The sequence below is a fragment of the Leptinotarsa decemlineata genome, unplaced genomic scaffold (genome assembly GCF_025532065.1).
Source record: "Leptinotarsa decemlineata unplaced genomic scaffold, Ldec_3_MD MMD2_tig00026294_RagTag_RagTag, whole genome shotgun sequence".
NCBI classification, from domain to species: domain Eukaryota; kingdom Metazoa; phylum Arthropoda; class Insecta; order Coleoptera; family Chrysomelidae; genus Leptinotarsa; species Leptinotarsa decemlineata.
The window spans coordinates 7,066,453-7,180,512 of NW_027412674.1; the positions used below are offsets into that span (position 1 = coordinate 7,066,453).

Here is a 114,060-nt window from a genome sequence, read left to right on the forward strand (position 1 = left end):
TAATTCCGTACGGTCTATCTCGTCTTGTGTTTGTAAATCTTTTGCTGGAAAAATCATCACTTGTTCACTTTGTAGTAAATGTTCAAGAGATAGCAAAAACGTTTGTGAATTTCTGGAACTTCATCTAGCGTTTTCTTGATATAACTAATAACCAGTCCATGCAAAGCTTATTGTTAAATCATCTGAAAATGAAATTTTTAACAGGTGATGATCGACTGTATTGCTAAACATGCCCCAAACTGACTGTTATAAGGAAATAGATATAGCTGAGGCACTAGTCAATTTAATAATAACACTGAAGATCTTCAAACAAGACTCAATCTCTGACGGAAGCACCAAACTCTTTCGAAGGTTCGAAGTAGATGAACACTTCAATCTAGCGGACCACCATTATAATATTCATGCAGTCATTGTTCACTGTGGTTCTGGCGTTGAATTTGGTCATTATTGCCTCTTGGTCAAAGATGAAACGGACTGGTTTAAGTTTGACGATAGTCGTGTCACGAAGTGTTCTGACGATGTCTTGAATTCATTGGAGCCTTTGGAGATGCCCTACATTTTGTTTTATGAGAGAGAGGACATTAGCAGAGCAAGATCTTCAGATGATGTGGTGCTGCAACTGGAATCAATAAAGTCGCCCCGGAGCACCAATTAATTTTCATTGTTATTTTTATATTATACTACTAATTAAATGAAATTATAATAAAAATTTAAAGTATATGTGTCAATATAAACAACAAAAAAAACCTATACTGAATCACAGCCAAGTTCTGTTGTAATATTCATCAAGATTGTAGTACGCTTTTGTTACAAGGGCATCTTTAACAAGATTTCTGAATTTTTATAGCTTTTTTCATTCCTAATTTCGTAAGGTATGTGATTATACAGCTTTTTACTTTCATAAATTAAAGACTACTTTGTCTGACTTGTTTTTGGAACACGAAGATGTATTTTATTTTCTGTTACGTGCCGGGTTATGTAATTTATATGTTCCGGAGTTCCAATGTTTTTTGTAAATCAGGCAAACAGTTTCCAGTATAAAAATACAAGTAACAGCGGGAATTTTTTCTCTCAAAAATAATGGTTTGTATGACTCACGCACTCCCACCTTACATAAGTATTTAACCGCTCGCTTTTACAAAACAAACACTGAATGAAAAAGGTGTTGACTGCAAAATCCCCAGATAGAAGTGTTTTGCGTGTTCGGCAATTTTATACCAAAAAATTTATCAAAGAATTTGCGTCAAATTTTGTGTGAAAACGGGAATTAAGTGCTCAGAAACACTTGAAATGTCAACAGTGGCATACGGTGATTATACTCTGAGTCGTCTGAAAAATGTTTACAAGGGTACAAGCTTTTCACAGAAGGCCGGGACGATGTGAACGACGAAGCTCGCTATGGACGACCCTGCACATTAACAACTGATGAAAATGTTGAGAATCACTATTAGAGAAGTTGCTGAGGATGTCGGCATATCGGTTGGCTAAAGCCATGGAATTTATTTGGAAATTTGGGCATGAAGCATCCCAAAATTGTTATGACCAAAAAAACCGTCGCATGAGCATCGCTTAGAAATTGTTGAATGACGTCAACGACGACCCAGATTTGCTTGAAAGGGTCATAACTGGTGACGAATCATGAGTATATGGTTATGACATCTAAACCAAAGTCCAATCATCCCATTGGAAGAGCCCAGGAGAGCCAAGACCAAAAACAGCACGCAAAGTTCGACCAAATGTCTCTGCTCACTGTTTTCTACCGTGGCATAGTTGTTGCTACATGGTCTTGAAGTTATGCGCTGCCTGCGAGAGGCAATATGAAGAAAACGTTCGCTCTTGTAAGAAAAACAATTTATGGCTTTTGCATCACGATAGTGCACCTGCTCATTCATCATGTCCAGAAACAACACCGTAATCATGCCACAGCCACCGTATTTACCGGATTTGGACCCCTGTGGCTTTTTCCTGTGCCCAAGATCGAAGATACCCTTGAAAGAACAGTGTTTTGCGACAATTGAGTAGATATAAATCGAATCACTGAGAGAGCTTAAGGACATACCAAAAAGTGCATATCAGAAGTGCTTTGTGGACTGGAAAAAACGGTGGCACAAGTGGACTACTTTGAAGGGGACGAACTAGATTTTGACGAATAAATATTTTTTGAGAAAAATGAAAATTCATCTTAGTTTTTGAACAGACTGCGTACATATCGTACAAAGATGAAGTCTCTGGCATTACAAAAACTAAATATGGTGTCCCCCAGAGTTCAATACTGGGACCGCTTGTTAATAATCTACATTAATGAACTGCCATTTTTTTTATACTGCAGATGTTTCCACGTACACAGATGATTCGATTTTTTTTTTGTAGTAATTAAAGATAGTTACACAGAAGAGATGGAATATCAGGCGAAACACTGCCGAAGTGAAATGCATTTAAACATTTATCGTTATATGAAAAAAACCCAAGAATTAACATTTATAAAAAATAAAGTGGCTGCAAATAATCTATGGCATGGTTCACTGTCATCTAATGTTTGAAATTTTACGGGGCACAAGATCAGCGTGCCGGCAGATATTTATAAGCCAAAAAATAATTTCAAGAATTATGGCCAAGACAGGGCCAAAGGAGCATGCATTCATCAAAATGAAAATATCAACATGTATAGGTGGACCGTTTCAAAAAAGGTGAATGTTCAATTTTCTCGGGCTACATTCGCTTAATGTCACAATTAAATCTTGCAGGTAGCGGTGGACAATCGAATAGATCCACTCACTTTGGACCTAACATTTGCTTAGCGATTTTTCATGTTGGCACACTCGTTTCGAACATATGTTCACAGTTTAAGCTGTTTAGTTTGTTGGCGAGAGGCAAACAAGTTATAAGTGTTTGGTATGTCTCTTTTGACAGTCCAAGTGTCTGCATTTGATGATTCAAATGGCAGTAACCTGTGAGAAGGCCTGTTAGACATCGTAGTTCATCCCTACTATAGTCCAACAACCGTTTGGTATCAAGCTTCGAAGGGTGAAATCCTGGAAGATTCTGCCAGAAGTCCATAAATCTTTTTGCCATCCAGGTGTTCAATGTTTGTTTGACAAAGCCTAAAGCGATACCAATGACAGGTTCTGGTCCGATGGGGCTGCTTGCAGCACCCTCCTTTGCAAGGGAGTCAGCAGATCAGAGACAATCTTGTTTAGTCTTCCTATCGAGGAGAGTCTTTCTTGGCAATTTGCTACCAATTTAGACGTTGCTCGGTATGAGCCAAGAGCTTCCAACGCCGCTTGACTGTCCGAGAATATTTTTATTGACTTGTGTATAAAGTTGGATTCTTCCAATCTCTTCTTACACAATTCAATACCTTAAATTTCCGTTTGAAATACAGTCGCATAGGTTCCTAGGCAGGTTGATATCTCTTTCCTGGGTCTGCGACTGAAAACACCTACACCAGAACCTGAGGGTTCTGTAAATCAACATCAACTATCTGCTCTTAATATTTCCTTCTCCCGGAGGATCCACTCTTCTCTACTCGGGAACAGTACTTTATATGGGAGTTCGTAGTTGACAGTTGGAGGCATACAGTCAGAGGTCATTTCCAGAATGCTGTGACTTTCAGTGTCAACCAACAGTTTGTTGCACTCTACATTAAATTGATTTGTGCATTTGGCAATGTGCACAAGTCTATATGCAGTCTATCTAGCCTCTCTCCAGAAAAATGTGGAGAGGAGGAAAATCTAGAATCTAGAAGGATTTTCATGGCCGCTGATGGTGTGGTACTGTGTGGTGATTGTACCCTCTTTCAGAAAAATGTTACTAGAAGATCTTTTACAGATGGTCGAGAATAAGTGAATGACGCTGCAGCACATCAACAACCGATGAAAACATTTAGAAAGTGAACAAAGTTGCTATGGAAAATCGCCGTATCACTATTATACCGGGTGTCAACGAATCTATTAGACAAGTCATAACTTCTAGACTATTAGGTGTATCAAAACGAGATTTGGTACAGATAAATGGTATGTGGAGAGGAGAGTTTTCACATATTTTTCACTTTCCGGTCACTTCCGGTTTCAGCGGAAATGGCTCCGGTTCTGAATTTTTAAATGGAACACCCTGTATATTGTAACTTTTTTGGATTTCTGAGACAATTCTGGATCAGAAATTGACATTTCCGGAAGTTTTTCAGCCTACTTGATTTTTTCAGAGTCACTTTTAAAATTGCATCTAGGTGGCCATGATCGGACGTAAACTAATCTATGGACCTCAGGTGATATCAGAAAAATTGAAATAGCGGAGTTTTAGTGACTAGTGTGTTGAATATGAATGAGACAAGTTTACAAAATAACATTTTCGTGTCTAACTATTATTTTTCAAATGGCGACCATTTTTTGACAAGCACTTTCCGAAAAAAAGGATTTTTTGACAAATCTAACGATACTAATTTATTTGCGATTGGATTACAAATAAGAACATAAATTAAATATTACTGAGGAAAATACTCGATACAAATTCATTTACTTTTGTCAAGGGTGCCATGGATAGGAATGATGCATAATATTTTGCGGTTATTTCCATCAAGTCCACTTTGGAGAACAAAACGCTCACCTAGGTTATGACAGTGACATAAGCTTTATGAGCAGAAAGTAGAAGTTTCTCTTGATTTTCGTTAATTTTAGTTTAATTTTTCGTCGAAATAATGTATACTCAAAGTGAAAAAGTGGATATGTTGTTATTGTTTGGAGAATGCCACAGAAATTCAAGGAAAGCTGCTGAGTTGTATGCTCAGAGATATCCCAATCGGCAACACCCATCTCATCAGTATTTTCCCTATGTTGAGAGTCGTTTTAGGCAAGAGGGAAATCGAGACGCAGAACAGAGGTTTGTCATAAATGAGGAGACTGAGATTAACGTTCTTGCTATGGTAGAATTTGACAAAACGGTTTCTTTAAGAGAAGTCACGAATCAGCAAGAAAAATACTGAAAAAGCACGGATATCGAGCATTTAAATATCAATTACATCAACATTTGTATGCTGACGACGGCAATAGAAGAGTAGTATTTTGTGATTGGTTGCTTCAAAATCATAGAGTTAACCCAAATTTTATCAACTTCATTCTATTTTCCGACGAATCACGGTTTACAAATAATGGCATGTTTAATAAGCAGAATTGTAGGTACTGGGCCCAACAAAATCAACATGCAATGAGAGAGGGCAATTTTCAAGAAAGGTTTGGCGTCAATGTCTGGGCTGGTATCGTTGGAAACAGAATAATTGGTCCAATATTGTTTCAACGTCAGTTAACAGGGGTTAGATACTTGGGTTTTCTTCAAAATCGAGGATCATCTTAATGATATGCCTTTAGAAGTTTTACGGCAAATTTACTTCCAGCAAGATGGAGCACCACCCCATAATAGCAGAGACGTACTTGATTTTTTAATAGAGCATTTTAATAATAGAGTTATTGCAACCAACGGTCCAGTACGGTGGCCTGCCCGCTCACCGGATCTGACTATGTTAGATTTCTTCATTTGGGGATATGTAAAAGAAAGGGTCTACTATGCAACAGCCCCAGCCACTCTCGAAATCTTAGAAGAAAGGATTCAACAGGCATTTAGAAGTATATCGCCTCAAATGTTACAAAACGTGTTGAGAGAAACAATTGAACGAGCTGAAATGTGTCTTGAACAAGGAGGGATGCACTTTGAAAATTTACTATAGTGGAATTTTCAAGAACTTAGGATATTGCAAAAAATCTAAGTGCATCGCTGAAATTATTAGTTAAATTTGTTAAATTTATTTAACATTTAACGTCATTTGAAAAATAATAGTTAGACACGAAAATGTTATTTTGTAAACTTGTCTCATTCATATTCAACACACTAGTCACTAAAACTCCGCTATTGCAATTTTCTGATATCACCTGAGGTCCATAGATTAGTTTACGTCCGATCATGGCCACCTAGATGCAATTTTAAAAGTGACTCTGAAAAAATCAAGTAGGCTGAAAAACTTCCGGAAATGTCAGTTTCTGATCCAGAATTGTCTCAGAAATCCAAAAATGTTACAATATACAGGGTGTTCCATTTAAAAATTCAGAACCGGAGTCATTTCCGCTGAAACCGGAAGTGACCGGAAAGTAAAAAATATGTGAAAACATTCCTCTCCACATACCATTCAACTACACCAAATCTCATTTCAATTCTCCTAATAGTCTAGAAATTATGACTTGTCTAATAGATTCGTTGACACCCGGTATAGAGAAGTTGCTGATGATGTCGGCATATCGGTAGGCTCATTCCATGCAATATTTTTTCGAAAATTTTAGGCATGAAGTGTGTGGCAGTAAAGTTCGTTCCAAAATGGCTGAACGTTGACCAAAAAAAAACGCTGCATGAGCATCGCTCAGGAACTTTTGAATGACGTCAACGGTGATCCAAATTTGCTTAAAATGATCATAATAACTGGTGACGACTAATGGGTATATGGTTATGAGATCAAAACCAAAGCCCAATTGTCCCAATGAAAGAGGCAAGACCAAAAAAGCACGCCAAGTTCGATAAAATGTCAAAGTTTTCTTCATTATTTTCTTTGACTACAGCTGAAGCTGTAAGCAAAAATATCAGACAATGGTTTGATGATGATTTTTCAACAAGAAATTTTGATAGAACCAAATATCTTTCGTTCACTTCTCATGAGAATTCATTACCCAACATGAGCCTTCTCAAAATTACCAATAGAACACACAAATTTTCGAAAGTGACTGTGTTAAATATTTTGAAATGAAGATTGAAAGACATCTGTGATGGGATCAGTAAAGAGAAATATTTAGTGTAATAAATAATGTAAGGTCTCGGGATAAGTTTAACACCCCTCGAGAGTTGAAAAATGAATTAGTAGTAAAAAATATATTTTTATTAGGTTGTTTGAAAATCTTTATTCATTTCAATGTCATGTGTTTTTGAATCTTCATATCTCATCAAATATACTACTATGTCGAGGTAGGTATATACTGATCGATAGAACATTTTGTACTCTATACATTGTTGCTGTTGATTTTTTTCAAAATTTCATTTTTTTTAACTCTTCAGCTTAGGGGCCATCCATAAATGACGTCACACGAATTTTAGAACTTTTAGACTCCCCCCGTCCGAGTATATCCGTAGATATCCAGAAAAAACAGAAATTTCAGAAAATGGTTTTTGTTTTTTCTGGCTTCATTTTTCGAAGGATTCGAAAATAAATTGCACTTTCACATTGCCACTTTTTCCATGCTACATAATGATGTTTTCAGATTTCCTATCCGACGTTTTGTCTTCCGGCCACCATCATCAATTGTATTTTTTCTTATGGGCGCTACATTGGATACTTTCTGTTTTGAAAAGAACCAGATTTTTACCTTTTCAATGATGTATCATAAGTTATCATTCTTTTTCGAAAAATTGGAGATATTGAAAAAAATTAACTGTCATCATAATAGCTTTTGACTTTGATGTTTCTAAATTTGACTTTCAATTTGTATACACTCTATGACATTTGTTATTGTACAAGTCATGAAGAATGAAGAAAAAAGAGATATGATACAAATTTATTACAAATAAGATAGAAACAGTGTCAGGATATCGGAAATGTATTTAAACTTGTATCCCGAAAGACGACAACCACATCGAACTATGTTCAAGTTGTTGGATAAAATCTCACCGAGTTTGTGTTCGTTTGAAAAACCAATGTAAAAATAGGGAGACAGAATCAACAATCAAAATTTGATAGGTAAATTAGACATTGAAACATTAGACATTTGAAAAATCAGAAAAGGGACTGAAAGATATCCAGATATGGCTTGATCACAACCTTCTGAGTCTGAATGTGAAAAAAACTAAATTTATTACATTCACCCTATTACAGATCGATCAACCTGGAAATAACATAATCCATATACATGACAGAGACTGTACTAATACAACAAATTGCAATTGTGCTGTTATAGAAAAAACGAAAATGATTAAGTATCTGAGAGTTATAGTGGATCGGCATATGAGGTGGGATGACCACATAAACTATGTTGTAAAACGGCTCAGACTCTCAACAAAAAATTCTATGAATTGAGAAACATTCTGGAATACAAAAATTTGATCACCATATGCCAGTCTTTAGCAGAATCTGTAATAAGATACTGTATTGCTGCCTGGGGTGGTACATTTAACAATTCTCTCAATACAATCTTGAAAATATTATTCAAAATACCTAAAATATACTTTACCAAATGTCTGTATAAGGAAACGCAGTTACTGAAAACAAGATAACTCTATATCCACCAATGTTTAACTTAGGTGTACACAAACAAACTCACACTTCGATCAGCAAACAAAGAAAAACAAACAAGATTCGTTACTAGTTCTTCCATAAACATACCAACATTTAATAAAACTCACACACAGAGATGTATTTTCTATCACGGTCCAAAATTATTCAATATTCTGCCAGTTAACATAAGAAACAATTCCAATCTCAATACATTCAAAAAATCAATCAAAAAATTCATTATGTCAATACCGAACTTCTCGATTTATTCGGCTAAACATAAACGATGTTCAGCAAGCTCTTCATCATTCCCAATGTTCATCAATTCTGTAAATTAATTAATCGAAATGTGTGTATATAGATATAGATATAAGACAGTTAATTGCATATAATTGAATACCCTGAGTGGTAGATGGAAAGCGCAACACAAGTACTTTAGTTAATTAGGTGCATCCTTAGGTGCAGGTGTAAAAATGATGACCTATAAATAAATCTTGAAAATCTTGAAATTGTGCCCTTTTCAATGATAATAGAACTTTGAACCAATACACAGCAAATGCTCAAAACGCTGGCCTTGTTCATGATAACAGAACTGTGCCCTTCTTCCGAACTTCTAACAATGCTGTGTTGAAGGTCCTCAATATATTGATATTTCCTCTGACCATAAACTCTTATTTTTCAGTGTACCCCATAAGAATGTATCCATAATACTTAAGTCTGGAGACCTTGCTATCCACCTCACCGGCCCATTATTCCCTATCCATTTATCACCAAATCTTTCAGTCAGGTAATTAGATACTCGTCTGGTAGTGTGCGGTGGATCACCATCATGTTGAAACCAGATGTTGTTATAGTTAGCCAAAAGTAGATCGTCCAAATAGTCTTCGAAAATCGACATTAAAAACTAGTCATAGCAGGTTTCTCCAGAATTCTGTCAAATAAATGAAGACCCAAAATCTTATCTTGTAATTTCCTGCCCACACGTTAATACTAAATCGTACTCGAGGTCGAATTTCTCGGAACTGCCTGGGGTTGTTTATGCTCCAAATGTATTCGTTATTTCGGTTGAATGTCCCACAATTCGTAGCAGTGCTTTCATCTGTCCAAATTACATTTTCCAGAAAACAGGAAAAACATGTCTTCTTATTAGCCAATTATAAAATTCTAATCGCCTTTCGGGATCACCTGGATGCAATTTTTGAGATATGTGTATTTTGTAACCTTTTAAACCGCTTTTTTTGAGATGTCTCCAAGCACTTGTATGAAATTTGACGTGTAGGTTTTATGTTTATCTGCAAATTATTAATTTGTATTGAAAAGGACACAATGTCTAACTTACTTCATACATACTTCATTTATCAAATTCTCTTTAGTTTCCTGGTCCATTCTGTTTCCGTATTTTTTCCTCGGCTTTTCAAATGAACCAAACTCGGTGAGATTTTGATCCAATAACTTGAACATAGTTCGATGTGGTTGTCGTCTTTTGGGATACAAGTTTAATCTATTTGTAATAAATTTGTATCACATCTCTTTTTTATTGCATATTCCATATAGGTAAATATGGAAGGCTTTTCAGTAAACGAAACTACGACAAATTCTATGAAAATTGTTTACATAACGATTGGAATGCTTGTTTAGAAACTATCGACCCATTCTTGTCTTTTTACAACCTTCTGACTAATTCCTTTAATTATTCATTTCCAATGAAAAAAATCAAAATAAAACGAAAAAACAAAAAACCGTGGTTAACACAAGGGATAAAAACATCTTCAAAAAAATCTTAGATCGTTATATAACATAAGAAAGTATACAAATAACATATTCTTTCATGAATACTACAAAAGGTATAATAGAGTATTTAGCGAATACTATAATAGAGTATTAAATTAGCGAAGAGGAGCTATTATCATTACATAATGTCTAATAGCAAGAACGCTATCAAAGAGGCATGGCAGATTGTAAATGATTTGAGTGGAAGAAACAAGCCAAGAACTGAAACCGTTACCCTTGATCCAAATTTACTCAATGAATTTTACTGCACTATAGCAAAAAAACTATCCATAAGCATTCCAGATTTCCCTGATCCTTTGATCTATATGAATAGTATCAAAATATCCGAAAACTTGATATTATATAACACCAATTTACAAGAACTTATGGCTACTATTAGTAGCATAAAAAACAAAAAGTGCTGTGGGTATGACAGTATCTCAGTTAGTATCATTGAAAACATGCCTATTTTCGTTTTAGAATTACTAGTCCAACTTATTAACAACTCGTTTGTGACGGGAACATATCCGGACTTCCTAAAAACCACTATAGTAATTCCAATCTATATACCAATTCTTGGTAAAATCATTGAGAAACTAGTGAAGGTAAGAATAATGGAGTTCGTGGAAAGAAATAAAATTCTAAATAGGCAGCAATTTGGCTTTCAGGCTAGGAAAGGAACTGGAGATGCCATGTTTGTCTTCCTTAATGAACTGTACACTACACTAAACCGTGGAGACGCATGTGCGGCGGTGATTTGCGACCTGTCAAAAGCATTTGAGTGTGTAAACCATAAAATTCTACTGCGTTAACTAAACAAGTTTGGTTTCAGAAAACAGAGTTATGATTGGATAGAATCGTACCTTAAACAGAGAACTCAGATTGTGAGAACACATAGGCTCTCAGATGGAGGTTCCGTCGAGTGTGGGGTTCCTCAGGGCTGAGTGCTGGGACCAATTTTGTTCTTACTGTATTTTAACGACTTAGTAAATATTACAACCGACGGTTCTTTCACAATCTTTGCTGATGACACTACCATTCTATGGTACGATAAAGATGCTGATAACTTGCACTCAAAAATAGTTTTAGGTATTACAAAGATCAAAGAGTGGTGCGATGCTAATTTACTCTCCTTCAATATTAAAAAAACTAACTGCGTATCATTCCACTGTGCTTTGCCGGATATCCCTCTGGGTGATGGTGCAATAAGAAATAATGCATGTAATAAGTTTCTAGGGGTGCACATGGATGGGGAACTAAACTTCCAGCATCATGTTAGACAGCTAGGTTCAAGGATCGCCTCGGGTGGTTATGCACTACGCATCGTCGTAAATGAACTAGGTACAGCGACAGCCATGCAGGTTTATCATGCCTTGATCGAATCGCACATTCGATATGGAATCGCTTTCTGGGGAGTCTGTAATCAAGTACATTTTAACTCAATCTTTGTTCTTCAAAAACGTGCAATTCGCTATCTTTGTAAGGCGGCTCCCAGGGTATCTTGTAAAGAACTATTCAAAACTCGTAAGTTGTTAACTCTGCCCTCATTGTTCATTCTCGAAACTGCCTGTCTAGTATATAAAAACAAAACACTTTACAAGTTCGCTGATGGAATCACCCGCCAGAGAAATGACATAAAACTTCCAATCCCAAAAACAAATCTAATAAAAAATTCATGCATATATAACGCTGCCAAAATATTCAATCATCTGCCAACAGAAATAAAACATGCTGAAACATATGCTGTGTTCAGAAATAAATTGAAAACTTCTCTTCTGGATCTGGCTTTATATAGTATTACGGAATTTTTTGAGACAGTGTTCACTGACGTCTAACATCAGCTCAGTATGTTATATGTTATATGTGTTATTTAATTTATTTATTTTAATAATTAGTTATAACCAATTGAAAATTAAATGAATTGATAGTCCTATATTTTATTGACAATATCATGTGAACCATGATATATCAAGTTTTATGAATGTCTACACTTTGTCGATAAGGTTATTGTATCTTCAGACAATAAGTATATTTATTATTTTTTTTTTTTTTAACCGTAGTGTGCGCTGGTCAGGCCCTATCCCCCGAAGCCCCGATACATTCGGGAGGGCGCGCCCTCCCGAATTATCGAATTATTATTATTATTATTATTCATTCGTGAAAGCCATTTTTTGACAAAAACTCAATGACTTGTACAATAACAAAATGTCATTGAGTGTAACAAATTGAAAGTCAAATTTAGAAACATCGAAGTTAAAGCCTATTGTGATAAGAATTCTTCCAATTTTTCGAAAAAGAATGATAACTTATGATTCATCATTGGGAAGGTATAAGCTGGTTCTATTCAAAATACAAAGAAACCAATGTAGCGCCCATAAGAAAAAATAAAGTTGAAGATGGTGGCCGGAAGACGAAACGTCGGAGTGCAAATCTGAAAATACCTTTATGTAACAGGAAAAAAGTGGCAATGTGGAAGTGCAATTTATTTTCGAATCCTTGGAAAAATAAAGCCAGAAAAAAATAATCATTTTCCGAACTTTCTGTTTTCTCCGGATATCTCCGGATATACTCGGAATTTCAGAAACTTTCTCAATGGAATCATTTTAGTTAGGTAGATGCGCAGCGATATAACCATCTTCGTATCTCTCATAGTTTCCGAGATCCCAATGGTGAGGATCAAATTTGAAACACCCTGTATAGTTCTCGCCGTTGACAGTGATGGCCTAGCCAACGTTGCTCTCAAAGAAATATGAACGACTGCCTCGGATTCTCCTGCAAACTCTCACAGACAGCGGCGATGTTTTCAGTAGATCTTGCATTTCGTCGACGTATACGGATGTCGATCGTTTACTGAAACTTATTAGATAAAAAATCTGTATCTTAGATGTTGAACGGTCAATGCCCGTTTGAAATAAATAATAAATAGAATTTTACTATTCTTCAACATGTCAAAACATTGGAATATTCTTTGAAAGACATTTTTGTGGATGACTCAATATTTCTTACTTTTGACGTATACCAGAAGAAATACATCTATTCAGGATTGAGGGGAAAGTTTCAAAGTGAATTATGGATTTTCGAAACTGAAAAAGATTATTTTCCGAAACGTTGACCACTAAAAAAAATGAAAATAGTTCGACAGGTTACTGACTAACTGGGCTCTTCAGTGGTATGTATTACCTATGTTTTAACTTTTCATAGTGCTCTTTATTAAACTTCAACAGATTTTCTATTGATTTACCTTTGTGTATTTTTCAGATTGTGGGAGGTTATATACCCAAAAAACAGTGAGAAATGAATTAGAATGCTTCGTCAATGACCGACGAATCAGTTCTGAAGAAATTTTATCCAGTTTCAAGATTTAAATTCTTTGAAGTGAAAAATACAGTAAAACAAAAAAATCAATATTGCCTTTAACTGAAACTTGATAACATACTACAATTTCATTTGCTGTGTTATTTTGGCCACAACTAAATATCATTGTTCAGCCTCCATTTCACAAACAATACGAGTATTCAGTTTGAAACAGCACCTAAGCCCTTAGACATGTACCATCCTGTGCCTGGCATCCATCAAGCACATACCTTGACACAAATATTTCACCATGACCTTTATTGATTGAAGTCATGTACACAAACGAATCAAAAAACTTCGAGAAATGGGCGCTAACAGTTGCAAACCGTGCAGAAAAAAGAAAACGATATTATCGGGGGGTTCCATACTTGATAGAGTAATCAGTCAGGCTTCAAACCAGGACCAGTGTTTGTTATATAAATTAGCTAATTATAAGAAAGGTAAGTGGAACTAATTATATTCGATATTATTATAAGTTCAATTATTGGCCTGAGGTTGGGTGAGGAATCCGAATAAATGTAAGCTTCTTCAGAAAATAAATCCAAGAACAATGAAAATTGGATCCATTTCTTTTTTACGAAAATATTTTGAAATACAGAAGGTGGGAAATCGATAACAATGCGTAACGCAATAGCCGAGAATATTTTGTGCCACAATCCACAATATTCTCCTGTTATTACTGGAGCTTTCTCCCAACACCAAACAGTTATTTTAACATCTCGACACGTGTTTCGATCACCAAGTAATCATCTTCAAGACGAAGATTATACTTAATTTAATCTTCCAAAGGTTCCAAACAGTGCATCACAAACAGCAAGTTAGTTTTAGGAAAGTTCAAAAAGCTCAACCCATATAAAAATCATAATGAAACAAATAAACATCTTGTTTTTTTCAATATCGTGACTGAGAAATATTTATTTAATAATAATATCACTTGAGCGAACTTCCTAATTTCATTTTGAATCAAAATCTTAGGTTCAACATAAAACGTAGGTATATTCGAGCTATGGAGGACTATTCTCGCAGCATAGTTCATCAGTTAGCTTTCGTAAAACACGAAAATTTGCGGTTTTCACATTCCCCGTTTGACCATATATAATTTTTGTGTCTTTTAACCTGTTTGTATAAAACCCCCGCACATAATATCGTCGATAAAAACTTCCACATTTTTTCCAACAATTCTCTAAGTACTTTCTGTGCAGAGTGGGACAAATTAGGCAATTTCAAGGAAGAAACTCCTCTTTTCAAATTAGATAGATTTAAACTGATGGCTGTGTCTGGGAATCAAATTATAAATGATAATGGTGAAAACTGCATATCGATATCTATAATAGGGGAGCCCAAGCGGAGATTTACTAAAGCGCGGCAGATTGATATACAGGGGGATACCTTGTACCCGGTTAAGTACCTCCACCAAATATGAGCCCCTCATATAGGGCCGCCTGTGAGGAATAAAAGATCAGATTAGTAAAAAAAATGATCATCAGAAATTCTCGAGCGCGTCAGATTAAGGTAGGGTGAGTTAATTACATGCTAAAAAGTGTATATTCCAGTAATCCAGTGACGTAAAGAAAGGGGAGGGCAGCAAAGTTGTAAAAAATAACGTCATTTCGACATTCTCGAGCGTAGCTGTTTTTTTTTTATTTTGAAGAAAATAATTCAAGGATAACAAAAAATATATAATCTGACGATTTACGCAAGCCGAAATAACAAAAATTCGTCGATAAAGTTTAATGCGAGCAGCTGTGTGATACCTATATTTCCCTCTCCGAGTTTCTATTCCTCTTTCAATTTTTCTCTATTTATTAATCTCTCACTCCGTCCCCACTCTGAATTCTGTTGCCATGACACCATCACGGCTGATCACAGATACTCGTTCGTGATGAAGATGATGATTTTTTTGAGTATTTTTTAAAATTATTTTCTTATAAATACAAGTATTCTACTTAAAAAACATACACTTATTTATTTGCATGCTATTTCCTGAGCTTTTCAATTAATTAATTTCAATGATTTAAAAAAAATATTTTTTTTGTCAGATTAGGCGAATCCCTCTATAAAATCGTCAGATTATGAGACAGCACGTCTAGAACATAAAGATGAACCATATATATCTTAATCTGACGCGCTTGAGTATTTCAAAATGACGATTTTTTTTTGCACATTATAATAATGGCCGCGAGTTTGCGTCAAATCGAAATCGTCAGATTATTGAATGAGAGCTTTTTTTTGTTGCACTTAACACCATTTTAGAAAATCTGACGCGCTTAATTATTTTTTTTTCTTTTCACTTTTAATCCTTACGTACAACCACCCACATCATGCAAACGATCAGATTAACATACCATCATTATTAAAAATACGTAGGACATTGATGCTATCAATATCTGACGCGCTCGAGTATACAACAGTATTTTTTTGCATATTAAAAATCTATAGCCGCTTCCCCCACCGATGAAAAGGTATATATTATATAACATTTTTTTCTTCCTATCATCTAAGCTTTGTAACCTAATGTCTCTATGACGCTCGAGTAAATCCCCATTTTGCATCGTGGGCTCCCCTACTATAATCATCGTTTCTGAATTACAGCAGAAAAGTTGCTGTAACTTTTTTGTGACAACAATTTCTTGTTTCGATGAAAACATTTTCGAAGCACTTTTTTACGTAGTAGAAAACTAATTTTTTCAAATGAGATATCAATAGTTATTGAGGAAAAACTATTTTTTTAATGAGACACCCGGTATGTTCCTGCATATTTCGATAGAGCTTGAAATTATTTTATGTAATTTATGTATTGTAATGTAATTGTGATTTTCCACCGACAATACTTTGTAGTTGTAGATAAATTTTACTTGTACCAATTATCAAATGAGATTCAAGATGCTCATCGGTTAATTGAGATCTGTGAACATTCTTTGTGTACTTCATCTTGGCAAACGTTTTCTCACACAAGTAAGTAGTACCAAAAACAGAAAACAACCTACGAGCAAATTTATGCAAATTATCAAATTGTTCCAGTGGAAGACTCTTATAAAATTCCAAAAAAGATGAATTTTGATATTTGTTCTTAAGCATATCACTGCACCATAAATCAATAATTTCCATTTTGACTTCCGGACCCAGGGTTTCTTTACCATACTAACATATCACACATAAAAACAATAAGTGAAATCAAAATAATTTTATTGACGGGTGTTACTTTAATTCAGAATAGACAGTTTCGCTTCCTTCACCTTTCCTACGCAGACTAACTCGCAGTTGCGCCGCTAGCCTTTTTATATGCAATTATTACTGTCATCTCGAGGTGATCGGAATACACTAGCTAGAACCAGAACTTTCTCGAACCAACGCGGTAATTCCAAATGTTTAATTACGCCTAATGCCACCTAGCGGGTGGCTGAAAAAGATAGTAGATAGTACCACTACTCGTCACTAGATGTCGTTAAGTGTCACAATACACAATAATAATTGAAATGCAAAAAAAGCGTAAGTTTTCTTAGGTCACGCACTTTGCGATTATCCTAGTCTAGAAATATAGTTAAGGGCAGAAATTGGCCCTTGGAACAAACTGAAAAAATCATTATGGCCCGAAGGATTCAAAGTTTGGAGACCCCTGCTTTATCAGATCAATATCTGAGTCTGTATAATCGGTATCTATATCCTACAAATAATTTGAAAACATCTCCTGTTAATAATAATTAGAAGAAAACGCGAGTCCTGTGCAAACTTTGCGAGGAAATTATCACAGAAGAACCATGTAAATTATGAAATTGAATATATATTCGTTGATGGAAATACAATTGAAAATCTACAAGATATTTGTGAAAGTATAAACAATTATAACTTGTTATATCATATTATGATTACAATGAAACCAATTAAACCTTTAGTTGTAAAACCCGAATCAAATACAGGGAAGAGAATTACAATATTACACTACACTACAGCTGCCGGACTGAGTCATGGCTGGTGAGAAACCCCTCCCTCAAAATGTGCAGTAGATGTGTGTAGAAATCTATATCAGTCTATTTAGATTATTAATCCGTACTACGTAAAATTGCAAACGAGTGTTTCTATTCTTTTTTTTTCTAATATTTCTTTGTCATACACCGATCCAAACTTTACGTAGATACGATTTCTCCCACCGGTCATGACTCAGTCTAATAGATGTACCTACACTCCACAATGAAATTAAACCAGATTGTTTATTGCAGTTGATAAGCCAATACCATTTATAGTGAAGCATTACTATACCTATTGTTATATCAATAGGTAATATCGTAACTGTAAATAATCAAGTTTTTAAATATTTTGAATGCATCTTGAGGGACCGTGTTAGGAATCACACGTTAAAAGGTAAGACCTCGTTAGTCCTTAGCTCGCACAAGTTTCTCAACATCTGAGAGTTGTCGTTCGTATGGGGGCGGCAGCTGATTAACGGAAAAACAGATTTTAAACAGATCATCATTATGATTTCCGGAAGCAAAGATCAGGGGACCTTTTTTCACATTCCTCAAACAAATTTTGTTTGACAGTGTTCAGTTGACTAATCCAAGTTAAATTCTTTATTTATTAGGTGGTGAACTTGTGGATGCTTACAATCAAGGAGGCCAAGCAGAAGTAGAAAAACTGATCCGTGACCAGTTCGGCCAACTTATGTACCAAGAAGGAAAGGGCCAAATAATAAACAGATCTGAATATCTCCGATGGAAATTTCGGGACCACGAACAAGTCGTTCTTCCCATAGAAGCATCACTCAGTCGGTAAATATTGCTTTATGTAGTTTGATACGTATCCCAAGTTTTCTAGGTTCAGTTAGGTCAAACTAGAGATTTTTAAGGGGAGTGAACTCAATCTGCAATCTAACTCCCAATCCAATTGAACTGAATCTATGAAAATGAACCTATAAGGCCTAAGCTAAGGAGATGTAAGATAAAAATTAGTGTCTACAATGAAGTTTTGCGGTTTATCTCTATGACTTCATGGATATGTTGCAAACCGAAATAGCTATTTATTATATGAGTGTTAAAAGTAAGGTTTTATTTTGTGAGTGAAGAAGCTTGCGAAACGAGCGTAGCGAGTTGAGCAATTTCACGAACAAAATAAAACTTACTTTTAACACAAATATCATACAAAGTTTTTTGTACAACTGTCCTGTTTTCATAATAAAACAGATAAATTTAATTTTTCTATAAAAACACATTTTGACATCTCTTGAAAGTTGACTATTTTCATGTTATCGCATTTGCTGTGAAGTGACCGTTACAAAAAAACAGTATCGTTTACAGCTCGCGCGTTTTATTTAAAGTAACAGTTAAAGTTCTTGCTGATGTTTAATGTCTTGCATAATGAAGAACAATAGTGAGGAATTATGTGTTCCTGACGATATTGAAGAGGCTGCAAAAAGAGCTTCAATTGAATTGTTACTAAAAGAATCGGCTCAGCAGTACGACATCACATATTCTAATTTTCTTAGCTGGTGTAGACTCAAAAACGTCGAAGGAAATTTCAGCGAAACCGTCATTTCAGCCTATCTAGAAGAGAAATATGGAACTCGTCAACTTTGTGGAACAAGTTTTCAATGATGAAGTCGAGTGCGCTGGTTAAAAGTTAATAAGCAAATATTTCACGGTATTCTTAAAGCGGAAAAATGAAAGTTTGGAAATCACACGTTAAAAGGTAAGACCTTATTAATCCTTAGCTCGCACAAGTTTCTCAACTTCTGAGAGTTGTCGTTAGTGTGGAGGCGACAGCTGATTAACGGATAAACAGATTTTAAACAGAATCAAAAACACTTACGTTTGAACAAGTCCAGAGGTTTATAAATGAGGCGCCAGACGAAAAATTTTTGATGATAAAAGTTGCTACTATTTTCGGAATAAATGGAGCCTGCTGGCGGAAGAGCTGTACCATTTACTAAAAGACATTAAATAAATGGATAAATCATTGATTGTTCAAATTCCAAATACAAAAACAAAAATAGGTCGTTCTTTTTGCATTGTTGTAAAAAACATTGACTATTTTAATAAATACGTTGCATTACGCCTTTCTGTTAACAATCATCAACGTTTGTTTCTGAAATACTCACATTATAAATGCAGTGCCAACCCAGTTGGTATAAACACGTTTGGGAAAATGCCCTCTGGGTTTCAGAACCTTCCGATACCAAAGGAATATACAGGTCACTGTTTTAGAAGGTCTTCTGCTTCTTTGCTAGCAGAATCAGGAGCAAATATTATGGAAAATATAACGGATATTAAGAAGCACGGAGGATGGAAGTCTTCAACAGTAGCTGATGGTTACATCGATCAATCTATTTCTTAACAAAAGGCTATTGCTGAAAGAATCATTCCAATAGCTGGTTCCAGCGTTACAGCATCGTCTTCTTCACTTCAAGAATTAGGTGTTAATGTCCATGAAATTATCAAACCAGTTAGTTCAAGTATATTACAAGGCTCTTCAACATCGCAAGGTATTAATATCAGCAGACACGGCAATCAGCTTTCATCTATCTAGTTTGAAAACAGGAGTTTATTTCCCTTTAAAAGTGTCCAATTTGGCCCACTCTGAGAAATTTTGCGATTGAGTTTTTACATCCACAGGAAAATCTGAGAAATTCATATTGTCCCTTTTCTGTGACAAAAGAAGTACCTATATTTTTTTATATATACATATATATTATTTTGGTATACATTCCAAAATCCACCTTTTAAATCTGTCTTAGTAAAATAATTGCATCCATCAAAGTTTACAAGGGGTTCTGTTGATTTATTAATTTCGCGATAATCAATACATAATCTGCAACTTCCATCATCTTGCATATTGTTCAAATCCGGAGCAGATATTATGGAAAATATAACGGATATCAAGAAGCACGGGGGATGGTCTACAACAGTAGCTGAGGGTTACATCGATCAATATATTTCTTATAAAAAGGCTATTGCTGAAATAATAATCCCAACAGCTAGTTTCAGCGTTACAGCATCGTCTTCTTCACTTCAAGAATTAAATGTTAATGCCCATGAAATTATCAACTCAGATAGTTCAAATATATTACAAGTTTCTTCAACATCGCCTAGTATTAATATCAGCAGTTTTTCTAATTCTACTTTTCCTATTAATTATCATAAATAATAATAATAATGTAATTAATGTATATAATACATTTGTAACAGAATTTAATTCTATCTATATCTATTGTTCATAGATATAGAAACTTCCTTGAAAATTGAATAATAATGTTTTGTTATTGCTATTTGGCAAAAAAAAAATCGTGTTAAAAATACTTTTAACACTAGTAGTAAACATCATCTTTTAATACTCTTGACAACCAATAAAAATGTCACTTTTAATGACAGTTGTACAAAAAATATTTATACGGACTATACTAGGTCTGTTCAGAAGATGAAGTGAATTTTAATTTTTCCCAAAAAATATTCATTTATTCATTACTTTTTTTGTATAATTCAAAGTAGTCCTCCTCACGTATAATACACTTGTGCCAGCGTTTTTTTCAGTCCTTGAGGCAGTTCTGATATGCACTTTTTGGTACGTCCTTAAGCTTTCTCAGCGATTCCGGTTTTATCTCCATGATTATCGCAAAACGCCATTATGGTCTCTTCAATCTTGGGAACATAAAATAGTCACAGGGGACCAAATCTGATGAATACGGAGGCTGAGGCATAATTATGGTCTTGTTATTGGCCAAAAAATTAGGAATAAACAGTGACGAGTGAGCAGGTGCATTATCGTGATGATGAATTGTTTTTCCACAATACCGGACGTTTTCTTCGTATTGCTTCTCGCAAGCGGCGCATCAGTTTAAGATAATACTCCTTATTGATCGTACGATCACGTGGAAAAAACTCCTAGTGCACTACGCCACGGTTATCAAAGGAAACAGTAAGCAAAACTTTTGAATTTGATCAAATTCCGCGTGCATTTTTTTTGTGTTGGCTCTCCTGGGCTTTTCCATTGGGATAATTGGACTTTGGTTATGATGTCATAACCATATAGGTACCCATGATTCATCATCATTTATGACCCTTTTAAGTACATTTGGGTCAAACATTTCTGAGCGGTGGTCATGCGACGGTTTTTTGTCAAAATTCGGCAATTTTGGAAAGAAATTCGCTGCCACACGCTTCATGACAAAATTTACGAAAAAATTGCGTGGCTTGGTCCAACCGATTTGGCGATATCCACAGCAACTTCTCTAATAGTGTGATGCAAATTTTTTAATACATTTTTTCGATAGCAAAAAATCGCCGAACTCGCAAAACACTTTTAACTTTTATGCATCTCATCATTGGAGTGAACATCTGTATCTGTAGAGCCCTTAGCCACATGTGACCCATTGTACATCCTCCCGAGGAGTTGTCCTCCTAGGTCATATCCTCCATCCTGTCCTTTCCAGGGAAGAGGACAGGTCACTTTGAGATATCACCTTTATATCAGCAGGTGTAGGCCAATACTCGCCGAACACACACTCTCTTATTGACGATAACTCCGGACACTCGCATAGGACATGCCTGACAGTTTCATCTTTCTGTTCACACATCCTGCACAGGGGTGTGTCTACTAGCCCCATATTATAGAGGTGTTACCTTAGTTGCCAGTGGCCAGTCAGAAATCCTACTGTCGAAGTCATCAGACATCACTGGGTCCAGCCGCTTCCTTGGCTAAAGAGTCGGCAATGCGATCACCTTTACTCCTGTCGTGCCCTTTAGCCTTCCTCAGGATAATGTTATTATCTACACGCCTAAAATATTTCAGACGAAGCGGCGTTGTCGCTTCTACTATAAAGTAGCGGCTTCTTTGATTTTTCAAATGGAACACGCCGTATATAATATCATATTATGATTCATTATCACTTTGTCAACAAATTCTACTATTTCTATTTCCCTATACCTATCTATTACCGTTTAGAAGATATAAATTAATTTCGATATTTTTTTTACCAAACATGAACTTTTATAAATGCTGATAATCTTGAACTCTCTTGCACTAAAACGATCAAATTTGAAATGAAGTGGAGCGATACTATAAGGATCTTCACTCCGAGTCATATTTTCATTTGCCTCATACAGGGTCTTCAAAAAATGCAGATACTTTGATCTCATGAAAAAATGAGTGGAACTCAATTTTTTCAAATGGAACACCCTGTATATTTCAACATTTTTGAGCTCTACATCCAATTTTAGAAAAGATAATACTATTTCTATTTTGAACCGTTTTCGAGATAAACTGTTTCAAACGGAAATTGACATGGTTTCCTTGTTCATCACTCATTTTTGTAAAGCAGATTTGGTTGATGTTTCTCAATTAGTGAAAAGATAATTATTAAAATACTCCTCAACCATCGAATGAAACTTCTCTTCAAATAATAGTTTTATTAACGCTGAAACAGGAACTGAAAATAATAAACCCATAAATTAATGAGTTAATTTAATCGTCAGTGTATTTCAGAATATGTTCAAACACATCTCCACCTCTACTTAAACAAACATGTAATCTCTTCAAAAGATTGTCATGTGTAGCGCTTCTGATCAAGTCTGGAGTCAAACTATTGAAAGCAGTTGTAACTCTCGATTTCATATCTTCCATTGTTGTTATTGGAGTAGAGTAAACCATATTTTTAATGAAACCTCGCACGAAATAATCTAATGGATTGCCATCTGGTGTTCTAGGAGGCCAACGAAAAGGTCCATTATTACCAATCCATCTGTCTTCGAAGATTTCGGTTAAAGCTTCGCTGACTGAATGAGAATTATGGGGTGGATCACCATCCATTTGGTACCATACACGTTCTCTTCCTGGTCTATTATTTAAAATCATTTGAATTCCATTCCTCAGTAAATCTTCATATGGCACAAAATACATTGAAATGCCATCTTTCTTGAAAACCCCTTTGTCGAACAACATGGGGATTTTCTGGCGCCCAATAATGACTGTTGTGTCTATTGAAAACTCCATTTTTTGTGAACTTGGCCTCATCTGTCCATATGATATTGTCAAGGAAATGTTCATCCTCTTGAGTCTTGACGAGTAACCATTCAAAGAATTCCAGTCTCTCTGTAAATCACTCTCTTTCAAATGTTGGACACAGTAGAACTTATAGGGATGCCATTTATGCTTATTAAGAATTCGACAAATTGTCACGTAGGGTATACCTATCTCCCTTTCAGCCTCGTGCAGAGAAGCATTTGGAAATGCATGAAAGTATTCCAAAACTGTTATACCATTGTCATCATCATCCACTTTAGTCTTCTTACGAATGATTTTTGGACGGAAGGTTCCATTCAACCTACAGTTTTTTAGTAGTCAATTTATCACATTATTATTCGGCTTCGGAAGTTGTGGATATCTTTCATGAAATACTCGGCATGTTCTACTTGCAATTCTATTGCACTCACCATAAATTATTAATAAATTCAAGAAATCTTCATTACTGTAACCTAATCTTGACATTATTCTATTATAATTGGTAGCTATCACAATCAGTCAAAACCACCAACGAAAGTCTGACGTTAAATAATTGGTTTAATCATTTTTCCAAAACACACTATTAAAAAATATTAATGTGTACTGTTGTAAGTTAGAGACCAATACCTCAATGTATACAAATTGTAACTGGATCAAAAAGAAATATTACCAAGTATAAAAAAAAATGTTGAATATCCAAAATAAGTGATGAATTCAAAAAAACAAGCAAGAAAACTACGTCAGTTTCCGTTTGAAATAGTTTATCTCGAAAACGGTTCAAAATAGAAATAGTATTATCTGAATTGGATGTAGAGCTCAAAAATATTGAAATATACAGGGTGTTTCATTTGGAAAAATTGAGTTCCACTCATATGAGATCAAAGTATCTGCATTTTTTGAAGACCCTGTATGAGGCAAATGAAAATATGACTCGGAGTGAAGATCCTTGTAGTATCGCTCCACTTCATTTCAAATTTGATCGTTTTAGTGCAAGAGAGTTCAAGATTATCAGCATTTATAAAAGTTCATGTTTGGTAAAAAAAATATCGAAATTAATTTATATCTTCTAAACGGTAATAGATAGGTATAGGGAAATAGAAATAGTAGAATTTGTTGACAAAGTGATAATGAATCATAATATGATATTATATACGGCGTGTTCCATTTGAAAAATCAAAGAAGCCGCTACTTTATAGTAGAAGCGACAACGCCGCTTCGTCTGAAATATTTTAGGCGTGTAGGTTATATTGATTTATGCATACTGTGAAATTTTCAGGTTGATCCGTTAAATAGTTTGTCAGAAACGGCTAATTAACGCTCATCATGAAAAGCCCTGTATGTGTACCTCAAAGGTGTAAGACAGCATTTCATTGATTACATTTCACAGGACAATCATAAGGTATGTGCTGTATTCCTCTAAGAAGAAGAGAAATGGGGGGGGTTCTCTTCAGATCATGTAATTCGGTCAAGTTCGAAGGTCAGTTATTTTATTGTGGTATACCACTGGACGGAGACAAAACCTCTAATAAAATTGTATTTGATAGAAAAATTATATTCATCTCATATTCAAAACAGAGTGACTAGACCTGTGAAAGCCATATATTGACCAACCTAAAAAAAATTGATTATTTCTAAATATTGTGAAAGTCTTCCATCCATATAAAACCATTTCATCTTCAATTTCTATGTTTTGGATCGGTGTTATATTCAACTGAACGTATACAGAAAAACAAATTCAATATTAACCATTTTGGTATATTAGGTTTTGTCGGTTTTTATGAGTCAATTTTGAACTGTTATATCTCAGTGAATACTTTAATTCAAGCAAAATAAGCATCATTTGAATCTGTGCACTTTTGCCAACGTAACACAAGTCGATTAATACTGTCAGCATGGAAACTGTGTGCTCGGGATCGATGAAGCCGACGAAGGCCATTTTTGCCTGGTTTTGATTGGCGAAGATTCTACTGGTGTGAAAGTTATCGAAGTGCTTGAAAAGATGGTAGTCGGTTGGCGAGAGTTCTGGGCAGTATGGTGAGTGAGGCTGAAGTTTGACGTTCAATTCCTTTGATTGTCGGATGCTGATTTGTGAAACGTGCGAATGGGCGTTGTCGTGGAGCAGCATCGGATCTCTTCTGTTAAAAACTGCCCGCTGTTGCGGACGCAATTTTCGGTACATTTAGTCCATTTTCTTACAATAGGACTATGCTATGATGGTTTGGCCCGGTTGCAGAAAGTTATAGTGAATCACACTAGCCGCTGATCACCATACAGTAACCATGGTATGTTTTTAGTGGGTTTTCGCCTTTGGGAAGTACCTGTGTAGCTCATCGGTGTCCAACCATTGTCCTGAAGGTCTCCTGTTGTCGAAGAGTATCCATTTTTCATCACATGTGATGGTCCTATCCAAAAAAGGATCATTTTGATTGTGCAAAAGCAAAGAAGAGTGGACCTCGAAACGTGACAGTTTCTATCGAGCATTTTGACCTTTCCAATACACTTTAAATCATCAAAAACTGTAACGGGAGCTGACGCCCGGTTCTTCCACCATGTCCATCCCACGCACCGTTTGTGATGGGTCAGTCTCTATCAGGGTCTTCAAATCCTCGTCCTGGGTCACTGTAGGTCGGGCACTTCCATACTCATATTCGAGGCCAAAATCTCCTTAACGAAATTTTGCAAACCAACGTCGAACAGTGTGGCATTAACACAATCTCATTGCCTAATGTTTGGTTGATTTGTAACAGTTCGCTTTCTGAGAAGACGCCATGTTTTTTATTTTGTAATTTTTGTGGTCTCAAGTATTTTTCCAAATATGGAAAATGAAAGTTCATGGGGAATCGAGTTAACCGAGAAATATCAGAAGATTTCCCAAAGAAAACGATATCTTACTGAACGGATGTATATATGATTTGTACGTGCTAAAGGCATATTTCTTAGCCACAAGATACAGTGGGTTTTATTCATAGTTACTTTTTAAGGGCCAGATGAAAAAACTAATTATTACTGATAGCTGGCGACACTCTGTTTATGAAACAGAGTTGGGTTTTATTGAAGAGTCAGCGATAATCTGGGAACGGCATGCTAAAAACAAATTAAAGAGGGCCGAAATATTTAACGAATCATCAAGCAACCGAAAGACATGTATGGGCCGGGCCGTCCTATTCCATTTAATTTTAAGAAGGGAAATATCCGCCAGAGAGTGAGTTTTCAGTAGAAGTTGAGAGGTGTGCGTCAGGGGTTTTGAGTCGTCGAAAGGTCGAGTTGAGTGAAAAAAAGTTAGAGGAGAATTTTTCAGGGGAGATAAAGTCGGAAAACTAATTAAGTATTTGGAAGAAAGGGACAAACCAGAATTCAATCGCGACAGAATTGAATAGTGCGATATACGAGGTACTTTTGGGAGTTCGGGAAAACCCCGGTTTTTCTTTCTTTTCCTTTTTAGTTGCCAGTTAAACCGAGTGCAGTTCCATTCTGGGTGTCTTGTGTTTAATTAAGTAAAAAAGAAAAAGTGGCATGTTTATGAATAAACAGGCGAATGCAGGTTGAGCACTTTCTTATGGTCTGGTTAGGTTAATGTGTTCCGTTTGGTGGTTTGGTTTCGTTTTTTTTGTCGTTCACATTTCATTTGTAACTTTTACACTTATTATTTTTTATTATACTCATCAAGTTTAAATACGGTGGGAAATAAATATCCCTATTAGGAAGTATCTTTTCCTATAAATACAGATTTCAAACGTATTATATCTGTTACACATTTTTTGGGCTGTTTAGGCAGTGCTTTGGTTCAATTTGAATTCGTAGAGAAAAATTGACAAAAATAAGCTCAACGACATCATAAACTAAGCTGAAAAGAAGCAAAAACTTAAAAGTTGAAAAAATGAACAGCATAACAATAGTATAAATATCTATCGAGATAGGGAGCTACAAAAACACATGACAATTGAACGGACAAAACTTTTGAAACAACCATCGGTATACTTTCCCCTTTTCAGGTATGATCCTCTTGGTAAATGGACAGACCATGAAGCGTGTTGGCAAATGCAATATCGCGGATCACTAGGGGAGACTTTACTTCATGTTTTGATCATTTGCGACACCAAAATACACACAAGGCTAGCTAGAACACTCATCAAATGTTTTCCAAAACTTGCATTGGATGTTGTTGAAGGTGAAGAATATTTAGGTACGATTATTAGAAGTATTGATTCCACTAGTAACCTTGTGCATTTCAGGAGCGAGTGCTCTACATCTGGCTATAGCCTATAATAATAACGAACTAGTGCAAGATTTGGTTGAAGCAGAGGCCAACGTTAATCAAAGAGCAATAGGTGAGGAAAGTCTGCCAGACAATTCACCAATAATTTTTCACCAAATTCAAATTGTTAAGATTTATTTGTAGTGCGAGGTTAGGTTAGGTTAGGTTAGTGCACATTTGAACAATGCATTCCATTTAAAACGAGCAACTCCTAATAAGTTTTGGTTCAATGATTTGCAGGAAAAATAAAAAACACGTCAATCATAGTATACAGGGGGACATATTTTGACATATGATGTTACTCCCTCTATCGCACCCCCAATATAGGGTGATCTATTTAAAAAAAATTGGTGACATGCTCTGGGGGTGTGATAGGGCAACTTAGATCAAATGTGAATATGTCAAAATGTGTCCCGCTGTATACTATGGTTGATGTGTTTTTTATTTTTCCTGAAAATCATTGTACCAAAAGTTATTCAGTATGGCTCGTTTTAATGCACTGTATATTATATAATAAACCATCCCAGTACATGGTATGTTTTTGGTTTCTTCACTAATAATCGATACTGGACAAGAATTTCGTTTATCATGAAGTAATTAGGCCCATTATATAATTAATAAATTATATCATTTTAATATCAGAATAATAAACAAGGTCTGTTAAAAAAATAAGGTGAATTTAAATTTTTATCAAAAACAATATATATTTCTTCATTAATTTACATTTTGTCCCCTTCAAAGTAGTTTCCCTCAGATATAATACACTTGTGCCAGCGTTTTTTTCAGTCCTTGAGGCAGTTCTGATATGCACTTTTTGGTACGTCCTTAAGCTCACTCAGCGATTCCTTGAGGCAGTTCTGATATGCACTTTTTGGTACGTCCTTAAGCTCACTCAGCGATTCCGGTTTTATCTCCTCAAAAGTCCCAAAACGCTGTCCTTTCATGTGTATCTTCTCTCTTGGGGACAGGAAAAAGTCGCAGGGGGCTGAATCTGGTGAATACGGTGGCTGAGGCATGATTACAATGTTGTTTTTGGCCAAAAAATTACAACCAAGCAATGCCGAGTGAGCAGGTGTATTATCGTGTATTATCCTTTGTATCGTTTCTCGCAAGCGGCCGCCTAACTTCAAGATAATACTTCTAATTGACCGTATAATCATGTGGCAAAAACTCCTGATGCACCAAGCCACGGCAATTGAAAGAAACAGTGAGCAAAACCTTGACATTCATTTGGTCGAGCCTGGCGTGGATTTTTTGGTCTTGGCTCTACAGGCCTCTTTCATCGGGACGATTGGACTTCAGTTTCGATGTCATAACCATAAACCCATGATTCGTCACCAGTTATAATCCTTAAAAAATATCGGGTTCGCCGTTGATGCCATTCAACTTTTCCAGAGCGATGCTCATGCAATTTTGGCCAAAATTCAGCCATTTTGAAAGAAACTTTGCTGCCAACTGATATGCCGATAACCTCAGCAACATCTGTAATGATTTTTCGATGATTCTCCATTTTTTCTGACTCAAAGTACAATCACCGTATGCCACTGTCAACGTTTCAAGTGTTTTGAGATCACTCAATTCTAATTTTTACATAAAATTTGATGCAAGTTCTTTGAAGCATTTTTTCGACAGCAGAAAATCGCCGAACACGCAAAAAAATTCTAACTTTTATGTCTCTCACCAACAAACTAATCATGCTAATCAGCTGAAACTATGAACATCTGTTCGAGACGAGTGTACCAACATAAAAAATAAAAAATCGCTAATCGAATGTACGAAATTTGAATAGCAATATGTACCAAAATGAAAAAAAAATCGCAAATCGCGAAATTTGAACATTCACCTCATTTTTTTTGTAGAGACCTCGTATTACCCCCATAGCATTTGAGCCGGCTTAAGGTAGCATAGAAACATTTTTCTTCATTGTAGAATTGTATTGTGTACAACAATTTATATTCCATAGGTAGCTTTTTCCTCCCAAGGGACCAACAAAAACCTCGTCCAGCAAGACATACAGACTATGAAGGCCTAGCATATTTAGGGGAATACCCTTTGGCCTGGGCGGCTTGTTGTGCTAATGAAAGTGTATATAACTTATTGCTCGACAGTGGGGCCCATCCAGACTTTCAAGATAATTTTGGAAACATGATTTTACATATGGTCGTCGTCTGTGATAAACTAGTAAGTTTATTTTGAAGTAAGCTCAATATACAATATAATAATTAGGTACAGGCTGTTTTGATCGGTTTCTGGGTTTTGCCGTGTCTTCTTTGGTTATAATCTCCTAACGTTTCAACTGCAACTGCGGTAGTCGTCTTCGGTGGCATGGTCGAAGTACTCTTTTTGACATATCAACTGAAAGTGAAGCTCTCATTTCTGCCGTTTCATTTATAGTCCTGATTTTTCGGGCACTTTCTGTAATGGCGGGTTGGTGCGTACTTTCCGCGCGATTTGGGCGACTTGGCTTCGTTTTGTCGCTTTTCAATGTTGTATGCTAGATATTCGGTAGATATTGTACCATTTTGAAAAATTTACTGTCTTGAACAAATTTATTTCTAACAATATTTCACTATCACAAACTAATTTATATTCAACACTTAGAACTTAATTCATTTCCACTATTTAAATTCCTTGTTTAACCGCTCGATTCACTTTCTAAATTCGACTGCCATCTGGACGAGAAGCCGGCTTTATATATCTGTAACGATCGCTCTAGAATTCTATAGTCATTTCGGGAATTCACTAGAGTTTAATCGGTGGTTGCCAACTGCATTTCCTTTGCGGTGATGTCATGTGTTTGTTCGCTGGTCGACATATCGGTCAAGGGCGGCTTCAGATTCATTACATTGCCCCCTTCTTAAAGACGTTTCGCCCCGAAATGTCATCCTTGGCGTGCACTGTGAAGTTGGATGGTAGTTAACACTCAACAGTTTTCATACTCGGTCGTGGAAAATAGTTACCAAAATCTTGATGCCGCTGGATCTGAAGATCGTTTCCAACATGCTTCTCACAATTCTCCAATCCAGCCTGTCAAGCCCAGAGGCTATTTTCGGGATTGCCAAGTCCACGAGATTCTGGTCGAGCATCGTGTCCCTCAGTTTGGTAAGACTCCTCCACACATCTTCATAGGACGGTTTGGCTCGAGAATGCTTTTTTGTCACCAAGTAGAAAATGTTTCTCTGACCCTTCTTCAACTGTAGCACTCCTCCGACTTCAGGATTCTGTTCTCGTAATGTTTGGAGGTGACCAAATTTCTTGTTGAATACCTCAGCGATGCCCCTGGACATTTGGAGATCCTCTACCACGCAGTGAGCTAGTGCATATTCAAGTGGAACCTTGAAAAGGTCTCGTGGCTCTTCTTGAGTTACCCTATGTATGACCTTCTGTCCGTTCGAGTGTAATGACATGAACTTCTGAAACGTCATTTCATCCTCTGGTGGTCTGAGGACGCAAACTTGGTCGTGATTTCCAGCATAAGGAGCCAATCTATTAAAAAGGACGACCCTAGGGTTTCCTCGAGGTGGCTTATGGATTCGGTAGACGAGGTCATTAATCTTTTTCATGATTTTGTACGGACTTTCCCACGAGTTCCGCAACTTCTTTAATAAACCACGGCGTCCCTTAGGGTTGTACAACCAAACTAGCTCACCAGTTTCGAATCCTCCAACATTCGCCTTAATGTCATAGGCCTTCTTTATCCTATCGCTGGCACTCCGGATGTTCAGATGGACTCGTTCATGGATGTTGTCCATTCTCTGTCAAAGCTTGCTGACACGGTCTTCCCCCGCAGTGTCTTGTTCTGGTGGCCCAAATTTCAGATCGCAAGGAAGCCGCAGCTCTCGGCCCATTATAATACTGGCAGGGGTTTGGCCGGTTGATTCGTGCACTGCCGAACGATAGGCCAACAGGAATAGGTGGAGGTACTGGTCCCAGTCTCTTTGATAGTCAGAGTGTACCTTGGGCAAGTGGCGGTTTATGGTCTTATTCATTCGTTCCACCATTCCATCGGACTGTGGATGTAAGGCTGTGGTTCTGGTCTTTCGAATGTCCAACAGTTTACATATTTCTTGGAACAAGTTGGACTCGAAATTTCTGCCCTGGTCCGAATGCAGCTCCAATGGGATACCGAATCGATATATCGATTCCTTTACCAGGACGTTAGCAACGGTAAAGGCTTCCTGGTTGGGCAGGGCGCAGGCTTCTGCCCACTTACTGAAGTAGTCCATGGCTACCAAGATGTATTTGTTTCCATGGTCGGACTCTGAGAATGGGCCGGCAATGTCGATTCTCTCAAAGAGACTACCCACGTTATACTGACGCATTGGAGCATTCGGTCGTATCCGAGTTACGTTACTGTCAGCACATACATCCCACTTCTGACACCAATTGGAACAATTTAAAGAATTTACAGCCTTGAACAAATTTATTTCTAACAATATTTCACAAATATTTCACAAACTAATTCATATTCAACACTTAGAACTTAATTTATTTTCACTATTTGAATTCCTTTTTTAACCGCTTGATTCACTTTCTAAATTCAACTGCCATCTCTAGAGGAGAAGCCAGCTTTATATATCCCTAATGATCGCTCTAGAATTCTATAGTCGTTTCGGAAATCAACTAGAGTTTAATCGGTAGTTGCCGACTGGATTGCTTTTGTGGTGATGTTATGTGTTTGTTCCCTTGTCGACATATCGGTGAGGGGCAGCTTCAGATTCGTTACATTATGTTCCCTCTTCCTTTCTGTTGAAGTTCTCTTGGTGTTTGTGTATTTCTATGGCTTCTAAATACATTATTGTTGAATAATAATTCGACGTTGCTAACCTCTCGGTATTTTCGAAAAGGATATTATGTTCTCCGTCGGACAGTGCATGTTCTGCGACTGCAGACTTCTCGGTTTGTCCCAATCGACAACCCCGCTTGTGCTCGACTAGGCGGGTACCAATGCTTCTTTTGGTCTGACTGATATAAACTATACCACAGTTATATGGGATCCTGTAAACTTCCGCTGATTTGAGTGGATCTCTGCTGTCTTTTGCTGATCTCAGATACTCCGATTTTTTCTTCGTTGGTTTGAAGGCGATGTTAATTTTATCCTTCTTTAGAATGGCTGGTGACATATTCTGTGTATGGCAGATAGACAGTGTCTAACAACTTAGTAACGTTGTTACAAGCGAACGACTACGACTAAAAAAGACATAATCTGCGGTACGCGTCCAAGGGAGAAGAAGAGAAACACCAGTGAAGATCAACCTCCAGGCATTGTTTATCTGCCATGCAAAAAAAGTGCCACCAACATAATCGGGAGAATTCTAAAGAAGGACAAATTAACACCGTCTTCAAAACAACGAAGAAAATATCGGAGTATCAGAGATCAGTAAAGTTTATATCGGTCAGACGAAAAGGAGCATTAGTACCCGCCTTGTCGAGCACAAGTGGAGGTGCCGATTGGGACAAACCGAGAAGCCTGCACTCGTAGAAAATGCACTGTCAAGATCCTGTTCGAGAATACCGAGATGCTAGCAAAGTCGAACCATCATTCAATACAAATGTATTTAGAAGCCATAGAAATACACAAACACCAAGAGAACTTCAACAGAAAGAAGAGATAATATATCTACCAAAGATCTGGCACACAGCATTAAAGCGAGAATGAGAGCTTCAGTTTCAGTTGATACGTTAAGAAGAGTACTTCGATCACGCTTCTGAAGATGACTACCGTAGTGGCAGTTGAAAAGTTTGAAGATTATAACCAAAAAAGACCACGGCAAAACCCGGAAACCAACCAAATCATTGACGCCAGCCGTGAAAGCTTACATTCCTAAATTACAGGATATGTTTGGATATGCTCTAAGGCATCCAAAACTACCAGCTAGTAATGGTATCGTCAATAAGGCTGGACTGACACCTCTAACGCTGGCTTGTAAATTAGGTGAAATTGAAGAAAATCACTTTGCGTTCACTAATAGTAATTTTTTTAGGACGTGCCGAAGTGTTTAGGGAAATGTTAGAATTATCGGCTAAGGAATTTTGGCGTTACAGTAACATAACTTGTTCAGCTTACACACTGAATGCTTTGGATACATTACTGCCAGATGGCAGTACAAGTAAGTATATAACGAATTCAAAAGAATACCAATCATTAATCATATCAAATCTCTAATATCCATCATCCAGTGAAACACTACTTACTTTCCAGATTGGAACTCTGCACTTTTTATTATTTTAAATGGAACTAAAGAAGAACATTTAGATATGTTAGACGGTGGTATAATTCAAAGACTTCTGGAGGAGAAATGGAAAACATTTGCGAGGGTAATAGTGAAAAAATCTTAATCTTATAATATAACAGTTACAAAATTTTCCAGAATCAGTTTTTGAAAAGACTCCTTATTCTAGTCGTCCATTTGATTTTCTTGTCTTTGGCGGTGTATTTGAGGCCTGATGATCCTGATGTTCTTTTGCTGGAGTGGACAGATGATCCAACAACCATTGCTAGGTAAATCTGCATGCAAAGCAGGTTGAAAACATTTTTTACTACATTAGCGTTACAGATGTGAAAAGTTACAAACGTAACATAATAGAAAAACCTGAAAATTAGAAACGTATTTTCACTACACGGATTTTGTTATTCCCTGCCTTTTTTAGAGGATTTTCTCGCACAGGCACCGCTCTTAGAGCGGTGCCTGTGCGAAAATAGTGATTCACATTGGATTTGAATCGCTGGAGATTAAATCTATTCGGAAAAACGTTCTCAGGAAGTTTATTCCACATAAACGCAGTTCTCCAAATAAAAGAATTCTTGAACAGTGAAGTTCGAGGTGAACGAGGTGTACTGCTCTTGGTGGAATCAAATTTGCCAAGTCACTCGAACACTTTCCGTGAAAGTATCGAAAAGAAGTATCGAAGAGAGTATCGAAGAGAGACAACTCTCCAACCTTTCTTCGATGTTCCAGAATATCAAGATTGCAACTGATGTTCTCGTCTCCAATCAGGTGGATGGCTCTTTTCTGGATGGAATCCAGCAACTTGTTTACAGTTTTTTGGTTCGGAACAGTGTTCCAGGTTTTTGAGAAGTGGTTTTTGCAATTCCAGTGACATGATTGTGCCAAGACATATTGGTGTCCATTTTAAGCCCCATCAAACTTATCGAAACAGAAAGGGGAATTGTCTGATCTGACATTATTTATCCGGTTCGGAGACATTTTCACCCCTATAATTATAATAATAATAATAACAGAAGAGGCTGACATCTGGCAAATCAACACCGCCGTGTATAACGTCGTCCAATCGCTTTCCGAATCGGAAGGACGAAATCCCCTCCTTGCGGTTCGGAAGATTGAACGGCGTGTACACAAGATGGAGGCTAAGATCACGTCGGCGAGACAACACGCGTCTCGTATCCAATGTGTGATGGATTACAAGGCGGCCAACAGGCCTTTCACGCCCGCAATGCGGCGAATAGCCGCCAGTCTACGACGTATCCATCACACTTTAAGCCAAGGCGTGCTGCTGACCACCAAACAGCACTGCCTTGATAGAATACGAATGCTAGTGACTGCTAAGAAGTCACTAGTGAGGCGAGCGAGAAGTATCGCGAAAAACCTTAGGTTCCGCGAGAAACCTTCTCGCTTATTCCAAGAGCCTCCACGTGTTGTAGATAATCCGCCGACCGCTGATCAGGTAGAATCCTTCTGGAAGGATATCTATAAACACCCGTAACCACTCAACTTAGACACTCCAGCCCTAGCGCAGTTCGAAGCTTTCAACAGAGAGCTTCGACAGCCTGAGCCCAATGAACTGCGCAACCCGATAACCTCGGATGACGTTCGAAGGGCCCTTGTTGGTTCCAAGAACTTTGCTGCTCCAGGCCCAGATGGACTGAACACTTATTGGTGGAAAAAACTACAAAGTACCCACCGCCATCTGGCCAGAGTTTTCAACTCATGGCTGGATGGAGAGCAGCCGATTCCGGATTGGTTTGTCGAGGGGCGGACCGTTCTTATCCCAAAAAGCGGAGATTTGTCGGTTCCTAAGAATTACAGACCGATAACATGCTTGAATTCGTGTTATAAGTTGCTTATAAGCATCTTATACACACGAATACTCACCGCAGTTGACCGAGTGTTCGAACGGATAAATGAGCAGAGAGGGTCGAAGAGAGGAGTCGCTGGATGTAAAGAGAACCTGCTCATCGATAGATGTGTAACGCAGGACTCGATACAATATAAGCGTAACCTCTTTATGGCCTGGATCGATTACCGTAAGGCATTTGATACAATTTCGCATGAGCTCATCTTGCCTTTGCACAGATGCCTTGCGGTACCCGATAACATAGTGATATGCATTGAACAACTGATACCACTTTGGCGAACTCGCTTCACCATAACATCTGGTCAAGCAAGAGTCCAAACAGGGTGGGTCACTTTCAGAAGGGGTGTATTTCAGGGTGATTCCCTCAGTCCCCTTCTATTCTGCATCTCACTATTGCCATTATCCGTTGCGCTCAGAAATACTCGAGGGTATAACTATGGCACCCCCGGAAACCGGAGGCACAAGGTCACCCATCTGTTTTATATGGATGATCTTAAACTTTATGCCTTTGGAGAGAAGGATCTCCATCAGTCCTTGAGGGTGGTGGAAGAGTACACGCATGCTATCGGTATGAAATTCGGAATAGACAAATGTGCAATGGTTCATCTCAAAAGAGGACGATGCGGGGACTACGGAGAGGATGTGCAGCTCGTAGAAGGAAGCATCCTACACCATCTGGATGCCGGAGAGACGTATACTTACCTCGGGGTGGAACAACGCCACTCACAAGAGGTAACTGCAGTGAAAAACTCTCTCCGCGGCAAGTATCAGCACAAACTTCGACAGATCTGGTCATCGGAACTGTCGGGGAAGAACAAAGTTGCTGCAACAAATATGCTTGCCGTTCCAATCTTACTTTACTCATTTGGAGTAGTGAAGTGGACTCGGGAGGAGCTGTATCAACTCGACGTAAAGACCCGAAAAATGATGCATCTCTATAGGAGTTTGTATCCCAAATCGTCCGTTCCACGGTTGTACTTCCCCCGACAACAGGGAGGCCGTGGACTTTTGAGTTTGGAGTGTGTACATGACAGAATGGTACTGGATACAGCCTGTAAAGTCGTCAGGAGTTCGGATCCCCTTTTCTGCATGGTCCGTGACCATGAGAGAGCAGGAATTGGAGCTTTTCTCCTTAGGGCAGCTGCCCGAGCAGCTGATGAACTCGGTATAGTTTTCGACTCTGAACGAGGTGACTACAACTCTGTCACCGAGTTGGAACCCGTTCAGCAAAAAGCTCAGATAAAAGCCGCAGAGATCACCTTACTTCTGCGGAGACACAAGGATAAGCCAATGCATGGGGTCTTTTTCAATAACATTGGAGACCTTGGCTTATCAAAGCGCCTGACGTTCGCTTTTCTCAGGTCGAGTGTGCTTAAGTCGGAAACTGAGGGGTACATCATGGCTTGCCAGGATGGTGTCTTCAACACCTTAGTCTACCGCAGTCGCGTGATGGGTATAGAGGTTCCTGACACAAGGTGCAGGGCCTGCCGCGAGGCGCCCGAGACCCTAATGCACTTGCTATCAGCATGTCCAGCATATGCGGTCTCAGCCTATATCTATCGACATAACGCGGCTCTAAGAGTGCTATATTACCATCACTCTTACGGTATTGACGAGACACCGGTGTTGCCCTACGCTCCGGGGGATATTGAATCCATTGTGGGGAACGAGAAGTGCCGAATTTATTGGAACTATTCGTTCCCCACCCTCAGGCTCATACAAGCTAATAAGCCTGATGTAGTCCTTCACCAGACCAAAACGATATTTGTCGTGGAGTTTTCAGCTCCTGGCGAGACGAATATCGTCAGAAAAGAGGAGGAAAAACGAATAAAATATCGAGATTTTCTCTTCGAACTCCGCAGACTCTATCCAGATCACTCTGTCAAGATGGTTGTTCTGATTATTGGAGTCCTTGGTGGAATGATGTCCTCTCTACTCTTAGCCGCAATGATTACTTACCCCACGGTGTGGGGAGTGGTCATTGGTTGATAATGCTGGCGCGCCCTCCCGAATGTATCGGGGCTTCGGGGGATAGAGCCTGACCAGCGCACACTACGGTGAAAAAAAAATAATAATGTTTTATTTTCCAACAATTCACAACGGGTATTGAAATAGTAGATAGAAATAGAACAGAAAATAAACATGATAAATCACTGAAGCTTGAAGCTTGTGTGTGATGATACCTTAATATAATAAACCATAAAATAGTGGTCATGAAGAAAAATAGTGCATGTGCAAACATAATTTTCACTTATGTGCTTAGTTGAGTCTTTTTCAATTATATTAATTCAGTCTAGTCCGGTTAAGTTTGACATATTCGAGTAATGGGGTTTCCTCTTAATTCGGGTGGATATAAATGTATACTTCTTCAGTGTATAGTGTCTTATTTGGGTAATAAGATTTGAATATCATGTAGCGTGGTCACTGTTTTATAACAAAAATTTCAAGTCAATGAGATCATTAAGAAGTTTTCTCTCGGTGGTTGTTATCCACTTTTTGATATGATGCTTGAATGTTGTAAAACTTTCCGTGGTCTTTAAACTGTCCGGTAGTAAGTTGTACACCTTAGGGGCCAGAAATTCAACGGATCGTTGACCGATAGTTTTTTCTCGGTTTGGCACAATTGTGGATTGCTTTTTTGTTCGAGTGTCATATGGATGTACAACGGGTTGTATTTTTATTTTATTTTTATGGATACTTGTCAATATTCGATAACAGAACAACTACCTTTTATCAAAAATAGAGTTCTCTGAGTATACAATATTTAGATTATACAGATTACTTCCCGCCACACCTCCCCAACGTAAGATTCCATAACTCAGCTGTGATTGCACAAAAGCAAAATATAATGTTTTCATATTTTTCGTATTCAGGAATTCAGTAAGGTATCTGAACTTACTTAGTAGACCCCTCAATTTATTTTTCACATTCTCGATGTGATGGTCCCATCTCAAATGTCTATCTATTATTATGCCCAAATACTTTGATCGATCTTTTTCGTGTATGCTCGTGTTATTGTCTATTATGAGAGGTTCTAGATTGGGTAAGTGATTGGAATACGAGGTAAAAGGAAGATAATACGTTTTTTTCTCGTTCATTGTGTGCTTATTGAATTTGAACCAGTCACATATTCCTTTCAAGTTTCGTTCTGCTTTTGCCTTTAAACCTACCCAGGTTTCTGCTTCATACAAAATAGCCATATCATCTGCAAAGCTGATGAGTTTACATTCAGATCTAGATGTCATTAGACTGTTCACATAAATTGTGAATAGAAGTGGCCCGAGCACCGTCCCCTGTGGGACTCCAAAAGTGACGGTTCCGAAGTCACTTCTAATTCCTTCTCTCTCAGATATGCTGAGATTTTTACATGTAGGTATCAGGTTGTTTCAAAATGATAACATAGTCAAAATCAATGATATAAATGTATTGAAATAACTAAAATTGAAAATCATAATTTTATCAAGTGAAAATAACACTTGTCTAATTTCTACTAAGTTTTTTTGTTACAGCCGGTTTCGGTTTGTTAAACTATTTTCAAGTGAACAAACCGAAACAGGTCGTAAGACATAAAAAACTTGGTAGAAATTTGACAAAAGTAATTTTTTTTATTCAATATGAATTTCTACAAAATAAATAGGTCATCAATCGAACAAGTTGAATTTAATCTCTGTCTCCAATTTTGAGGAGTTTTTCAATTTCCTGTTGAATATGATAATGAATTGAATGAATTTGACTAATTTTGGATGAAAAATCGCCATTCTCAATATTTCAAAGCAGTCTCATATTTTGTGTTTCAACAGTTTTCAATTTGGGCTAGGAAAAAATTAACTATTTATATTATTGAAAGTAAATGCGCCAAAAACAGTAACAAAATGCCAACTGAACGTCTACATTTACAAAAAAAATTAAATAATGAGGTTATTTGGTGATCGTGCTCGAAATAGCAGACAGGTTGCTCAAGATTCCAACAGAAGACATCTACAACAAAGTCGTATTCGACATGGAACGGCAGACAACGTGAATGAACTTTTCACTCAAAGGAAGGGTATTAAAGAATCGTCCAGCTATTGACAATCCAAATCGAAATCGAAGGTATAGTCGAAGTAAACGATATTGTGCACTCTTAAAGAAATGAACCTGTCGTCATTTAAATCAATAATGCATTTATTTCCACCATTAATGTGGAAGTGTCCAAAGTCCATATAGTCTTTTTCAACCAAAATTACTTTTTTAATCCTTTCCTGCCAGTCTTATTCGGTAAAATTAGATACCTCTTCTTTAACTAGCTCTATTACCGTCTTATCAAATTTTGGAAAATAATTTTTACGCCTAATGCTTTGTTTCATTTTTCCCCAAATCAACTGAAAACACAAAAATAGGGGGGAAGTCTCATTACGGTGTGTCCATTCTTTTCAGCAATACACTTTTTCAAATGTTTTGTCTGTAATAGTTCAAGTTTTTTGTATAGTTATCTTCAAAATACAAATTGTTATCCATTAAAAAATTTTGTATTTCATATTTCCTCAAATTTTTATTAAGTACTTTGATGAGCTGTCGCGAATCATAGGAAGCCTTGTCAAGAACTATTACACTATTCGCATCCAAATTTGGGATAAATATGTTTTCAAACTGTTCCTCAAAAATATTATCTTCCATGTTCTTATGAGAGTCAACATCACAGTCCTCAAGTTTGTTTCCACATAATTTCAAAGAATTCGGAACCCATCTTTCACTTCCTCCGCAATGCACAATGATTAGTCGCGATCTTTTGTTTGCAGACATGTCAGGCGTACACATTTTCGAACCATCAGTCCACCCTTTCGTAACTGTGTCGTGACTGTCATACCAAGTTTCATCCAAATAGAAAATTTGCCGTTATTCTTGTCGATATTTAGTTATTTGTATTTGTATATAAGTATTTGTTACTTACTATTCCACTATTCTTTTGCTTCCCATAACTATTTGACGTTTGTTTATTATTTTAAATCTGAATTCTAGTGTCTTCATCTAATTCTGAAGAGTGTTGTCACAGCAGCTCATGTATACAATTTCTTTCTTATGATTTCAGTATAGTAATCTCATTGCTTTTGTATCAGTCGTATATTGTTTTTTCAATGATTTTATTGAATGATGATATTAGATCTAAAGGTTTTGGTAATCCCATATCATATCCCGTCTTGTGTTCATAAGGTTTGTTTTTGACTATTTTACGTTCAGTTTAGAAAGGAATTTCGGTCAAATCTGATGTTGCTTGTAATAGTTCGTTTCCCTCGAAACCAAACTTGAGATATAGATTTTTATATACATTGAAACATACTCTCTGTATTTCAAAATTCAAATGCATCCGAATCTTATTCACTGGTATTTCTTTTTCGCATTGTTCACCATCTCTATTGGAATCACTACACAGGAAAAAGTCTGCGTTGTTATCACACTTGTTGTTACTATTAGTACTTGTCGCCACATTTAAAACAGATAATAAAAATTGTAAGTAATTATAAATGCATCAATATCGAATTTCAATCAGTTATGGAACTGGACATTGACAACACGACGGCGATAAGCAACCTCGCATTCTATGCGTCACCGTAACATGACTTCAAATTTAATTTTATGACTCTTCAGCCAATCATAAAACTCGGTTAGTAAAAATTATCCAATACGAACCGCGAATTATTCAGTCCACGTCGACTAACTGACAGCGGTCTTATTTCTCTGTATTGGTTTTTTTGGCCTTTGAGCTCGCCGGTAGCTTTCACTATTAACAATACAGGTTACTTCGATCAAGATCTTCAGATGATGTGGTGGTGCAGGTTTTTCCGGGTTTTCCTGCAGCTGAAAAAGCAAATGCGCCACTGGAATCAATGAAGTCGCCCCGGAGTGCCAATTAATTTTTATTGTTGTATTTATTTTATTTTTATCGTTGTTTTAACACATTATAATTATTTTCATTACAATTATAGTGTTGGTTACTTCGACTATACCTATACAGTAAATTCCCTCTATTAAAAATTGATTGTAACAATTGATTGTCAGAATCTGCATTTTTTTATTTAAAATATTTTTCATTCCAGATACTGTTGCGAAGTGGGCACTATTTTGGGTGTACTGAGCTACGTAATTTTCCAACAAGGAGATGAAATAAGAAACCAAGGCCTTTGGACATTTTTGAAACAACAAGTATATATGTTAAATTTTGTTGACTTAATGAGTGATAAATATTGTTTCAGTCAAATTCTCCACCAAAAACGATATTTTTGATATCCAACCTCCTCATATTGGCATGCATACCTTTTAGATTACTTCATGACAGGAATACAGAAGAAGCAATATTGCTGTTTGCAGTGCCAGGTTCTTGGTTTCTGTTAATGTTTTTTGCTGGGTAAATTATAACTTATTTAAGGTACTTTTCTAGACAACCTATTTTTCAGAGCTGTGCGGCTCACTGGACCATTTGTTACCATGATATACAGTATGATAACAGGAGACATGCTGACTTTTGGCATAATTTACACTATCGTCCTCTTTGGGTTCTCACAATCATTTTTCTTTTTATACAAAGGATATGCAGGAGTCAATTCAACATTATACCATAGTTATCCATCCACTTGGATGGCACTATTTCAAATTACGTTAGGAAACTATGATGTAATGAAGCTATAGCTAAGAAATTTACATGAGAATCATACTTTCATTTTTAGTATCAAGAACTTGGTTCAACAACTTACCCAGCCGTAGCCAAAAGTGTTTTTGCAATTTTTATGGTTTTTGTACCAATTCTATTGTTGAATATGTTGATAGCCATGATGGGAAATACGTACGCTCACGTCATTGAACAAAGTGAAAAAGAATGGATGAAGCAGGTAGGTTAGGTTAGGTCCAAGGCAAGTGGGTTTATTCGACCCTCCACCGCAACCCGCAAGGGTTTATTTTGGTTCTCACATATTCACACTCGACCAAATAAACTCACTTTCTTAACGAAGCCGATTAGTTTGTAAGATGAGTGGTATTTCAGGTCAGATGGTAAGAGTACGGCTCTGCCGAACTCTAAAAACCTGATTCTGTTCCCAGCGGGGCAGGCATAAACTATGTGCTCTGCTGTTTCATAAGTTTCTAAATAGTGGCAATGCACACTGTCTTCTGACAGTCCGAATCTCTGCATATGATGATTCAAATGACGGTGACCTGTAAGAAGGCCTGTTGGACATCGTAGTTCATCCCCACTCTAGGCTAACAACTGTTTGGTATGTATCAAGCTTCGAAGGGTGAATAAACGAATCCTGGAAGATTTTGCCAGAAGTCCATAAATCTTCGCGCCATCCAGGCGTACAATCTTTGTTTGGTAAAGTCTAAACCGATGCCAATGATAGGTTCTGGTCCGATGAAGCTGCTTGCAGCACCCTCCTTTACAAGGGAGTCAGCAGCCTCATTGTCTTCCAGGCCAGTATGACCAGGTATCCAGAACAGAGACAATCTGTTAAGTCTTCCTATCGAGTAGAGTTGTTTTTGGCAATTTGCTACCAATTTAAACATTGCTCGGTAGGAGCCAAGAGCTTCCAATGCCGCTTGACTGTCCGAGAATATGTTTATAGACTTGTGTACGAGGTTGGATTCTTATAAAGTCTCCGTACACAATTCAATAGCGTAAATTTCAGCTTGAAATACATAGGTTGATATCTTTGTCCTGGGTCTGCGACTGAAAACACCTGCACCAGAACCGAAAGGTGTTTTTGATCCATCTGTGAACCAACAACTATCTGCTACTAATATTTCCTTCTACCAGAGGATCCAGTCCTCTCTAATCGGGAGCAGTACTTTATAAGGCAGTTCGTAGTTGACATAACATCAGAGGTCATTTCCAGATTACTGTGACTCCCAGTGTCAACCAACAGTCTGTTGCACTCTGCATCAAATTAATTTGTGCAATTGGCAATGTGCACAAGTTTATATGCAGTCCATCTAGCCTCTCTCTCCAGAAAAATGTGGAGAGGAGGTAGATCTAGAAGTATATCCATGGCCACTGATGGTGTGATACTGATGGTACCACTGAATGCCAGACAAGCCTGTGTCTGTAAGCCAGAGAGATTCGCCTGGGCCGTTATCTGTAAAGCATTCGGCCACCAGGCAATTTCACCTGGGACCTGAACCCCAAGTATTACCACAAATCCTTTGACATGTCCATAGGGACAGTCTGGCTTTTATGTAAAACTTTTTCCAAGTAAGCGACCCAGGTGAGTTTTTTATCAAAGACAATGGCAAGATATTTCACCTCCGTTCCAAATGGAATGACCTCACCATTGAAAGACATCTGCTCCCTCAGGCACCAACTGTGAATACCGTCCATCGTCCTTTGTATATTACAAGCTATTCTTTCCGACGTGGACCTTGCCAAGATGACTAGGTCATCTGCATAAGCTTGCAGATCAATTTTTCTTCTGTCTGGGACATCAAGCAGACTATCCATCAGGAGCGACCACAGAAGAAGAGATTGTACTCCACTTCGTGGGCAGCCCCTGGTGACCCTGAACCTAATAGTCTCGCCTTAAAGAGTCGTAGTTGCAATTCTGTTTACAAGCATGGCATAGATCCAGCCAGTTATGGTCGATTCTATACCCTTCCCAGCCAGAGACAATCCTATTGATTTAGGTAGTGCATTGTCAAATGCTCCTTCCATATCGAGAAATACAGCAACCGCAATGTCCTTGTTGTCGAGGGATTGGGAGATTTTCTCTACAAGGTTGTTTAATGATAAATCTGTCGATTTGCTGGTTTATAGTGGTGGTTATTTAGGAGGGATGTGATGTGTCCATCCATTATCCTCTCAAGTCCTATCAACAGGAAGAATGTAAGGCTGATTGGTCGTACCGATTTAAGGTGTGGGTCTTTCCGACCCACTGCCCACCCTTGCTGCCAACCAACTGGGTGATATATAGTTCCACGCCAGACTAGCTCTATAACTACAATTTTACGAGAATAGGTAAAATTATTTCCAGTCCGTTTTAAAGAAGAGCTGGAAATATACCATCCTATCCAGAGATTTGAAGGGCTGAAACGATTTGATAAACCATTAAACTTCCGGTGCTGTGATAACCTTCTTGACGACCTCTCAATCGTTCTTTTTTGGGCGTTCGGCGCCCTCGAAGATGGGAGGTATGTTGTTACCAAGAGTCAGATTTCCAGAAAAGTGTTTTTCTATCAAAAGCTCTAACGTCTATTTACTAGAGGTCGTGAACGTTTCATCGGGCCGTTTAAGCGACCCACTTTCAGCAGTCGGCTCTCTAGAGAGAATCTTATGAATTCCTTGTTGTATGACGTTAGAGTAGTTTTATAAAGCTCCTTGTTACCTGACTCTTTAGCTCGATTGAATAATCATCGAACTTTTGTTCTTAATGTTTAAGGCTTTTCTTCCACCAAGAAGAGTTGTGGTTATCTCTTTTAATCCTCAGGAAGCAGGTAGATTAAGCTTGTTGAAAAAATCTGTTAAAATCTGTTTTCACGTTAACCAGCTGTGTTCAATAGAATATAGGAATTCAAATGATTAACATTATAACTTTATTGAATTATAAATATTCACGACTGCTGTCGAGGCCCTCGGTTATGTGATTTGTGTGGTTTGAATTTTCTCTCGATTATGAAATGGTATTATTACGTTTTCTCCGTAGGTTTGACAATAATCAATTGTCTGTTTAAAAAAATAAGGTGAATTTTTTCAAATCATCTGAAAAATGAATTTCATTAGTTTGGACTTCCATTGTCTGATATTATATAAAATGATTTAAAATCCCTGAAAGAGCTGGAAAAAAAAAGAAATAAAAAATAATAGCTGAATATAGCAATCATAATTAAGCCAAAAAAACCTGAAATTAAATAATAGTGAAATAAAATACAAGTAAAAAGAGAACAATTGGACAAAAATTGAAAAGTTAAGAGATTTCAAGCCAAGTTACTTCACGACGTTTCATTTGTTTGTATCCACAATCCACTTCGAAACTGATGGAAAGCCTTTACACCAACGTTCCGGTCGAAGAAGCACTCCAAATCATACAGAGGAAGCTATCCGAAGATGGGGACCTGAAAGATAGAACGAATTTACCTATAGAATTATTGAATTGGATGTGGAATTACTAGGATGCTGTGTACGAAACTGTTATTTCCAACTGAAGAACGAACTCTTTACACAAGATGAGGGGCTGCCAATAGGATCGCCACTTTCACCAGTCATAGCCAACATATATATGTGGTGGTTTGAAACTCTGGCCATTGAAGAAGCCCACAAGAAACCTCGTGTCTGGTTAAGATACGTTGACGACACTTTCATAATATAGAACCATGGGAATACCGAACTAGACCCCTTTCGGAAACACATCAACACCGTAAGACCTTTCATCACTTTCACAATGGAGAAGGAAATCACAACGAATTACCATTCTTAGACGTATTGGTGAAGAGGACCGACACTAAATGGGAAACATATGTACGTCGAAAACCCACTCACACGGGACAGTATCTGAACCAGGTATCCAACCACCACCAATCGACTAATAGAGGAATTATCAAGAGTCTAGTAGACCGTGCTTTCGGGTTCTGTAATACAAAGGAAGGTCTCGAAAAGGAACTAGACATCATCAAAAATGATCTTCAATGGAATGGCTACTCCAAAACGATGGTAGAACAGACATTGACTAAAAGACAGCAGGAGCCTCGCAAGGAAGAGAAGCCGTCACAACCAGTGATTGCACTTCCCTACATTAGAGGATTATCGGAAAGTATTAGAAGAATTGGTTCCAAGCACAACATCAGAACCTGATTCAGATTCGGAAACACTATCCGTAGCAGCCTCACGAAAACCAGGCCATCGAACGCGGACTGCTATACCAAGAATTGCATTTACCGGATTCCCTGTGAGTGCGGAAAATCCTATATTGGTGCAACTAAGAAGCCATTGAATGTTCGCATTGCCGCAAGAAACACACACAACGAGGGGAAACCAGCAAATCAGAAATAGCAGAGGATGTTTGGACCCATCAACATAACATCGAGTGGTTCCAAGCTGAGATCATACACAGAGAGGAACATTGGTTTAACAGGAAATTCGAAGAATCCGCATACATGTCCAACAACGTATTCAGCCAAGCTAGCGTAGGGATACGCAACATATGGAAATCCATCATCAAGCAAAAAATGGCCAACTCCCACCAAACGGTCATCTCCCACTTAACCAGTGAAGCGGAAAAAGGAAAGCAGGGATTAGTGAAAGAGCTCGAATGACCCATAAATAGTCATCTCTCAGAGGAATCAGTCCAGTCATCATCCGAAGACGATTGTGGATACTAACAATCGAAACGTCGTATTTCATGTTCAATGGTTCTATTTTTACTTGTACTTTATTTCACTATTATTTTATTTCAGGTTTTTTTGCTTAATATAATTGCTATTTTCAACTATTCATTTTTAATTCTTCTTTTTTAGTTTTTTTATGGATTTCAAATCATTTCATATAATATCAGACAACGGAAGTCCGAAATAATGAAATTCCTCATGAAACATTGTCAATCACCTTCAAACAAACGGAATGAACAATACCCAAAATCATTTAAACTGTTAATCTCAACAAATAGGTTTCAGACTGGTGGTAATGGACCACTTTTTTTCTATAATATGCATAATTTTTTTTCAGTGGGCCAAAATTGTCATAACCTTAGAAAGAGCCATCCCTCAATCAGATGCTCACCATTATTTGGAAGAATACAGTATTTCACTAGGACCTAGTGAAGATCCCAATACCGAACAACGTGGTGTAATGGTTATCAAATCTAAGAATAAAACTAGAGCCAAACAGAGAAAAGGAGCAGTAGCAAATTGGAAGGTGATAAAGAAAATATAAAATGGTTTAGTTTTTTGCGTCTGAGGTTTTCAGTGTCATTGTTTTTCGAGTTTGAAAGTCGTGGATTTTTGGAATTTCTTCCTGACGTTTCGCTGGCGCGAGTCTAGCTTCTTCAGAGGTTTAACCATCATGGCTTGCTGCCCGATGACTAACTTTTAGGCTTCGTAAAGCGTAAAGCGTAAAGCCTTGTCAGGTAATCAGTTGTATTGGTACCTGTATTTGTACCTGTACTTGTACCTGTACTTGTACCTGTACTTGTACCTGCACTTGTACCTGTACTTGTACCTGTACTTAAACCTGGAACATTAACAATCTTGCTGCCTGTTGTCATTCTGTTCGTTATCCTCGAATTCCTCAAAATGGGGTTCCATACTCGGTTGAGGTTCACCGCTTCTTCTTTTCTGTTGAAATTATCCGTGTGTTTATGGATCTCTATTGCCTCCCGTACCAGTCGGCTATAGTATCCCTGGTTGGGGCAATTAGTTCTGTGTTTTCAAACAAAATTATGTGGTCTCCTTCACTAAGCGCATGTTCTGCCACAGCTGACTTATCCGCCATAGCAGACTAGGTTTTGCTGGCCAAACTTCGATGTTATGGCTTGTCGAATCATTTTTGTGTAAGGCTCTTCAGCTTCCTGAAACAACGTTCCCTGCAAGTGGCCGTCGATGGATATCTTTCGAATACTTTTGACATCAAGGATGATGTTCCATATTGTCTTACCCCTTTTTTTTTATTGTATATCAACTACTTGGAAAAAAAGAAGAATACAATATATTGCTTTGCGGACGACAGCACACTTGTTTCATCATTCCATTTGGATTCCAGGATATCGTCTGCGGATGCACATCTTCACCAGCAGCAGGTGGTTGCATATCTTAATGAGGATCTAGAAGTGATTTCGAATAGAATATAATAATGTCAGGACAGACAATTCCGCTTTCTGTTTCGATAAGTTGGTTGGGGGGTTGAAATGGACACCAATATGTCTTGGCACAATCATGTCGCTGGAATTGCAATGGCTGTTTCTCAAAAGCTTGGAACACTGTCCCGAACCAGAAAACTGTACACACCTCAGCAACTTTTGATGCTTTATAAAGCTCATATCAGACCTTCTTTGGAGTATTGTTCTCATGCATACCCAGAAACTGATGGATTCCATCCAGAAAAGAGACATCCGCCTGATTGGAGACGGGAACATCACTTGCAACCTTGATACTTTGGAGCATCGAAGAAAGGTTGGGGATTTGTCTCTCTTCTATAGATACTGTCACAGGAAGTGTTCAAGTGACTTGGCATATTTGATTCTACCAAGAGCGGTACATTCTCACCCATAATTATAATAGTTCCCCAAATTTACAGTTAATACACAATGATGCGAATAGATAAAGGTAAATAGACACTCGGTACACATTATTGTTTGTATCAAATGATTGGCAGACAGGTAGCTATAGTTACGACTATGGCAAAGGTATGGTCTATAGTCTTTTGTGAACTAAAGGGCTTCTAACTGAAGCCTCGAATGTGTTTTTGCAAACAATAGATCCCTCCCAAATGTCCCTCGGATACGATAACTATCCGGCAGCCTAAATACTATCCGGCCGATTACCCGATCAAAAAAAATAGGTAATCATTTGCTCAAAAAATAATTTTCAGTAATCACACTTCAATTCTACAACTTAGAAAGTGCATTAGTAGTCATACTGCACTAAGGGCAAATTTGGATGAATTAATACTAAATTCCCTGTGTTAAGGTAGCAAGCGGTTTCACGTGTCTTCGTAAATAAAGCCAGTTTCACAAAAAAGTATTTTGCCGTACACACTGCTGCAAGGCAAATATAGGCACTGCAATCAACGCAATAAGTCAATGAATGAAACAATTATTAATTTCGCTTATCAACGAACACATCGGCGGCCGAATATCCGGCGGCATCCGGCTAAATTGCTACTCGTTTCATCTCTAGTAAAATTCTTCAAAGTTTAACTCTGAGCTCTGATGCATACTTGCATCATGTGTTACGCAATATTTTGTAATGCGCATAAATCTGGAATCTTGATAGTAATGCCTTTCAAAGTTGTGTCAACTGGAGTACTTCGAATTTCATTTGTCACAAAAGCAATATTGGGTTTAGCAAATGGGGTTGAAGTGAATTATTCAATTAACCAGCTGTCATTTCCATACGAACGACAACCCTCAAATGTTGAAACATCTTAGTATGTTTTCTTAGAATTTACTTACTTTCAGAGAGTAGGAAAGGTTACGATGAACGCCCTCAAGAAAAAGGGGATTTCTGGAGAGGAGATGAGATGTTTAATGTGGGGAAGAGAGTCTATAAATACGCCAATAAAAATAAAAGGGTAATGCCAAATATATACATAAAATTGAGTGACTCAGTTCCCCCCTAATCTTTTTATGTTTCAGACCAACAAAGGACCGTTTACAAAATCCTCAGGAACCAGATTTGACAGGGGGGTTTGGTGATGCACTGACTGCAGCATTAGATGTCATGGCATATACTCATGAACTGGACATAAATGGAGCAGCCCAGGGTTTGAATTTAGCTAATAATGTCAAACCAGTAGAAACAACTCCTCTACCAATCAATCAGAAGAATAATGAATCAAATACCCGAATTACTGGTGTCGGAAAAGAAATAGGTATTCATATGATGAATTTGAGTGATACAGATTTTCATTGCTCATCTAATTTTTTCTATAAAAAAAGAATGGTTGTTCAAAACTAATTACTCTAACACTATCTGTAATTTTCATCTGTTCGACGTTTCGGCTCCTGCTTTGAAGTCATTTTCAAGAACCCCTTGAAACTGAAATTACATGACTCAACGACTTATGACTGAACAAAGAAAAAACAAAGCCAGTGATCAGTAGGTGGTCAGGGAAATTAAGACCCCGTCGTCGAGTCATGTAATTTCAGTTTCAAGTGGGAAGTTGTAAGGATGACGTCAAATTTTGGATTTTTTCATCTTCATTGAGGGGACGTCTCACCAGTGGAGGCCCCTGGGCAGTAGCCTCGCCTGCACCCCTAAATCCGGCCCTGCTCAAAAAGTAACAATATATTTGAAATCTCATCTGAGAGTAGATGAAAGAAATATTAAAAATATTAGGAATATTCGGGAGAGTTATCTGAAAAAAACCCGAAAAATATTAAGACGGTAATTCAAAGACTATTAATAATTTTTTTTATTTATTTATTTAGTATAACACCTTCAGATAGAATTATGCTGGTATGAAAAGGTTAAAAAAAATCAATAACAACCTTTGATAATGAGAAAATATGAACATTTAAATAATTTTAACTTGATCATCATTGAAATATTTTTTTTGTGTTTTTGGAAAATATATGAACTGTTTTAGATTTTTTATTTCTTCAGTCAATTTATTGAAAACTTTAAACAATTTGAAATTGGATTATTTTTTCCTTTGGTAGTATTTATTACATCAAAATGAAAATTATTGGAACTTTTTCTATTATAATCAAGCAATTTAGAATTTTCTAATAATCGAATATAAATTTTCATGATATTTTTACACAATGTATATACGAATTGAACTTTTTCTAAAGTAATGAATCATTCAAAGTACTATTGTTAGTCATTTTGTATAATTCCAAAGATAGAGTATCTTATGGTTTATTATTATAACCTTTAGCTTTATTCATTGAACGATGAATTGATTTTTTTTTGCCTTTTCGTGCAGGATGGTCAAATTGTAATGAGATATCTGCTTCGAAAGAGAATACTAAAAAATGTATTCCTCTGATAGCTCCTACCAGTGGTACAATCGATTCTTTAATTTCATTTATATGACTTTCAAAATTTAAATATTTATTTCATTTCTAAATTTTTTTCATGTAGTTATCTATAGAGTGTGTAAAAGCCAAGTGGAATAAATGGATTATTTCGGTTACTGTACATATTAAAAAAAAATCACGAAACACGTTAAATATAAATTATAATTTGACATTCTTCAACGTAAAAATGCCACCCCTACCTTCAACCCCTTTGGAGTGACAGATACAACTCCCAATTTTTTAAATGGGAAGTATAGATTTGTGACATTTTGTTTGAAAGGTCTCTTCATTTTCTATTTAGAAATGGTATCGCTTTCGAATTACAACAATTACAACAATTAAAATAAAATAAGTTAAGATCATGTGGTTACCGAAATTCGATAAAATATACTCAAAAACTAGAATGTAATGCAAAAGTAATGAAATGTAGGATACGAAAAAAAAACTATGGATGTTAACGAAGTAGATGTTCAAAATATTCACCGCGAACGTTTTGGCAACATCCAAATCTCAAATAAACTGTCTTCTAACATTATTTAACATATCAGGCGTAACCGACCTGATCGCAAGCGTTATTCGTTCTTTAAAGTCATTCAAATCTGAAGGTTTAGTTTTGTACACATTGCTCTTTACATATCCCCATAAAAAGAAATCTAATGATAAAAGATCAGGTGATCGCGCTGGCCATTCAATCGATTCTCGCCCCCCTATCCACCGATTGGGAAATGTTGTATCGAGGTATTGCCGGACATCAACTTGGAAATATGGTGGTGCTCCATCCTGCTGAAACCATATCGTATTCACTGGAACTTGAGGGTTTCCTGGATCAGGATATAAATTTGCTAAACTTGGAATGAAGTAGTGCCAAATAATTATCGCCATTCAAGTTGCCCTCAATGAAAAAGGGACCAATGATATGGTTTTCTACAATTCCTGCCCAAACAATAACCTTTTGTAAAACTGTTATTTTATGCATTTCCGTTAATCTAACCATTTGTCAGACTTGAAGTTAACGAACTTCCAACTCATATCAAAATACTGACAACGAATGTTGTAACATACAAAACAAGTTGACAAAGCATTTGAAACTAACGTTGCCATGGAAATTATTTAGACTTTTTTAGTAATTTTTGCTTACTTTCTTATTATCAACGGGAGGTTGAAGGTAGGGGTACCATTTTTCCGTTGAAGTATGTCAAATTATAATTTAAATTTGACATGTTTCGAGATTTTGGTAAAATATGTACTGAACCGAAATAATGAATTTATTCCATTTGGCTTTTACACACTGTATATATTTTCACTGAATTCCAATTTTTTCCTGAATGAAACACAGCAACATCAACTGCAAATGAGTAGTTCACGCATCAAACCTATATTTTAAATATTATCAACATTTTTCTTATTGTTGATTATATAGGTATTTTTTTATCTATTTTATTCATTTCCTTTCCGGTCACAATATTTTTTTACAAATGAGCGTTCATATACTTTCACATTCATTGTTTATTTTTTCTCATTTTCTGATTTTTTTTTTTGTGAAGAAGCATCCAAATACCATGGTCCTAGTATTTTCAATATTTTCTAATTTATTTTCACCTGGAATTCAAATTCATTAGTATTTTTTAGAAATTCTAAAGAAACATCAACCACATTAAAGAAACATTTATATAATGTTTTACAGGTACAGCAATGATTGGTGCTTTATCTCAGCTAACTGAATCTCAGGGTTTCACAGAGCCTATACGAAATATTCAGAAACAAACAGAATTTTTTGAGGTGTCGGCAAATCAACATTTAAATTCACTTGTAAAAGTTGAGGATCCCCTAAGAGAACTTGTTCTGTGTTCAAATGAAAAAGATGTTGATCCCGAAAAGTTGAAGTTTTTAGCACTCTCTGCTGCAAATCTCGTAAAAGAGGAGGAGGCTAAGAAAAACAAAGGACAAGTTACGAAAAGTGTCAAAGCACTGGCAGGAATATTTACAGGAACTGAGAACTTTGTAAAGAAGGTTGAGGAAAACTTAAAGAAGAAATATGCAGCCCTAGAGCCTAGTGATAGTGATGGATTTGGAGGTAGTATCATTGATCAACAATAAAAGTGATATTTTTATCCGTTGACTTGTTCCTCAAAATAAATACATTTCATTCTCAAGAGAAGTTAGCGTCTGTACTATATATACGAACGATTAGATTTGTATATGTGTGCATATTGCAAATCCAATCTTTTGTATGAGATTTTCTATAGTCATAACATTTTTCAACCAGTTTCAAATTGTTATGATTCTTCAGATGCCTTTTACATAGCAGCATTCTCATCTCTTCATTAATTTTTGTCTGTCTACATATTGTCTCCTACATTAGCATAAAAAATTTAAGATTAGATTTAGTTCATGAATATAGAAGAATATAGAAGAATATAACTATATAATATTCTTCTTCTTCTTCCCCATTAAAAATATAGTTATTCAATATTCATTTCTGATTATATAAGAAGAAGAATATAACTATATAATATTCTTCTTCTTCTTATATAATCAGAAATGATAATTGAATAACTATATTTTTAATGGGGAGCTGTTCGAAGGTAGGTTGCACTATATCGTTTACATGAACTAAATCTAATCTTAAATTATTTCTGCTGATGTAGAAAACAATATGTAGACAGACAAAAATTAATGAAGGGATGAGAATGCTGCTATGTAAAAAAGGCATCTGAAGAATCATAACAATTTGAAACTAGTTGAAAAATGTTATGACCATTAAAAATATAGTTATTCAATATTCATTTCTGATTATATAAGAAGAATATAGAAGAATATAACTATATAATATTCTTCTTCTTCTTATATAATAATATAGAAGAATATAACTATATAATATTCTTCTTCTTCTTATATAATCAGAAATGAATATTGAATAACTATATTTTTAATGGGGATCTGTTCGAAGGTAGGTTGCACTATATCGTTTACATGAACTGAACCTAATCTTAAATTGTTTCTGCTAATGTGGAAGACAATATGTAGACAGATAAGTCTGCTTTGTTATCATACTCGTTATTACTGTTAGTACTTGTCCAAGGACGCCACATTTTGAATAGACAACAAAAATTTTAGGAATTTATAACTGCACCAATATCGAATTTCAACACTCAAATCGCGATCAGTTCCTAAACTGAACACGACTGCGATAACCATCCCCAATTCCCCGATTTCTATTCGTCACCGTAACGCTAGTTGCACACACACCGATTTTGGACGGCCAGAATAAAATCGGCCGATATTTTATTGGTAGCGGGTGCTTGCACACTCACCGGAGTTTCATCGGTCAAACAAGCAGTTGCTTTGTTGTCGTAATTAGCACGCACTACCAAAACGAAGTTGATGCGTAGTAACTACAATTTCACCGAGCATTCGAGACTGGAATGGTCGGTAAAAAACCGGTGAGTATGCAAGAATGTATTTAGTCATGTACGCCACTCCTTCCCGGTACTGCCGACGCGACGATACAGTGGCAGTGGACAGCTGCTCACCGGTATTTTACCGGCGCCGATCACCGGTAGGCATGTGTGCAAGGTCCCGTTCCACATGTGGTTCACTATTGGAATTTGGACGGCCGATTTTTTACCGGTCGTCCAAATTCCAATAGTGAAGCACATGTGGGTACGGGACCTGGCACACACGCCGACCGGTGATCGGCGTGTGTGCCAGGTAAGTTTATGACTCTTCAGCCAATCATGAAACTCACTTAGTAAAAATTATCCAATACGAACCGCCAAGTCTACAGTCTACGTAGAAGCTCGGCTACGGTTTAACCACAATTAACGGTGAAGTCTAGTCTTCTGAACTTTCATTCTGTATTTTCTCATCTTTCTCTGCCCATATCACATATACACTGTCTTGTAAATGGATGCATTTCTATTAGATATAAAAAAATTATTATTATTATTATTACTTTTATTTCCTAACGCTGCTCTGGTTCAAGAAGTCCCGATTCATTAGGGGGGACGCGCCATCATTACCAATCAATGACCACTCCCCACACCGTAGTATAAGTGATTATTGTCTGTAAAGTTCGTCTGTAAGGGTCTGTAAAATTCGAAGAGAGAATCTCGATATTTTATCAGTATTTCCTTCTCTTTTCGTAAGATGTTTGTTTCGCCGGGAGCTGAAAACTCCACGACGAATATCGTCTTGCTCTGATGGTCAAGAGGAACTACATCGGACTTATTAGCTTGTATCAGCCTGAGAATGAGGAATGAAATGTTCCCATAAATTTAACACTTCTCATTTCCCGCAACGGTTTTAATATCCCCTGGAGCGTAGGGCAACACCGATGTCTCGGATCGAAGTATCCCACAAGGATGGTACACAAACGGTGCAGAATGTTTCCATCTACGAGCTGCATACCTTCTCCGTAATTGCCGTTTCGTCCTCTTAGATGGACTGTTGCACATTTGTCTATCCCCAGTTTCACCCCGATAGCATGCATGTACTCTGAGTGGGACAGGCAATATTCCACCAAGGATTTCAATAATCAGAACGATTATTTCAACAGAGTGATCTGGATAGATTCTGAGGAATTTGAAGAGAAAATACTCCTCTTTTTGGGCGATATTCCAATTACTTCGGCACTTCTCATTACCCACAGCGGTTTCAATATGACCTGGAGGGTAACACAACACTGGTATCTCGTCGATAGCGTAGAAGTGGTGAGGCTGTAGTATTAGTAGTGCTGGATATAGGCTGATACCGCACGTCCTGGACATGCCGACAGCAAATGTATAAGTCTCAGGCGCCTTATAACAGGCCCTGCACCTGATGTCAGGAACCTGTATACTACCCATCACGCGACTACGGTAGACTAAGGTGCTGAACACCATCTTGGCTGGCCATAATAAACCCTTAGTTTCCGACCTAAGCCCACTCGACTCAACTGATCTGATAAGCCAAGGCCTTCAATATTGTTGAGTGAGAACTCGTGCCTCGGCTTATCCTTGTGTTGCGAAGAACTTGAAGTGAACTCTGCGATTTTTATGTTGCTGAACGGGTTCCAACTTGGTGACAAAGTTGTGATCACCTCGTTTAGTGTTCAAAACTGAACCAACCACAACAGCTGCAGGAGGACTTTAAAATGAAGGACCAGACCCGTTTGTTATTCTCAGAAACACTGACAGGGTGCGACTCAGCATCCGCATTATATTGCGTGAATAACGCGGGTTTTGTCTAATTGTACCAGAATTTCAAAATCAAAATATATGAAGTTGAGTTATTCACCATGGGGTATTCCCCTTTCTCCATACATACACCTGGGGTATTTAGTACTGTCACCAGGTATAGCGCTTCAGCTGGAGAAGAAACCTCAACAAGTCATTTCTGAAAGCAGCTGCAAACATGAAGCTTGGTTTCTCGGCTCTTCCTCCAATATTAGTAAAGGAATCTTATCTATTGAAAACATTTTTCCCTAACCAGAACAAAAATGTTATCTCTCGACGCGCGTTTCGCTAACCAAGTTAGCATCATTAGGAGATGACTACCGAGGAAAAACTGTTTCCAATAGATTAATTTTACACTAGTCGATAGTCATCTTCATCTTAATCAGGTTGGAAACTTATCCCTCACCCTTTCAACTGTCTTTCTTCAGGAGGACGAGTGGTTCATGACGTAGGGTGTTTTGGTGGCGACATAAAGGTCAATGACATCTATGCCACTCTGGCCTTGTGTACCCCTTCCTGACTGAGGTATTTGATGAACAAACTGTTCATTTTAACAGACGTCGTGGGGCCTTCACTCAACCAAGCGACGGGGCCTTCTGAATCGAGTGGGGTCGTCTATAGTGTAATCTACAGCTTCCCTGACTAATGGGTTATCAAGAGTTTCCGCTGACTCGAAAACTCTCTGATTCCTCGACTGAATGGACTGCTGTATAGTTAACACCTTCAAATCTCTGCGGATGGCTTCATTCCGCACCAACCATGGAGCATTCACCAGCATCCTGAGAAGTTTATTTTGCAACCTTTCCAAAGTGGAGAGGTTTGACTGAGCGGTTTGTCCCCAAGCGCCTGAAGCATACATAATGAACATCGTGTTGTATAATAAAATCTTATTTCTAAGACTGAGCTTAGAGTTTTGATTGATCAGAGGATAGACTTTGGCTATCCTCATTTATACTCTGTTCTTATTTTTTTTACACTAGTGTTTCCGAATTCCACTTATAAAGGAGGAACCTAATGATGGAGCGCTGAATTGAGGTTGGGGGAGGAGGTATGACCAACTAGTCGCGAAACTATCAGAGTTGGATGCTGCTCCTGATGAAATCTTGAAGATGAAATTTTGACGGTGCAAAATAGATTAGGAGAGTGGCAGGTGTGGTTGTAGAAAAAAAATCTTTGATTCCAAAGGCAGTTGTAAAAACACAGTCAGAGAATGAATAATAAAATTATTATTAATAACAATAAATAAGAAATAAATTGTATTCTTTAGGTCACAAACATCGATGACCAAGATAAATACTTCGATGATGTATATTTCAACTGGGAGTTTCCCGTGGGTTGGGCTACCTATCGGGCGCATCCCCAGGTGGCGGATGGGGGTACGGCCAGGGGACTGAAGGTTCGTACGAGAAGCCAATGTGGCCTTACGGACAGGATCGCCGGACTCCTGGTCAGTGGCAGAAATAAGTAAGGTGGGGGGAACTGAAACTCCCCAAAAACCTTTGCAAAACATGCCACCGTAGACCAGTCTACCCAAGCTAAGTTGTAAGGAATCGTGCCGACAGCTGAATGGCCGCAGGGTGATATGCGATTACGAACGATCTCGCGAAACCTCATTGTAAGTAGCCTACCTCTGGTAATGCGGGGCTCTGCCAGAGGTCTTGGCCTACACCTGCCAATATAAATGAGATGTCTCCTAGTGACCTGTCTACCTTCCAGGAAAGGACAGAATGGACGATGACCTAGGAGGACAACTCCTCGGGAGATGTACAACGGGTCACATGTGGCCTAAGTGCTGTGGACCTATACTCACCCTCCCTACTCTACAGATACAGAGAACTGAGAGTTTGGCTTTTCCCTTAAATCATTGACTATGACCCAGTTACTTGACTTTAGCTCGTTTGGTGATCAATCTGTAAATTTTGCGGTAATTGTTAAAATATTGTATGAAAATTTCACTAGAAATATTGTCTACCATGTGGAGTGCTCTTATATTAGTAGCTGAGATTTCAATGCCTTTAGTTATGCAGCTCTTCTGGATTTTGCCTCATTTTTTGTATGGGGAAACAATGTGTGAGTGCTTCACTTATGTTACTGGGGAATATTCCAATTCATTCGATCTGTATCATCTTGGTACCCAAAGATATTTTTTTGTAATTTATGATTATTGATCTTTACTAGGACAAAAAAAATCATAGGTGATATTATCTCAAGAAAAGAACTCCCTTTTTGTATTAATTAACAACCTTATCATTTGTGACCTATCAATAAAATTTCGTGAAATAACTTATCACTTTTGTAATCTATAGAAAATTATTCACTCAATTTGACATTTATTTATTGTGTCAAAGTTTTACACAATAATATGACATGAGACGAACTCATTACATAAACAAAATAATGTTTAAAACAACTGTTGTTTTCAGAAACTCCATTACTTGGTAAGATATCAAGAAATAGGAGAGCAAAATCAGCACATCTTCGCAATTCTTCAGCCAAGTCCAAAACTTCCGATAAGAGAAAACTCGTTATTGAATCAGATTCGAGTACAACAGATGCAATAGAAGAAACACAAGGTTGTGAAAATCAATTTAACATAGAAAAAACTGTTGATAGAGACCAACCTCTGAGTATAACCGATTTTACCATGGTCGAACAAGAACTGTAAGTATTTATTTTCTTGTTTCCCACTATGAAAAGCAGAAATTAATTTCGTTTAGTCGATCCGACCAACCGATAAACCGGTTTCGGAGTATTTGTCCCATCATCAGTACCGGGCATGGTCTCCTCAGAACGGTGTGAACCGTCTGAGTATCACCACCAAACAAATATGATTCTAGCTAGTCCCAACTGCCTTAAAAAGCGACATGATTCGCAGAGACTACCACAAACATGGAGAACATTGTTGTCACGCTAGATACCTGAAAATAAGTCAGGTACCCAGTTAGGCAAACCAGATACCTGGCAAACAAGCATTTACCAGAACGTACTGTAAAGGTAGTTGGGAGAGATGAATATTTCGAGTTATTATTTTGAAATGTTTATATTATTATAACCATATCATTATTATGTTAACTTTGAGTGAAATAAAAATCTCTCGAATCTATTTAGTGGAAAGTTTTGTAGAAAGGTAAACTTTTTTTATGAACGCTTGTAAAATTATTTCTTCACAAGGATCACACCAGACAGGTTCTTTAAGAAATTACTTCAGTACCGAAGAAAGTTTTGCGGGTGTTATTATAGCCAACATCAAGTTCTTTGGTTTTTTATTCTCATTATAAAAAAATTATGTTAGCTTACGAAATTTTAAGCCCAACTGTTACTTAGCCAAAAAATGCATATGAAATTCTCATAGGATTACTTCAATACTATTTGAGAATTGAATGATTTTGAAAAACATTTGTATATATGATCCTTTTGAACTATCAAATCATTAATGGAATTTTAACTACCTATTCGAAAATATATTTATTTATTTATTTTCAAACAGGTAAAAACCTCATTACATGGAAATAATTATTCTTATAAAAATGTCAATACAGTCTAAATCATAAATAGAATTCTAATATTTATACGTGAATACAGTTACATTGTATCTACGAGTAGTTACTACATAAAGCCGAATGGAAGGAAGAAACATAGTTATTCTAAACTTGAAAAGTATTTTTTTACACCACTATAAACTTGTTTGGGAGGGAGAACAAAGTTGATATCTGACATTAACAGGAAGTTGTTTGTTATTTTGATCATTGTAATGATAGGTGAACAGTTATTTGTTGATACATATGGTACATCAAAGAATTGAATGAGTCTTGTTGTTCTTTTGGGAATTCTCTCTTTCAGTAAAGATTTGAGATTGGGACAGTTATAATTTTTTTTATATATTTTATAACACATTAACACTATAGTTGCCTGTCTTCTACTTTCTAAACTGGGTATTTTAAATTCATTTCGTAGTGCTACTGTTCTAATTGTATTATAATCCGGGTATACTTTATATTTCTTGTAATATAAAAAACTCAGAAATCTGTTTTGAATTTTTTCCAATCTATTTTTATGAACAATATAGGAAGGATGCCATACTACAGTACCATATTCAAGTTTAGGTCTGACCAAACTATTATAAAGTGTAGTAATCACTTTAATATCATTGAAATGTGCACTTTGTCTCATTACCAATCCCATAATTCTTAGTGCCTGAGATGCTATGTAATCCAAATGAGGTTTGTACGAGAGTGTGGAGTTATAGTATATACCTAAATCTTTGACAGTCTCTACCCTGGATAATTCAATACCATTCATTAAGTAATTGTATAGTGTTTTATTCAGTTTTCGGGTACAAGACAGGACAGAACATTTGGATGTATTGAACGGAAGATCATTTTTCACACACCATCGATAAACACTATTGATGTCCTCTTGTAGTTTGACACAATCTTGTAAGTTTTCGATCTGTCTATAAAATTTAAGGTCATCTGCGAATAAGAGACACTCAGAGTACTTTATATTTTGAGTTAGATCATTAATGAATACAAGAAAAAGTAATGGACCCAAGTTTGATCCTTGAGGAACTCCAGAGTTTACGCGAAATTTCCCTGTACAATTACCTTCATATTTGACTCTGAAGTGTCGATTATTCAAATATGATGCCAGCAATTTGAGTACTTGGGTATCAGCGCCATTTTCATGTAACTTTTCCAGTATCACATCATGATTAACTTTATCGAATGCTTTTTGAAAATCTGTATAAATAACATCAACCTGTTTATTGTTATCTAGATGGTTGAAGACATGATGAGTGAATGTTAGTAGATTTGTTGACGTCGACTTTTTTGGTACAAATCCGTGCTGTTCATCACAAATGTTTTCGCCAAAACCCCTTAACACTTTTATATAGATGATCTGTTCAAACAGTTTCGCAATAGCACACAGCACTCCTATTGGCCTATAGTTTTCAATATCAGAAACCCTGCCAGACTTATGGATAGGTGTCACTAATGCTTCCTTCCATAAGTCTGGAAACGTATTTGATTTTATTGATGAATTATAGATATAAAGAAGAGGTTGCTTTAGCCATACTTTAATAATATATGGTGGTATTTTATCACGTCCTGCAGATTTTTTTGGCTTATGTTTCTTTAAAGCTTCAAAGTAATCGCTGTCGGTTACTTCATCGATTGTGAGACGGGTTTCAACATCACCTGCAAAGTTGATGCTGTAAGTCGCCTGGTCATTACTGTAGACAGATTTAAAATATTTGCCAAAAGAATCTGCAGAGTCACTTTCTTTCACTCGGGAGCCCTGTAGCTTGAGTATGAGGGAAGAATTATTAGTTTTTTTGTTGCTTTTCGTAATTGACCAGAAGTGTTTTGAATCGTTATTAATGGCAATTTCTATATTTTTTATGTATTCTTTATAGCACGTATCAATTAGTTTTTTCAATGTTCGTCTCTCCTCAACATATAGCTGCATATAATAGTTGGATAGATTTTTCAACTTTCTTAGTTCATGTTTAAAGACCATTATATATTTTCATAAGCTTTGTTTTTTGGAACTATAGACGTTTTTCTTCTTGTCAATACATAAGATGTTTGAATATGTAAATTTTCATTTTTCACTGCCGGCTTCGTTAAATACTAATGATGTATTTCAGATCTGTAACAATTTCAGAAACCTTAATGGTACAAGGTAATGGAAATGGAACAGAACCACAAGCTGGAAATACAGAGCCAAAAAGAAAAAAAAGAGCCAAATCTTCGAAAGTAAACAGGTTGAATCAGAATATCTCCAATCTATATGAACAATATATATCGATTTACTTTGTAGGGTTGGGCCCTTCACTGATCAGAGAAATTGTAGATCAGCCAAGGACCAATTGGATTTGGAACGTTCTGAATCTCCCGATCCATTAGAACCATGGAGCACAAAAAATATTGCTAACATGAATAAAATATTGGCTTGGGAACATGATCAGGATAGTGTATGATGACTGGGTACATAAGTATGTTTGTGTGTACATCAAAAGAAAAACAATACAAATTTTCAAAGTAATATTGATGAATTATTTATTATAATCTCAAAGTATAAAATCTCTAAAAATACAAAATCTAAGGTCATAAAATTAACACAACCGTAACTGCCAGCAGCTGATCTATCACACAGTAGTTTTCATATTGAGTTTATAACTGGAATGTTTAGTCACTCAGTTTTCACTTGATATTTTCCTTTCCAGTTGTTTTCATTTTAGATAACTGAAATTCACAGAAAAAACTGATTGAAATAACGCACAAGAGATAAAATCATAATCTAAAGCTACTACTGAAGCAAAGCGAATATTTTTTCTTGCAAATTATTTGATTAACATCTAAGAGAGAAGGATAGGCCCAGTATACCACAGAACTTTTCCCAAAGAATGAGATCAGTTGTGGCAATGATAAGTGTAATAAAATTTTTGAGTAAAATCCGATTCAATTCCCATTTTCAAGGTTACTAATTATATCAGATACATTTACTTGGCTAATTCAAAAGTATTTTCCGTTTTTATTAGTCTACTTTAAACTGTAATACTTATTCAATTTATTTGAAATAAGCGCAATTTAAATCAGTGCCCTTTCGCCAATGTAACACGAATAATTCAGTCAGCATCAAAATTGGGTACTCGACATTCGGTGAAGTCGACAAAGGCCGTTTTTGCCTGGTCCTGATTGGCGAAGGTGCTACCGGTGAGAAAGTTACAGAAGAGTTCGAAAAGATGGTGGTTGCTTGGCGACCACCATCTTTTTCAAAACAACTTCAAACATTTTCAAGCCAGAACCTGGTAAATTTCAAATGCAGAAGGCAATGAAAAAATATTTCCCATCTTCTGATGAAAAGTCAAAAGATTGGCTCTTATTTCATAAGACATTAAATTGAAATGGCAAAGATATGAAGGTAAAGCTAAATCCGTAGTTGCGGAAATGTTATGAAGTGCTGGAAACAGATGTCATCCATACTTTGGAAAACCGATTTATCTACTACTAATACTACTAATACGTTTGTTATTTACCAAAAATTAACAACCAATATTAAATTTCGATAAAAAAAACTAGGTAAATAAAAGGTGAGAGTTCAGTTTTCTTTCAACACCAGGAAGAGAGAAACTGGTCTTCCACTCAGACCCTTACTACAAACTAAACATAAAACTAAGATATACCTACTGACTAGTACCAGTAAACAAGAAGAAGAAGACTAGAGAAAAGCAAGAGAAAAAAAACATAAAAGAGAGAGAGAAAAGATTGGAACCCTTTTTATAATTTATTTTCACTTGTGAGGGCAGTGATACCTTTAGGTATCTGACTTGAATACATAATTGACAGCATGCAGTTGAAGTTTGAAGTTGAAACTGGGTTTCAACTGTATACAGGGTGTAACATAAGTACGTTAAAATATTCAAGTGACTTAATCCTGAGACAATTTTAAGAAAAAAAGTCTATATGAACTTGTGTCCGGAAATGCTTCCTTTCGGAGATACGGGGTGTTGAAATTGAATTTTTTTGTTAGCTTTTTGAAAATAACTCTTGCAAAAAATAAGTTATTTGCACGAAATTCGGTACACGGGGTTTTTTTGACGTGGGAAATCGTATTAATTTTCATGTAATATCTAGAGGGCGCTGCGTACACTGTCATTATTTATTTTAAATTGCCCTAACTTCTTCGACAGTAAACTTTCGGTACTTTTCATGAAAAGACCTAATTCCCACACCTTTTCCAAGTAAAAAAGGTACACCTCCTCAACAACGCTGGAGGTGATCGTTTTCGAGATATTTACAATTTTCTATATTGATGCATATTACTTTAGAGCCAAATTTTATTTCAATTTTTGTCACTCTCCGCTTGCAAATTGAGTTAATTAAAACGAGTAGGCTATGAAAGTTTGTTTATAAAAATAGAAGTTCGCTGTCACATTTTTAACTGTTAATTGACAAATTCACAGTTCGGGGTTTATAAAGTAATTTTTTGGTACCATGCCCGACTTTACGAATGCTGAAATGGCTGATATGGTTTTTGCATACGGCTTGGCTGACGGAAATTCAAGCGAGACCAGACGCATCTATCAGGAAAGGTATCCCCAACGCGTGACTCCTTGTGCAGCGACATTTGCGAATTTTTTCCGGCGACTTTCCGAATCTGGAAGCTATGAGAAAAATTCTGCAGTATGTAATTCCCAACCACGTATCGAATTTGCTCAATGGCTTCAAAGACAAGTCGAACAACGTCCGCAAATTTTATCGAAAATCCTCTTCACAGATGAGGCTGATTTTTCAAGAAATGGTATCATGAACTTCCATAAGAACCACATCTGGGCGGAAGATAACCCACATGCGATAACGCAAACTTATTTCCAAGACAGATTCTCTTTGAATGTATGGGTAGGCATAATTGGGGATTATTTAATTGGGCCCTATTTTCTCCCCTTACGTTTGAATGGAGATGCTTACCTACATTTTTTGGAACACGAGCTTCCCCGACTTATGGAAGATGTTCCCATTGGTCTCCAAAATTACTCTTGGTTTATTTTAGTGTTTTTTAATTTATTTAGTGTGATAGCAAGAAATTTTTTAGACATAGCATATCCCCAATGATGGATAGGAAGAGGAGGCACTGAGCATTGGTCCCCGAGGTCACCGGACCTCAATCCCGTCGATTTTTTCTTTTGGGGACACCTAAAATCACTAGTTTATGCTAGCTCCATTGAAAATGAGAAAATGTTGAGAGATCGCATAATAAATTGCTGCGAAACGATAAGAAACACTCCGGGCATTTTTCAACGGGTGCGGAATTCTTTGATGAGGGGAGCAGAAGCTTGTATTACTGTTGGGGGTCGTCACTTTAAACAGTGGCTGTAATAGTTGTTTCGCTCAATTTTTATATGTTTATTTTCCTAATAAATAACATAGTACTTCTCTGAATTGTTTTTTTTTACAAACTCCGAAATGTAGCACTTTCTAATTGAATAATTAAACCTGACCATTTTTTTTTTATTTGGATTGAATAAGCAGTTCGATAATGCTCAGTTTAGAAGAAGTCTGTACGGGTATGCTGCTTATAAAATTTGATGAAAATAACTAAAATTGCTTCGAAAACGAATCATTCTTCGTTAAACATTTTATAGGAAAAAGTTGTTCATTTTGACGAGATCCACCACATACTTAGTTTTTGTATGGAATTGTATCGACATGTCTAAAAACTGTGTGTTTCTTAAGACTAATGAATATTATTATTACTATCAATAGACATCCTTTATAACCAAAAATACATGCATTTTGAAAATATATTCATTAAATAAATGTAACTTTAATATATCTATAACCAACATTTCAAGTTAATATAATTATTTCGATCCTCAATTAATTTGTAAGCAAAGTTGATTCTCAAATACAACATTTCACAATAAATTTACTAAATGAAATCTTACCATATTGGAAGTTTTAGGAATAGAATATCTGATATCTCCTGATGTATCACACCCATTGTTATTATTAGTTTCAGTCAACAGCCCTTTCCTTTTACTATCAAAATATGTTGATTTCAATAGGTTCTCTCTGATTTTGCCCAGGGAAGACATCAGTCCAATTTCTTTACCAAGAGAATTACTTCTTTTCAATTTCTGGGCACCATTAATTTTAATGTCACTTACGCTATTTCTTCTAGAAAGTACTTGTTCTTGTTTAACCAGTGATTTTCCAACAGAAGATCGTGCAGTACCCGTTTTATCAATTGAAGAACTTTTACTGAAAATAAAAAGTTATTCCAAAATAATATAATGCTGAAAACATTCTGATTGTCTGTATTTTCATTCAATCATATAATAGAGGTATGTCCAGCAAAATTTATTTTAAATGGCAATATAATTACACACTTTGAAATGGATCATGTGGTGCCTAACCTAACCTAACAAAATGAAAAAAACCCAGATCCGTTAATAAATGATATGAAGAAGTGGTTTTTTAAGGACAAAACACAAGCACTACAGAAAAATTCTTAAGGCGTTCTAAGAGCGGTGCCTGTGCGAAAGATGCGATTCACATTGGATTTGAATCGCTGGAGATTAAATCTATTTGGAAAAACGTTCTCAGGAAGTTAATTCCACCATAAGCCCATCCAAATCGACCATAGTAGCATTCACCAAGAGGACTAAAACGAAGGGTCTCGGACCTCTAAAACTTCGAGGTGAAGAAATACAAATGTCGGGGTAGGTTAAATATCTGGGAGTAATTCTAGATTCCAAACTGACCTGGAACCAACACTTGGACAGGACAAAAATGAAAGCGGAGGTAGCACTGATGCTCGCCAGACGCACCTATGGAAAAACATCGGGGCTAAAACCAGACTTTGTATATTGGCTATACATGATGATGGTTAAACCCATGTTCTGGTGACCAAAGATGAAGCAGGCGACCGCTATCAACAAACTAGGCAAGGTGCAAAGACTTGCATGTTTGGGATGACGGGAGCAATGATAACTACACCAACAGCTGCATTGGAGACACTCCTGAATCTACCTCCTTTACACTTTGTTATAATGGAGGAGGCCAGGATGGGCGAATTCAGACTAGAAAACTCATCGAACTACAAAAGATCGGACCGAACTGAAATTTCGGAACATGTGGAGGAGCACAAATTAAATATGTGCACAGACCACATGACACCGAAGTACACCTTTAACACAAACTTCACGGCCAAAATGATAAGCCGTGGACGGCCACCTGGTATACAGATGGATCGAAGACCAAACATGGAACGGGAGCTGGAATATACCGAGCGGATAGAAATTTAAACTACAGTTATCCGCTAAGACTATACACATCCGTCTTTCAGGCAGAAATGTATGCTATCTTGCAGTGTGCAAGACTTATTGAATTGAGACCTCAAAGAAATGAGCGGATTAATATTTTAACAGACAGCAAGAGCGCACTAAGGGCTCTGACAAACCCGAAGGTGACATCAAAACTGGTCTGGGAATGCCATGTGCCAGGGCATTCAGAAATCACAGGTAATGATAAAGCTGATGAATGCGCTAGACACGGATCATCAACTTCATATATAGGTCCTGAACCAGCTCTGGGGGTACCAAAATCATTGGTACGAAACCAGATTAGGACATGGACCAATAAGAAGCACACAGATTACTGGACAAAAGTACCTGGCAACAAACACAGTAGAACCTTCATTAGGGAACCGTCCGAGAAAAGAACCGAAGAACTACTTCAATATAGTAGGGATCGGCTCAGAATAATTACAGGGTTACTAACCGGTCATTGTCCGCTTAGAGAACACCTGAATAAAATGGGGCTGTACAACGGAGACATCGGCTGCAGATTATGCAACGAAGGGATAGAAACAGCTCTACACACCTTATGCGAATGTGAGGCACTGAATCACAGAAGGCAGGCAATATATCGGCGTACAAAATTACGCCCAGAAGAATATGACGAACATCCAACACGGAACCTCTACAAACTAGTACAGGGAACGAGACTGATGGAATGGGTGTCATGAGAAGATGGGAGAATAAACGCAATAAGCCCAAGAGGCTGCAGTGTTTTCTGGAGACTTGGACTAAATGGACAAGTCAGACAGCTCAAAAAAAAGAGGTTTATTCCATATAAACGCAGTTTTTCTAATGAAAGAGTTTTTGAACAGTGAAATTCGAGCTGTACTGGGTTGAACCTCAAAACGATGAGCAGCCACAGTCTGTCGCGTATTTCTGGTATGTACCGCCTTTGGTTGAATCAAATGTGCCAAGTCACTTGAACACTTCCCGTGAAAGTATATATGAGAGACAACTCTCCAACCTTTCTTCGATGTTCCAGATTAACAAGGTCTCAAATGATGTTCGCGTCTCTAAACAGGCGAATGGCTCTTTTCTGGATGGAATCCAACAGCTTTAGGGCTTGCTTAGGGGCACAGCTCCATACCTGTTATCAATACTCCAAAGAATGTCTGACCTGAGCTTTATAAAGGATCAAAAGTTGCTGAGGTGTGTACAGTTTTCTGGTTCGGAACAGTGTTCCAAGCTTTTGAGAAGCAGCCTTTGCAATTCCAGCCACATGATTGTGCCAAAACATATTGGTGTCCATTTTAACCCCCAACAAACTTATCGAAGCCGAAAGCGGAGTTGTCTGTCCTGACATTAATATATCCAGTTCGGAGACATTCATCTTTTTGGAGAAAACCGATGCCTGGGTTTTTGTGGCATTGAATTTAACCTAGTTAGTTTCACCCCAATTTGAAATCACTTCTAGATTCTCATTAAAATATACAACCTCCCGCTGCCGGTCAAAATGTGCCTCCGTAGCCGATGACCTGGAATCCAAATGAAATGACGAGACAAGTGTGCTGTCGTCAGTAAAGCAATATATTGGATTCTTGTTTTTTTCCAGTAAGTGGTTAATATGAAAAACTGACTGAACTATGCAAATGTTAAAGTAATTACTGAAACTTTGACACATATACCTAACATAATAAAAATGTTTTGAGTGTTGATTAGAATGTTACAATTTACATGTTCTTAAAAAAAACTAATAACAAATTTGAAACCCAATAGTAGAAAAATAAATTAAGTAGAGACTCATACTCACTTATATAACATGCTTGTTTTGGTGCCTTTTCCTTTTTGATCATCAACTAATACAGCTTTTTGAAAATCAGTTAGGTGAAAGCCAAATTTATTTTTCCTTTTATACTTACATGACCATTTCTGTCGAAAACACCCCTGTTCCGTCATTTTTTTAAAGGCATAACACAAAGAATAACAGTGGTTGTTTTTGAAATATTTGCCAAAAACCAGAATTGTCGAATTTCGTTTTCTGACTCTACCACTTCCATTTCGAATTATATAAAAAAAAGGCAGAGGAACTTTCAATACTGTTTGTCATAATCTGTTATAAATCAATTTACAATGCGACATTCAGTTCATTAGATTTCATCAACTTTATTTTTTCAAATACGGACCTGTATTGTAATAGATTGCTGAATTCGTTATTACAGTGGTTACAAAAATCGATGAAAAAAAACTAGAGGTCCGTATTTAAAAATTTCAAGTTGATAATGATATCTGATGAACGAAACGGCGCACTGTAAATTGGTTTATATCAGAATATAACAAATAAGAAACAGTATTGGAAATCACATGGGATAATACACATACAAATAAATATTCAAATACATATCATCATTGATGGTTAAAAGAGATAATATTTATTTAAAAACCGTTGAATAATTTTCAACATTATCACTATACTGGATTTGGAAAATGACTTCACCAATTATATCAATTTATTAACTCAATAGAAGATTACGAACCATTACCAACGAAATTCTAGACTTAGTTTGAGCTTGAAATAAATATATCAATTTTTTTCTCAATTAAAGGATAGTACAGCATAAAATGGAGTTTTTAAACATCTGTTATTTACAAACCTTTAATTGGCGACGATGGCTAGTCATTGTGAAACATGGGTTTCACAAATATACAGATTTCAAAATAAAAAACTAAATGAAGGTGACCTTATTGAGGAATAACAAAAGCCAGAGTTATGAAATGAAAGTTTGGTCTAATTTAAGAAATCCGGAGGTAAGAGCATCATCCATTCATAAGGATAATATAGGGTGTTTTTTATAGAGGCATAAAAATCTGAAATGGAATAAAACATAGATGAATTTTTAAATTGACATGAAATTCACTTCATTTGAAAGTAAACCTTCTGGCATTATAATCTAAATATGACTTCTACCATATGACCGCCATGGCTGGCTCGGACACAGTCTAATATGAAGGTCCAATTTTCGAAGACTTCCTCCAACATTTGCAGCCATATATCGGCAATAACGCGGCGAATGTTGTCCTCCCAAGTGGTCAATCGATTCAGGCTTATCGGCGTTGACTAGCGACTTCACATATCCCCACAGAAAATAGTCTAGCGGCGTTATATCGCACGATCTTGGAGGCCAATTCACGGGTCCGAAACGTGAAACTATGCGGTTATCAAACATTTCCTTCAATAAATCAATTGTGGCACAAGCTGTGTGTCATGTTGCACCGTATTCTTGAAATCACAGCTCCTGCACATCATGGTTATTCAATTGATAAACGAAAAAATCAGTGATCATGGCTCTACAGCGGTCACCATTGACTGTAACATTCTGAGCAGCATCCTTTTTAAAAAAGTACGGACCAATGATTCCACCAGCCCATGAAGCACACCAAACAGTCAGTTTTTCTGGATGTAACGGTGTCTCAACATACACTTGAGGATTATCACAACTCCAAATACCGCAGTTTTGTTTATTGATGTATCCATTCAAACAAAAGTGAGCTTCATCGCTAAACAATATTCGCTTATGAAAATCGGGATCAACGGCACAATTTGGAAGCGTTGTTCAGGCGTCAGTCTATTCATGTTGAACCAAACCAAACTAACCAAAAATCACTTGATTGCTGACAAAATTGCCGCCAGTTAAAAAGTGTTGCCAACTTAAAGTTCTATATCTTTATAAAAAAACACCTTATATAATGTAGCACAATCATTATAAATTATAATTGTTGCATTTCAAAAAATATTTTTGACAAATTTTCAATTTTCAAGACTAAAGTTATTTGGCAAATTTAAGATGAAAAGTAAAGCATCTCCTAGTAACTTTACTTAACTGTACAGTAGGGGCAATGTCTGAAATAATCAACACCATCACGCGAGTGATGGTCATTTCCAATTGACCTTTTTTCCGAAAAATATTTATAATAATTTTTTATTCAACTAATAAATTAGTACTAGTTCAACAATGAAAAACGCATCAGGGTTAAGATTTTTCACATGAGTTCTACTTTAAATGAATCATATTATACAAATCATATTATACAAAAGCACATCTAACAATAGGATTCTCAAAATCAATATACAATTGTTATACAATTTATACAATTGAAAATGATAACAATAAATATGATATGATATATATATAATCGAAGATTTGGTTAGCTATACTAATTTCTGATTACATTACTGAGTTTGGCACCTAAGTGATTGAACACTTGTATTGTGTAACTCTATTATATATGCGGATTTCAAATAAGTCTTGTAAAAAAATGGTTTAGGAATAATATTAAAACATAATGAAAACTTCATAAGCGTATGTCAGCAAAGAAGTGTAAATGTTGCATTAATTTATTTATTCAGTATTTTTAGAAAGGTGTAATAATTATGAAAAATATATTTTTTTGATAGAACACTGAATTTCTTGAATTTTTTTTTTTCTTTTATACTGGGTGGAAGAAGGTTGAATGCTTTAGGTAAAGTGTATATTAAACGTCTATGAACAATATTTTTGTTGCAGTTGGGAATTCTTAAGTGATGGTTTGTAGTACTTCTGGTTGTATAGTTATGTGAAGGATGGTTCTGATATTGCTTGTATTTGTAGGCATATATACATAGGCTATGAAAATATAGAGATCTTATGTCACCAACGTCTTCATTATAAAGTAGTGTTGTCTGATAACGTTTTGTTTTCCTATATATTATTTTTAATATATAATTTTGAATGACATTTAGTTTTTGTAGAGCATTTTTGTACATTCCTCCCCATACTAGAATACCATAACGAAAGAGTGATTCGGCCAGTGATTCGTAAATTAATAAAAGGAGATTTTTAGAGAGGATCTCTCGTAGTTGATAAAATTTATATATAAGCTTCCTCACTTTATTTGTTAGATAGTCAATATGGTTACTCCATTTTAAGTTTTTATTTATTATAACCCCTAAGTACTTGATTTCTTTCAACTCTGTGATTTCCTCCTTGATGTTCTTAATTTTTATACTACTGAAGGAGAGTCTATTAACAACTGTTGTTGAGAATGCAATATAGTGTGTTTTCTTGACATTCAGGGATAATTGGTACTTATCCAACCAGTTTTTGGCAATTTCCATATCTCTTTGCAGAAAATCTTTTGTCTCAGTCCATGTATTGCCATTAAACAACATGACGGTATCATCCACATATGATATTACTTTTGCATTTGTTGATGAAGATAAGAATGCGTTGATAGTTGTTAAAAAGAGAATAGGTCCAAGTACTGTGCCCTGAGGTACTCCTATTTTTATCGTTCTTGGATCACTTAAGGTGTGATTCAGTTTAACTATTTGTGTTCTATCTGAGAGATAACTGCGAAAGACATTCAATACTGTCCTACGTACTCCATAACATTCCAGTATATGGAGGAGCTTTTTATGATTCACAGTATCAAATGCTTTTTAGAAATGATTGTTTCATTGGGTTGAAGGGTGCTGCTTCTTTTGAGATGTCGTCTATTTCAACATCTTCATTATTAGTGAAATCACTCAGAATAAAGATAAAATAATAAATACATTTTGTAATACATAATATAATAGGTATAAGCGGAATATTGTGATAATTTTGAAGAGTAAATGATGCAGTAATTGGAATTAGAGGATGAAGTCAAGTTTGAATAACATTATTGAGAAACCACTTAAACGGCTCACTTTTTGTCGAGCAAGATTATCTCAGCCGATTCCTTGGATACCGACGTGTTATGATGAATATGAAACAAATCAAGGTTTATTTTGTTTTCATTGGCCCATCCTGTACAATATAAACAAAATCACAGATATGAAGAACATCTAAATAAATATGTTCCATTCAGTTTGTGAGTTTCATTTCAGTCAATACTAGATAATATAGTTACAGCTGTCTTCCATCACTTTTTCAACTATTTCAAAATTATAGTTTCTTGCGAAAGAGTCATACCTCGTCAATATCAATGTGATTCAAAAAATTATCAAATAAAAAATAGTCTTGGAGATAAATTTCACCTGGTTAAGTTGTTTCGCATTTTCACAGGTTGCTTTGAGCTGGTTGATTGTATTATCGGTGCTTTATCATTTCTTGATGACTTTTTGAAGGAAACCCTAAAAATTTGAATATGTAATAGTCACACTTATAATGAACGGTGAACTTTTGCCAGATATCTGGAGACGTACCTGGAAAGTTTGGAAATAGATCTAGCATTATCCTTCGAAATTTCGGCTTCTTTATCCTTTGCAACTTCAGCTGTGGGTGTTGAAGCAGCCATAGGTTTCAGTTTTGGTTCCTGGAAAATAATTCAAGAAAATTTAAATATTTCAAATATTCATTCACACTCACGTTAATTGGGGTGCTTGTACGCTTAGACTGAAGAGAAGTTGAAGACGGTTGCTGTGATTTTTCAGGGGTCTGTGCAAAATTGGAAACTGAAAAGAAATAAAATAATACATTATTTTACTTCACTTAACACTATTTCCTGGAACGAAAATATTTTCTGTACATACTGAAGCTAGAGAAAAACTGTACTGATGCACTTTTTGCTAACCAAGTTGGCATGTGTTATATTCGTGTAATAATGCTTTATTACCCAAAAACTTTATAAATGAGACCCAGTAACATCTTTCTTATTTTTTGAACCAGTGATAGAATATGAAATAATACGTCTAATTTCAAAGATTGAAAACTATAGCCTACCAGATCCTGACTGAATATCTAGCAAAGTGATGAAACATACGCATAAACGTCTATTGAAACTACTAGTTCGTTTGATAAATTTGTGTTACAAAAAGAGTAATATGCCATCCCAGTGGAAAGTTATTAGTAGAATCCAATCTTCAAATCTGGAAGCCAAAATGATATGTGCAATGGGGAATGTTTCTCCTGACGAAAATCAAGTAGTTTTCATAAAAGAGCTCTAAAACAACGCATTTTAAACTTATCATTTCAACCTTTTTCTTTAAAAAATTATTTAAATACTTAAAAAAGAGGAAGAAATAATGCATTCAATATTTAAAGGGATTCGTTTCTATTTCACCATTTGGCAACATCAGTTATAGCTAATAAAGGACAATGAATCTGTTACCTGTATGACAAAGATGACATATTTCAGAGGCGTGCTGTTCGGTTTACGCATGTTCCGAGTTCCGAGCCATTCTGTGACATATGACCTAACCTATCTTCCTCTATATAAATAAATAACAAAACAACTGTTGTTTATGTGGCTTGTGGAAGTGGTATTGAACTATAACTTATATTTTGCCTTAATTATTGATTAATAAAGATAATTTTCCTTTTTTAAAGTAGAATATCTAGGTACATATAAATTATTTCAACTTGATATAGGCGCTGTTGCCAATATGTGAATTAGAAACACATCCCTTTAAAAATTAAAACCCAACATTTGAAACATCAATTTGAATACTTTTCGAAGTGAATTTGAAAAACTCATGAATTAAACTCAACTTTATTTTGTTCAAACTTGCATTTGCTGTAATAACCCAAATTGAGAAACATTCCCCATTACTGACTAATTTCTGTCATCAATAATTTTGCTATACCATTCAAACAATCTGTCAAAAATATAATAATAGATTTCTTCAGTAAACATCATATAATAACACAACAACATTTTGGGATCATAAACAAATAAAATACTGAAAGTGTTATGCTGGACTTCATGGAACTAATAGAAGGGGCCCTATCATGGGGTATTTATGGATTTGGCAAAGGCTTTCAAAATTGTGTAATTATGTTATTAGAGGTCATGCTTTGGAACTGATGCAGCATTATTCAAAAGAACGAACACAAACTGTTAAAATTGGTAGCAAGCTCAGTGCAACATTACAAATCAATGTAGGTATACCTCAGGGAACAGTACTTGGCCTATCCTTTTTCTTGCTACATAAACACAGATTAACAAATTTGACGGTCATATAGTATGTTATGCTGATGATATGGCCATAATCTTCAATGGTGAAAGTTGGGATGAATATTACTGGAGTTGTATTCCAACATCAAACCGCTATTTCAACATCTCGACACGTGTTTCGATCACCAAGTGATCATCTTCAAGAGGAAGATCAAACTGATCTTCCTCTTAAATTGCACAAAATGACCTGCACAAAAAGTTTCAATTGTAAATACCCGGTTATAGAAAAAACATTATCCATTAAATATTTGGGTATTGTTATTGACCAACATACGAGATGAGAAAAACAAGTATTATATGTAACACAAAAGATGAGACTACTCATGTGTGAATTTCATACTCTCACGAGATATCCTTTAAAAAAAACTTATTTTCAATATATCACTCTTTGGCAGAATCCATATAATAACATGGGGTGGTACTTTCAACAACCACAATAATAGCTTAAAAATAGCACACAATTCCATTTTTAATATAAGAATAAAAAAATAGAATATCTATATCAAGGGAATAATTCACTTAACATACGTCAGTATGGATACTCTCGAACTTTATCAACTATATAACTCGTACAACAGTAGGAATTAGAGCAGTCGAGAATTAAAATATTAAAATTCCACTCTACAAGGAGAACCATACACAAAGATTCATGTTCTATTATGGTCCAAAACTGTACAACCTACTCCCAGTAGAATTGAAAACAATGAAGAAAATTAATAAATTCAAATATGCCCTCAAGTGATTTACAAAGTCTCAAGAAAATTTGAAAAGAATGTCCTACATTGAATAACAGTTCCTATACCATGTTTATATTGTCTATGCAAACATATACTCAACATATCTACTTCTTTTTGTTTCCTTAATGAGTTTCAAGTTTCATTTTTGGTAATTATATTACCATAGTTTATTGGTCATTAAATGTATACATATAGAACTCTTATCTGAAATAACACAAAACAGGCATTCCAATGCCTAATAAGTAGGGAAGTGTATATAACAGTGTCATAAAACAGGCTAAGCTTCCGTATTATCATACCAGGATTAATACTGCCTCCAATTTAGTAAAAGAGAGCTGGATTATTATAAATCGAATCTGTGGAAAGAGCAAAAATCAAAGTGATGAAATCAATTTGAAACCTTACTGTACCAACGATTACTATTGCTCTATCGCAACTAAACTTACTGATGACATTTCCATTAATATTCATATTAATCCAATGTAATATCTTGAGAATGTAAGAATTGACGAGAACATCTTTCTATTTCCAACAGATCCAGATGAAATAAAGAGTGCTATGAAGGACATTAAGAACAAAAAAGCATCTGGAGCTGATGGTTTGTCTATAAATATGATGGAAAAATTGCCCCCGGCAGCTGTTGTCACGCTTAATGATATAATAAATGAATCTTTTGTCTCGGAAACATTTCCAACTATACTTAAATCAGCCATGGTGATTCCAATTAACAAAGGAGGGGATAGGGAGGATCCATCAAATTACAGACCAATATCCCTCCTAAAGAAGCGACTCATGTCATTTGTCATTAAACATAAAATACTAAATGGTAACCAATACGGTTTCCAAACCAACAAAAGTACAAATGACGCTATCTATACATTTTTAGAAAACGTGTACACTAATTTTAATAATCAACAAGCGACCGCGGCGGTGTTCTGTGACTTATCCAAAGCTTTTGATTGTGTGAATCATGGAATACTGCAGCAGAAGCTTGAGTACTATGGCATCAGAGGCATATCCCATACTTGTAAGACCGGGAACAATATGTGAAAGTTTCGGGTGCAGTATCTGAGAAAAAAAAATTGACCAGCGGAGTTCCACAAGGCTCTGTCTTGGGACCCATATTATTTTTGTTATATGTAAATGACCTCATTAACTTGAATATTATTGGTAGGTTCACTTTATTTGCAGATGATGCAACTATAGAATGGCACACAAAAGATAAGAATACTCTCAGCCAATTGATCTCTTTAGATCTAACTGAAATAAAAAGGTGGTGTGATGCCAATCAAATGGTATTCAACTCTAAGATAACTAAAGTGTTATCATTTAAATGGGACATCGACAAAATACAACTAAATAATGATACACTCATGAAATCTGATAATTATAGATTCTTAGGTATTGTATTGGACCATAATTTAAAGTTTGATGAGCATATTATGGCAATGGCAAAGAAATTGTCATCTGGATGTTATGTTATCAGAGTTATTCGAAATGACATCGGTTATCTTATTGCTAGAAAAGCCTGCTTTGCTCTCCTGGAATCTCACATCAGATATGGGATAGCATTTTGGGGAGCCTGCTCACAAGCGTTGTTCTCAATGATCTTTAAGCCACAAAAGACAGCACTGAGATACATATGCCATGTTAATCACCAAACTTCATGTAAACCCTTATTTATATCTCAGAGGATACTCACGTTAACATCAATCTTCGTGTTAGAATCAACTAGTTTAGTTCATAAGCATAAACTACATTTATTAAAATCTGACACTGCACATAATACTAGGACAAATGGCCATTATATACCTTTATTAATCTCCTGAACCACCCAATGCCAAAATTCAATTGTTTACGATGGTACGAAAATGTTCAACCATCTACCGAACAAATTAAAAATATCCATAGCACTCCGAAATTCAGAAGGGCTGTAAAAAAAATTTAATAACAAGAACCTTTTATGATTTGAGGGAATGTTTTGAACAAAATTTTGAATAGCTGTGACAGCTGTACAAAATATGTCTTAGCCATGTCTCTCACTAAATAGTGTTAAGGGTAGGTGTGTATGTATGAGTATATATGTATGTACTTATTAACTGTCTGTATTAAGAAATCAAAACATTCTATAAAATTATTATATGTGTGTACATGGGTCTATATGTGTGTATGTATATATGTGTATATATGTATATACAGTGTGACCCATTTTTAATGGAAACACCCCCCTAAAATTTGAAGTTGTAAACCGATTTTAATATTTTTTTTTTAAATGTCAAGTACTAAAAGGTCTACCTTGGGACAAAATTTTTAATGTTTATTAAAGTTTCAGGGCATACTTAGTCGAAAATCGGGATTTTTTATTAGCGATTTTTTTGTTGAAAAAATCACTACGCGACTGGATTCAGAGTGCCTCTAGACAGGTGTGACCAAAATTTCATGAAAAAATATTCATTATTAACAAAGTTATGATAACTCAAAAATTCGAAAACTCACACAGCTAACAGTTACAAAAAACACCCTATATCAACAGATAGCCATAAGAATATTTTTTTATGATTTCAACAATAAAGTACCGCCAGATAAAAAAAAACAAATAGCGTAAATATTTTTAGTGAAAATAACGGAATTACATTCAAGTTTTCACGCAAATTAACTAAAACTAAGGCCTAATATTTCAATTCAAATCTTAGTTGCCATGGAAATGATATTACAGTTTGACACTTGTGAAAGATTTGAGTGTACTATTGTCAACAATATTCACCTTAAATTTTTCGAATTATTTTGTGTCATGGCTGCAAGATTGAGCGTAAGAGAGAAAATTGAAATTGTACGCCTTTCGGGAGATTACGTTAGAAGTGCTAGAGAGGTTTGTAGAGTATTTAATGAGAGACATCCAGATCGTCCTCGTATTAGCTGCGGTACGGTAAATAAAATAAATAAAATATTCAATGAAACTGGTGCAGTATCAAAAATGATGTTAAAAAGTAATCCTGTACAAAGACGAAACAGGAATGGCAGGAATGATCAAATCATTTTAGATTATTTCGCAAATAATCCTAATGCCAGTATAAGGAATGCCACTTTAGATTTGAATATTCCACGAGAAACTCAAGGCGAAGAATATTAAACCTTTCAAGCCAAAATTTTTACACACACTTCAAGAAGGCGACGAAGTAAGACGCCTGGAATATTGTTTATGGGCCCAAGGGCAATATTTAAACAATAGAAATTTCCTAAAAAATATTTTATATACCGACGAAGCCACTTTCACTACAAATGGAGTAGTGTCATCATAGAATTGTCGCTATTGGGCAGCGGATAATCCTAACTGGGTAATAAACTGTAAAAGCCAGTATTCCCAAAAAATCAACGTCTGGTGTGGGATATTGAACGAACGAATTATTGGTCCTTTCTTTTTTGAGGAAAACATTAATGCGCAGAGGTTTCTAGAATTTTTAAACACAGAGTTTTGGGATGCTATTCATGAGCTGCCAATCAATGAACGATCAAATTTAATTGTCCAGTTAGATGAGTGTTCAGTTCATTATGCCAGAGCTGTGAGGCAATGGCTTAACGAACATTTTCCAAACCGATGGATAGGCCGTGGTAGTCCGTTTATAGAGTGGTCACCCAGATCTCCAGACCTCACAGTTTTGGACTTTTTTCTCTGGGGACTTCTCACACAAAAGGTTTACAAAAACCGCTCAAAAGGTAGAAATGAACTTTGTGCAAGAATTCGACAGGTATGTGCAGATATTAGCCCTCAAGAACTAAGGAACGTAATCAGAAACATTCGTAAGCGCTACGACACATGTATCGAAATACGTGGTGGATTAGTAGAGGCTACTAGAATATGAGTTAGAATTAATTGGTGCACTGAATCGAAACATTTCAATAATTAGTTATTAGTTACTTTTAATAAAATTTTTTGCTTCATTGTTAGTTGAATTGAGTGAATGTAAATTTGTTATTTTCATTAAAAATATTTACGCTATTTGTTTTTTTTTTCACCTGGCGGCACTGTATTGTTGAAATCATAAAAAAATTATATATTGTGACTGTTAGCTGTGTGAGTTTTCGAATTTTTGAGTTGTCATAACTCTGTTAATAATGAATATTTTTTCATGAAATTTTGGTCACACCTATTTAGAGGCACTCTGAATCCAGTGGCGTAATGATTTTTTGAATAGAAAAATCCCGATTTTCGACTAAGAAAAAATATCGTAGTATGCCCTGAAACATTTCAAATTTTGTCCCGAGGTAGACCTTTTAGTACTTGACATTTTAAAAAATTATTAAAATCGATTTACAACTTAAAATTTCAGGAGGGGGTTTTTCCATTAAAAATGGGTCACACTATATATGTATATATATATATATTATTTTAATGTTTTTATCATCTGACAACTCTGTCCTGTTCTGTATTTATAACCAATTGATATAGCATAAATTATATCTATTTTACTGTATTGTTGTGAAAATATTTTATAGTAGTATGATTGTATATATACATTAATTACATCCACTTTTAACATCCGACAGTCCATATAGGTTTGCATAATTTTATTCAATTATCATGACTTCCTGCTCATTTTGAGCAGTTAGGATTTATGTACTATTATATTTAGAAGCTTTGTCAATAAGAATTCTATTCTTCAGATAATAAGGCATGCTTTTATTTGTTATTATAGTCAGTTGACACTGACGTTGATACGTCAAGAAGAGTACTTTGACCACACCACTGAAGATGACTGCCGCAGTTGGAGCTTTTAGAGATTGTAACCAAAGAAGACCACAGCAAAACCCGGAAACCAACCAAAACCCTCTAATTACTATGTTATACAACAATTATTCTAAAAAAAAAAAACGCCTCCTCTACAGCTTCCAATAACTTCAAATCACTCAGAGTAAAATATTGTACTTCAAAATAAAAATCAACCACCGTGTAACATTAACGGAAGAAAGGCTGGAAAAGACTAAGAGTGGCTACTTTTCTAAATGTAACCGTACATTATCAACTACAATTTGTCAATTCAATTCGTAAATTAGTTCTGACAAATAAACAACCAAATTTTTAGGTAATAGGTACGAATGAAATGAGTGCTTACCGTTTCTTTTCATATCCTTGACAGGAATCACGGCTTTCAAAGGTCCTTTTTTAGTTCCACTTGCAACAGCCTTCGTCTTCAACTTACCATTAATATTTGTAATCGAATAGCTTCCTGAACCATGACTATCATTACTTTTCACTGAAGAATTGCTATTACAAGTCGTATTCTTACTGGACTCCAACCCAGAGGCTGAGTAATTTCGCTTTTTATTTTCTTCAGCCAAATTTATTTTTCTAATATTAGAATTCAAAGATAAGGAGTGAGAAAATCGGCGTGCTAGAATATTTTTTGGAAATTTGTTGACCGATACATTTGAAGTATATTCATATGACTTTGAATCTTTTGAATCCACACTCTTTTTACTGAGATCGAGTGCCTCATAATCTTCATACTTGTACTTATCGGACATATCATTTTGTTCAATGAAGGAAGAATGTCCAGAGTCATCTAAATGTTGAACATGATTTTCAGTACCTTCACATAGTATTTCAGCAAGACTACTTATCAAATTTTGCCCTTGAGATCTCTGCTGATCACTTCGATGTGTACTATTCAATATTTCTGATAAATTTTGCAAAATCTCCTTAGCATCTTTAGATTTGCTAGGAGTGCTGTTGACTCTTGATGTTTTCAGTCTCAACTCAATATTTTCTTGTGGTTCAGGAAGCATTTTATCTATTGCCTTAAATACTACATCACTTTCACATGGAGAGGCATCCTTCTCCTTTGTCTTGCTGTCTTCCAAATCGCTAGGCCAACTTGGTTGAGGTGTGCTATCTAAAATACTGGTGCCATAATCTGTAAAAACGAAGAATAGGTAACGTATTTTAAATATTACATATAGTTTGTATTGAATTCACCTAAAGAAGCAGTGCTGTACACTGTTTAGTAAAAATTTCAAAATATAGTGGTACTTAAATACGAGGTCTGTTCAAAAATTAAGGTGAATTTTCAATTTCTTAGGGGTCACAGTGGAAAATAATCTTACATGGGACATCCATCTAAACAAACTTAACTCTAGACTGGGTACTACAGTAGGTCTAATCCGTGCACTAAGAGATCAAGTATCATTACTTGATCTCTTAGATATACTATAATACGCATATTCAATCTATTATTCAATACGGAATTATTTTCTGGGGATCATCCACACAGTCATATAAAATCTTCAAAACTCAAAAAAGGATAATTCGCTGTATGTTAAAACTACCTCATAGATCAACATGTAGACCACGCTTCAAGATGCTAGACATATTAACGGTTCCTTCAATCTATTTTCTGCAATTAGTCATGTTTGTCAAAAAACATTATAGTATCTTCATGAGAAACTGTGATCTTTACTCAAACCAAATGACTATAAATACCAGACACAAGAATGAACTAAGCATACCGAGACGTAATTCATCATTTTTTGAAAAAGGACCGCATTACAAAGCCATAAAAGCTTATCAATCTCTCCCAAGAGAAATTAGAAATACAGAAAACCACGACAAATTCAGACTCTCAGTCATTGATTATCTAAAAACCAAAGTTTATTATAGTTTTGACAGTTGGTGATGGGTCTCTATGCGATTGCACCATAACTGAGTACTGCGCAAAATTCTTTTAAAAATTCTTTTAATAGTCCTTCTAAAATTATCCAACATGTAATGTTGACCAATCATAAAAATTGTGATATGGGAACTGTATTTGTAATAAATATCACCAATTGCAAATCTTAACCCATTGACGTCAATGTAGATTTATAGGAAGGATATTACTATTATTATTGTTACTATATTATTATCCAACCGTCTTATTTATTATTGTACTGTACCTTATTATACTATTATTATCATTATATATATAACAAATATTGTAAATATCAAAACCTATTGACGTTGCCCTGTCCATTGTAGATTTATATGGCAATAAAGGATATTATTATTATTATTATTAATTTTTTCAAACAATATTTATTTATCCATCAATTTCTATTTTGTCCCCTTCAAAGTAGTCCCCCTCCGATATAGAAATAATAATAAATGGGCTTTATTCATTGACATACATTGTTTATAAAGAAGAAGTAAATACAAAAATCAATAAAAGTGCGAAGTTCAGCCGAGGCTGTTTTATAACGTAACCTGGGGGATAGCATGTTTTATATAGAAATATAAAAATAATTACCTAGTATACATTGGTGAGTAGTTCATGAATCTTTGTGAGACTAAATAAAAACAAAGGAGACAAAGGGAAAACCATATGAGCAAGGCATAACATGAATATATTATCTATCCAGAAGACTTCAGATATGTTTTCAACTTTTTCTTGAAATTATATATGGAGTAGTGTCTGAATTCACTGGGCAGAGCATTATATTGTTTGATATAGTTGTAAATAAAACTACGAGAAAAGCAGGCTGTCGAATGTTTTGGAATAATAAAAGTGTGACGGTTTCGTGTCCTCGAATTATTCTGTGATTTGAAAGTTTTATATCTTTCATAAATATAATTTAGCTTTTTGCAAATGAGGAATTTATGTGTATTGACGAGTAGGTGGAGCTGCCAGGTATTAGCAATCGGTAACCAACCTGACTCCTCGAACTTGGGAGATATATAGTCGAATTTTCTCACACCATAAGAAAGACGAATGCAATTGTTTTGTATTTTTTGTAAGCGATTCACATCAGTTTGTATCAAAGCAGGGCCGTAGATTACATCGCAATATGCTAATCTAGACAATATGAGGGTTTCGCAAAGTTTACACTTCAATTTGGACGTCATAATATCTCTACTTTGATAGAGTTGACGTAAGATACTGTATGAGCTACGACAAAGTGATTTTATATGTTTGTGAAATCTCAGATCATCATCTAGCCATAAACATAGTACACTTGTGCCAGCGTTTTATCCAATCCACGAAGCAGTTCTGATGTATCAGAACGGTTTACTATTCATTGGCGTACTCACATATGGCTCAAAATGTATTAATGTGGGGTTCTTCTGTGGGAGCAAAACGTGTTTTTATTGTTCAAAAAAGAATAATTAGAACTATCTCTAATATTGCACCCAGGGATAGCTATAGACCTGCTTTCTGCAAGAACAAGATGCTAATGTTACCTTGTATCTATATATATAAAGCTCTGCTCCATGTGAAAAATAATGTACCCAATCTGAGAGATGAATCAATAGTTCATAACTATGCAACACGAAATAGACTTTTATTAACTATCCCAAAACATAAAACACGACATTCAAGGAATCACTTGCGTATAATGGCATAACATTATTCAATACGTTGCCTCAATATATTAAAGATTTGCGTATTATACCATTTAAAAAACAAATAAAGGAGCTATTAACTAATAAGGGATATTATAGCGTAGAAGAATTCTTAGAACGGGATACACTGTTATCATGATTATTGCTTTCACTGCATTTCTTTCATCCTAGTTAAAGATAAATTTACTTTATGTATGTGCATACATATATGTTTGTGTGTGTGTTTGTGTTATTTTTTATTTATGTATATAGTTAAGTACCTGTTTCAAGGGTCCGATCTATGTTATACTGTGGACCGTTATTATGATTTTATATAATTTTCATATTTTTATTTATGACATGTCTTATATCATGTATATGATCGAAAAGACGAATGAAGTTATTATTATTATTATGTTATTTTTTATTTATGTATATAGTTAAGTACCTGTTTCAAGTGTCCGATCTATGTTATACTGTGGACCGTTATTATGGTTTTATATAATTTTCATATTTTTATTTATGACATGTCTTATATCATGTATATGATCGAAAAGACGAATAAAGTTATTATTATTATTATATTCACTTTTCGGTATGTTCTGTTTCTGTAGAGTAGGGAGGGTGAGTGTAGACTCACAGCACTTAGGCCACATTCGACCCATTGTACATCCTCCCGAGGAGTTGTCCTCCTAGGACATCGTCCATCATGTCCTTTTCAGGAAGGTGAACACGTCACTAGGAGACATCTCCTTTTTATTGGCAGGTGTAGGCCAAGACTCGCCGAACACACACACTCTCTTTGGCAACCTTGAAGTGTCTCACAGTAGCCTCCGCGAAGGTTTTGGGAGGTGCAGCGACATTACTGTCGCTACGCGGCTTCTTCAACCTTCTTGGGGTTCCCTCTGTGGAGGTGCAAAAGTGAGGGAGCTTTTCTGCAGGGGCAGCCGGTTCATTGCCTTTATTCAAGGCTGAGCTCTTGGCGCCCGCCGCAGGAAGTGCCCTTGCTGTTGGAGGTGATCTGTTATGTCCAACCTCATTCCACGCGGTAGATCGGGGTGGACATTCTGTTCTTCCCGAGCTACCACCTTAGATTGAGGTGAGCACTTCTGTCCAGCTTCGAGATTGGTTTTTCATTTTGTTGTTTCTGTTTTTGTGTTGTTTCATTCATGTGTGTTCCCACGAGTAGCAAGGGAAGAGTTGGTCACCTCCGGAAAAGTGCCGCATTACCAGATGTAGGCTGACTACAATGAGGTTTCGCCCAGTTCCCCAAGGGGATCGTTCGTAGCCGCATATCACCCTGCGGCCATTGAGCTGTCGGCACGATTCCTCACACCTTAGCTTGGGTAGGCTGGTCCACGGTGGCATGCCTTTGGGGGGTTTTAGTTCTCTCTCCTCACCCTACTTATTTCCGCCAGGAAAGGCCTCCAGTCCCATGGCCATTCCAATATCCGCCACTTGGGGACGCGCCCGATAGATAGCCCAACCCACGGGTCGGTATGTTCTTGAGCTCTATTTTTATTATCTCCTCAATTGCCGCAAAACGGCATCCTTTCATGGGTGTCTTCAATCTTGATAACAGGAAAAAGTCGCAGGGGGGCAAATCTAAGGCATGATTACGGTGTTGGTTTTGGCCAAAAAATTACGAACAAGCAATGACGAGTGAGCAGGTACATTATCGTGATATAAAAGCCATAGTTTTTTTTTTATTTCTTTGAATGTAACTATTGCGGCAGAAAAGATAATAAACATAAATGTTATAAAATATTTGGGAATAACGCTCACTCAGAACCTGAAATGGGATTTACACATTGATTATATCTCCAGAATACGAGGAGTAAACATCATCAAAAGCTTTTGCAAGACTTGGTGGGGTGCAGATCTTAAAGGTATGCTTATGGGAGTTAATGGAATTATTAAATCACATCTAAAATTTGGGAGTATACTGATCAGACCATGCACCAAGAAAAAACTAGAGAAACAAAACAATATTCATCCAGGGACTAAGACCGATTACAGGTACTATGAAATCAACACCAATCAATGCTATTTTGGCTCAAACTGGAGAAATGAAACTGGAATATAGACGACAATGGTTAGCTTCGAAATTTATACTACACAGGATTGACCATGACCCCCAGTGATGAACATACTTAAAATATTGAGCGAAATTTGCAGAAATAAACAAGGATACTGGAAAACCAGGAAAACCTCCTATCTATAGAAGCCTTGAAAAACGTCTTGAAATATAATGGGCAAGTACACAAAACGGAAGTTATTACATGCCTCAAACATAATTATGAAGTACATACACAAGACATCAAGGATCTCAATTTGAGTAAACAGGATACAAATATAATACAAAATAGTATGTGCTCCACAGAAAAATATAGTAAGGAATATAATTTAATATATACAGACGCCTCTAAGCAAGACGGTAAAGCAGGTATTGGCATACACAGCCCAGCAAACTTCAACTTCTAGCAATATACAGGGTATTCCATATTCGATGATCTATTAGAAGTATCTAGAGAACAAAAAAAGGTGAGAGTTTTAAATTCTGGTTACCGATGTAAATGGTTGTGATCTATCGTTTGAAAATATTTTCAACACCGCAATGTTGCCACATCTACATGTAACAGACATCAACTTGGAAATTTCGAATGGAACATCCTATATATTATATCATTTTTGAATTCTGCATCACAATCCAAATTACTTTTGTTGAACATGTTCTATACTTATCTCTCATCGTTTTTGAAATATTAATTATTCTGTAATTTTTTTGGCGAAAACATGGTATTTTCAATATTTAATATCGCATGAATTAACAGATACATCGAACTCAACTTCTGGCAACATTGAGATAAGATATGGTGGTTGTTGTCTTATTTGTTGTAATCTTATTTTATATAGAGTGTCTGAAAAATACGTCTCAATTTGTATCTTTGATAAACAAACATAACTAATTTTTTTCAAATGGAACACCTTGTATATTATTCAATTTTTGAATTCAGCCAACCAATGTGAACAACTTTGATCAACTATGTCCTATACCTATCTCTGACCGTTTGAGATATGAACTATTTTTAAAAAAATTGCTCCTATGCAAGCTTAAAATTTCCAATAAAATAAAAAATCAAGTGCATAATACACACATTCTTAAAATTTCACCGTAGGTCTCGGTCTTCCAAAATTCACTCCTTCAATACATATGGTGAAACTTTTTATATATCCAATCATCTACTCGAATATCAAAAGAGTTTTAAACATTAATTTTGAATTTCACAACCGAATTTCGGCAAGGATAATGGTGTCATGATCTAAGTCTGATTTAAAAAATAAAATAATGGATTTGACAATAACTTGTTCAAAACTAATTAATACAATTTATTGTATGATTTTCACTATAAAGGGTTTTACAAAAACCGCGACACGCATTTCACTATACAATATCTTCTTCAAGCATAAATTGTCCGACTGAGATATTGAAGTAGTGAGTCCGGTGACTGGTGATATGGAAAATTAAATAAACATTTTAGGATATTTTTATGCTTATCCCATGCATCAGTATCTAGTGCTGCGGTTGATTTGGAAATATCTCGAATTTCTATATGGAGAATTTTACAAAAACATAATATGCACGATTATAAATTCATTAGGCTGCAAGGTTTGCATAGAGATGATCCACCAAAACCGGTAGAATTTTGCGAAATGGCACTAACATGGACATACGAAGATCCAAACTTTTTGAAAAAATTATATGAATCACAATTTTCAAGTGAGGGAATATTCAATTGTCGAAAAAATAACTTCTGAGCAAAGGGCATTCCAACAAAAATTCAGTTTCAGTTTTAATGTTTCTTGTATGCTCATGGATGATAAAGTTTCTATTTGCATTTATGAAGAAAAGTTGAATTCTGAAAAATATTTAGATATTCTGAGATCGACTGTGAGTGATTTTCTGGATAATTTGGCCCTGAACTTGTCTCGGTATTGTTGGTATTAGTTGAATGGAGCGCCTGGACATTGCACACGTGAAGTGAGTAGGGAACTAACCAATATGTTCGAAGATCGTTGGATACGTCATTTTGATCCTTGGATTTCACCGCTTCAATCACCGAATCTGATTCCCCTAGATTTTCACCTCTGGGAAAAATCAAAGAAAAGGTATATAGAACACCTATCGATACGAAACAGGAACTCAAAGATCGGGTTAGATGTGTCTTCGAGAAAATCAAGCCCTCAGAAATCCGCAGAGCCACGACTAATCACGTAATAATATCAATGTTTACAAGTAAATGGTCAGCATTTCAAGCACATGAGCTACTGAATTTTTGTCATATCAGTATCAAATGTCAAATAATTGAGAAGCTAGTTTCACAATATTATCTCTTGTTTTCTAGTGTAGAATTATTTTTGTTATCAATTTAATTTTGAAAAGTGTTCGTTCTTGTGTCGAAATAGTAATGTTTGTCATACACCCACTATGAAATTTCATTCATGTATTCTATTAAAACTTTCTGAACTAATGTTCAATAGAAAATGTTTCCCCGAATTTTGAATTCGAAATGTTATATTTGTATAGAATAATTCATATCTCATAAACGATCAGAGATAGGTATAGGACATGCTTGATCAAAGTTGTTCACATTAGTTGACTGAATTCGAAAATTGAATAATATACAGGGTGTTCCATTTGAAAAAAATTAGTTAATGTCGTTTATCGAAAATACAAATTGAGACGTATTTTTCAGACACTCTGTATGAAATAAGATTTGGGTTTCATTCTGAAATAACAACCACCATATCTCATCTCAATGTTGCCAGAAGTTGAGTTTGATGTGTCAGTTAATTCATGCGATATTAAATATTAAAAATACTGTTTTCGCCAAAAAAAATACAAAATAATTAATATTTTAAAAACGATGAGAGATAAATATAGAACATGTTCAACAAAAGTAATTTGTATTTTGATGCAGAATTCCAAAATGATATAATACAGGGCTATTCAAATTCGTTTCTGTACATGGGGATCTCGTAAACGATAAGAGATAGAGTGTCGGTTAAATTATGGTAAAGTTGCATATTTTAGAGACCTATTCAATGATGTAAAGAAATCGAATATAGCTCTTTTGGTTCTGGAGATATACAGAAAAACCAAAAAATCCCAAATTATTTTTTTGCCTATATCTTCTTTATTCGCAGACATATTGAAAATCTGTCCACATTTTGCTATTGGCACTTGACGTCATCTGACTTGGGGCACCCCCATCTTTGAATTTTTAAATACGGACCTGTATTTTTTGTTGTAGACGTATTTTTCAGACACTGTATAAAATAAGATTAAGATTCCATTCTGAAATAACAACCACCATATCTTATCTCAATGTTGTCAGAATTTGAGTTCAATAATCAGTTAATTCATGCGATATTAAATATTGAAAATACCATTTTTTCGACAAAAAAAATAATATTTCAAAAACGATGAGAGATGAGTAGAACATGTTCAACAAAAGTAATTTGGATTTTGATGCAGAATTCAAAATTGATATAATATATGGGATGTTCCATTCGAAATTTCCAAGTTGATGTCTGTTACATGTAGATGTGGCAACATATTGGTGATGAAAATATTTTCAAATGATAGATCACAACCATTTACATCGGTAACCAAAATTTAAAACTCTCATCTTTTTTTGTTCTCTAGATACGTCTAATAGACCATCGAATATGGAATATCCTGTATACAGGAATGATAATGTGTCTAGAAAATTATTTTAAAAAAACCTCATTCTAAGTGATTCCAAAAGTGCATTGGACAGAATTGGTAATACGAAGTTTAGTGCAAAAACAGATTACATCACAATGAAAATTAAACAAACCAGGCAGTTGGCTGGAATGAATGACATTGAGTTTGAGTTTGCGTTGATTCCAGGGCATTCAAACATCGATGGAAATGAGAAAACAGATAAGTTAGCAAAGGTTGGCGCGTTTCTTAATCTTCCGCTGAATATGAAATTAGATAAACATTCTCTATTACGAATTATTAAAAATAATATACGGAATGATTTTAGAAAACAATGGGCAAAAGACTTACAACTCAAAGGAAAATATTATATCTAAAAATACATTCTTAATATCCTAATGAAGTATGGTATTTAAATTTCCCAAAAAATAGATAGACGACATTCCACAACAATAATTAGAATGAAAACAGGACACTGCTCCGTTAACCATTCAAACTTACTATAAAAATATTAAAATTACTCAATAAACATATTGATTATAACTGTAAAATGACCTGAAATTACTATTATCTTCACTAATACCACTTTTACACATCCTTAAATCAATCATAAGCCTACCCCTTTTTTGTTTTACTCTTCTACCTACTAACAAATTTCAGCACTGAAAACTGTCACCAGAAAAAGAATATCAACATAAATAGATAGCAAAATAAGAAGGATTACAACATAGTGCATAGTGCAGCCATGATAGACATGGCTTAATGTGTCTGAATGGAAGTAAAGGCCAATAACATAGAGTGACAGAGAGAATTGTTTTTGCACAATACCGGACGTTTTCTTTGTATTGCTGCTTGCAAGTGACACATAACTTCAAGATAATACTCTTTATTGACCGTACGACCATGAGACAAGCACTCTTGATGTACTATGCTACGAAAATAAAAGAAAACAGTGAGCAAACCATCATTTGATCGAGCTTGGCGTGCTTTTTTGGTCTTGGCTCTCCTGGGCTCTTCCATTGGGACGACTGGACTTTGGTTTCGATGTCATAACCACATACCCATGAATCGTACCCAGTTATGACTTTTTTAAGCAAATCTAAATCGCCTTTGACGTCATTAAAAAATTCCTGAGCGATGCTCACGCGACTGTTTTTTTTTTGGTCAAAATTCAGCAATTTTGGAACGAACTTCGCTGCCACAACTTCATTTCCAAAATTTCCGAAAAAATTGCATGGCAGTAAGTCGCCGAACACGTAAAACACTTTCAACTTTTATAATAATAATAATAATATTTATTCAGTTGGATTACCTATAGATGACATTGAGTATGTTAAAACGTGTACAAATACAAAATTAAAAATACAAATTCCGTGCACTTAGAGGCACAATATACAATTTACATAGATAATATAATATATAATGGTCAAAACCTTAAATAAACTGCTATTTATGCAACAGCATCATTATTAAAATCGGCCTAAAATGTTGGACATGTACGTACTATACTATATAAAAGTCAAAACCAAAAATAATCTGTTATTAATGTAACAGCATCATTATTCAAATCTTCCTAAAATGTTACACATGTACGGGGTCATAAGTTATCATCCATATATTCTTTGAGAGAATAAAAGGATTTATCCAGGAGCAACTCTTTGGTTTGATAGTTATACTGTTTTAGAGCCAGATTTTTTATTGTACTTGGAAGTTTATTGTAAAATTTAATGGCCATAAGCCTGGGGCATGATTCAGAAACAACTAATCTGTGTGTTGGCACTTCCAACTGTAGGGAACTTCTAGTATTATAATTCCTATTACCATTAAGAGTAGGAAAACTGATTATTTGTGATTTTACATATTTTAATATGTCATAAATGTATATACTTGTAACAGGCAATATTCTGAAATTATGGAAGATGAGTTTGCAACTTGTCCTTCTGGTAACTACTGCTATAAACCTTATGGTTCTTTTTTGAATTTTGAGTATTCTGGAACAATCACTAGGTGCTCCCCAAGCTATAATACCATAGGAAATGTTACAATGAAAGTATGCTTGGGTTCTTTTTATTTCATCATATACTTTATTAACTGTGGCTTTAATATTTTCCTGAGTTATCAATAAAGATGTGTCATCAGCATACATAACGAACTGATCACTATAAAAATCATTTACATATATTATATATAAGAGTGGACCTAAAATAGAACCCTGAGAAACCTCGAGGAACAATTTTTAGATTCTGATTTATTTCTACTATCCTCTATATAGTAGTATCTACCCTCTAAGTAACTTACAAACCATTTGTGGGTTATTCCCGTGATTCCATACATTTCAAGCTTTGTTAGGAGAATTTTGTGATCTACCAGATCAAATGCCTTACTTTAGTCTATGAAAATCCCTAGCGTCTTTTTACCTTCATCAAACTCCCTCTCACCAACAAACTAAACAAACATGCTAAACATCTGAAACTGTTAACATATATTCGAGACAAGTGTACCAGCATAAAAAAAATAAAATGTATGTAGCCCGCAAAATTTGAACATTCACCTTATTTTTTTAACAGATCACATACAGTGCCTTCATTTCAAAACTTCCCACCCCTAGTACTTCGTTTAGCAGTGAGAATTTGCCGTAGGCAAATAACACGTCAATTTGGATATCGAGGGGGAAGTTTAAAACCAGTGCTAGTGGTATTTTAGGTTTAACCCCCTTACCCCTAGCTACCCCCACTCAATAATTTTAAATGGCACCCCATATCTTGTAACATATCATTTTAAAGATCTTAAAAATCCTCACTCAACCCCGTTTAGAAAACTGAAACTGGTTGATCTGTTCTCGTAAAATAGGGCAAAAAGAAAATTCATTATGATAAAAAATAAAATAATAGCTATTGCAATTAAATAAATGTACCTTACTTTATTAGGTGTTCAAAATGTTCACTATTGGTAGCTAAGCAAAAGTACAATCTATTCTCGAATACCTGTCGGACTTTTGTAAATGTTTAGTTATTAATTTGTCTGCATGTGTCAGTAATCCTGTGTCTTAGATCCTGAATGTCCTGCAGGGGAGTTTTGTATACCATTGTTTTCAAATAACCCCAGAGAAAAAAATCCAATGGCGTTAAATCCGGAGAACTCGCCGGCCATTCCAGAGCGCCTCTTCTGCCAATCCATTTGTCAGGATACCGTTGATCGAGCCACTGTCGGATATGCAATGCGTAGTGTGGCGGTGTGCCGTCCTGTTGAAAATGTAAATTTTGTTCTTCCAAGAGCGGGTTATCTTCTTCATCAACTTGGCGTTCTAAGGACTGTGTTATGAGTGGATTGATTACATTTTCCAATAAGTTTAAATACAATTGACCAGTTAAATTTTCTTCAATAAAAATATGGCCAATTATTTGTTTCCCAGAATTCCAGCCCAGACGTTTATTTTTTGTGGATACTGCGTATGATCCTCTTGAAACAAGTGTGGATTTTTATTATCCCAGTATCTACAGTTATGCTTATTTACAAAGCCATTAAGAAAAAAAGGTTGATTCATCACTGAAGCAAATATTTTTTTATTAAATTCGGGTCATTTTGAATTCTCACAGCCATTATTTCACAAAATTTAATTCTTCTATCATAGTCATCCTCACTGAGTTGCTGAAGAATACTCATTTTGTAACGAAAGAACTTGTTTAGTTTTAAAACTTTGTGTATAGAACCAACTGAAATATTTACTAACTTAGCGACTTTCGAAATTGAAGTAGTAGGCTCAACGGCGAATTGGGCTAAAATCTCAATCTGTGCGGCTTTCGTAAGAACTCTCGGCTGCTTTACTGCTTTGTTGCACACAGAACCGGTCTCTTCAAATTTTTGAACAAGGTCTAGAACATATCGGTGACTCACATTTTGGCCTGCATGCCTTTCATTAAAAACCCGGGCTGTCCTACGAGCACACCTATCTTCAGCACCATAAATAAAAATAATTTCAGTTCTTTCTTGTAAAGTGACTTCCATTACGATTTGTATTACTGTCAGTGCAACTGACACCACTTGACAAACAGTTTAAAATCAGGAATTACTAACTCTGATATTAATGTTTTCACCATTTAATTGTAACTGATGCCAAGAAGCAATTGTGTGGCCTTATCTCACTTTCAGCTATAGCAAAAAAACTCTGTGTAAAAAATAGACATAAATATACCGTTATTGAGTCTACGGTTATTGAGTTGAGGTAACGATTCCATAAAGTTTTGCATTTTGTTATAATTCATTTTCTTTTTGCCCTATTTTACGAGAACGGATCAATCAATTTCAGTTTTCTGAACGGGGTTAAGTGAGGATTTTTAAGATCGTTAAAATGATGGGTTACCAGATAGGGAGTGCCATTTAAAATTATTAAGTGGAGGTAGCTAGGGGTAAGGGTGTTAAACCTAAAATACCACTGGCACTGGTTTTAAACTTCCCCTCGATATCTAAATTGACGTGTTTTTTGCCTACGGCAAATTCTACCTGCTAAACGAAGTACTAGGGTGGGAAGTTTTGAAATGAAGGCACTGTATTAACATAGATTTTCATCAAATATTGGCCAATTCCATGACTTATGGAAAACAGATATTTACGCCTTGTGTTCTGTTTCCAAATTAAAGAAGTTACATTATATCATTAGATCCAAGAAAAATACCAACCATTATTCAAAATAGATCCATCGGCAATTTTTTGAGCTATATGTTTTCCTTCTATCAAAATGGAGTCTTGCTGAAAAAACGACAATAATTTCATGATAAACAAATACATCTGAATGAACTCAACAGATTTTGACTACTTAATCAACTTTTGTTTAGAACAATTGTTAATTGAGAATATAATTTTATTTTTAGATAAATTCACTTACAAGTATATTTTCTTTCTCCCCATCAAATTCAATGTTTTCAGCATGAAAGCTTTTCCTGCATAAGTTTTTGCTTTTAATTTTTTTGCCAGTGCTCCAAAAAAATTTACTGGCAGATGGATGAAATTCATTTTCACCGGGTGTAGAATGTATTCGCAAGCGCTTTTCTATAGCTTCCGGACTCATCATCTTTGCCTTATTTAATTCAGATGGAACAGAGTTGAAGTCTAGCATACTTGAAATACTGCTTGCTGGTTCAATTCTTGATAGGGAATATATTTTAGATGGTTCCTCCAAACTACCGCTGTTGAATGATGGAAAAGCCGAGTTTTGAGAAGAAGTACTAGAGAACAATGTCTTTCTTGGACTCGGAAACAGAAAAGCTGTATCTAAGACATTTCCAAAAACCTCACTATTTTCCGGGATAGTTGACAACATGATTTCTGGAATGTTTTCATCTTCATTTCCTAATCTATCATCAAGTTTGTTGATTTGTAAAATTCCCAGTGACTCTTTCCCACTATCCAGGGATTCTCGGCCATTTTGTGATATATTGAAAATGCTCTTGAAACCATGTTCTCTGTTAGCAGAAAAACTAATGTTTGAAAAACTTAAGGCATCTTTCTCAAAATCCATTGGTAGTATTCCTAGTGATTCTTTTCCAACATCTTGAAAAGATATCGACAACCTCCCGTGTTCATTGAAATGGCATGGAGACATATCACTAACAAATGGATTACAAACAGGTTTCTTCCATTGTTCACCTGTAGTGTTTTCTTCAGGTAGGTCCAATAAAATAAATGTATTTTCAGCCATATTATTTCTGAAATAATATAATAATAATATTTATTGATTCCTTTAGGAACACCCTAATATGCATACATTATTATAAAATATTCATTTCACATAATCACTAATGTATATAGTAATTAATGACAAAGTAATAACAAAAATGATGAAATAATACTAGAAGAAGGAAAAATGAACAGCACAGAATACCTGTGCTATTTGAGAATATTCAATTTGAAAATTTCAATTTTGAAAGAAGTCTTCAACATCAAAATGACAACTTTTTGACATTGAATAATGTGAAATACTTTTTCAAATTTTTATTATCGTTCATTATGGGGATTTATACTGTGTTACTATTACAGGATGTATTCAGATTTATATTTTTTGTTAGTAAAAATGAAAAAATATCAACAAAAAGACAGACATCGACAACCTCAGTAAAATTTATTCATTTTTACTAACAAAAAATATAAATCTGAATACATCCTGTAATAGTAACACAGTATAAATCCCCATAATGAACGATAATAAAAATTTGAAAAAGTATTTCACATTATTCAATGTCAAAAAGTTGTCATTTTGATGTTGAAGACTTCTTTCAAAATTGAAATTTTCAAATTGAATATTCTCAAATAGCACAGGTATTCTGTTTTATCCGTTATTATGTTTTATATATATATATATATATATATATATATATATATATATATATATATATATATATATATATATATATTTATCATGTCCTTTTTATATTACAGCCCTCGATAAAGCTAATAAACATTAGCGAAATCTCGGGCAGCTAAAAAGAGTAAATATTTATTCTAATCAGACCGAATCCCCGAAAAACTACTATTCTATATATATATATATATATATATATATATATATATATATATATATATATATATATATATATATATAATCGACAAAGGATAATGCAGTCAAGCTGCTGGAAAATAATTCTATGAAAATCAAAAGATAAATAGATAAGTACTTTCTGATCATTCCCATATTGATTTCAATTTAAGAGCCACCGGTAGACAGCTGTTTCAGCCTATTGGGCATCATCAGTACCGGGCAGGCGGTATATGTAAGTGATGCATAAATAAATAACTTAAACAGAATGGAACATTTCATAGAAGCGATGTGTTGAGTGCATGACTCAGTTGCTTTGTTGTGACGAGAAACTCGTCTGTGGAGTAAAAGCAGTGTTCAAGAATATATTTTTTGTGCGTTTTTTGAACTGATCGAAAGATAGTGATTTGATTCTCTCCGGCAAGCAGTTAAATACATGGATATTCAGAGAATTATTTTGAGATTTGGTTAATCTATACCGTGGAGTTGTTTTCAATAACTTAGCATACCTAGTATTATGTCCTTGTATATATGACTGGGTTTGTAACTGGTTGACATTTCTGTGTATTTCTAATAAGGAATTGTAGGTATATAATGAAGGTAAAGACATGATGCCAAACTTTATATTATAAAGTGTGGGTGACAATGTTCTCTATATCCAACTCCAGCTAAAATTCTTACTGCTTTTTTTTGTTGTCGAAAGATGGCATTTCCCCATAAAATTATTCCATCTGCCAATGAAACAGAAAGAAATATGTCATTCTCAGAGTGTCAGGTTGAATTGTTTTTTTCAACTGCCTCAAGAGAAACCTAATTGTCATTTATATAAATAACAAATAAGAATGGCCCAAGCACTGACCCCTGCGGGACACTATGTTTTATAGGTAGAAAGTCAGAGTTTCTTTGATTAACAGTAACACATTAACAGTATTCTCATTCAAACCTTTATAAAATAAAGACTTCATCGTACTAGTCAGATTAAATCGAGCAAGGTGAAATTTTAGGGAGCTGCTCGGTCTTGTTAAGTGGTTATGTATATGAGATCTATATGTACAGAATTCTTCAAAATAAGTTGGAAGCAAGTTACGTACTAGTTTGAAAATTAAAATCATTGCTAACTTGTACAGTCTTACAGACAGTCACTGCAATGTACTCAACATGTTTGATATACTGGTATACCTATTAGTAAAATAATCCTCATTCCACAATTCTCTAACTTTTGTCGATACCTTATTTTGGTCAAATGAGTATAAAAGACTAGCACAATAATGAAAATGTGGTTGGATTATACAATTATATAGTGTAATTTTTGAGTACATCGAAAGCTGAGATGAAATTCTTGGGAAAAAATATATTTTTTAGTAATTTATATATATATATATATATATATATATATATATATATATATATATATATATATATATATATATATATATATATATATATATATATAATATATATATATATATATATATATATAATATATATATATATATATATATATATATATATATATATAAATTATATATATATATATATATATATATATATATAATTTAGAACATTTAGAACAGTGTCATCTGCAAAAAGGGTCATGAAATCACAGCCATAGATGGTGTCTATATCATTCAGGTAGATTAAAAATAATATAGGTCCCGAAACAGTCCCCTGAGGTACCCCGAAAACGAACTCGCGAGATGATGACACTGAATCCTTTATTTTGGTTACTTGCTCAGATTGTGATAAATAGTCAGTCAGCCATAACAAAACAGTTTCCCTGGTACCAATACTTTGCAGTTTATTTAGTAATATGTGGTGATCAGTTGTCTCAAAAGCTCTTTTAAGATCTTAAAATCTTGTGTGACTTGTGATGCAGACTCACATGAATGGTGTATTCTGAAACCTGACTGATGTTTGGCCAATCAACAATATGGTCATCATTTACTGATCGAAAAATTAAATTAGAGTTACTAAATTCTGAGAATGAAATCAGTTAATAAGACTACTTTTGAACAATTCATAGTAAATTGCTCTCTTTGAAGGTAGATATTAAAAGTTCTTGAGTTAGAATAATAATTATGGTCATTTTACTTCTGCAGCTATATGAATCAATACACTGGCACTTCTGTAATATCAAAGACCTAGGCTTATTAAACCATCTTACTTTTCTCAGAAAAGATGACTGAAATCGAAGATTTAATGATTCATCATTGATTCTTTAGATGATGTCTTGTGTCTATTATCCTGTCTAATACCACTCGACCACTATACTCTATTTGCTGGCAGCATGTTCAGTATATGCAAACATAGCCTCCACTAGCATAATGTGGATTTAAGAATGCTATTCTATCATATGTGGCACTTCTACAGTATTCACAAGATACCTGAGTTACTTTATGCTTGGGAGAATTCAATCCATTGTAGAAAATAAGTTCAAAGGCAAATCTAACAACAACTCAAGTAGAGTTTCCGACAAGAATTCTAAATATAATTTCCCCATTACAGATATCTCAAAGGAGGTTCCTATAATATTGGTGTTTAGCACACCAAGCCAAACGTCAACCAATCAATCAATTAAAATATGCTTTAATATCAAAGAATAACATCTTGTTGACAATTTCCCTTGGAAATAGGTAGCTCTATGCAGGAAGGAATTTCCATGTCGCCAGTTATGATGAATATTTCTGTTAAATTATCCGTTATTAGTGAATCTACTCTTATCACACCATAATATTTTATTACAGATTTAACTATCCTGACGATGTTGTCTGAGGAGTCATTTACAAAATATTTTTCTTCTATCACAGTACGTAAACACAAATAGTGGATTTTTCTGGCTTTGTAAGGTCTGAATTCATTTCTAGAAAAATGTTTTCAAACTGAAATAGTCGATATAGCACTATGGTATGCAGTTTCTCTCAATAACACTTCTTTATTCTCAATTTCTCGATATTCCACAAATCCTGAATTGAATAATTACTTTACTATTACTGAGAATATCTTCTGAACTTATCCAAAACGTCAATTTCAGTATCGCCACTTCTTTTAGTTACTGAGCAAACCTTACCTGAGGGTTTTTCAAAGGAACCACGATTCTGTAAACTCCTCTCAATGCGTTGAAAATATCTTTTGGATGACTGATGTCTCTCAAGGTATAATTTGCCATACAAAGCTGGTTATCCAGCCTCATTTCTCCAACATCTCACGTATATGAAAAGCATATCAACTTTCTCAGCATTAGAAAAATACATATTCTCTTAATTCATGGCTCACATTAAACAAATCAATTCATTTCCACTATTTTTATTTGCCAGAAAATATCAGAAACAAACATTTATGTTCCAGAAAAATTAGCTCATACAAAACCCCTGGAATGCATGGGTGATCACCTCTACTTGCAAATTTTTGAAAGATGTGTGGAGTTGAAGTATCTGAGTTATGTGTATGAGTAAATATGAAACAGTATTGAAAATTCCCATGCCTTTTTTTTATATAATTCGAAATGAATGCGGTAGAGCCAAAAAAAGGAAATTTGAGATAGCAATAGTGGGATCAGATATAGGTTATAGCCCCTGGTTTGTCATTTCCACATCTCTCATGCCTCAGCCTTGCTTAGACTTCGCATTCACATATCATGTGTAGTGCGGTTTCTTCTTCCTCCTGCCAAAACCTGCATGAAATTTCTTTTGCCAGGCCAATAATCCTCAAACATTTAATGAGCCGACAATTTAATGAGCCTACCACTACCCTTACCTTGCGGTTGTGGTTTAGCAGATCTTTTGTGAATTTGGACAAAAGTTCCTATATGAAAATTTTTGCCTGCCTCACTCCTGGAAGCTTGTTCCACCAATGTAGCGATATGTCTTGCATCCACGAATTGATAGAAATCACCCCTAGTGTACTAGGGGTGAAGGGATGCTAACAACTTGCTCTCATCCAATCTACTCCAAAAATTCATAGACTTGTGCGAGGGCAAAAAACTCCATGTAGCATCAAATAATTTCATTTAATTCAATGTTACGTATAACATATTTACTAGAGTCCATATAAAATTGCATGGGAGGTGATTATTTGTATTTATTCTTCATTGTATATACCAAAAAGCAAAACACTGTTCTATTTTTCAAACATGATAATTCTCTTTTTTAACTTACCTATTCCAAAGAATCCCTCATAGAATATAAACAATTATCTACAAATTGCCTTTTGAAAATGTGTTTTTTAAGTATTTGGTCACAAAAACCATTCGAGGTGGCATTCAATATTTTTCCCAACCAGTTATTTCAAAAAACTTTTTAACAGTTTTTAGGTTTTGTTTTATTGGTCTCTCTCTCTTTTCTCTTTCGTTGGAAGGTTGGTTTTTATTGGTATATACAAATAACGAAATAACAGCGTTGTCAAAATTCCATCCTGTCACTAGTATTTTTGAAAGACCAGAAGCCATCTGCTTGCTCAATGCAAGCAGATGGCTTGTTCATGCTTATGTTTATGTTTATCCGAATATTTATTGCGAATCGCGAAATAACCATGGTATCGAGTGTTCATACTTGCACGACTTATTTTCTTGCGACTAGTTTGTTGTGAACTGCCAGCTGACGTTTTCTTTTTATATCAAGCATTTGAATAAATCTCAACCCAAAAGTTGTTTTGTGTTCAATGAAAGTGCATAGAAACACTAGAGTTGTGACAAATGGCACACCAGATTAACTCTAATTATAATTTCTTTTTTGTATTATTATCAATAATATTCTTCACTTTTTTTCTATGAAGATATATATGAAAAGTGAAAGTAGCGTCAAAAATCCGTTTGTTCCACACATCAAAACCATATTTTTTGGAATGCCAATTTGTTCAGGTAAGAATAACGGTTCAATAAATCAAACAACGTGTGTGTGTGTGTTACGCAGCTATTTTTATCAAGTACTTTCTTGGTTTTTTCTCATTTTGTCTTCAATTGAGGACCGCCTGCCCGGTACTGACGATGCCCAATAGGCTGAAACAGCTGTCTACCGGTGGCTCTTAGATTGAAATTAATATATTGTGAAATATAAGTTACATTTCAACATTGTAAAGGAATACAAAATCCTCTATTATGGCCTACAGTGGTGTTATATAAGGGCTAATGTAATCAATCATTGTTAGTTTAATGTATAATGTTGAAAAATATTGGAGATACCAGTGGGAGTGAATCAAAACTGTCTGACAATGAAACACAATACAACGAGTTAGGTTGCCATCTTTTACAATAATTCTATTTTAATTGCCTTAATAATGAAATCGTGTAATTTAAACTCTTTATGCAAGTACATACATATAATTTTCTCATTTACCTATTAAAAAGTATATACTTATAGGTATAATATATATAATAATTTCCGTTAAGCCAATTTTCAACTCGGCCAGTGTGAACTCTTTCTGGACTATTGCAGTTCTATCAAACGAATAGTTAAGTCAATGTTTTCAGTTATCACTTGATTAATTTTATCCTTCTCACCGTAGAAGCGACTCGCAAATATTTTTAGACACAGACAGTAAGAAAATCAAATACCTCTAATACCAACTTCAATTAATGTCATTGAGTAAATAATTAAATGTCCACATGTATTCATTATTTATGAGTTATGCATTAAGTTCAGTGAATTTTCACGTTTATTTTTGATTTGTTGTTTATATGTATTTTGTTTTATGAAATGAGTATTATTATTATTACTATTGAAAAGTTGAACATCATTTATGGATTTGTTTGAAGGTGGTTGACAATGTTTCGTGGTGCATTTCATTAGTTCAGACTTCCATTGTCTAATATATAAATTGAATCTGTAAAAAATTAAAAAGATTATCTGAGAAATAACAATTATATTAAGCAAAAAAATTGAAATTACAATGAAATAAAATATTAACACTATTATCAAGAAATGAAAAATTAAAATTAAAAGATTCCAATTCAAGTTACTATACGATGTTTCGATTGTTAGTATCCACAATCGTCTTCGGGTGATCACTGGCCTTATTCCTGGGATATTTGACTCTTTAGAGGTCATTCGAGTGCTTTCACCTATCCTCTCTCTCCGCTTCATCGGTTTTAGCGGAAGCTGGCCATTTGGCGGGAGTTGGTCGTGTTCCGCTTGATTAGAGGTTTCCATATGTTGCGTATCTCTGCGCTAGCTTGGCGAAATGCGTTGTTGGACAACATATATGCGGCTTCTTTGAATTTTCTCCCAAACCTGTGTTTCTCCTTGTGGATGATTTCAGCTTGAGCCCACTTGATGTTATGTTGATGAGTCCAAACATGCTCTGCTATTCCTGATTTGGTGGTTTCTTCTCGCTGTGTGTGTTTCTTGTGCTCGGCAATGCGAACTTTTAATGGCCTCTTAGTTTCACCGATGTATGATTGTCGCACTCGCAGGGTATCCGGTAAATGCAATTCTTGGAATCGCAGTTCGCGTTGGGTGGCCTGGTTTTCGTGAGACTGTTACGGATAGTGTTCCCAGATCTGAAGCAGGTTCTGATGTTATACTTAGACCCGATCCTTATCCTTTCTGACAATCCTCTGATGTAGGGAAGTACAAGTACTGGTTGTGGTGGTTTCTCTTCCTTGTGGCGGTCTTGCTGTTTTCTAGCTAAAGCCTGTTCCACCATCATTTTATGGTAGCCATTCCGTTGAAGGTCATTTTTGATGATGCCTAGTTCCTTTTCGAGACCTTCCTTTGTATTATAGAGCCCAAAAGCACGGTATAGTAGAATCTTGATGATTCCTCTCTTAGTCGATTGATGGTGGTTGGATTCCTGGTTCAAATTCTGTCCTGTGTGAGTGTGTTTTTGATATACAGATGTTTCCCATTTAGTGTCGGTCTTCTTCATCAATATGTCTAAGAATGGCAATTCGTTATGGACTTCCTTCTACATTGTGAAAGTGACGGAAGGACTTGCGTTGTTGATGTGCTTCAGGAAGGTGTCTAGTTCTTCATTCCCATGGTTCCATATTATGAAGGTGTCGTCCACGTATCAGTCAGATCTCGGAGGAATAAGTCCATTTATCATCTGAAGACGATTGTGGATACTAACAGTCGAAACATCGTGTAGTAACTTGGTTTGGAATCTTTTAATTTTCATTTCTTGATAATTAATTTTTTAATTTTCATCTCGTGTCAATTGTTCAATTTTTATTTTATTTTTTGGTTGTTGCTTGTATTTTATTTTATTGTAATTTCAGTTTTTGCTTAATATAATTGTTATTTTTCAGATAATCTTTTTAATTTTTTACAGATTCTTTCAGGGATTTCGAATCAATTTATATCATATTAGACAATTGAAGTCTGAAATAATGAAATGCATCATTTATGGATACCTATAAACATCTGTTTAAAAATCTGTTTTTCCGTTGATCAGCTGTCGCTCCCATACGAACGACAACTCTCAGAAGTTGAGAAACTTGTACGAGCTAAGGACTAACGAGGTCTTACCTTTTAACGTGTGATTCCTAACACGGTTGCAGAATCATCCCAGCTTCAACCAGATAAATTCTCTCGAGAAAAATATCTGGTCGAGGCAGGAATCGAACCCACGGTCTTCCGATCGTGAGTCGGGCGCACTACCACCGCGGCCAATTCCAACATAAATAAAATGAATAAGAAAATAATCAACCATTGAAAATTAGTTAAAGTGATATCCTTGAAATCCTGAAGAATCTGTTTGTAGCTCCAAAATCTCTAGGATATCTTTTCTATCTTGGTTTTATACTTAGTTTACTTAGAATTTCAAATGTATTATATGTTGAACTACCTATTAAATTTTTTCATTTATGTTTAATGACCTTCATGTATTTTCAGCCATTAGAAAGACATTAATAAAAACGTCGGCAATTCTACAAATTTAAACAATTGATTTTGGTATCCTTTTCCCATTACCTTTTATCCCAGATCGAAGGACATTAAAAATACAAGATGTTGTTTTATATATTCATTTAATTATTAAAATCCTTATAGAATTTAGTAGTAATGGACTTTAGTGGTTCTCATGTTGAAACATTCTGAAGATAGCAAATTATTATTCTTTATTTTTGATCATCGTATTCCACAATTGAACATAAATTCAGTATCAAAGGATTCCCATAATATAAGACACATTACACCTTCATGCCATGAACATAAGGAGCAGTCCTATCAAAAAATAAACTGAATTTCAAAGTATCAATCCACTCCTCATGCCAAGAAGACTCAATCTGATCCTGCAGTCTTGTTTTAGTTGCTTTATGAACCTGGTCCTCTAATTCAATACATTTTGAATTGAATGCTGACGTCTCCAGATAATAAGAGAAGTACGACGAGGGAATTCCATCACTGTAAGTCATAACAATTTCAGACGATTTTGCAAGCCATTCCATAATAGGTATGTTCCAATAGTCCCAAGAAATGAATTGAGCATCATTGGTAGTCATTCCATCGTCATCAGTAACATTAACTTTAATTGATGCCAGTAAAATACTAGTTGTGAAAACGTCAATTACATCCGAATTCTGCACATAGGTAAATTCAGAACTGGGTTTAGTTTCGATTATATACGGCTTTGAACCCAAACCTTCAGTTATCAAGTGCTTATCAAATGATTGACAATTTTCCAATTCCTTTGAATATAAACTAGTCCCTTGTACTTGACTTGCGAGATATACAGATCCGAATATCGTTAATAACCCAGCTGTATAAGTAGCTGCTAAAATAAGCGAAACAGCTACAACACAATGGACAATTTTATTTATTTCTATACTCGCAGCAAGACTTTGTAGTTCAGTATAAGTAAAATGCCCTCTTGAACTGCCCTGTTTCAATGCAAGGCTTTGTTCAATCTCGTTCAACTTCTTCCAAAAAGTTAATTCACTCACATAAATCTTCCAATCCTGAAACTCAACTCATTAAATTTCAAGTTCTTGAACCAAAATAGTTTTCTTACTATAGCACAAAGGAAATCCTTCTCGAGACGAACCAACTCTTTGACAGTCATTCCTCCTGAAGCAGCCCATTCGTCTGTAAATACTTCATCGCTTTCACCATCATCAAACAAAAACTTACAGGATACCATCTACCAAAATGAAATGATAATTATTGGGCTAATCGGATTATTGTAAACTTTGTTACCAACCAAAGATATAAGAAATAGATCAGACGGTGCGGTTCTGTCCAAATATTCTGGATTACAAGTTTTCAGTCTCTCCAAATAAAGCAAGGCCAGTACGAGGGAGCAGGGTGAAACACAAGCATTACGGGAAATTTTTGCTGCTTCATCACAATGTAATCTTTCCAAAGACTTTCCGGTCTTAGCTTCAGAAAACAGTTCAGAGGCCAATTCTGAAAAATAAAAGGTGTATGTGTGTAGGTATATGTTATCTATTTTAGAAGTACAGCATTAGAATATTCTGGGATATTGAAACTAACAAAATTTAGGAGCATGATTCTTGCAGAAAAAAAAACTGATTTTGTCTCCGTCAAAAATATTTGTACTACATAATCATCAGACATTTAGATGCGGATCATAATTATATAATCATCTACAACTTAAAAAAATCGTGAATAATTTTTGAATGCTTAATCCGCGGCTCAGTTTTACACGAGAACTATTCCATATAATAATAATAAGCAGGGATGGCCATCCAATATCTTAGGAATTTGGTGAATTGCGCCACTACTTGACCGCGCAAATGGTCGTTTGAAGGCGGAAGTTCGTGATACAGAAGAAGCTGAGATCTAGTAAATTAACACCGCCGTGTATAGTTCATGTAAACGATATAGTGCAACCTAACTTCCAACAGTTCCCCTTTAATAATATAGTTAGGGAGCTAACTAATTTTGTTGGCAAACCGCAGACACGTGTTTCTGGCTATTGACCTCATCAGCGCAGTGCAGCCAATTGCAAAGATGGACAACAACTGGTTACCAAAACTGAAAAACATCACATATGCACGGTGTCACCAACAGGAGCTAACCGCACATTTTTTTGAAAAGAGCCTTGATGATGATGATGATAGCACGACCAGCTATCGAAAGCGCTCGCATATATATATATATATATATATATATATATATATATATATATATATATATATATATATATATATATGAATATTAAATTTCACAAAAGAATTTGAATCTTTATATCTTCTATTAATTAACTGCGAGCACTTTCGACAGCTGGTCGTACTGTCATCTTCTAGGCACTCATCAAACTGAACTTGTCATCCTGTCGTCTGCCTCTTTATACGGTCCGAACGTCTCAACTCAGGTATTTCAGGTACTTTAGGTAAATTTGCCTGTATTTGTACTGCATCAGGTACTATTCTTTGTATTAGATCTTCTCTAGGAATGTGTATGGTTTTGTTTAATATATTGAATGTGAGGTCTTGTTGTGTTTTGATTTGTAATTGTTTCTCGATAAGTGATTCATGACTGTTAAATTTATGGATGTTCAAGTTTTCCCAAATGTCGATGCGGACATTATGAGTTTTATGTTCTCTGGTGGGGGGAAAATTATGTTTGTTTTGTATGGCGTGTGTTGCGAGGTTTGATTTATATACTATTGGATTTATGTATGCCTTTTTGTGCTCATTGTACCTTTGGATCAGTTTTTTCTTGGTTTGGCCGATATAGAATTTGTTGCAGTCCGAGCATTGTATACTGTATATCCCGTTTTGGTCTTTGTCTTCTTCTTTTTCATAGTTGTTTCGGGCTTCATTGCTGAGTGGTATACTTAACATTCTATATATGAATGCGTTATAGGCAGCCATTTTGTGTGATGGTGGATGCTTTGAACTTGCGGGTATGGTGGAGCTTGTTTGTGTGGGTTTCCTGTATATTGCCATTTGAAATTGTGTTGTGTTGTGGTTATATTCAATGTTAGGTCCAGGTAGTTAAGTATATAGTAGTAGTTATATATATATATATATATATATATATATATATATATATATATATATATATATATATATATATATATATATATATATATATACATATATATATACATATATATATATATATACATATATATATATATATATATATATATATATATATATATATATATATATATATATACATATATATATATATATATATATATATATATATATATATATATATATATATATATATATATATATATATATATATATATATATATAAATCAAAAATGAAACAATTAGTGGACACAACACTCCAAAAGTGGGGCAAACCGCGGACACGTGTTTCTGGCTATTGGCCTCATCAGCGCGGTGCAGCCAAGTGTAAAGATGGGCAACACTTGTTTGCCGAAAGCAGGAAACAACACATATGCAGGGAGTCAACAACAGGAGCCAACCGCACATTTGTGGTTCCAGTTAGAAGACCTAGAATTCCCAGGCTACATCTAACATGACCACGTAGGCAGCTAAAGTTTGCCCCACTTTTGGAGTGTTGTGTCCACTAATTGTTTCATTTTCGATTTTTATATCATACCCACTCGATTAAATATGATGTGTTGTTTTTCCGGGTGTTCATCCGTTGTGTACTATTCAATAGTACACAATATATATATATATATATATATATATATATATATATATATATATATATATATATATATATATATATATATATATATATATATATACATATATATGATGAGCTGTTTTCTCGGGTTTCGCTCCGTGTTCTGTGTATTTTCTCCCCATAAGGATTATTTTCACAACGTTTCGGCAAAGTCTCATTTGCCATCTTCTGGTGATGTCTGGTTTTTTCAACTAGACTGATTAATTCGAACTCTGTGTCTCAATTTATAGGGATGGATGTTTCCCTTTACCTGCGTTGCTGCCACTAAAATTGAGACACAGAGTTCGAATTAATCAGTCTAGTTGAAAAAACCAGACATCACCAGAAGATGGCAAATGAGACTTTGCCGAAACGTTGTGAAAATAATCCTTATGGGGAGAAAATACACAGAACACGGAGCGAAACCCGAGAAAACAGCTCATCATACTTTATCCGTGAGAATCTTAGAGTTAACATATATATATATATATATATATATATATATATATATATATATATATATATATATATATATATATATATATATATATATATATATATATATATATATATATATAATTGATCGCTTCAAAAACACTTCACTAACTTTCTTCGAAAGCTTCTGATAATTCCTCTTACATATACTCTGTTTCACTATCACTGTCGTCATTTAAATCAATAATAAATTTATTTTCGCCATTGATATGGAAGTGTCCAATCTCCATATAGTCTTTTTCATTTAAAATTACTTTTAAATTGAATTTTAATCATTTTCTGCCAGTCTTCTTCGGTAATATTAGATACTTCTTCTTTAACTAGCTCTATTACCTTCTTATCAAATTTTGGAAAATTATTTTTAAGCCTGATGCTTTGTTTCAATTGTCCCCAAATCAACTCGATGGGATTGAAAACACGAAAATAGGGGGGAAATATCAGTATGGTGTGTCCATACTTTTCAGCAATACTCTCAAAGGCATACAATTTTTCAAATGTTTTTGTCTGTAAAACTTCAAATACTTGGTTTTTGGTATAGTTATCTTCAAAATACAAATTGTTATCCATTGAAAAATTTTGTATTTCATCTTTTCTCGAATTTTTATCCGTACCTTGATGAGCTGTCGCGAATGATAGGAAGCGTTGTCAAGAACTACTATACTATTCGCACCCATATTTGGGATCAATGTGTTTTCGAACCATTCCTCAAAAATATTACCTTCCATGTTCTTATGATAGTCAATATTGCAGTCCTCAAGTTTTTTCCAAATAATTTCAAAGAATTCGGAACCCATTATTTACTTCCTTCGCAATGCACAATGATTAGTCGCGATCCTTTGTTTGCAGGTATGTTAGGCGTACACATTCTCGAACCGTCAGTCCACCCTTTCGTAACTGTGTCTCATACCAAGTTTCGTCGAAATAGAAAATTTGTCGTTGTTCTTGTTTATATTTAGTTATTTGTTCTAAGTATTTGTTACGCAATTCTACTATTCTTCTGCTTTCCATAACTTCTTGGCGTTTGTTCATTATTTTAAATCTAAATCCTAATTTCTTTATACATTGAAACATACTCTCTGTGTTTTGATATTCAAATGCATCCGAATCTTATTCACTGGTATCTCTTTTTCGCATTGTTCACCATCGCTATTGGAATCACTACACAGGAAAAAGTTTGCGTTGTTATCACACTCGTTATTACTTGTCCAAGGACGCCACATTTCAAACAGATAATAAAAATTTCAAGTAATATAACTGCACCAATATCGAATTTCAACACTCAAATCGCGATCAGTTCCTGAACTGAACATTGACAACACGAAATGTATAAACATCCTCGCATTGTATTCGTCACCGTAACATGACTTCAATTTTAATTTTATGACTCTTCAGCCAATCATAAAACTCGGTTAGTAAAAATTTTCCAATACGAACCGCCAAGTCTTCAGTCCACGTGGACTAGCTGGCAGCGGCATCATTTCTTTGTATTGGTTTTTTTGACCTTTGAGCTCGCCGATAGCTTTACCTATTCACAATACCGGTTACTTCGACTATACACAGCCGTTCAATCGCTTTCCAAATCCGAAGAACGGAATCCCGACCCGGCGGTTCGGAAGGGTATCCGCGGAGGATACACAAGATGCAGTCTAAGATCAAGATGGCAAGACAACACCCATCTCGTTCCCAAAGTGTGATGGATTACAGAGCGGCCAACAGGCCTTTCACGCCCGCAGTGTGGCAAATAACCGGTACTGCGGCGTACCCATCACACTTCCAAGTCAAGGCGTGCGGCTGTCCACCGAAAAGCAATGCATTGATAGGGTACAAATGCTAGTGGCTGCTAAAAAGTCACAAGTTACGCGAGCGAGAAGCATCGCGAAAAACCTCAATTTTAGCGAGAAACATCGCTTATTTTAACAGTAGGTATCCGCGTGTTGTCGATAATCCGCCGACCATTGATCAGGTGGAAACCTAGAAGAACATGAGCACCCGCTGCCACTCAACTTAGACACTTCAGCCTTAATGCAGTTTTCAGTGGAGACCTTCGACAGCCTGAGATCAATGAACTACACAACCTGATAACCCCGGATGACGTTCGAAGAGCCTTCGTAGGTTCCAAAACCTCTGCTGTTCCCGGCCCAGATGAACTGAACATTTCTCAGTTATAAATACAAGTGTTATAAAAACATAGGAACTTTTCTCATTTTTCATACCTACCATGTAATAACGGCTACATCCATCAAATTACAAGTTGAGGTGTTTATAGATCAATGATTCAGAAGGCAGGTTAGGAGACCAGATTAATCGATGAGTGGTATGTAGAATTCGAGAATAACTTCAAAGTTGGAAAGACGAGTATTCTTTCTCCCTTTGTATGGCAGTTGCTTCCTTCTCGGCGCATTTGGCAAATTTCCTCCTGTCAACAGTTGACAGGAGTTTTCATGAGAGGGCGCAGCAGTCTTGCTCAAGGCATTGCTGCCACCCTCAGCCACAAATCATAGCTGTCCTCAAAGCCAACATCACCCATGCCATCGGTTAAATTCAGCATGATTTATGCGCTAGAGTCATGGAAAATTGGACGTTCCGGATGCACTATTATTATATTGTATTATTTGTATCAATTGTATTATTATTATATCAGAAAGCCCTGATTGCAAGTTTCCGTTTACTAAAATTTTTTTATTTGATCGAGCATTCCAGTGTCAATACTTTTTTACAATATATAATTTGTACCCATGATGTGAAAAGAGAAATGAAATAAAAAAAAATTATGATTATATATCTACGAATGCATTTATTATAAAATGTTGATAAATGAGCAAGTTTGTACTTGTAGATCTTGATTATATATCTACAATTCCATGATAGCTTAAAACTTCCAACTATTGAAGGAAACTTGAGCTTGCCTGCATTACAACAAAAACACAAGATTTCTCAATTAATTACAAATTTCAAATGATACCTATTAGTAAGCTGCTTATAAGTCTGAGAGATTTTACTTTTTTTTTAATAAATTTTTTATTATAGGTATTTTAACCCTACATAATTCGCGCCCCAAAAAATCAAGCGAGAACTCACATGTGAGATTTTCTTTTACACAAAGATTACATCAAAGTTGTTTGATGTCATTTTTTTTGGAAATGAAAAGAAAATATAGGTAATGTCAAAAGGTTTATTTTATACTTCGAACTAAAAATAAAACTGCCAGTTTAGTGTAAACAACAAAAATAAACTTGTGCAACGAAGTGAACACAACAAAAAGGAGCACCATGTATATATCTTTCAAATTTAGCTCTAGATACAATCTAAAACAATATATTCACTATAGTAGAACACTGTGTATATATAAAACAAATTCACTTACCGAAACAAGTTTACTAATTAAGAAACAATAATATAATACATAAGAACTCGCACAATGAAAGGCACTCTCAAAGAGGTCTGCAGATGGTTAACAAGTGCCCGATATCTAATATCAATTCACACATGCATATCCACGAAGAGCTGTAAAAAGTCTGCTAGACATGGGGGCAGCACTATAAGTGATTAACTGTTCATAGAATGTTCATATTATTAGCAGTTGTGAGAGAAACAAAGCTCGAATAGTGTGATTGATGGAAGCTAAGGAAGGAATAATCATTTGATTTGTATAATTCTTTATTTTTCATGTGAGTAAAACCAAACATTTCCGAATATCATTAGAAAACTCATAGGAAAGTTAAATTTGTAGGAAAAGATCATAATGGGTTTGATTCCCATTTGAAAGAGATTATCTGTTTAATTGAATCTATTTGAAATATTTTTTGTGGTAATCTTATATTCAAGTTATATTAGTTTCAGAATTACGTTCCGCCTAAATTCCTGAACAGGATCCTCTTTCAGGAAGACAATAATATGTACGAGGGTTGTTAGTTGTCACCAGTTGACCTACAAGATTCACTGTTTGGTGTAAACCAGAAAACCTTGCCATACAAAATGAAGGTTAATAACACTTTTTCTACTATTTCATTCATAATTAGCTCAGTGACCAGTATTTGAAAATTAGTCATTGCTTTAAGTACACCCCCTGGTGAACCATAATTACAACATATGTGTATAAGTACTTTATATCCTATAAGGAGTCATTCACCCACCTGTTACAGGCAAACTTAATGAGTCAGATTTGGATAGCTTTCCATAATATAGAGTTTTGGTTATTCTTGATAAATATTTCTTGTGATTCGTGATTGTCTGCAAAAACCAAAATTTTAGGTTATTTACTCTATCTTCTATAATTAAGTGCATACCTTGCAGGGTCTATCCAAACACTTTTTATAAATTTTCGACATTTTCTACTGTTAGATTTGTTGAGAGTAGGTATGTTTTAATTTACTTTTCAATTAGAAAGATATACCATTGCATACATGTAAACTGATAAGAAGAATACTTCTGTCGTAATTTAAAACAGTATACTTGTATACTGTGGCTGAATTTCAATAAATCGTAATTTTATTTTTAGTGTTTTCCATAACAGAACTAGAACTACTAGAAGTATCCTTGTATAGCACAGTCGCACACTGACACTACACGAGATCTGTCATTTTTCAATATTGGTGCAGCCCCGATGGAACATAAATTTCAGCACGTCACTCAACAACGAACTATACTATAACAGAAAAGATCAAAATCCAATCTACTGGCCTCTGGAATATAAAATAATACTATTTTTTTATTACACAAAGTGGCATATTGAAAGGAATTATTGATATTTTGATCTAAATAATTATTTTAGAAATAAATAATCGTAACTTTTACATAAAATCAGAATAAACAATAATACATCTTTGATAATTGAAGCATCACTTGCTGCAGTTCTGACCTAAAAATAGTCCAAGATACTTTTTATACAGTTCTTACATTGTTGAAGACAACTATAGTATCAACTCAAAATACACTAGAAACTTGATAAGACAAATATATGTGACTAAAATCACTCAAATATTGTAATATTTTGTTCTTATCAAGTTTTTGATTAAATTTAACTTGATGGTAATCATTTATGTGTGAGCCAGCTACTTTAGTTGTAGGTCTATCTCTGTGAATCAGATTAGAATAGAAAATATTGTATCTAAAGTAATTAATCAGGTCAATAGTTATTTCTCAAAAATAAAATTTCCTCAATAGTGAAAAAAACTTTTTACTCGGAATTCACTTC

The 114,060-nt window shown here is 35.4% G+C and overlaps 3 protein-coding genes across 3 annotated transcripts; 1 reads left to right on the forward strand and 2 right to left on the reverse strand.

The window, feature by feature from the left end:
* The first annotated feature begins 13,605 nt into the window (after positions 1-13,605).
* iav (transient receptor potential cation channel subfamily V iav) lies at positions 13,606-62,709 on the forward strand. The gene is made up of 20 exons (XM_074180258.1): positions 13,606-13,860; positions 18,000-18,186; positions 27,400-27,590; positions 27,640-27,735; positions 29,626-29,843; positions 33,498-33,597; positions 33,647-33,772; positions 33,865-33,980; positions 34,034-34,164; positions 41,834-41,939; positions 41,990-42,141; positions 42,191-42,407; positions 42,461-42,622; positions 47,437-47,625; positions 49,886-49,998; positions 50,063-50,298; positions 53,136-53,525; positions 59,091-59,328; positions 62,318-62,434; positions 62,491-62,709. The coding sequence occupies exons 1-20, from the start codon at positions 13,725-13,727 to the stop codon at positions 62,648-62,650; spliced, it is 3,381 nt and encodes a 1,126-aa protein (XP_074036359.1). The 5' UTR covers positions 13,606-13,724; the 3' UTR covers positions 62,651-62,709.
* LOC111512801 (uncharacterized) lies at positions 62,704-101,160 on the reverse strand. Its single transcript, XM_074180259.1, has 9 exons — positions 100,971-101,160; positions 95,170-95,989; positions 94,964-95,033; positions 81,297-82,097; positions 73,861-73,946; positions 73,698-73,807; positions 73,530-73,625; positions 66,119-66,434; positions 62,704-62,915 (listed from the first exon to the last, which is right to left on the reverse strand). Exons 2-9 carry the CDS (start codon positions 95,980-95,982, stop codon positions 62,874-62,876), a joined length of 2,334 nt encoding a protein of 777 aa, XP_074036360.1. The 5' UTR covers positions 95,983-95,989; positions 100,971-101,160; the 3' UTR covers positions 62,704-62,873.
* A 3,602-nt stretch (positions 101,161-104,762) lies between these two features.
* On the reverse strand, positions 104,763-113,433 carry LOC111512800 (protein CNPPD1). Its single transcript, XM_023168961.2, has 5 exons — positions 113,153-113,433; positions 113,000-113,096; positions 105,952-106,157; positions 105,763-105,891; positions 104,763-105,709 (listed from the first exon to the last, which is right to left on the reverse strand). Exons 1-5 carry the CDS (start codon positions 113,192-113,194, stop codon positions 104,942-104,944), a joined length of 1,242 nt encoding a protein of 413 aa, XP_023024729.2. The 5' UTR covers positions 113,195-113,433; the 3' UTR covers positions 104,763-104,941.
* Positions 113,434-114,060: the final 627 nt, after the last annotated feature.

Bases quoted from the DNA above. Each gene is read 5' to 3' on its own strand.
- iav (XM_074180258.1), top strand. From the start codon at position 13,725: ATGGGCGCTAACAGTTGCAAACCGTGCAGAAAAAAGAAAACGATATTA. The intron at 18,187-27,399 runs GTAAATATTGCT...TCCCCTTTTCAG, and splicing joins ATAGAAGCATCACTCAGTCG to GTATGATCCTCTTGGTAAAT. The intron at 33,598-33,646 runs GTGAAATTGAAG...TAATTTTTTTAG, and splicing joins AACGCTGGCTTGTAAATTAG to GACGTGCCGAAGTGTTTAGG.
- LOC111512800 (XM_023168961.2), bottom strand. From the start codon at position 113,194: ATGTCGAAAATTTATAAAAAGTGTTTGGATAGACCCTGCAAG. The intron at 113,097-113,152 runs GTATGCACTTAA...TGGTTTTTGCAG, and splicing joins GTTTGGATAGACCCTGCAAG to ACAATCACGAATCACAAGAA. The intron at 105,710-105,762 runs GTAAGAAAACTA...GTTGAGTTTCAG, and splicing joins AGGATTTCCTTTGTGCTATA to GATTGGAAGATTTATGTGAG.
- LOC111512801 (XM_074180259.1), bottom strand. From the start codon at position 95,982: ATGGCTGAAAATACATTTATTTTATTGGACCTACCTGAAGAAAACACT. The intron at 95,034-95,169 runs GTAAGTGAATTT...TCGTTTTTTCAG, and splicing joins GGGAGAAAGAAAATATACTT to CAAGACTCCATTTTGATAGA. The intron at 73,626-73,697 runs GTACGTCTCCAG...TCAAATTTTTAG, and splicing joins TCTATTTCCAAACTTTCCAG to GGTTTCCTTCAAAAAGTCAT.